Source organism: Protopterus annectens, chromosome 8.part0 (genome assembly GCF_019279795.1).
Source record: "Protopterus annectens isolate FY-2018-M chromosome 8.part0, PAN1.0, whole genome shotgun sequence".
Lineage (NCBI taxonomy): Eukaryota > Metazoa > Chordata > Ceratodontiformes > Protopteridae > Protopterus > Protopterus annectens.
In genome coordinates this window covers 509617875-509745174 of record NC_056741.1, presented here as the reverse complement: position 1 = coordinate 509745174, position 127300 = coordinate 509617875, and the positions used below count along the sequence as shown (strand labels likewise).

Below are 127300 nucleotides of genomic sequence, written 5' to 3'. Positions count from 1 at the left end.
CCTTAGGCATAGGCCAATGAGGCGGCCACCCAGGGCACCACTCTAGCACGGCTGTTTGAGTAATTTGAATGGTGTAGGTAGACCTGGATGGGGACACAGGGTGATGTTTGGAGGGCGCTGTGAAGACCTTTTGCCTAGGGCACCAGTTTACCAAAGGCCAGTCCTGGATAGAGACACAAATAATGGGGGAACAAAGGACCAAAAATAGGAACAGATTTTAAATATTGCTATTATAAGCTTAGAAGGTTGATAGAATAACAGGGTTCCCATTAGCATGCATTTTCTGGAGTAGAGGTGTGTGTGTGTGTGTGTGTGTGTGTGTGTGTGTGTGTGTGTGTGTGTGTGTGTGTGTGTGTGTGTGTGTGTGTGTGTGAGAGAGAGAGAGAGAGAGAGATGACTACTGGCAGCAGCAACAGTAAAGAGGTTTGCATACCTCTGGACTTTTCAGCTGAAGAAATCTGGATAAAGCCTAAAATAAAGGAGGAACAAAGGCCCTAAAATAGAAACAAATTTTAATTATTGCTATTATAAAATTACAGAGTTGCTTATGTAAAGGATTTGTGTTAGCATGAATTTTCTGAAGGAAATAAAAGTCTGAAACTCAAATTTATGTCATTATTTAGTAACTTCAATCTCCAATGACTTCTAATGAACCAAACAATTTAAGAGTAAGGGACCAAAAAATAAAGTAAATACCTGGTTATTTTTTTAAAGTGGTATATTTTGGATGTACAATGCTTAATCCAACACCATTAACATATACTACAGCAAGTTTGAAACATTATTCAGAGGAACTATTTTGCATCAAAATATGTTAAAAATATATAGTGATAAAAATAAGTAAAACACAACAATTTTACAGAGATCCCATTCTCTAAGAGCAATATTGCCCTCCAGGATGTGTATTAATGTGTAATTAATGTCCTTTAAGGGGTGTGGAGGCCCTCTGTCTGCAGCTTCGAACCTCATTAACACCCCTGGATGGGCATTAATTACTAATTAACACACACACTGTCAGGCATTATTGCTTACTTAAAGACCTCCCTGAGCTCCCTTACCACTGGGCCCTTGCTCAAGGAGAAGCCAGTAAGTGGCAGTGATGAATCTCAGTGATCCACCGGAGGAGGTTTTTTATATGGGGACTGCAGGCAACTTGCTGTCGGTCAATCAGCTCCCCCACAACATCTGACAGCTACCTGTCACACAGGTAGTACCAACACTGCTATTGCCACCAGCAGGAACAGCAGCCCCTGTGCAGGGCTATATGGTATGTCACGGGGAGTTGATATCTGAACTGAGAATGTAATCCTTTCAGGCTGAGCTGCAGATGGGAAAGACTATAGTGCCACTTGAGGCAGGCTGGTGGCCCTTGGTGAAGTGAAGGGTAAATGTCTAGATGCTACTGTACATAATTGTAAAATGAATGGTGAAAAACAACATAAAAAATAAAACATATGTACAATAGAAAAGATACTGAGAAAGACCGTGGGGCAAAGAAAAGCATAAATACAATGAAAAAAATGCAGCTCATATATGTATAGATTTTTTCTCTTATAGCATTATGACTGCTGTACTAAAACCTACAAAAAACACCATCCTCAAATAAATCAGCACATGCAATCTGAAAGGCAATGCCTTAACCTTTTGAGCTACTTGAACAATCTCATGGAAGCCTTCTGTCAAACATACCCTAAAAGCATCAACCTTACATCATTCTATTTTTAAACTATGTAACTTGGAACAGAATTGGCATTACAGGATGAAAGTTACAGTCACAGACTACAGTTATAGGCTCTCAGCATACTCACTCCCTGCCAGTAACATGCTTATCTTTTCAGAGTTGTGTCAGTACATTAACCTGTACTGTAACAAGCACATGACTGATAAGGCACTCAGTCTTCTTCCTCTGCAGCTGCACATTCGTAGCTCTTGCTTCGGAGGCTGTGGAGAGAGAAGCAGGACTATGTAAGATCTGTGCATATCACACACTCTGGCACTAGTTATGTGTTAGTGAAGCCTGTTACTCACAGTACATCTTTGACACTGTAGCTGTAGCATCAGGCTCCCACCAGCCAAACAGGTCAGGATGGCATCATTTTAGGTCATTATAATGATAACACCATTGCTTGTTTGTGTACGTGGGTGTGATTCCTGTTGCCTGTGTCATGATTTTTGACAGAACATTTCATGCCCCTGTTTTATATTTTGTGCCCTCATACCCCTCCTGTAGGATGCATCAGCAGTGATTAAGGTGAAGAAAGTGGAGTAAAATTTTAGCTTCTTCCATTCACCACCACAATTGAACCCTACATGGTACACTATTATCCCCTTCACAGAACATGTTTTCTGTGACAGGGATAGCAGAGAAATATAGCTGGCATCTTGCAGCCACACCCTTGATGCAGTTTGTCAAGTACTGCTCATTGCAGGATAATTCATTTGGGTAAACTTTGGCAGGATTGTCATATATATGTACTGTATTCCAATATTTGTACATTGGACTGAAATATAGAACATTTCATCACTGTCTGAGTAGCACCATGGCTTATAAGCCATGAATAAATCATGCAGGACAACAATTCCATTTCCATTGGGTTGTTGTTGTTGTGTCTTTTGGCTTTTCCCAGTTAGGGGTCGCCACAGCGGAACTCCGGTCCGCTAATGATTAGCAGTTGATTTTTACGTGCTGAGTTGCCAGCCCTAACGCACAACCTTCAATGAAGGTACATCCATTCACACGTGTTTCCATGCAGAAGATGCCCTAGCTGAGAGTCGAACCGGTCAGCGTCTTACTGTGAGGCGACAACGCTACCACAGCACCACAAGCTGATGGGGAATTACATATGCCCGCTGGAGCCATACAATGAACCATGCATGCACAATGCTGGTACCTAGCCATGCGCACAATACTATGTAGAAATAGGCCTGAGAGTTTGGCATTAAGCATAATGAGCATATTGCACCATTCAAAGGCAATATTTGAGTTCTCAGTTGCATAATCTCTGTGCCTAGACTCATGATTTTGTGTAGTATATACATGAGGGTAATTCATTGAGCCCCACTGCACTGCCGAAATAATCATATAGAGGAAATTTAGAAAGCCACTTCAGGTAATTCTGCTACCTGGTTACTTAAAAGCACTGGATACTAGCTTGCATAAGGTAAATGCTACTTTTTTAGCTTCACTCTTGCAAGTATAGCTACACTTATCTGTTGATTTATTTCAGTACATAATACATTAGATTTGACAGTAGTCTTATGAGCTGATGAACTGGAAAGGGAGAACACTACTAAAATGCTAAGGCAATTACTGTGTGTGCACAAGAAAAGATAAGTCCAATGAGAACCATTGAACAGCAAGTACTCACAACACAAGTAAAAATAAAAAAATATTGAAATCCACAAACACCAACAACCAACTGTAAAATCCACAATAAAAAGCATCAGGACCCAGAAATGGCAGCTAGTCCAACTTTGTTCAGTAGAACACCACAATTAGTGCTTTTGTCTGTGATAAACAGACATCATCAGATAAAGCACATTTGAATACTCCATCACATTTAAAACTCATCCCATCATCATGTTACTTCCAATGTATCACATTTAAAGAGCCCACACACAATTATAAGCATTGTATAATGCATCACATAATACTAACAGAACCACTTAAAACATGCTTAGAAAAAGATAAAAGAATAATTAAACAGCCATTAAAATAATTGTTATCAAATATATAGCTTTAAGCTTTAAAACTGGCTGAACAGATATCAACTCATTTAAGCCTGGAGTCACACTTGCATTACATTTCAATTGCCACAGCAGTTCTTTTTTGTGCAAATGCAACCAAAAAAGACAACCCCTTTGATTTTCAATCAACTTCTCCAAGACAACAAATTTAAAACAATGTGTATAATATAAAAAGCCACAGAACAGAGGTTCAAATCCACGAGTGGTAGCAAAATATTTTACTCACAAATAGGATGAGCGCTTTCATCTTGAGTACAAGACTTCATCAGAAAGCACTCATCCTATTTTTGAATAAAATATTTTGCTACCACTCGTGGATTTGGACCTCTGTTCTGTGGCTTTTGAGTTTCTGCAATTACATTGTTTTAATGTGTATAATATAATTGAATGTGCTTTGCCAAAACATTTGTTTCTTCTGCATTAGAAATAGCATACGCATGTTCCCTTATGCTATGTTTTAACTCCCTTTCCGTCCTGCCCACATAAAAAGCAGTGCAAGACTCACATAGGGCTGCATACACCACTCTTTTTATGTTGCAGTTATAATTACCTTGCATTTGATATGTTTTCCCATTGATGACACATGTCTGGGTACATTTTCTATATGGGCAAGCTTTACAAAACCCACATCTTTTGATGTGAATGGTCTGTACTCAGTGATAAGAGATAATATATGGTCATTCATAACTGCTAGCAATACAATAAAATAAATATGATTGCTGCAAATGAAAGAAATCTTGTACCCAATGAAGGCAGAATTGAGATGAAAGAAAATGGAAAATTTGAAAGGTTATGCCATCAAACAGCTGAGACATAAAACATAAACCCTTACTTATCCACTGCTCCCACAGGAGATATTGCTGCAAGGGTACAAATTTTGAAGGGGTAAGTTAGGTGGAAGAAAGCTAGAAATGCTGTCACATCTATATGTTTAAGGAGTGAGACCCACATGTGAAATTATACATGGATACATTGAGAGGTGCCAGTCATTTTTAACTTTTTAAAGTAACCCAACATAAGTGCTGAAAGTAATACAATTTTGTCAGATCCTGAATCAACTGTATAGGGAACTTGTGACAATGTGGTTAAGTCTGACAATATATTTATCATTCAAATAGGTAGGAAAACTGGAGAGGTCAAGAATCATGAAGAAATGTGGCCATTTGACATTGTCAAAAGCTTTTTCTACATCAATAGACAATAGAGACTGTGGGAAATTTGAGAAACACCATTTTTCAAGCCACTGGGCAACATACAGGATGTTGTGCCATTCCTTATTCTCCATAACAAACAAACACCTGTTCCAAGAGGATGTGCTTGGGGGGTGTTATGCCAACTGCCCATGCAACCATATAAATCTTGCAATCAACATTCTGCAGTGTAATTGGCCTGTACCAGCCAAAGTGAAAAGGATCTCTCCTGAAATTTTATATGGAGTAGCAAGGGGAACAAAAGAGAGATTGTCCCCATGATGGTAGAACTAGATGGTTAGATGATCCTGACAAACATTCTTGCCACAGTAATCTGAGGGACGAAGCAGGGAGATGCTTTGAAAACTATGAAGGGATGCCATCATTTCCAGGAGATTTATTTGATTTGTATTTATCTGTTGGAAGTAAATGATTCTTCCTTGGTTAAGAGATTACCTGGTCTCTGATTATGTGCTTCTGAAAAGGAACTCAGTGCTGAAAAAAATCTCATTTAATTGATGATGAAAATGGTGGATCTGGAGAGAATTCTGAACTGGGATATATGAATTAATGTTAACAATGATATTTCTCAAGAATCTGCTGAACTATAAAATATCTACTATCTGCTTTCAAGTCATTAAAGAAAAAGGGCATATGTTGATTAGCCAATACATTGTTCTTCTTGGCTAAATATCCACTGTTGTTTCTTTTTTTATTGATTATGTCTTGGATTTTGTCCCTAATAGCTGTAAGACATTCACCCCCTCTATTAGATTTCTTGGAAGCTTGAAATAGTTTCAACCAACAGTATTCTTCTTGGAGTGTGTTTAATTTTTGGTACCAAATTTTCTACAGTCCATTGGTCCAAGTTCTAAGTCTAGCATGTAAGAAAATGTTTCAGGCATCCTACAATACATTGGGGATATGAGCTGTATTCTCATTTAGCTCCTTAAACTCCAGCATAGTGATAGAAAGAATTGTAGGGAAGTCATTACTCCTAGTATGGAAGGGAGATAATCTCCAAAATCAGATGGGATAAGAAGGTTATCAGATATAGAACAGCTTAAGGTATCATGCTTTGGATAAGGACATCTGTCTGTGGTATAATTCTGTTGTGAATCTTGCAAGATTCTGTAAAACTGACTTTGTCCTTCCTTCTTGAAATGTGAAAGCATGGTTAATAATTAATAAAGATGATCACTTGTGGAGTGAAAAAGGAACCGCTGTCTAATAAATAGAAATCATTTGTCCAACTATTCCAGAATTTTGTCAGTGCTAGTAGATGTAGGGCTTTCTAGCAGTAGTATCCTTAATGTAGGTTATACAATTAAAATCACCCACATGAATAAGGTACATCATGGCATCATGTCCTGTCTGATGATGTGAGGTATTGCCAGCTATGCCAGATGACGTTGGGCAGTGGATGTATAACATATGCCAGCACAGCTAGCTGAAATTTTCTAAAGAATTACATGTCGTTTGTATATCAAACTGATTTGTAAAGATGCTTGTGTTGAAAATGATTTGTAAAGCTGCTTGTATTAAAAAAGTACCAACAGTGGGCCCTGAATGTACTGTAACTGATTAAATGTATGTGTTTTAACAGAGGATACTGGAAGAAAAGAGGTTAATTTCAGTCCAGCTAACTTTGAAAAATAGCTTGTTTGTCTTTTCTTAGTTAGGGGTCGCCACAGCAGACCTCTGGTCCACTAATGATTGGCAGTTGATTTTTATGGTGCTGAGTTGCCAGCCCAATCTTCAGCGAAGGCACACTCATCCAAACATGTCTTTTGGAGGCCACTCAACCACATGGAGGACATGCACACTCCACACAGAAGGCAATCCCCTGCTCAGAATCGAACAGGAGAACCTCTTGCTGTGAAGCAACAACGCTACCACTGTACCACTGTGGCTTAACTTTGAAAAATAGTAAGAAATTAAATTACTGGGCCTAGGCCATAAAGATGTTATCTCACAGTTTTTAATAAAGCTAGAGACACAATGTCTGTAAGAAGCATGGCTTGTTAATCTCTGTAGAAAGAACAGAAGTGTTAAAATTGATTTACAGATTCCAGAGATTGCAATAAACTTTAGCAAAGCTTGAGATATGTATTGTAACACATATGTGCTAAATTCTGGCAGCTTCTAAGGATGGGGATACTGTGGGAAACAGAGTCAGATGACCAGATGTGATGTCATTTTTAACCAACTCTGAAATATTATTTAGATATTACAGAGAGAAGTATCTCAGTGACTGGGCACTCTGTTTTTGGAGCTTGACAAAGAAGGACCCCTCACCTACTTTATCTTGCCTGTCTCTAGCAACTGAACCAGAGAATGGTAAATCTTTAGATCTGTCAAGAAAATATAGTGAGATTAGCTAAGCACTGTTTTTCTGTAGCTGTATGAATCTATTCATCTGTGTTATTTCAATATTTAATGTGTATCAAACTCTGGTATTTATTGTAAATAGATATCTAATATTTTCATGTTCTTTCATTGTTTATTAGTAAATATATTTAAATGTTTCATTGTGGCTAGTCATTTGAGAATATTATAACTGTTGATATTACTTTGTCTATATGGTGACACACTGCGGCCACTCCTGAAAGCCTTACTACATTGCTAAACACTATAATTTGTATTAATATTAATTTCGCTCAGTGTAATTGGTTACCTGCAAGAGCCTTAGAGTAGCTTTGGTGTGTCTGGTGGCAGTAGCTACCTTATAGTCTGGGCAGAGAGGCAGAGCTAGTAAATCTGTCCCAGCCTTTCCCAGATGTGTGTGTGTGTGTGTGTGTGTGTGTGTGTGTGTGTGTGTGTGTGTGTGTGTGTGTGTGTGTGTGTGTGTGTGTGTGTGTGTGTGTGTGTGTGAAAATAAAATCTCTAAGAGTGCATGTGTCACAAAGCACTGTTTTCACAAAGAGAGATGGTGGAAGATTTGGCTTGGACAATCAGCTGAGGACTCAACTCTATAGCTGTGCCAGTTGGGAGTCTTATTGGGGATTGGAGAGAAAGGGAAAAATGGCACCCAGACTAAGTGTGTTCCCTGTGTCCTCTTAAGAGAAATTATGTTTGCTGCAGAGAGATGCATCCGGAAATACTGGGTTCCGAGTGAATGTCCCTCTCCAGTGCCAGTGGTGAGGATTCAGGCTTCTTGATTACTGGCCCAAAGTGGGGACGTCACATCCTGTATATGCTGGAAGAGTGCTCTGATCAGTGTAACCCCCATTACTAGATGAAAATAAACTTTTGCAATAATAATCACTTGATGCTTAACATGAAATACCACCCAGCTATTTCCTCTCCCTGGAATATGGAAGGTATCCAGTGATGGCTGATGCACTGCTCTTAATCAAAATAACTATCCCCTCCCCTCTGTCCAGAGGGAAAGTTCAATGATACTATAGTGTTATACCCCCCTCATAGTCAATTTAAAATGCTCCAGGTCTGTTATGTGAGTTTCCTGGTTCATTTCTAGGTACTCAGTCTGGCTTGTTTAATGAGTGAATTAATTCCGTTTACATTTATGTTTAACATTTTCATACCAAGATCGGGTGAAGAGGCTGTTGATCATTCCAACATTAGTGCTCGTAGATGACATTTTACTTTTATACTGTACTATAATATTACCCTCCAGTGCTATGGTATGTGTTTTCACTACACCATTTTGAATGCTGTCTTAGAAACAAAATATGCAATTGAGTAATGAGAAGGAAATAAAAACTCCTAAATAGAAAAAAGTCAAACCTAAAATGTTACCTACATACTACTGTATGTGACAGCCTGTAACAGAAATATAACTAAGAACTACATACATAAAATAATTTCTGGTTCCTAGTAGTGAATAAAGCCATTACTCCTCAGATTTCCAACTACCCAGACATTCGGAGTGGGCAGCTGTATAGAGATGCAGGAGGAAGAAGAAGAAGAAAGAAGAAGAAGAAGAAAAGGCCCAGGACATGCTTATACACATGGAATTTCATGCACTTGCATTAAGAATACCTCTCAACTGTCCAGATTTTTACAGAATATCCATATTTTTGTTTCATCATTTTTGTCTGTTCCTCATAAAATTTGTGGTTTTCTGACAAATCACTAATGGTAGATAATGACATGCAGTTGAAAATTTGACTAAATATCCTTCAGAAAATGGATGCTAATGTAAAACCTGTTTTTCCAGAAACTTTCTAAGTTTATAACACAATATTTAAAATCAGTCCCTATTTTGGGCCCTTGCCCCCCCCCCCCCCCGTTGAGAGGTATGACAGGAGTATCACAGCACAAGTTCAGAGAAAAAAGAACACTCCATAAAGCATACCACGTAATTTATTTTATGTATTGACATTTGTTTACCTGGAAAGTCTGACTGGATCTAAAAGAGCCCATTTCAGTGGAGATTTGGGGGACAAAAGCTCCATACAAGAGAAATTATATCAGAAATGCATCAGAAGTAAAACATCTGAGTAGGATACAATGAAAATATTTACAATGGTTTTAACAAAAAGGAATAAAAAAGTTAGATAGAGAAAAAATATTAATAATGGTAGTAGATTGCCATGAAAGATTATATCAATGCTATACAGTAAAATAAACTAAATGGACAAGAAACCTGCTTTGGTAAAAGAAAAGATCATAGAAAATTATGCAAAATGGAGATGCAGAAAATAAAAACCTAAAGAGAATAGTTTATAATAATCAAGTTCACTCATACAATACGCAGATGACTCAACCATCATCTGCTCAGCACAGTCCCTACCCAAACTGCAAAAAGTCACACAGGAAGCCTTTTCTTCTGTTGGAACTTGGTTATCCCATGCCCAATTAATACTCAACCCAAACAAAACTAAACTACTCATCTTCCAACCCACCAAAAATACTCAAATCAACTCTCACTTTAACATCACAGCAAAAGACAACACCACTAGATACCCAACTGAACACACCAAATTGGTAGGAGTGGAAGTAGACAATAAACTAAAATTTGACATTCACATATCCATGGCCATAAAAAAAGTCCACAAAAAACTAGGAGCATTATACAGAAATAAGCAACTTCTCACCAAAGCAGAAAAGATTTCAGTAGCAAATTCCCACCTTATCTCCACCCAACTTCATGCCTCTCCAATATATACCAACCTACGGCAATGCAATCTAAACAAGCTACTTACCTGCTACAACAAAATCACCAAATTCACCACAGGGGCATCCTACCATAGTCACCACTGTCTCTCACTTGCTGAACTAGGCTGGCTTGAACTCTCTCACCTTCTTTAATGGTATCAACTCTCATTCACCCACAAACTAGTAAACCATCCACTAAATGTCCCATCCCTCCAGAATCTACTCCAACCCTATCGCACCACCAGACCACTAAGCCAGGTGAAACACTATTCTCTTGTGCCATAGCCAAATTATGGAACACCCTCCCACCCACAATTACCTCAGTACCATCATGCACCCACTTCAAAACTTTACTAAAAGCGCACCTAAAAACATGCTGGCTATGCCCTTGCAACTCCCACTCTAATATCACCCATCCCATCCAACCACTATCTTTCTTTCCACCCCACTAACAACCTTGATTATAGCAAGCTCAGATGCTCATAAGCCTAGTACTTATTATACAGCAGGAACTTCTCATTGTAACATTTGTTAATGTCTGATATGTACTTTGCAGATCAAGATTCTAGTTGTCTACTAATGTACTATGTTCTTCATCTGTAAATATGTTTGTAATTAATTGCTATGTTAAATTGTTAATCGCTATGTAATCCAATGTAACTACTGTCTGTTTATTTTAACTGTGGAGCTTTTCTCCCTGGGCCTCCGCTGAAAATGGACCTACGTCTAGTCAGACACTCTCGATCAACAAATGTAAATAAATAAATAAATAAATAACTAGTAATTAAATCTGATCAAAATCTGAAGTCTCAATGGATTTCTTGGATTGTTTTTCCCTAGGTAAAACTAAAGATGGACAGTTTTTTTTGTCTAATGGAGCCTTTTAGCTAAACTCCCAGACCAGTTTGTTATCTGGAATATCAGTTGTTGATCTAGTTTTCTGAAAACAGTGTTTCTTCCATCTGCTGAAGCACATGCCTACTATCAGGAGGGGCAATCCACAGATGAGCTGGATATGAAATAGCACTATTTTAATCCCTTTTCTCTCTCAACAATTTTGTTACAGTGAGCCACGCTTTCCACTTGGCCACTCCCTGTTTAGAGTAGTGATTGCTGAAGTCCACCTTCTTTCTTAGATACTGAATATTTAATTTCTCCTGTGCAGTGCAAAACACTTTTTCCTTTTGCTGAAATGATACAAATCTTACAATAGTTGGACATGGAGGGGCATCTGGCACTATTGGTGGGAGGATGGGGCTAAAGTCCTGTGTGTCCCTTCCAACAAAAAGTTAACGGAAGGACCAAGGCCCAGCATGGCTGGGGTCTATAACTGCAGAAACCTGAGCATATCTTTTTGTTCTGCATCCTCCTGCAAGCTTAAAATATGCAGAATATTCATTTGACCCCTATTTTCTGGGGTCATCAAATTTGCTGTATAACATCTGCACAAAGTCAAAAAGGAAGGCAAGTTCAGAGAACGATCTTGTGGGATTGTCTTGAGTTGTCCCATGCGATCCACTATGGCAGATATAATGTGCTTAATTTCTTGCATTTGTGTTAGGGGAATAGACTAGTATGAGTCCATGTAGAGGGCACATTTCTTTACTATGGTGACCAGCTGTGAGAGACAGGGATTCAGGGAACTGGAAGGCTGGCATGGTTCCATTGTTCTCAGCCAATATTTACCATCAGAGTTTTAGCAGCAGGAAGACCTTCATTCACAGCACTCATATTGCTGGCCTTTTGAGACCATAGCTGTTTTAATAATGCCAGTGGCTTCGAGACTGACTTTTTCAGTGGCATAAATCAGTAACCAAGGCAATATGAGTTCCTGGCTAATGTATACCCAGAAGAGATGAATATAAAAAAAAATATGTGCACTTTTAAAATTTGTGAATACTCAGAGCCTGAGGTGCCACATTATTGAGTGCTAAACCTGACATCCTCATGGTTACATTTTCTAACTTTAAAAAGGGGTTCTAACTTAAAAAAAAAAGATGATGTTAAATATACATTGTTAACATCGATGAGCAAGCTAGAGAGATTTTCATGTCATGCTGTATACATTTCATCTAGATCATTTAGTTGGATTGCAGGTATTTGAGTTTATTGGGAATCCCATTCTGGACTTTGTTAGATTTACCTTCCTTATTGGAGGCTTTTTTCTTATTGCCCTCTTGATTGCCCTGCTGAGATTTGTAATGCTAAGGCAGACAATGTTGAATTTCTACATGAGAATAATAAGTTCCTACTTGACTATCATGTCACACATATTTGTAGTATTCTTAATGTCTGTTACTGAGTCTTCTGTCCACCCTGGGGCCTTGACAGGCCCTATCCTAATCATGATTCTGAGGAATGGAGGATGCAGAATCAGCTAGTTATACTGTCCCTAGATGAGGTCCCCTTGGTGAGGTTTGCTTTTGTTTACCTCGTGGTGAAACTTCTATTTTGTGCATTTTGACATGCTTATCAGCTTTCCCTACAGTTTATTGTACCTACTGCTTTTGGGATTTTTGAGATGATAATTTCCCTTTCTACTAACTCTACCTCCCCTGACTGTTGCTATTCCCTGGGGCATGCTTGGGACTCTTCTCACACCTCTCTTCCCATTTCCATGTTCTCTGGAGAAAGATATCACCATTCAAGTGCAAGACATTCTTATACTAGTTCTATGCTTGAGGTAAGAAAGTGGATAAAAATAAGATTACCTTCACTCTTAAGGGTATTGTAATTCTGGAGTAATTCCCTATAATTTTGGAGTAATCCCCTGTGGTAAATGGCTTATGAATTAGACAAACTGTTGTTTCCTTACACCAAGGCAATAAAGATTAATTCCCTTGCTGACTGGAGAAGAACAAGTCAGATTCCCACTGCATTTTGCTTACTGACTTGGACAGTGGTGTAGCCTCCTCCACTTTGAGGTAACTACCTTGAGGACCCATTCAGTCATTCTTTGTCAGGCTTAATCGCTACAACCCTTTGGATCGGTGACAGTCTTTCCCTCCTTAGACAACCTTCTTGGTCTGTGGCCATAAAGTTTCAATATTTCTCATCCTACGTACTTTCACATAGGTTGTGCATTTGCATGGGATTCAACCCAAATATAGGACTCATCAAATGGAGTAATTGATGTTAAATGTAACAGATACAGTTTTATGATTCCAGCTGACCTATGTAAGTTATCCATCTTGATGAATCAGCTATATATTTCTACCATTCTCCAGTGGTCTGGCACTTTCTACATCCAGCCTGTGAACTGTATTCCATCTAGGTTAAGTAAGTAAATATTTCTATTCCATTTTTCAGTAGTGTGTGTGTGTGTGTGTTTGTGTTGGAGGCGGGTGCAATCCTATATTGTTGTTCTTGGTATGCTGGAAGGATTTGCTAGTGATAAAGAGCAAAATGGTGGTTGGGAGGAATGAGCTCACTTATGTAGCCAATGTATTATATCGTGCTGCATTTCATCATAAATGCATGTCCTTCTCCTTATGGAGTAGAAGATAGTTCATCTGGCATCCTGGGCAGATCTGCATACTGGCAGCCCTTCAACCCAAAGTTGAAAACCAAAGAAACATGCTTGTACATCACTAATGCAGAACTGACATTCATTGCAGAAGCAGTGATATCACACATGGCTTCTGTAACAATCCTGGCATTATACTTGCACCACCTAACGGCTTACACCCATTTCAGCCACCCCTTTTGAACTGCCATAGTTAACTGTTAGCATGAGCACTGCCAGAAAAAAAAAATGTGGATAAGTCTGATGAAAACCAACCTCGTGAATCATCAGTGAGGTTCATCTTCATCTCTCTCCTGATATTGCAAGAAGGCATCTATTATTTCTTTGGGGTCATTCATTATTTTTTTGTCAATGAAAGTTCAAATATTCTTGGCTGCAAAGGCCATCATCTGTTTTCTTTTTGTCCAAAGAGGACTGACCCATTGAATGGAAGTAAGCAGTTTTATGATGCCTTTTGTAGATCACTGTCCATGTAAAATAATAGAGGAGCACTAATAAAAAGGGTTGGACAATGACAGCAGAAACTACAGAATCCCATACATTTCAGTCAAGGTGCTAAATTGATATACAAGTGCTGTTTCCATGTTTATGCACACCAAGAGATTTCTAGAATCAGTGTTTCCATAATCCATTATCATTAGCTTTTCACAATAATATTTGCATGATATGAGGGAAAGCTATTTCCATAGTAAAGTCCTGTGTACAAATCCTTCCAGGAATGGAGAACCAGTGTGCCAAATGCAACTGCACAGACTTGACAAGCAAAGTTCCATTGAGAAAGACAGTCAATGACAGTGGTTGACCTCATTTTTTGCAGCCTTTATATGCCTTAAACTGAGAAGCCCATATGGCTTTTTATTCCTCACTCATCACTAATGTTTTTGGAAGTCTAGATCTACTCAGTAAGAAGGAAATTTCAGTAATATAATACAATGGTTAACAAAAAATGTAATCACTACTGGAGCAAAAGAGCATGTCTTGAAAGACAAGTTCCTGGTTGAAGGAGAAGCTTAAATTACAAGTGCAAACAGCAAGCTTGTTGTCCTAAAAAATTACCTTTCCATGTAGGTAAGGCCAGTGAGAGTGTCATGGCAGGCTTATTTTACAAATAGATGGTAACACATGTATTTCAGACTGATTTTTCTTTCAGTCTGTAATTTACAGAGAGACGTATGCTGCAGGATCAGAAGGAAAGGCTATTTCAAAGCAGACTATTTCAAAGTGGATAAGCCACTGCATTTGTTTCTGCTACTTACACCATGGTAAACCTGTGCCCGAGGGCATTAGGTCTCATTCCACCAGAGCTGCAGCTACTTCAGCAGCCTTTCTCAGAGGAGTACCAACCAAAGACATTCTAGAGGCTGCTACTTGGAGTTCTGTTCACACCTTTACATAGCATTATAATTTGCATCTCGACTCTAAGTCCAGGGCAGGCTTTGCCACTGCAGTTCTGCAGGGCCTTATAGCCGCACCTAATGCTCTTTAGCTCCAGCCTCCCAACCATAGATATTGGGATTATACCCAAATGTAATGACTGCAACAGTGAAACACGAAGAACATAGTACAGTTGTGTACACTTACCATAAATGTAGATGTTCGAGTGTATTCACTGTTGCAGTCCAGGTTACCTGCCCACCATCCCCCTTTCATTCTGGAGTTTATCTTTCCTTCTCTATCTTCTACAACCTATGTGGTGTATTTGCTTGGAAATGAAGGTAAAGTTTATATTGATGCATGTATATAAAGCTTTTATACATATATATTTTTGCTACCTTTTTGGGGGCACCTGACATCTGGGGCAAGAAAAACTAAAGAAAATGGCATTGGCTGCTTGTTTTATACCCCTGATGACCTGACATCATGGAAGAGGAGACAGCAACCGATGCAGGACCCAAGACTTTGGAATTCAGGCCAACTGAGGGCAACCTGCCAGCAGATTACACCGATGGCAACAAAAACCCAGTTATCTGCAAGACAAATTCTGCAGGCTTTGGGCTTCATGGCATCCTGCATCCTACTGATTCCATATGCAAGACTGCATATGAGGAAACTTCAATGGTACCTAAAAAGTTTATGGAGCCAACATTGTCACAGTCTGGAAACAATGATTCCTCTTATTCCCTGCCTACAACAGGAGTTTCTATGGTGGGCAAAGACATGTCACCAAAACATGGGACAGGCCTTCACTCTACCTCCTGCCAGCCAAACCTTAACAACAGACGCATCAGATTATGCCTGGGGTGCCCACATGGCAGGAAGATGCATTCAGGGCATATGGACCCCAAAACAAATGCATCTACATATCAACCAGAAAGAGATGCTAGCTGTTCAAAATGCCCTGAAAGGCTTCAAGGATTTACTGCATGCAGGACAACTACTGATAAAGACAGACAACACCACGGTCATGTGGTATATAAACAAGCAGGGGGGGCACTCACTCATACCCCCTTTGCAGATTAGCCATGGCACTGTGGGACATAGATTTGACTTACCAATTACATCTTTAAGCTCAATTCCTGCCAGAAAAACAAAATACTCTGGCAGACGATTTAAGCAGAAACCTTATAGATCCTCATGAGTGGAAACTAGATCCACAAGTCTTCAGCATGATAACAAAGAAATGTGGGAGCCCAGATATAGATCTATTTGCCTCTCCTCAAAATTATCAATTGAAAAGATTCTGCACAAGGATTTATCACATACAAGCATGGAAAGTGAACGCCCTATCCTTCAGTTGGAAAAACCTATCAGTTTACACCTTTCCTACTCTGCCTCTTCTTCCCAAGGTCCTCCTAAAAGTCAGACAAGAGAAACCAAAGATGATAAAATGATATGTTATTTTTTATAGACCAAAATAAAACTGCAGATAGGTTGCAAAGTTCATTTCTGTCTCACTGCCCGCTGCATTCTCCTCATTTTCAAACAAAATGATCTGTAAGCAAATAATGTTACTATCTTGGTTAGACTGGCTGTGAAAGAGTATAAAGCAACTTTTCTTTTCATTTGTTTTATTGGACCAACACAAACATAACAAAACAAAACTATTTTACCTAGTTCAATATCACCACCTATACAATCCACTATATTTTAATTAATGATTAGAAATTAGGATAAGAATAATTTGCCCTAGATTAAATCTTTTTTCTCAATGGCTTCTGAGTCTGAACCACATTGATTATTTATTTACTTTACTTTGTAAAGTATACAAACACATACAAATATCAGCACACATATACATGCATGGCCATTGATATGTACTGAGGATTTCTCACTCATATAGTTTAATGCAAAGTTTTACAACAGTTTTACTACATAAATGGAACTTTAGGGGCAAAATAATAAACTGTTTCCTTTTATTAACCCATTTCTTCCATTTTAACATATTTCATATACTCCAAAACAATGGAATTCTACAACAGTAACAAGTAACATACTTATTTTTTACTGAATGCTAATACAGATTTGTACAAATGTATATATTTGAAAGAGACTCTTTGGCATGCAACCACTTTAACCATTACACTTTCTCTTCCATCTCTCACATCTATTACTTATAAAATGAAAAACAGCCTGTATTATTCTTATATATTCTTGCCGGAAATTTGAGTTAAAAACACCATACACAATGCCATTTAAGCAACTATTGAATGAAGCCATATAAAAGCCTAAATCAAATATCCAGTCAGGAAATGAAGGCACCTGCTTCACTGGGCTAAAAGCAATAACTAGACCTAAAATACACAGTGGTCCCCAGCAGACAGAAAAAAGAGCAAAGACCATGAACATGGTTACAAAATGTTTTAAATCAAGAGTTATCAACGTTTGCTTTCCTTCTTGTCTGATTCGATACCTGACTTGAATGACTAGGATCCATATCCTTGAATAACAAATAATCACAACAGTCACTGGTATTATAAAATGAAATAATGCTAGGCCTGTAGTTAAGGAAACATTTACATTTAGCACAATTACACAGAAATATAACCTCGGGTTATATTGCAATGTACCAAAGAAAATTATAATAACCTGTATAGCTATACTGATACACCATGTTAGTAGGGTATAATAGTAAGTATTTCTCATGCTGTACAACTTTTCATAACTGAGACTGTGACAAATACAGCAATATCGATTAACAGCAATCGCCATAATGTTGTACATAGATCCACCAAAGCTGATCATAATCATGATTGAGCACGCCTTGCTTTGTGCTACTCCCAAGGTCCACCGGTTTTGTAAAATTGCATTAATCAGTAAAGGGTAAGGATAGACTGCAACCATCAGGTCAGCAACAGATAAACTAATAACAAAGATATTCCCTGTAAAGAAAAAAAATAAAACAGAATATTTTAATAGTAGGAAATACTTAGAACTTTCTGTAACAGCATTAAACTATTTAGAAACTAAACATTGCAAAAAGTAACACACATTCACTGACAAACAGACACATGCAAACATACACAGTATATGCAGTAGTAAATATCATTTGAACATCAAGGAGCTGACATACAAAACCAAAACTATAAATTTGTACTTTATGTTCCCATTTAGAAATTGACTTGGGGGACATAGCTTTACATATATGCTGCTGTATTCTCACTTTTGAAATCAAATTACAGAAATCCCAATATAGTTGCATTGTGCAGAAATACTGCATGTAAAAGGCAACATTTGTCTATAACATAAAAAGCAAAAATGTAAAGTAAGAAAAGACACCATCAAGATATACATGTCATTATCGGGCCTATATGCCCTCATAAAACTAACTCCCCTTACCCAGCATCTAAGCTATGCCCCCAGTCCTGTATCCACCTAATACTAGAACAAGATGGTTTTACAAAAGTTCAAGAAAGAACAATGATCAATCAAACCTAAAATGCTACTGACATGTGAAAACTGTGGCTGCCCCCCCCCCCCCAAGATGACTTACAGCAGAGTGTGTGTAGGGTGGGGTCAAAAGAAAGCAAGAGCAGTGGCATTTGTGCAAGCATTGGCAGTGACAGGCTAATTCCACTTCCATTAGTACATATTACATTTGTTTCTTTTTTGGTCATAGGCAACTGCAGGGAATGAAAAAAAATGATCTAACTGGTTGTAGGATTTTGCTGATTTCTAATTCCATTTTTTTAACTGGTGTAGGAAAGAGAACAATAGGTTTTGTATCAGCATGCATTTTCTAAACAATAAGAAGTATAATTTTCTTGGGTGGCGAAAGCCAGGGTATCTTTTTGGCTAGGCTTGTATAGGCCCTAGGGCCAATATCCTAGTACCTACCTATGAACCTATGAACCTATGAAATTTTAATGTCTGATGTTATTGATTGACTATAGTCATCAAAAGTTAACTGAAAGAACAAATGCTATGACATGACAAAACTATGAGGTAAAATCAGGAGGATAAGCTTGTAAAATCAGGGACATGTCAGAGGTATGCATGTTCTATGTTGTTCCACATTGAAAGGGTCTGTCACACCACCATTGTTAACAGTTTTTATCAAATATCCATGACAAGCAATAGTGAATCGTATTAAAATAACTTTTCATATGTATAAAGAAGCACTAATTGGTCATGCAGTGCACTTCCTTTCCTAAGTTGTTTTGAAAGTGTTCCACATTTTGGTGATGGAAAGTTGAAAGGTATGATCCTTTGGTATTGAGCAACCACAATTTTTGTCTGTGTCACATTTCACACCAATCAATGCCACTATTCTTTCAGTTTTCTTTCTTATCTAACTCTTTGGACGTTGCGTCTTTATAAGTTTGTGCATTTGCAAAACTGGGTGAGTGTGGCTATGTCTAAGCTGAGTGGCTGTGTACATGTGGGTATGCATCTCTGTGTAGGTTTGTGTCTATCTGTGGGTTTACATGTACCTTAAATGTGGCTGTGTAAGTTTGTATGCATGTGCATGTAGGTGTATGTGTAGGTTTGTATACTTCTAGATGAATGCGAGAGACTGTGGTTGTGGCTGTGATTTCATAGTTGTGGGATTGTTTGGCCCTTTGTAGGACAGGCTGCTTTGATGTGGGACAGAGACTTGTTGCAATGTAACGATACTGCTATTAAATGTCTTTCAATGTATATATTGATGTGTGTGCATGTGAGTATGTAAAACAATATTGTTACTACATGCCAGTCAGTATGTCTGTATGAATGACTCATTGTGGAAGCAACTACTAGCTAATTAGAGGTGTTGCAGAGAAATATGGCATCAAATACCAGTCAGTGTATGTCACAATGGCCACCTGTGGGACCTATTATGTGGTACCAAGCTATTGCCGGCCTCTGGTACATGTAACCTAGGCAGCCACCTAGAGTGTCACTCTGTCAGAGGTTTTTTTCCAAGTCCTCTCAGACCCACTTTGAATTAAAGACCTTAACTTACTGTTGTGTGATCACTGTTAAACAACAGTCATTGATCTAGCATGACAGAAGTATTTCCAAGTTGTGGTTGTTGAATATGGCCACAGTAGATATATGAAGGCAGACAAAGGAAATGAGTTGGTTGTAATGAATTATTGTGATTATAGAAATGCCATGTTCGATTTACTATCAGACATCAAAAGTTATAAGAAAGTTTCTAAGGTGTCAGAAATAGTTTTAAGCTAGTTGATCTTTTGTTGTTAGATTTATTGCAACAGGGTTATATTAATTAGCAACTGTTTGAATTTTTACTTTTTTAACAACCATAGCATGGTAGGATATTTGGTATACCTAACATTCACAAGTATAAGGAGAAACCTCCTTTCTGGCCTATTGTTTTGGCTCCTAACAGGAACATATTACTATTGCTTTTTATTTGGGAAATATATTGAATCCTATAGAGCAAAAAAGTCCTTTTTATTTAATGGCCTCTTGGTTGTTCCTTAACCAGTTGAAGTACGAGTTTCAGGGTAAGGAGCAAATTGCTGGTACTATTAATAGTATCTCTTTGTGGGTATATATCAGAATATTGAAGCATTACCCGTTTGAATCACTAAAGTTTGAACTTTAATGATCAAACTTTTAATACTTCGAATGTCAAAACAAAAACATTTTAAGCCCAAAACAAAAACACTCTATGCAGGGAGGCAAGCCCCCCTGCATCTCCCACACCCATGCTACTTAAATATACCAACTCCGAGATCCCACTACAGTGCAGTAAAGGGAAATCTTCCCTTCCCGCACTCTATGACTATCTCTGTTATATGATTCAAGGTTTTAAAACTTCGATCATTAAAGGTCGACCTTTAGTGATTCGAAGTTTTTAACCTTCGAACACATGATAGGAACCCCTCTTTGTACACAGCACTTGATCAGGAAAATGGGACTGATTTTGTTTGACTATTTTTAAGCAACTATTCTAATTTGAATGGTGTTGAGATTAATGCAATTTGTTTGTTACATGATATTGTTCTAAGCAATAATTATTTCTATTTTGAAAAAGGCATTTTTCGACAAGTAGTGGGGGTTGCAATGGGAGCTAAAGGGACCCCAGATTTTGCCAACCTGGTCATGTGTTGGTGTGAAATGTGCTTCTTCGTCAAACTGCCTCTTTTTAAATATGTGTCACTATATAGAAGATACATAGATGATTTATTTTTTCTTTGGACAGGCAGTAATGAACTGTTTGATTCATTTTTGTAAGACGTTAATGGTAGTATCACCTGGTTAAATTTTGTGCTCAGTGGTAAAGGCAAAACGTTCAAGTTAAATTGGATGTTGCAAAGCGCAGGTTCAAAAGTGGGCTATACAGAAAAGATATCTTTACCAACAATTATTTGCATTTTAGCAGTTACCTCCCCAGTTTATGAAACTCAGTATATTTCAGGGGCAAATTATTAGACTCAGCAGACTGATCAGTGATGATGCCAAGTCCAACAGTGAGGTGAATTTTCATATAGATATGTTCTGGTTTTGGGGTTATCCTCAGGCCAAACTACAATTGATCTCTCAAAATATTATAACAGCTAGGATGACAAGGTTCCCTCCTATTCCTCATAGTGGCTTTGTCCTTAGAAGTAATATTGATGCTGCTTCTGAACTTATTAAGAATTTCTCTTCCTGATTCCTATGAGTGTGGATGATTCTAATATCAGAAAAAGTATTAATGACAATTGGAAGGGGATTTTGGGTAACTCTGACTTAGTTAAAATTGTTGGTCAAACACCACAGTCTGTTTACAAAAAGTGCAGTAACTTGAAACAAATGTTAGAACAGACCTATTAATTTAGAAATTCATCTGTGGGTCATCCCTTTGGGATGTTTCCTTGTTATAATTGCAAATAATGTAGATTTGTAAACACCACTAACAATTATTTTTTTAAACCTTCAGATTGCACTTTAATTCCAAAAAGTATATTTGACTATGACAGTGATGAGATTATTTATTTGGCTTCATGTTGCAGCTGTGAACATTATAATTTTGGCAAAACTGTTAGAAGACTTTCCAAAAGAGTCAGAGAACATGTGATGGCTATTAAAAATGTGGACTTCTCCCACTCTCTGGCTAAACATAGTGTGCATTGTCCTAACCTTCACAGGTTTGAAATTTTAGTAATAGAATAAGTTGACCAGTTGCTCTTTGTGACAGCTTCAATGATTATTCAGAATATGGGGAATTGAAGAGGCAGGCACTGCTGAAAGCAGATCAAGAGCCAGGTCACAATGAAACCATCAGCATCAAAAGTTTATTTAAATATGGGGGGGTGTGGCCAAGATGAGCACAGAGTAGCAGCTTTTCTTATTAGCTCTGCCTTTACAGAAATTTATTGACAGGAAATATTGATATAAACTTCCTTAATAATAGTTTTTTTTTATTTTAATTAATTATTTAAAATATATATTAGGGTAGTATATAAAACATTTCAAGTAGATTTTAAGTTTTCCTGTCAAAGTTACACTTGGAAGTACTATAGTAAAAGAACAGGATGAGCTTCCCTAAATCTTCTCATCAAGACACAACTATCAAAAAAGAACTACAGTCATTACTAACTACTATTTAAGAACTAAATGTCAAGATAGACAAAATGGATATAAAAATTGACACTTTCAAAGAAAAGTGTTCTCACCAAATGGACATTCTACATGAAGATTTATTGCAACAAAGGAAGCAAATTTCAGGAATGGAAACTGCATTAAGTGATAAGGATAACAGAATTCAGGAGAGTGAACATAATGTTGAGTTCCTGTTAAAGCAAAATTCTGTTCTTCAGACAAAGGTTGCTGACCTTGAGAACAGGTCTCGTAGGAATAATGTGAGAATTTTTGGCTTACCAGATAACATAGAGGGAAATAATATGGAAAAATGTTTATCTTCCTGGTTGCCTGAAGTACTTGAATTGCTGGAAGCTCTTTCATATGGTACTGAAAGAGCCCATAGATCAATGGTGACATCTAAAAACAGCAAGAGTAATTATACTAAATCTGTTATTGTAACGTTCCTATCAGCCCATAATAAGGAAATGGTATTATAGACTGCATGGGCAAAAACCCCAATCAAACTGAAGGACAATATTATACGCTTTGATAATGACTATTCTTCTTCAGTATTATCAAAAAGGAAAATTTTCTTGCCTTTAGTCAGAGATCTAAAAAATTTGCTTTTTCCTGCAAGACTGAAAATATTTTATCAAGATGGTTTTAAAATTTGTGATGGCCTAGACAATGCAATAACTTATATAAAATCTAATAACATACTGGAAAAAGTAGCTAAAATGGAGTGGGCCAGTCCTAGTCTTAAAAGAAATGCTGAGAACAACACTTGAAAAACATTTAACCCTAAAAAAAAATATCAAAAGATGAATCATAACAAGTACATATTTGCACTTGATTCACTCAGTTGGGGAAATGAAACCGGACATCCAGGTGAGCTTTTGGTATTATATTTAATATAATGTAAATTAGTTAACTAAATAGTTGTTTATTTTGTTTTGTAGAATAGTCATTTGTAGGGATTTTTTTTTCATTTGTACTATTTAAGATTAATTATCTTAATGTTTATTGGTTTGATTCCCATGGTTGCAGTGATTCTCCTGTCTCAGATATCTATGCCTCAGGATGCCTTGTAGTGGTGCTTATCATTAGTGGTCATATTTGTTTATCTTGATTTTGGTTCTTATAATGGTTGGAAAACTTTTATTTAGTTATAATTGCTGTATTTGTATTTTAGTTGATTTATGGTTAATTGTTTGATAAAGGAATCTTGTATGATGGCCCGATGTAGAGTTGCAGAATTGCTGTGCTAGTGATGGTACTTCTGACCCGGGATATGAGTGGCAGTGTGGCTGGAGTAATAGTATGGCTTCATTGTCATTTCAAGTTGTTGGTGTGGTTAATTGGAAGCTCTGGTTTGGTGCTCTAGCACTGTAGAGACATGTGTGGTGTAGTTTGTGTTAATTGTATGTTTTGGTGCCTGTGTGCTTTGGTTGGAGATTAACCGGAGAGTCTGGTTGATAATGTGGTGAAGCTTTGCTTGATAGCTGTCATTGCTTTGTGTTGTGTATGCAAGTTTTTTTTTTTTCCTCATCTCTCTCGGTATAGAGCGAGTCTCGAGACATTGCCTTATATGTAGTTAAGTAATGTTTTATTTACTATTTCCCACTGGCACTTTGAAAGCTTTATCTTCATGATAAGCTTGAGACTGTGGTATCCATCGTGACTAGAAAGCTCGGAGCTTTATTAAAGCATCATCATGAAGGCGTCGGACGTAAATTGATCTTCTGATCCTCACAGGGAAGCTACTGAATCGAATTTGTTTCCTCATACAGCATACAGAAAGAAGATATAACTAGATCACTACTTTCAACTTATTGTAAGACATTATATGCAATAATCTCTTAAATAAATAGGGATTATACTACGCATGTAGCCTAAATACTTTTTCTGATCTTCATAGGTACTCTTGAGCCTTATGTATTTATATACGAATAGTATTCTCATAAAATATCTGCTTTATGTATGACAAGGGTGCCAATATCTTGATGAGAAATACTAGTTGTGATTTGTGCATTTTTGGAAGATTTAATAACGCTACAAGCTGTTTATATACTTGTGTTACATGTACATTTTTTACAACTATTGACTTGCTGAGAAAATATTCATGAAGCATTTAACAAAATGTTAAATGTATAGATGTATATAACAGGTTATCTCGGTTATTTTATAAATGCATTTGTGTAATATGCTGATAGGGATGTACCACATAGGCAGCAATAATATTGCAAGGACAGGTGCATTAAAAATAGTTAGATCTGTTTATCATTAGAAAATGTGAACTTTCCATCTTTTGTTTTGTTAATGAAATAGCTTTTCAAAATTCAAAGATAGTATAAGCTATAATTGAATAATAAAAAGTGCATTATATTTAAATAAGGCTGTTATATAGTTTACAGGAGCTATTTAAGCACCTTGCTTCTTTGAACTAATATGACCTTTTCACTAGTTTTCAATATGGTGATGGACCCTTTGAGGTAACTCAAATTAATGCAATGAATGGAAGATCAGACTTTTAAGGTTTATTAGTCACTCTTCTATGAGAAACTGCACCAGGGTGTTTCGTTATAAGAAAACTAGCAGGATGTTGTTGGATTTACTTCTTGATGAGTAATCTCTATATTTGGTTTCTGGCAAAGAAATGCAGTGTTTATTTCTTTCAGAACAATCAGTATGCTAGTTGATTGTTAGTAAAATCACTTTTATTACCATCTTATTTATTAGCTGCCAATGTTAGTGGTTATTGAAGGCCCTTAGGTGATTCATTTACAACTATGTTCCATTTAGCTGATCACCTATGGCAGTGCTATATATCACACTTCAGCCATTATTAGCCATATTTCGGTAATAAAAGAATGCCATAGTCTCTTTGTAAGGTTTTTATCAAATGTGATTACTTTAAAACAGAAGAGTGAACTAACAGTTCATAGTAGTTCTTATTAACCTACTAACCAATGTAAGAAAATGCTGTACTTTATTCCTAAGTTGTAGCTGTCAGCAATTTACTAATTGACACAACATTATATCTATATGTTTGGTTCATATAAAAAAATGTTTATGATATTGATGAGAAGCCCTATTTTTATAGTTATGACTATAGACATTTAGGCAAGTGCTGATTGGATGCTGCTTTTGATAGGAGGTTGATTCGAGTGACTGATATCATTCGAGTTAGGAGTTTTAAACTCCAGAGGGGTTCGGGTTGGTTATTTTGTTTCATGTTTATGTTATAAATATTTTCTAATAATTTTTCAGATGTTCATATCTTATGTAGTAGGAAACAACCTTAATTTTAAGAATATGATAATCTTACACTATGTTTGTTCTAATGATCATAATAGTATTTCTATTAGATATATTCTTGTGTATTTCTTAGATCAGTATGTTTATATTTACATCATTTAATTTTCAGTGACTACACTAAAAGGTATATCAGTTAACATTAATGGTTTAAAAAATCCAAATAAAAGGAGGAATTTAACTAGATATCTTAAGTTACATGAATCCCAGTTAGTATTTTACAAGAAACTCACTTAATAACAGAGGATATATTCAGACTTGAATCTAAAACATATAAGATTTTAGTAAGTTCTGAACATACTAAGAAAAAGAGAGGAGTAGCTATCCTATGGAACAGCATAATGCCTTTTCCTGAAATAATAGATACATATAAGGATAATAAAGGAAAGTTTTGTGCAGTCACCATAGAAATAAAGAACACAATTTTCACATTGATTAACATATGTTGGATCCCAGGGACACAGCATCTAGATCAAATTGTACTATTCTCTAAAGGGAACATTATTTTGGCAGGAGATTTCAATTGTATTCTGGATTGCAAAGACTCTAGTACTAATGGGAAGAGAAGAATATCTACATCATCTAAATTATTAAAAGACTTTTCAGATACTTATTTTTTGAAAGATATAAATTATTTTGCAGATACTACTTCTTTGTTTTACACCTTTTTTTCCTCAGACATAACTCATACTCAAGGGTAGATAGAGTTTTTATTTCTAATAATTTAACAGATTCCTTAAACAAATTAGCAGTGATTTCATGTACTTTATCAGATCATAATTCTATAATTTTTGATGTGGTAGTCAATCCAAATTTTAATATTCATATAAAAAGGATCCTAGCTTATATCACAAAATTAAAATATTTTAATAATTTTATTTCTACAGAAGTAGAGAATTTTTAGAACTTAACGATACTAATGATATATCAGAAATTTACATATGGGATGCCCTAAAAGCTTATCTATATGGTAGGATATTGAATTGGTACAACAAAAAAAAGAAAGCTTGGGATAAAGAGCTGCAAGATATACAATGTAAATTAGACACTTTAAAACTTAGTAATATGGGTGATACATATATATCTGATAAAAGAAAATAAATAAATATATTAAATAATAAATATCTAGAAATATTAAAACATTAAATTATGAAAAATTCAAGTTTATAAATTTCTCTTCTAACCCTAAATCCTTACAAATTCTTGCTAATAAAATGAAAAGATTAAATAGATTTAATCATATTAATGAAATATTCTCCCCTAAAAAGGAAAAATAGTATCGGAATTTCATAATATATTAACTGAATTTAGAGAGTTTTTTATAAACATCAACCAAACAACTACTGAAATTAACTCTAAAGAGGAAATAAAACATTTATTAATAAATACACTAAACCAAGACTTTCAGAAGAACAAGGAATTTCTATTGATAAACAAATATCTTTCAAAGAACTTCAAATTCACATTACCAAATTAAGCAAAATAAAGCATCAGGTAATGATGGCATCATTCCTGAAATTTACAAATTACTACCTATAAATGCTCTAAAAATTCTTTATAAAGTATTTAATCTTGATGAGGACAAAAACATAAGTCCACCTTCTTGGAAATACACTTTTATTTCTCCTATTTTAAAATCTAACAAAGATCCCTCTAAGTGTACCTCCTATAGACCCATTTCCCTATTAAACACTGATTACAAAATATTTATGTCCATTTATGCAGAAAGGCTTAAAACATTTTTACCCAAATTAGTTGATAGTGATCAAACAGGGTTTATAATAAAGAGAACTTCATATGATAACATTAAAAGAATATTAACTTTAATTGATTCAGTGAAAAATCTTAAAACAAATTTAACCCTAGTTAGTTTAGATATAAATTGTGCTTTCAACTCAGTTACATGGGAATATTTGTTCACTCTATTAAAGGAATTAAATTTCTCCAATAATTGTATCAATCTTATCATTCTGTTGTATGAAGGTAGCCAAGCTTATGTTAAAATTGGTACTAGTATATCTCAAAATATATCAGTAGTAAAAGGTACTAAGCAAGGGTGTCCTTTATCCCCTCTTTTATTTTCATTAGTTATGGAACCATGGGCAAATTTAATAAGACATGATACAGATATTGAAGAATACAAATTAAACCCAACTATATCATCTTAACAAAACCAAAAACGAAGCAGAAACTAGACCAAATTGTACTGGTAACCAACAAACAACCACAAGCCTGGAAAAACGAAGCAGGAGGTACCAAAAAATAAAGTCCTTTATTGAGCCACAATGTTGAAATGAAACCACACCAATAAAAATGGAGTATTGTATGGTTGTCAGCATCTGATGAAGTCGAATGATTCTTTGACGAAAACATACTTGTTTATGGTAAAGGCGTTAATGGTGGGCTTTCATTTCAACGTTGTGGCTTAATAAAGGACTTTATTTTTTGGCACCTCCTGCTTCGTTTTTCCAGGCTTGTGGTTGTCTGTTGGTTACCAGTACAATTTGGTCTGGTTTCTGCTTTGTTTTTGGTTTTATTGTGAACATTCAGCAGAACGAAGATGGAGATTACCTCGCTTCCTGAATCCAGGGGGCAGGACGATTTGGGCCTATCTCATAAGCTGATTGGTCAGCTTACGGAACTGATTGACCTACTGACTCCCCTAAGCCAATCCTTGGTACAGATGCATGGCGACATGAGTAAACGGAGGATCTGTAGAACCGAAAGTTTTACCAAACCTGCAGATGGTGGTATCCGTGAAGGAAGGGAGCTTATTGGCAGTTATGGGGATGCCGGCGACCTTGGTGATGTTAATGAGGGAACCTTTAACCCTTTATATACACCGAATGTTTTTGGACATAACGATGAAAGAATAGAGATCAACAATGGCTTGGGGTGTGCAGTAGTGAAGTCACCTATTCGTAACAGAAACAATTCAGGTACTGTGACAATCGTTCCTCAAGAAGAAATTAATGTGTGGTTAAAAACCAAATGTGTGTTTAAGTTAAACAACAACAGGAAAGGTTCCAACCTAAGTAATAACACCTACGCTGTTATGTTGGACAATTTATCTAAACTTATGTATAAATACAGGAATTTGAATATCGAAAATGAATATTTAAGGGAATGTTTAAACAGGGAATTTGTTACTAAGGGGTTAAGGGTGTGGAAATTTCCCAACAATGTTGTGGCAGGATCTGTGTTTCACAAAGAATTGCTCACTGTATTTAATAATTGTGGCCTAGATGTTTTAAAACTTATGATCAAAGAAAACAATAGGGTTTTAGAAACTATATACAAGGATATTGAAGAAACTGACCAGTGCATTAAAAATGATCTAATGTTCACTATTCAAAAAGAGAAAGACAAGTACTTCAAGTTAAGGAAAGACATTGATTTTAAGTGTAGTGAAGTAATCAACAGAAAGCTTAAAAAATTGGAAAGAGACATTATAGACTATAATAATCAGGTTAGTTATCCCAAACCACCATATAAAAACAAATATATGGGTGGAGACAGGTTGAATGGTCCCTTTGAAAAAAATAAAAGGGGATTTGAGGGTCAATGTGCAGAGAATGAGTTTGGAAATGAGAATGAAAACTATGATGAAGAGTTTCCACCATTAAGGAGATCAGAAAGGCTTATGAACAAAAAAGAGATCTCCACAATCAAATTTTCAATGGGGGGGGGGGACGAGGGGAAGAGGAAGGTATTGAAGGAACTCCAACCCCCCATTACAAACAATTGTGAAATAGTGACTACAAACGGAATCAAAAACACGTTTAACAATTTTTTTATATACAGTTTTAGTGGCATTAATATAAAGAAGGGGCACTTCGAACAGCTTTCAAAAGGGTTAAAATTTATTCCCTACAAAAAGGGAGATATTGCTAAAACCCTAATGGATATAAAGATGTTTTTAAGAAAGGTGAATTTACATAGTGTCCTACAAACCCCTATGAATAAGGATAAAAGGGAATTGAGACGGAAAACCACCTACAACCCCCCACTCCACCCTCAATTAAGAAATCTAGAAAAAATAATAGAACAAGAAGTAAGGAAAGAACAACACAAACATACTAGATATAAAGATAACTTAAGTAAAGAAGAAAAGTATTGTTTGGATGATATGAGAAACAATTCTAGAATTTGGGTAATGAAGCCTGATAAAGGGGGGGGGGTGGTTATAGTGGACAATATTCAGTATGAAAGTAAAATGAATAGTATTTTATGGGAAGATGGAAAGTACTCTTGTGTTTCAAGAAATTAAGTCAATATTGCATACCACAAAATTGATTTGGGTTTACTAGACATGGTGCAAGAAGAACAAATTGATTTCAGCACCTATAGGTACTTAAAGGTAGATAAACCTAGGATCCCCTCCCTTTTTGGGATCCCAAAAATTCATAAAAATGAAACTGATCCCCCCTTCAGACCCATAGTTTCTGCTGAAGGGTCAAAAACACACCCTTTAGCCAAATATGTGGACACAAAATTATAAAGAACTTGGGTAGGAAGAGAATTGATATTGAAAGACTCCTGGGATCTATTGAAAGCTATTTCCCACGATTTATATGAGGAGAATGTGTTATTTTTAACCATTGACATAGTGGATTTGTTCTCATCCATTCCATGGAAAGAAGGTATGGAAATGTTTGAAGAAATAGTTTATCAAGATAGGGAACTATCTCAAAAAGAAAAACTGGTTAACACTTGGTTAATGGAGATGGTTTTGAAAAATAACTTCTTATATTTCAAGGGTGAATGCTTTCAACAAACACAAGGAGTAGCTATGGGAGCAGCTTGCGCACCAACTCTTGCAAACCTTGTTCTGGCTAAATGGGAAGAGAAATATATTATTCCCACAGAATTTAGAAACGATTGGAATTTATATCGTAGATTTTTAGATGATATCATAATTTTTTGGAAGGGAGGAAGTGAGAAATTAGAAGAATTCCTGGATTATTTGAATAAATCAACCCAATTTTTAAGATTTACACACAAGATTTCCGAAAAAAAATGTGCAATACTTGGACATAGAAATTCATAAGGTAAATAATAAATTTGAAACAAGAGTATTTTGAAAGGAAACATATTGCAATTCTTTTTTGCATTTCAATAGTGCCCACCCCCTTCACTGTAAGAAAAATATTGTAAAGGGGCAGTTCATAAGGGGGAGTCAGATGACTAGTGCAGACGATGATTTTGAGGTAGAATGTGACTTTCTAGAATCTATTTTCCTCAAAAGAGGATATCCACTTAAGTTTATTAAAGACATAAGGGATGAAGTAGAAAAAGGTAGAACCAATAGGTTCCAACCAATCCTGAACAATGGTGGTTGGAACGAAATAGATGAGGTTAGAAAATATAGTAATGGTTCCAATTATGAGCAAGTACTAGCTTTGGAATATAATGCTATAAACAACATTGTCAAAAAGAAATTTCTGAGAGAATGGGAAAGGTTTGTGGCCATTACAGACATAGACAAAATATCAAAAATGCCTCAAAAATAATATATAAAAATTCTCAGAACATAAAGCTGATTGTAGAGAACAAACAAAAGACTAAAATAAAAAACAAAACAGAGACCTATAAATGTGGACACTGCAATCAGTGTCACTATATTATGAATGTAGATAAGTTTTATTTAGAAAGTAGAAAGAAATGGTTGATAAGTAGGGGTCTAGACAATTGTGAATCAAAATGTTTAGTATATTTAGCTTCTTGCACAGTTTGTAAATCCTTCTATGTGGGAAAAACTGATAGAAGGTTAAAAAGAAGGATATACGAACATTGTTATGAAGTGGCAACATGTAAGGACACCAGTGCTTTATTTAAACATTTAAAAAATGGCCTGAAGCAAAATTCACTTTTTGGTCTTGGAACAAGTTAAACTGGATGGTGGGGGGGGGGGCCCTGGGAAGAAAAAATTGAGTTCAGGGAAATGTGGTGGCAACTAACCCTGGACGCAGGAAACCCCCCAGGACTGAATGAGTACATCTCAATTTTACCTATATTAAAATTAAGAACAGCTAAATTGCAACTAGTATCAATTTATATATTCAGAACCTATGGAAAGCGACAGTATGTGAAGAGAACAACTGAATTTAATGCACTGGTTTATAAAGATAAACATATGACTAAATACATGGGCACATGTATTTATCTATTTATGTATTCATTTATTTATTTATTTTTTTAACTGAACATTTTAACAATATTTTTAAATTTATGTTACATTAAAAGCATTAAAATGGAATAAATTTGTTCACAATGAAATGAAAAAAATTTTTCAAGAAACACAACTTGACATCAATTTTAAAATGACTTTACACGTCAGAATGAGGGAGGTATCTTAAATGAATTATTCATGAAGGAAATTAAATTTAAATGGAAAAAGGGTATTCACTGTTTTAAACTTAATAGAAGCATCCTGATAGGTTTTAATTAATAAGGAATCAAATAAAAATGGAGTATTGTATGGTTGTCAGCATCTGATGAAGTCAAATGATTCTTTGACAAAAACATACTTGTATATGGTAAAGGCGTTAATGGTGTGCTTTCATTTCAACATTGTGGCTCAGTAAAGGACTTTATTTTTTGGTACCTCCTGCTTCGTTTTTCCAGGCTTGTGGTTGTTTGTTGGTTACAACTATATCATCTACAATACAAATGTTTACAGATGACATTTTGATTACTTTTGGGAGTAGAAGGGAATCTATACAAAGACTTTTTAAAAACATGGAATATTTTCAAAAACATTCCGGCCTTACTTTTAATAATAATAAAACACAAAACAGGTTAAAAAAATACAATATACCTGATGAATATAATGAATATATAGCTCAGTCTCAACAAATAGCATATTTAAGTATAATTATTAGTAACAATATTAAAGATACCATTCAAATAAATTATAATAAAAGTCTATTACAGATAGAAAATTTAATAAATAAATGGAACAAATTACCCTTTTCTATGGATGATAAACTTTTAATAATAAAGATTACCCTTCTCCCTGGAATCTTATATATAATTCAGTCTTTATCTATAATGCCTTCTTACCAAATAATTAAAAAAAATAATTCAATAATTCAGAAACTTTTGTGGTTACCAAATAAGCCAAGGATTGCATTATCATACCATATGTATAATTGGAATAATGGGGGTATAGCCTTACCAAATATAGAAACGTATTCAATTTCATCAGTATTCAATACAATCTCTCATTTTACTGATGTGGAATACACTGCTAAGTGGAAAGAGTTTATAGAGGTATTATCACAAAATACCAAAGATATAAATAGTTCCTATAAGCTAAATATAATTAATAATCCAGTTATTTGGAGGTTAAAAGATTATATTTCTGAATTTTCTTGTCTGAGTTTTAACTCTAAGTATATAGTTTTTCTCTTAAAATCATTTACAAATTATATATTGAAATATAGTATCTATAAGGATTGGCTTTTTTTACTCTTCCCTATAGCCTACACTCAATTCTATTTTCTCTTCAGCTTATACAAAAATGTCTATATTTCAGCAAAAGCATTTAATATTTTGGCGGCAAATGATGCTAAATAATGAGATAAAATTCAATAGTTTACTCTTGGAACAGTATAATCTTGATACTTGTTTAAGGTTAGAGCTTCAAGAAGCTAGACAATATGTATTAAATAAATTGGATTCTATGTCTCCTATAATTAGGAAAAAAATTCCCAAGCTAATACAATATATGATTTTATCAGTTTTGCATAACTCTCCTGCTAATAACAAGTTATCAGACATTTATAGGGCAATTAAATGTGATTTAGATATACATTCAGATAATTATTGGAAATATTTTTCTTTAATTAATAATAATTCCCCTTCTGGGAAAGACAAATTGAATATTTTACAATCAGCAAGTATGACTACTTCTTCTTTAAAATGGAAATTATTCACATGGAGATTTTTAAATAGATCATTTATCACTCCTCATAATATAGGTACATTTTCTAAAAGAATATAACATGTTAGAGATGTAATATTAAATTGAATATATATTTAAGAAAATTTTGGGATGATATCAATAATTTGTTGCAAACAATTTTTACTGATAATTTATTTATATCTAAATCACTTGTTTTATTTAATACTCCTGTTCCTGATTGTGTAAAAGGGAATAAGTATCCTTTGGTTTGGTCTATACTATCTAGAGCTAGAAAAACAATCACTAAGAATTGGAAATCAAGTACAGCACCTACATTTTTGGAATTTAAAAATATACTCCTTGAAACATGTAATTTGGAAATGTTAACTATTAAATCTAGATCATCTAGGAATACTACATTATATAATTCATGGAATATCATATATGAACTTCTAGAAAAATAGTTTATTAATTTATGCAAACAGATGATTTTTATTAATCCTACAGCTACATTAAGAAATGTTTTTTGCATGATGAATGTCTTTGTACATAGTTTAGTTACACTGGTTTATATATTAGAAGGTTTTTTTTTTATTTTCTTGTTTTTTTAACTTTAAAGAAAAATGTTATAATTTCATAAAAATATTTGTTCATTTTAATAATTATTTGATAAAATTCTTTGGAAAAAAAGTTTATTTAAATATAAGGTTCTGTATCATATTTTCTAATTTACATATTTGGTATACTGCATTTTGATGTGTTTTTATAATTAATTATGCATTTTTAGTATTTTTAGCTCGTTTGTAATCAATGTATTAAGGTAAATGCCCTGTTTTTAGGAGAATTATGGTACTTCTTTGGCAGGACTGACAGATTGTTATGTAATATCATATTTTAGATTTAAACTGTTAGCCTGAGGTTGTTTTATTTTCTAATGAAGTTCTAAACATTAATAGAACAAAACCGCTTAGAGATTATACCAAGGTGTCTTTCTTGTTGTCAAGTATCTAGCAGTGTACATAGCCATGCTTCCAAAGGGTTTTTGTTCCAATATACATATATATATATATATATATATATATATATATATATATATATATATATATGGTTTACTATTAAAATTTCGAATGGCACTCTGTCAACTGTGCTATAGTCGAACACGGAAGTTCGAAAATGATAATTGCAAAGTCAAAAAAACAATCTAAGAATGGGTTTTAACATGGGTCGAGGTAGGGGAGATGTTTGTAGTTGAGAATAATACTGAACACCTACCTCGACCCATGTTAAAACCGTTCCTAGATTGATTTTTTTACTTCGACATTCGACGTTTTTGAACTTCCGTTGCCAACTATAGCACAGTCAACGGAGTGCCTTTTGAAATTTTAATAGTAAACCATATATATATATATATATATATATATATATATATATATATATATATATGTGTGTGTGTGTGTGTGTGTGTGTGTGTGTGTGTGTGTGTGTATATATATATACATAAAATTTGTTTACCAGGAAAGTCTGGGCCATGCAAGACTGCTTTTCATCCAAGTCCTATGGAGAAGAGCTCCACATTTACAACTTACATTAATAAAAAAACATTTGTTTATATTATGAAGTATTAATGACAATCATAGGAGTGGATCTTAAAATAGACAATATACAGTTAAGTACATCTTAGAAATTGCACAATATCATAATTATTTATTATTTTATTTATTTTATTTTACATTTGTTGACCGGGCTAGTCTAGCTGGACATATATCCGTTTTCAGTAGAGGCCCGGGGAGAAAAGCTCCAATTACATGAAGTAAGAAAACATTTCAGCAAAAAACAAAGCAAACTACAAAAAATACAATGGTAGGCTTGTGTCAGAATTGAACAAAAAAAAAAACAACTAGCAAACACAAGGCAAGTTAACCAAAAACAGCTGGTTAACAATACAAATGTCAGGAATGCAGCATACTAAAGTTAGAATAATAAAAACTTATAAGAAAATCACAAGATGGTCAAACATGCAGAAGGAAAATAAACCAAATTGTTTAAAAAGTAATATAAAAGAAGTAGCTGGCATACAGAAAAACATTTTGCAAGATCTCGGCTGGAAGGCAAAACTAAATATCAAATATCTTGAAAAAAGTATGACTTCATAATGATTCTATTAATCGTAGAAGAAAGTTGAGAATATATGCAATCATAGTAATTATTTTTATGAGTAGAAATATAAGAATTGCAACATTTATATTACACTACATTTGATGCTTTGATGTGAATGGGTAAACCACTGCAAGAGTTGCAGAGACAGAGTTTATTGTTCATTGGATGAGGTTTAAAATCTTACTTGAATTTTTGGAGATTGCTAATTTGTCTGAAAATTTCTTGGAGGGGGTTCCATAGTTTGTCAGCATATAAGAAGTACAGAGCATCCTCATGGGTATTGCATACTTTTTCCTAAAGACTACATGCTTGTATTTAGAGTGTGGTGATCTGGGGGTTACCATATAAGTAGGAGAGCTAAGGATGGGCATTTTTCTGCTTGATATAGGATTCTGCATATTATTTGAGAAGACTAAATTTTAAGAGTCTGAGAAATTCTATCTAGTGGAGCTTTTTGGTGATGTATACAATGGTGAATACTGCTGGGCAGATTGGTACTAAATTTAGCAACTTTACTACAGCACTTTTCTAACTTACTTGCAGGGTAGTGTTAAGCAAGCAATGATGCCTTAGAGGGCATTATTGTGCTTAAAATTTTAGATAGCTGTTAGGTTGTCTTTGTCTTGTTTTTTTTTATTACTATTATAGATAGATTTTTATACATTTTGATATAAAATGGTTTGTCTGCCTAATGCTTCATACTTGATGTAATATCTGTAATGGTTATTGGGAGGAAGTATTTTACACCCAAAATGTAAATCATGTAAGTATTTATTGTCTGCATGGACAGCATATATACGCGTGCCCGCACACATACACACACGCACACACGCACACACGCACACACACAAACACACACACACACACACACACACACACACACGCACACACGCACACACGCACACACACACATAAACACACACACACACACACACACACACACACACACACACACACACACACACACACACACTCAGAAGCACAGGCAGACTAGCATAATCACAAGCATACAAAAACACTTACATATATGAATAAAGAAACTCACACAGACACAGACACATACACATACATGCTGTTTTCTATTTTTACTACACTTTTTCTCTTAATTTTTTGTTCACTAAGAGAAAAACTCTGTTTAGCCATGGTAAAAATTGTAGCCATTTGTTTTTTTTTTTTTCTACCTAAGCTTCAAGGCAGCTTAATATGCTGCTGTGAAGCAGCAAACTTGCTTTTTACTGAACATTAATACTCTGTTCATTCTCCAGTCAGGATGGTGATTTGTAATTCGCCCATTCTCTAAGGTTAGTTCATATTGATGCATAGAGGTTTTGAACCATTAATGCAGAAGCTGTGGTTAGATGGGTTGTTTACATTTAGGAGTTGGTTGGAGCGACTGAGATAGTTTCAACAGATCTCTGAGATCTGAACACCAAAATTTAATCTCTGTCCACAAACCCAAACACCCTGCAGGCCAATACCTTCTCTCTTTCACTGTTCGCAAAAAATGGAACTCTCTCCCTCCTTCACTCAGGACTACACCTAACTCTGAATCCTTCAAAACCCTACTTTTCTCTTACCTATCCACTAAATGTAAATGCTCCTGCTTTCACCCTACATAACTATCTTAAGAATTTCCCCTTTGAGCTCTTCATTCTCCTGCTTTTCTCTGCACTATTACCTCTTTTCTATTATCCTAATTAAATCTAAGATAACATACTCAGACTAAGCATCCTCTCTCTCTTGACTCCAAGTATTGTATATATTGTAAATATCAAGTAAGTCATATATACTTATTGTCCAATCAATCTAAACTTACTGTCCTGAATGTAAATACCTACAAACTGTGCTACCTATGTCAAAATTGTATTTCAATGCCAATTTATCCACCTGTACCTGATTGCATATATGTATTTTCCACTGCATTATGTAAACTTTATATCCATTTATGTATGTACTTACCATTGCATTATGTAACCTTGTAACCATATTGCTTATTGGAGCTTTTCTCCACGGGCCTCCACTGAAAATGGGCACACCACTGGCCCAGTGGACTTCCCAGGTAACCAAACTGAAATAAATAAATAAATATATATATATATAAAAGATTCTTGAGTTATGGTTTGGAGTCCTTTATTGAGAAAGTGAAACAAATAAGAGTGGAGCCATCTGAGTATTGTACAGTTATTGACAGGCCACTGAACAAGTGCAGATTATTGATAAAGATGTTAAATAGATGTGGGCTAAGTAGGCAAGCTTGAGGAACACCAGTAGTTACAGGTTGGTGTTCATAAAATGCATCACGTCATTTTGTATACTGAGTACACTAAATATCAAATATCTTGAAAAAAGTATGACTTCATAATGATTCTATTAATCGTAGAAGAAAGTTGAGAATATATGCAATCATAGTAATTATTTTTATGAGTAGAAATATAAGAATTGCAACATTTATATTACACTACATTTGATGCTTTGATGTGAATAGGTAAACCACTGCAAGAGTTGCAGAGACAGAGTTTATTGTTCATTGGATGAGGTTTAAAATCTTTCTTGAATTTTTGGAGATTGCTAATTTGTCTGAAAATTTCTTGGAGGGGGTTCCATAGTTTGTCAGCATATAAGAAGTACAGAGCATCCTCATGGGTATTGCATACTTTTTCCTAAAGACTACATGCTTGTATTTAGAGTGTGGTGATCTGGGGGTTACCATATAAGTAGGAGAGCTAAGGAAGGGCATTTCTCTGCTTGATATAGGATTCTGCATAATATTTGAGAAGACTAAATTTTAAGAGTCTGAGAAATTCTATCCAGTGGAGCTTTTTGGTGATGTATACAATGGTGAATACTGCTGGGCAGATTGGTACTAAATTTAGCAACTTTACTACAGCACTTTTCTAACTTACTTGCAGGGTAGTGTTAAGCAAGCAATGATGCCTTAGAGGGCATTATTGTGCTTAAAATTTTAGATAGCTGTTAGGTTGTCTTTGTCTTGTTTTTTTTTTATTACTATTATAGATAGATTTTTATACACTTTGATATAAAATGGTTTGTCTGCCTAATGCTTCATACTTGATGTAATATCTGTAATGGTTATTGGGAGGAAGTATTTTACACCCAAAATGTAAATCATGTAAGTATTTATTGTCTGCATGGACAGCATATATACGCGTGCCCGCACACATACACACACGCACACATGCACACGCACACACACACACACACACACACACACACACACACACACACACACACACACACACACACACACACACACACACACACACACACACACACACACACACACACACACACACACACACACACACTCAGAAGCACAGGCAGACTAGCATAATCACAAGCATACAAAAACACTTACATATATGAATAAAGAAACTCACACAGACACATACACATACACACACGCACACACGCACACACACACACACACACACACACACACACACACACACACACACACACACACACACTCAGAAGCACAGGCAGACTAGCATAATCACAAGCATACAAAAACACTTACATATATGAATAAAGAAACTCACACAGACACATACACATACACACACGCACACACGCACACACACACACACACACACACACACACACACACACACACTCAGAAGCACAGGCAGTCTAGCATAATCACAAGCATACAAAAACACTTACATATATGAATAAAGAAACTCACACAGACACATACACATACACACACGCACACACACACACACACACACACACACACACACACACACACACACACACACACACACACACACACGCACACACACACACACACACACACACACTCAGAAGCACAGGCAGACTAGCATAATCACAAGCATACAAAAACACTTACATATATGAATAAAGAAACTCACACAGACACATACACATACATGCTATTTTCTATTTTTACTACACTTTTTCTCTTAATTTTATGTTCACTAAGAGAAAAACTCTGTTTAGCCATGGTAAAAATTGTAGCCATTTGTTTTTTTTTTCTACCTAAGCTTCAAGGCAGCTTAATATGCTGCTGTGAAGCAGCAAACTTGCTTTTTACTGAACATTAATACTCTGTTCATTCTCCAGTCAGGATGGTGATTTGTAATTCGCCCATTCTCTAAGGTTAGTTCATATTGATGCATAGAGGTTTTGAACCATTAATGCAGAAGCTGTGGTTAGATGGGTTGTTTACATTTAGGAGTTGGTGGGAGCGACTGAGATAGTTTCAACAGATCTTTGAGATCTGAACACCAAAATATAATCTCTGTCCACAAACCCAAACACCCTGCAGGCCAATACCTTCTCTCTTTCACTGTTCGCAAAAAATGGAACTCTCTCCCTCCTTCACTCAGGACTACACCTAACTCTGAATCCTTCAAAACCCTACTTTTCTCTTACCTATCCACTAAATGTAAATGCTCCTGCTTTCACCCTACATAACTATCTTAAGAATTTCCCCTTTGAGCTCTTCATTCTCCTGCTTTTCTCTGCACTATTACCTCTTTTCTATTATCCTAATTAAACCTAAGATAACATACTCAGACTAAGCATCCTCTCTCTCTTGACTCCAAGTATTGTATATATTGTAAATATCAAGTAAGTCATATATACTTATTGTCCAATCAATCTAAACTTACTGTCCTGAATGTAAATACCTACAAACTGTGCTACCTATGTCAAAATTGTATTTCAATGCCAATTTATCCACCTGTACCTGATTGCATATATGTATTTTCCATTGCATTATGTAACCTTTGTATCCATTTATGTATGTACTTACCATTGCATTATGTAACCTTGTAACCATATTGCTTATTGGAGCTTTTCTCCCCGGGCCTCCACTGAAAATGGGCACACCACTGGCCCAGTGGACTTCCCCGGTAACCAAACTGAAATAAATAAATAAATATATATATATAAAAGATTCTTAAGTTATGGTTTGGAGTCTTTTATTGAGAAAGTGAAACAAATAAGAGTGGAGCCATCTGAGTATTGTACAGTTATTGACAGGCCACTGAACAAGTGCAGGTTATTGATAAAGATGCTAAATAGATGTGGGCTACGTAGGCAAGCTTGAGGAACACCAGTAGTTACAGGTTGGTGTTCATAAAATGCATCACGTCATTTTGTACACTGAGTTCTTCAGGTAACTGTTGAACTATGTGCATGTGTTTCAGCATATGCTATGACTGTTCAGAATTTGGGTATGTTTTGAGTGGGATCCTGGTTCAAATGCCTTAGATAGCTAGAAGAATAAAGTCAAAATAAGTTATCCATGTTTTTCTTTTTCTTTTTTTTTTTGGTTAATGTAAGACTGTGTCTCTACTGTGGTATAGTGAATGCTGTGTTTAGTATGTACTAGTAGTTTGATATCCAAGAAGTATTTGTGTGTTGAGAATGGACACATCTTTCAAGCACCTTATGCAGATGTAGGAGTATGGAAACAGGTCTATAATTAGATAGATCAGTTGATTTACCACCTTTGTGCAGAGGTAAAATGAATGTTTGCTTCCATAGTGACTGTAATATGATAGTTAATGGATCTGTTGATTATAAAAAAAACTGGAAGTACTACAGGTTAGGCTGCTACCTTCAAGTATTCTGTTGAGAGGTAATTAACTGCTAGAGCTGTGGATTTTAGTTTCTGCAAGAGTTCTTTATAATACCACTTGATAGTGGTTTAAGAAGGAAGGCAATGAATTTGGTTATGAATATGTGTTCTGTAGAGGTAGTGAGGAGGGCTAGATCTTAGAAGTGAGTAAACAGAATTGATAAAATGGTTATTGAATTTAGAGGCAATGATAAAAATTAGTTTTCATGGAACTTAGAAGGGAGTAAACAGAATAGCTACATGAGACACATGATGGAAGATTCTAAAAAAACAGTAAAACAAATATGGGAACAATATGAAACAACTAGGCATATGTATAAAACATGAATTGATTTGTGTATAGCATATAAGAAGAAATTTAAAAAGTTTGTATAGAGGTAGAGAGAAATATAAATAGGAATAACAAGAGTGTGTACAACAGAATAATGTAAGAAAGGATAGAATTTATAGAAGAAAATAAATAATAAAAAATAGAGGCCAATTACATTAATGAATTGTGATTATAAAATATTCATAAAAATAATAAAGCTTAGGTTAGTAAAGTATCATTTAAAATATGGAAAGGTGGTGGTGTTGGTATTAGAGGAAGGCATATTACAGAGATGCTGATGGTAACTAAGGAAGTAATTTATAATTTTGAGGAAGGAGAGAGCGAGAGATGGGAAAAATGACAGGCTATGATGTAGAACAGGCATATGATAATATAGAAAGACGACAGTATGCGTTGTTTTGGGACAGTTTGCTATGAAGTGACAGAATTGGAAATTAATAAAAATGACTTCAGAGAATAATAAAAATCAGAGTTTTAGTGAATGGATCATAAGATCATAGTAGGTTACTAGGCTAACAGTCCAAGGGCCCTTACAAGCCTAGTCAAGTTTAACCCATGTTCCCAAGGGTGTCTGGCTCAAGCAGACACTAAAAGCAACACATATTGCCCCTGTCCAGAGGGACACAGGTGGAACCCTTGGGGTAAATTTCTGGTTACCTATCCAATAGTCCAAATTACAGTTAAATAGGGCCAGCAAGAAGCTTTGTTTAACATGAATAAGACATTTGTTACAAAGGTGAGGCAATCTCTGTGAGACAAATCTGTCTCTCCAGCAAGTTCTGTTGATGTCACATAACAGGTTAAGGTCCTTTGATCAGGTGACCTGTGTCATGAATGGAGATACTGTTAACCCAGCTAGCTAGAATTTTGTAAATAATTATATGTCATTTGTGAATATTAATATGATCTATATAGAAGTGCAACAAAATAAGATACTGCCAGCTCAGCTATCTGGAATTTTGTAAATAATTATATGTCATTTGTGAATATCAGCATGATTCATATGCTTGTATTACAAATGTATTAGAACTGTATGCCATATAAGATGGTTTGTACAGACGTGCTGAAGAGATATTTTGTAAAGTACTGAACTTATAGATGTGACCATAGTGCACCCTGCTGGATTAGAACAGAAATGTATCTACATTATTGTACATGATCAGATGTATATATTTTAACAATGGAAACTGGAAAATAGGAGGTTCATTTCAGAAAAATAGCTGAAAATTTAAATTTCTTTATGACAGCGAAAGACAGGATGTCTATACTAGGGAGCTCTCTGTGTTATCTTGAAAGAGAAATAATTACTAGGTTTGAGATGTGAAAGGGTTTTATTGTTTTATTACTTCCAGGATCTTCCTTAGATCTAAGAAGAGTCCTTGTTTATGTATTTTCACAGGTAGGTGCTAAATGCTACCAGATAGCATCAATAGTTGTTTTGAGCCTGGGAACTGAAGTCAGATGACAAGAAATTATGTCATTCTGCAAGTATCCCAACAGTAATATTTGGAATATTAATTTGGGAAGTCTCTGAGAGAGATATAACATTCTGTATTTTGTCTTTGACCTGACAAGAAGACCCACTCACCACATACTTGTTTTGCTCTGTAAGTAAGTTAACTAGGGTATAGTATAATTTTCTTAGATATAGTCAGGAATATACCAAAGCTTTAGATGTTTTTCTTTATTTATTTGAGACTGTCCTGCAATGTTGTTTTAAATATTTTCTGCGATTTTGAACTCTGCTGCAGCTGTGGTTGCATACTGAGTATTTTATTGTTCTTTTATTATTTATTATTAAATATATTTAAGTTCTGAGAGTACTTGCATATTTATTTGGTGACACTGTGGGCCACTCCTAACAGCCTTGCTCTTGGTCAAGCTACCATTTGTACTGATAGTAGCATTACTCGGTAAGATTGGACACCCTTTGTTAAGGGTCTTAAAGTAGCTGATAAGGACACGGCTAGTGGCAGTGATAACTACCTTATAATCTGGAAAAAGGAGGCATAGCTAGTAAATCCATGCCAGCCTTTCCCAGGTGTGTGTGTCTGTATATAAATCAAATCTCAAAGAGTGAGTGTGTCAGCTACTTGGTCAGGGACACAAAGCACTGGTTCAACAGAGATGGTGCTGGAGGTCTTAGCTTGGCCACTCAGCTGAGATCTCAACTTTACAGCTGTGCCAGTGGGGAGTCTTATTAGGGATCTGGAGAAAGAGGGAGAAACCAGCCCCAGACTGACTGTGGTCTCTGTGTGTTCTTAAGGGAAATTGCACTTTACTGTGTGTGTACTTGCCATCCTCCCAATGTACATCCGCTACTGGTGCTAGTGGTGATTGATGCTCTTTGATTACTGAGCCAGTGTTGGGATGTCACAACATGTGTGCCATTTGACTTGTGAATGAGCAGTATTTACATCAAAGCTGGGTCAGAGATTGCTCTATATGCAAGATACAGGTCGCCTCTGAGAAGTCTGTATGACACAGATTAAAGTGACAATGATTTCAGTCTGTTCATATAAGACAGAGCTTGAAGATCCTGAATTTTCTTTGTAAGAAGCCTTTGTTTTCTCTCTAATTTATGCAGGTGATTGAAAAATAATATACCAAAGAGACTGTTGTACTCTATTATTGGCCTGATGAGGTATGAGGACAGGTGGTTTTATAACCTCTTTTTTTCTGGGGATAATGCCCTTTCTTGTGAAATGAGCAATATAAAATGCCTTTCTTACCATTCTGTAGACATGGTGATTGAAGTTAAGGTTGCTTTCAACCTATGTGCCAAGATCTCCCACCACTGACTGTGTGTTTAGGGTATTGCTATTGATGTGGTGGTTTGCTGGAATATCACCCTTACCAAAGTGGATGATAATTCATTTTTTTGCATTAAGTTTAAAACCATGACTTTAGCACCAGTCATTAGTCTGTGTAAGACCTTCCTACAAGATGCTGACATTGCTAAGGGCTTCAAGGATCACTGCCTGTTTGCAGTCATCAGCAAACTTTGTCAGACACAGTCCTTTAGTTTTAGCCTGTAGTTTGGAGAAGTAGATTCCAAACAGTAGGGGTCCCAGAACAGATCCCTGTAGAACACCACTAGTTCCGAATCTGCTGGAGGAGGTGAAGTCCTCTATTTTGACTGTATGAGTTCTATCAGTGAGCCAGTTTGCAGCCCACTTGACAATATATGGGTTGATACCCATCTGGGTGAGTTTATCAATGATGCCTGAGTGTGGGATTGTGGGAAAGGCCTTGGCTAAGTCTAGGTAGGCCGTACGCACAGATTTGCCTGCTACTAGAGCTTTGGTGACTGTCTTGAAGAAGTCCACCAACTTTAGCAGGCATGATCTCCCCTTGACAAAGCCATACTGGGTGGGGTCAAGCATTTGGAGATTTCTTATATCTTTGTTAATAAGGTCCAAGATGATTTGTTCCATGGCCTTAGAGATAAGTCTGGTCTGGCTATTGGGTCTATAGTTCCTGGAGTTCCATGGATCCACCCCCTTTGTGCAAAGGGTTGATGGTAACTGTTTTCCATTCTACTGGGATGAAGCCAGTGCTTAGGCTGTGATTGAAAAGCACACTCAACAGTGATGTTGATTCCAGTTTTAACCCATATAGAACACAGCCCGAGATGTTGTCTAGTCCCATAGAGGCTGTGCTTTTGGCTTTGGAGAGAGCATTTAAGAACTGCACTTCAGTGATACTAGATGGGGGACAGCAGTTTGGGATGCTTTGTGTATATGTGATGGGTTTAGGGAGTAAAGTTTTCACTGAACCTGTCAGCCAGTAGGTTTGCTATATTCACAGGTTTTATACATGTAGTACCATTAACGAGTTCAGTGGAAATCTGGGCCTTACTTTTGGGGTTATGTATGTAACTAAAGAACACCTTGTGGCTATCGTTAGTTAGGGAAGATAATATGGATTCATAGTTAGCTTTGGAGGACTTCACTAGGAGTCTTATTTGCTTGTTTAAGTTGAAGAGGGAGTGTTTCCAGTTTTTGACCTTTCCTTCCTGCTCTCAGACAGCCATTTCTTTCTCCTGTTTTATAGCCTATTTATGGCAGTTGTGAACTAGGCAGGTTTGTTTTTACTTGCAAATTTTGCTTTGGTTCTATCACTTACAACAAAGTCAATACAATTGCGCAGGTGCTTGTATAAAATATTGGTGTATAACTCAGCATATGTGTCTGTTCCATCAGTGGGGGGGAGGGGCTATGAAGCTATTTATGTCATCAAGTAAGAGGTTGTAATTGGCTTTGGAGAAGTTTTATAGTCTAGTTGTGGCTAAGGGGATGGGGGGGCTTGTGTTATATTTACTTCTAGTGAGACTGATTTGTGGTCAGATCACCAGGGATGGCCACACACTGGGGGTGGTACAGCAGTATTCCATGCTGGTGAGCACCAGGTCCAGGATGTTTGAGCACCTTGTGGGTGTGTCAAATAGCTGGTCTAGGGCACTGGAGTTAACAAAGTCCAGAAACCTTTAGGCAAGTGAGTTAGAACATGTATAAGTTACCCATTCTATGGATGGGTAATTAAAGTCAGCCAAAACCAGGGTGTTTGGTTGTATCCTGACTGAGAGATTTATCTTTAATGAATATTGCTACACCACCTCCTTTAATTCTCATGCCTTCAGTTTATGGTTTGAACATGTGGAAGGGAATGTAACCTGGTATAGCTGGGGTACTCTCCACTGCCTTAAACCAGGTCTTAGTGACTCACAAATGTAAGCATCTTCCAGGGTAAAAACTGCTTCCAGTGAGTGCAGTTTTTGGTTTAGACTCTTAGCGTTTAGCAGCATGACCTTGGGGTTGTTTTTAGAGAATATTTTTAGGTCAAAAATGTTGTTCTTGTGATATTGGCTAAAAAAGGACTATGGGGATGGCAAGAGCCTTAGCCAGTAACTGAAATCCCAGGGGTGACAGATGAAGACCTATTCTGGCAAAGCCTCGAGGTCTGTCGACCATGTCATCCAAAGTTAACAGATACTGGATCCCCTTTGAGTGACACCAGATAGCTGGATAAAAAGTGAGACAAAAACTGAGAGAGAGGTGGGGATGCTCTTTGAGCACTATATTTTTTGCATTGGTAATGAATATGGTAATAACAATATTACAAAGGAAGTTAGGTGACTAGAAGTACAAAGGGCACATAGAGGTGAGATGCCTTTATGACATATACTGATGATGTTATTTTAGCAAAACATTTAAGATGGTTGATGAAATTAGAAAAAATGGAAACATGGTTAAGTTATGTAATTTTAAGTATAAATAAAAAAGAGCAAGGGTTTTGGGAGAAGTATTAAAACAATGGGGATTTATTTTAATAAAGTGTAACAGAAGTATTGGGATTTTTTTGGTGATTATGATGCATTCAAAAACAATGGCAGTAATTGTTAGACAAAATTCAAGAGATAAGTAAAATGTGGAAGTTATTCAAGATAAGTTTAAAAAAATGCATGTTTAATCAGTACATTGATATTGGTTAGGTTAGGATATCTAGGCTCAATAATTGCTTTTCAAGAAGAAATGGTAAAAAAGCTATTAGAGATTTTTTTTTAGTTTTGTATGTGTATCTATACTAAAAATAACAGTTAAGAAGGGAACAATGCATAATGTTGTTGTTGTTGTGTATTTCGGCTTTTCCCAATAAAAAGGAAAAAAAAGTGGACTGAATTTGAAACATCATATTGTTTTCTTGACTTCTCTAAGTTTGCATCATACTTTCAGATAACTTAAAAATGAGGAAAAGAGAACATTGCTTGATGTATTTAAGCCAAGTTTTAAATAAGTGCAGAGAAAACTGAACTGGAAAATGATTAAGACATGAAGGAAAAGGACACGTTATTGAGTGATGTTAAAAAATAAAATAATGGAATACAGATATAGATAAAGTTGAAAATAGAGATTTTTATAAGGAAATTATGGAGAAGTAATTTCATACTGATCCATGGGAAAATGTTAACCTTCAAGTTAAAAAGGCAATAAAAGATTGAACGAGAAGATTTATGAGATGGGAACAAAAATAAGATTTTATTGAGGCTAATGATTAAAAAATGCCAGTTAAAATAGATATTCCCCGAGATTCATGAAGCCTGCGCCAGGCTCCCACATAGCGTAGGTGTGATAACGCCAAATATGTCCGCTGAGCGATTCAGGTACGATCCAATTCCACGTGCACTACCGGCGTATGCCACATCTGCACAGCCCCCGGCGTAGGTATGCAAATCACCCCATGTGCAGTGTTGCACCATGCAAATGAAGGCATATAGTGATTCATGAAGTGGTGCAGGCGTACCGTAAGCCCATGGAAATGTAAACCAAAAAACACGGTTTACATTTTTCCAAACATAACATCGGAGTTATGGAAGAGGGCCAGACCCAGGTATCACAACGTGAACATATGCCAATGGTGAAATACACAGCCAATGGCATAAGAAAAGATGCACAATGCATATATAACACCATTTATTGTCATGTCCACAGTAACGCACAGCAGAACCGCAGGGCATGTGTGCGGAAGCTGTAACATAAAGAAATAATATAAAAATGTCATAAAATCGCAACTTAATAGAAATCAGGTTTACAGCATAATACACAATGGTAGGCATGGAACACCACAACCAAGGTGCAAGGGTTGCTAAGGGCTTGCGATAGTGTTCGGCGCGGTAACTATGAATTAGCAGTCAATGCCATGCAAATGAGGCAGATAATACTGAATCACAAATGTCCTGCCTGATGAAGGTTGTACCATACGGTGCAGCGGTATAACACCGAGGAGTGGCTCAGAGGAGATACATGGCATCAGCAGAGGGGTGTGCCACAGTAGCACTAAGCACATTGGAGCATTGCAAATCTGTCCTGTCTGTTGCTAAGCAAAGCTGCAGGACAGGGGTGGGGAGGAATTGTTTAGCTGAGAGCACACATGGTGGCCAAAAGCGCATGTGTACGAAGATGGAAACGTGCCTGAAACCCAGTAATCAGATGCACGCGCCGCAAACAATAGCATAAAGAGGAAGGACAGGGGAAGAAAAGAAGGAAATGCGGAAGTAGGGTAATTGGAGTACTAATGACCAATCAACACCAATCAACCCACGAAGGCCAATCGACGGCAGCTGACAAGTCCGCTTGCAGAAACCTGCAAAACAGGATAAGGGAGGCATGTGAATGCAAAGAAAGGAGGGGAGGTATTGGATTGCAAAGATAGGAGATCTGACACAGCAGAGCAAAGCAAACCGACAGCAGACCAAGCAGTAGCACACATAACGCAAGATACGCCAGGTCCAGGAAAGCACAAATGAAAGTAGGCTGCAGGATGCACGCCAGAAAATGGTAGGTGCAATGTGCAGAAATGTAAAGGGAAGGCTGAGAGGTAATCCACGTCAGGCAAATGTAATTCAACACCAAAGGCACCACAATAGTAGTCCCAGCAGTAAAACACATGACGTAACCTGTAGCTACGAACGTACATACACACCCTATGACATCGTCGGTGTTCACAGCACAATAGTATAAAGTGTGTAAGCACCCAACACACACCTGTGTATTCCTAAACACCGCACCATAGGTGTAGACACACGGGGAACTTTTAAAATGTACATGTTGGGAGCTGCCATAGCTGTGATTCATCAGCATGTGTCAGAGACTGACGGTGTTGTTGAGGATGATGCCGACAACCATCGCAGGCCTCGGAGGAGAAGGAGAGTGTTCAGACCAAGGGTAACTTACTAGGGGCTACATGACCTGGAGATAGTAGAGCATTACAGGGTGGACAGGGACATCTTACAGCAAATAGTGGAGCTGTGCTGGCCATGCCTGAGAACCAGAATCAACAGAGGGGAACCCATACCAGTGGACACGAAGGTATGTGTAAGCCTGCGAATACTGGCCAAATGTACTTTTCAAAGGCCAACTGGAGATATAATGGGTATCTCACAGGCATCAGCATCCAGGGTACTACACCAGTTCCTGGATGCCATGTTACCACATGCTAATGAGCAGATATACTTCCCCAGAACTCAGGAGGAGTTGGCCAGCAATATGCGTCACTTCCACCGTGTGGCACAATACCCTTGTGGGACTGGGTGCGATAGACTGCATGCACATACAAATCAAGTCACCACCTGGTGAGCAGGGTATGCGCTACATAAACCGCAAGGGATTCCACTCCATCAACTGCCAGGTCGTGTGCAATGCCCAGGGCATTATCATGGATGTGTGTGCTGGCAGCCCTGGAAGCTACCATGACTCCATATCTGGCATGCCTCACAGCTGTATCAGGTATTTGTCAGGGGGGACATCCCACATGGCCATCTCGTGGGGGATGCTGGCTATGCACTGGAGCCGTGGATGATGACTCCCATCAGAAATGCACACACACCCATGCAAGAATGCCATAATGAGGCACACGCACAAACCAGAATCATCATAGAGCGTGTGTTCGGGATGCTGAAATCATGGTTCCGGTGCTTGGATACATCTGGTGGAGCCTTGCAGTACTCTCCAGGCACGTGTGCCCACATCGTCATAGTATGTGCCTTGCTACATAATATGATCCTGCAGACGCAGCTGCAGCAGGGACAAAATGGTGAAGGCACTCATAGCCCACCGCAATTGCCAAGGCCAGTACAGGCACAGAGGGATACAGACCATGAACACACTGTGCCAGCCCCAGTAGGCAGATGGAAGTGTGCACAATATGCCTACGCCTTGACAAAGAGAGAACATATAGCACATACTCTGACCATGTAGGCCCCTACGGACTGCCACCTCTCCACCTGCACACACAGTAAAATGTATGGCACACAAACATGACCACCTGTAAATTGTAATGTATAGGTGGCCCAATGTGTGACTCCTACATAGGCAGCCCTCAAACATTGTAAACACAACAGCCAGTGCAACACGGAATGTCAACACCTGAACAGTACATGAGTCCTACAGCATATGGTGGTGCTGTGTGCCTGTCACGTTCCCCACCAGTTATATATATATATATATATATATATATATATATATATATATATATATATATATATATATATATATATATATATATATATATATATATCTATATATATATATATATAGATATATATATATATATATATATATATATATATATATATATATATATATATATATATATATATATATATATATATATATATATATATATATATATATATATATATATATATATATATATATATATATATATATATATATGGGTCTACTACTAATTACCGACACGATTCCCCGACGGAAAACTCCCCGACGCCAGATGACCGACATCACACAAACCCGACAACGCAAAACACCGAACACCATTACACCGAACACCATTACACCGACACACGGAACGTAAACAACACGCGACACTACATAGCATACACACTAGCCCTGACCCAAACCCTAACCCTAAGGTCCGACACTATCGCACACTTCACCTACCTGCAGCCTAACCTAACTCACTTAACCCACCCCTAGCCCAAGCTCCGACACTAACGCACACATCACCTACCTGCACCCTAACCCTAACTCACTTAACCCACCCCTAGCCCAAGCTCCGACACTAACGCACACTTCACCTACCTGCACCCTAACCCTAACTCACTTAACCCACCCCTAGCCCAAGCTCCGACACTACCGCACACATCACCTACCTGCACCCTAACCCTAACTCACTTAACCCGTCCCTAAACTACAGTCCCTCACTAGCACACACTTACCTTACCCGAACCATACCTCTGACACGAACACACACTCACCTTTCCCACAGCCTAACCCGACATCCCACAATCTCGAGCACTTACCTGACCGGTCCTAACTCCGTCACCATCGCACACTTACCGCGTCGCGATCGCACATTCCCTTGTCGGTCTTTCCGCTGTCGGCAAATCACCCTGTCGGTACACTTACCTGTCGGTCATCTGGCGTCGGTGAGTTTTCCGTCGGGGAATCGTCGTTTCGGGCATTAGTAGTAGACCCATATATATATATATATATATATATATATAGAGAGAGAGAGAGATAGATAGATAGATATATAGATATATATAGATATATATATATATATATATATATATATATATATAGATATATATATATGTATACATATGCATATATATGATACAGATAGAAAGGGCAATTGAGGGATATATGGTGATATAGATGGATTCAGCGATATCTGCAAATATGATAGATAGACCAACAACATTCATAACTTCATGGAGGTACAAATAAATAGGATACCGCCAACCAAGGAATGTGTAACATACCGACATGCGTAACCACGAGGCTGAAAGACCGATAGAACACAGTACCGGAACAGTACATCCGCGAGTAATAGTATGATGATATGAAGGGACGGTTAGTCACCGCTGACGGTGTTGCAGTCCACATAGGTACTGTGTTCAACTGAGTCTGTGAGTGCCGTGGTCTGTTTAAGTGTGCGTCGAGGGTGCGGTGTGCGTTTCTATGTGACTGTAATGTGTGTGTCTGTCCGCAACATGTGTATGTTGGTGCCAAGTCAGAGGCAGACCAGTATGGTAGGTGTGGGTATAGCTAGACGTAGGCATACGGTAACTACCTGTACCACAGTAGGAGGGACATCCCCACCCTGGGCAGGTGTGTCCTGACATAAAACAGTACAAAGGGCAAATGTCCGAGATGGTAGGACATAAATATGTCTCATATATAATGTAACAGTCGTACTTAATAGTCATGCCTGTATGTAAGAAACTTAAATGTCACATGCAATATGATAGGAATCCAAAGTCACAAAACAATAGGTATGTAGTGAGGATAAAAGTATGTGCTACCTGTGTACTGACCGTGGCCACGTGTTGGCCTGTAAACACCACTTTGTGTCCCGCAAGTGTCCAACAATGACCATATGATAAGGTGGCAACCCATGGCAAACAGGCTCATTTAACAACACAACCACAATGACTGCAAATATCTGGGACAGAAATACAAGGGATAGCTGTCACCTACACATATCCCCTGATATATCGCTGCAATTACGGAGGTATACAAGTAGCAAGCTCACCTGCAGACGATATAGAAACCAATTAACAATGGCCCAACGTACAATCCCGTAACATAAGTCTACTAACTGTTCGCTCTCTAATCAGGGAAGGAGCCCACACACATATATACGGATTATGTAGGAATGCAAGGCCCACAAACCGTATATGTTACGTACAACCACCGACATCCCCCACACTAGAAACTAAAGCAATACAAACTGTAATAGCAGCACATACATCCAGTCAGTCAATTACATCTGCAGAACCCTCAACATACCGTGTGGGAGACACAATTAAAGGTGACATGCATAATTGTAGGCGTAGTATAATGGAACAAACAGCCATGTTACAGGTATTGATTGCAATACTCCGTTATCAGAAGTCAGGATGACAGGTACACCTACAAGTTGAACCAAATACTCTACCTGTCACACACAATCCACGGGGGACATGAATCCAAACTATACTTGTCTCCATGCATAGCAGTTGCAGTTACACATAATAAAACACAATACAGACCGTCTCCCCGAAGGTAGGGCAAATAGGCAATGCCCAAGTGGAGAATCCAATTATACCCCACTGTCGCTGCGTAATTGGCGAATGGAGTAGCTGCACAGCTGATATGCAAGTAATTAGTCACTCAGGAACACAAATTGGTGGGAAGAATCCACATGTTTCAGGTATCAACGTATATAAGGATGACTCGCCAGACATTCAAACCGTATGCTCATACCGAAAAACATTGGAAACACTGTGAGAGTGATAGAATTGAAACGCCGTAACGACAACAAGGTATGTAGAACGCCCGATATGTAAGGTTATGTATAGCATGATCTGTATTAACTAGTTTTACTGTATGTATAGCCTGGTTTGCATTAATTAAACGTGTCCGCAATGCATAAAGTGGGGAAAGGTATTTATGTAGTCATGTCTTGCTGAGCATACTAACGCTTGTAGAATCTGTGCGTCCAGCAGTGGGACACAAGGTACATAGCACAGACACCAGAAGGGATGCTACATGAGGCCATTACACAGAACAATGCCATACAACCCGCCATCAGTGGTAGGGTATGTCCAACAAGGACGTGCCCTAGCAGGGGATAGTATATATTGATCTACTGTCACAGCACGCATGTGTATGGGCAAATAACGTTAGTGACATATGTAAGGTGGTCCCGCTGAGGAAGTATGCTTTGCATCATGGGATACTATGTGAAATATGTGTAATGTATAGTATTATAGGTAGATATGACAGATATTCAACACAGCATAACAGGCATAACATGCATACCACAGGTACCGTCTATCAGTATGTACAATAACAGGATACATATGGACTGTAGGTATGGGACATAGTAATAGCATGATAGCTAATCTAAATGGAAGGGCTACCAAGTAACCATGCACAAAGGACAAGTAATAGCTGCACAGGTGCATAGTGGGGTACTATGCAGTCTGTCAAGTCCATGTGTAAGCACAACTACAGTGTTCACACTAGTGGCACCTTTCCAGGGTAGTGCCCTGTGAAGAGCAGAGCCAGGCGTCACCTGCACCACTGCACAGTACAGCCACTGCAGTGATCCCAGGCCTACATGTGTCTCCCAACCACCAAGGGAGGTATCACATGAACAGTGCCACTGAGTGTCCCTGCGTGATGTACTGAGGACTTATGTTCCACAGCATGGTGAGTGTCCGGTCTGGGAATGTAACCCAGAAGCACATCCCACTCATTGTGGCGTGTGTGCACATATCCATGAGCATGTTGCTCACAGTGTCCTCTGCTTATGTTGTGTATGAGGAGTATATCCATCAATAATGTTGTGGACATGGGTCCTGTCTGATCAGCAGAGGTCACCCCTGAGTATGTAGTATGCAAATGTGTACAGATGTGGTGTCTGTAGTGCATCCGCAAATCAAAACTGTCGGAGCTCAGTAAACGTCATGGTGTGTTAATGTTGTGGCATGTAAAGCTGTAGCTGTTGTGTAAGGTACACCCTAAATGGGGTGGTGTACCCTTGAATGTGTGTAGTTGTCATGTGTTCAGAGGTACAATGGGTGCCTATGTACCAGTTACACACCCAGTACAGATAGGTGTGGCCACGTAGGAGGATATCCACGCCACAGTGGCAATACAGTAACCACAGGAGTGGGTGCGACATATGCGTGTACTGCAAACATGTACAATGTGATATGTATGTAGGGGACCACCATCCATGTGATAGTCAGTGGGTGAATGGTGTAATGCAAAGGTGATGTGCATGCACCTTGTGTCATGCAGCTTGCTGCCATGATAGTCATATTATGTATCTGTCACAGTGACATCCGTATGGTTGGAGTCAGTATCAGCTGGTGAAGCAATCATGGTGCTTGGTATGTAGGGGTTCTAAAGCCAGGCAGGGAAAGTGCCCTGTGCCAGCCTGTTCCACAGGGTAGCATATACATAACATGAAGGGCCCTATGACTGAGGACCGTGGTATGGCAAAGTACCCGACATGTAGTAGGTACTATGGTATGCTGGCCTCACTGTGTGTCCTGTCCATGACCCACATAGCATAGCATCGTGAGACACAGGGTATGATGTGCAGGTGGATGTGTATGTTGTCAATACCAGAATGGGGAATGGTGATGAAAGGCAATGAGAGGACAATGTAGGATGTGTGGACTCCCGTACCATCAGCAACTGCCCTAGTAACTGTATGAAAGGAGTCCACCATGTGTAGGGGCCATGCTCTGGCCTTAACAAGCCCAACCTGGGTGGCAGAAGAGGGTTGGAGACCAACAATGTCTCTGAGAATGACGTCCCTGATGATGTGTCCCATAGCCACGCAGAACAGTCCAGTCAGGTGTGTAGGACTATAGTCCCACTTGTGCAATGCGGTGCCACCTGTGTGTAGTGTGATAAATGCTGCCGTGTGCCATTCATGGTCTACAATGTCTGAACCAAGGCTATTACTGAATATGGTGGCCTAGTGGTGAGACATGTAAGTCAGAGGTTGGTGGACATCACAGCCTAGGATGTTGGAAGGTGACATGGGGCCAGTGTCCCAGGACACATAGAGTGTAGGTCAGTACTGTGTAGGTGTGACCACAGGGACACCACAATGTTCATGTATGGATTGCGGCCCTGTAGTGAGTGAGAGGGTGTACTGTCAGCACTGAATCCATCCTCCAGCATGTTGCCAACAATACCTGGGTCTGCAATGTTCCTGAGTGACTGTTGTATGTGACAGCAGATGTGGGTGTTGCCATCGAATACTGACATACCACCATAATGCCTGGTGGTACACCTCGGAATGTGTGGCAGTCATGTTTACATAGCTAGTCTGGGAGTATGTGATGAGGGACCCTGTGGCCCCACCATGGCTGACCAGTGAGCCACCACACACATGAGAATGTACACCACTGTACAACAGCCTACACCTGTTGTTGTACATCATATGTCTGTGGAACATGACCATCAGAGTGGCGTCTGTTATCTGGTGTGTACCATCATGGCTCTGTGTGGAATAGCATGATCCATGCAGTTGTGTACATGCTAATTAAGTGCACTGGGGTATGTGTCAGCATTTGTATGTGCATTGTCCATCTGCACGGGTGTCATGATGTCAACAACCGCTGTCAGCAGACGTCTGTAGTAGGTGTAGTAGTACACATGTACTGTGTATGCTGTGATGGGTGTGTTTCCGGGATGTGGCTAACACGGTAGATTAGCATATGTTCGGAATCCACCAATGAGGGGATAACCCCAGGTGTGTAACATCAGTCACATGGTGGTAGTGTTCATGCCAAGGGTAATGTAGGTCCTGGAGGTGGTGTGTATGTGTTGATCCAGCTGAGTAGAGGGTATGACTCATGGATGTGTCGGTACATGAGTGGCTATCCCAGTGAAGTGTGGGGTAGCGTCAGTCACACATCAGTAGTAGCTGAGGACCACTGTCCACTATACCACCATAGAACGTATGTTACCCGTGGGGTATGAAGTTGACTCTGTCGCTTGTTACAATGTGTATAGCAGTCCCAGACACAGTTAGTTGCACATGGAGCACCTCTGATGCATTGTGCTAAGCAACTTGCCAGGATGTGTGACAACATAGTGGGATATGGGAACCCATCAGCTGTGGGTGTGCCGGTCCAGGTATGTGCCTGGAAGGTATGGTCCATCTATAACCTGTCATTGCAGGTGTGCTCTGCAGAGCCTACAGGCAGGTCCCAGTCACTGCAGAGATGTTGGAGTGGTGCATTATAAGGTGTGCCTTGCCTGCGTGCTTCACAGGGGAAGATGCAAGCAATGTGTCACATGACCCTATGTCGCGCATGTCAGTTACCACCCTGCCGGTGACAGTTATCAGAAGCTGTACAGGAAAGGCAGTATAGAAGCAGCAAGAGCCTAGCATGTGAGCTGTACTCCCAGGGCTGACAGGTGCAAGTCATCTGTGCCACAGCATTGTGTTTGACCAGGACAGTCATAGTGGACACATACCACATGCTTGTGGAATGACAATAGGAGCATAGGCAACTGTTGCAGTGACACAGTTGATCACTGTACAGTGGTATCATGTCCGGACGAATGCAAAATGCTCCCCAGGGCTAGGCCCACACCCTCAGGGCTATAAGACTGGTGAGCTATTGCACGTCCCTGCACACGTAGTCTGTGAAGTGGCATAACAGGGCAGTCACACTAACATGGCGAATGACAGACATATCGTACCTGGTGAGGTGTGGCATGGATGCATAGGTTATGTTGCAGAAGCAGTTACCCGACAGCAAGATGTAAGCGAATAACGCCTTGTGTAGCCTGCTGTGTGGAACTGCAGTGTGACACCCTACAGAGTCAGCTATGACTGGTGTGTTGTGAATGTTATAACACACTATTGGCTGTATGTGGTGGGCACACATGAGTCTGTGGGTTATAAGCTGGTGATGTTGTCTTCCATGATGGGGGCTACCTCTGGTGCCTACAGTGAGTATGGAGACGTACTGCACAGGTTGTCCTCGTAGGTGTGGCCAGTGGTGTAGATTATGCGAGACAATGTGATGGGTGGGGTGTGTTGCGAATGTTACACATCCCCAAATGACTGTCAGGTGCAGTCAGGGTTAGCGACAGCATTACCCCCAGCCATAGCTGTCATCCACCTGTCCCCAAAATGAGGAACATTAGCCCTCATACAGTGTGACAAATGGGCAAAACATGGAACACTTACAACTGGCTTACTAACAGCATCAACTAGGAAGGGTATATGATGGCTAAAATAGGCTGGTTTTATGTATAAAACAGATATTCCAAGGAATTAATATGATTCTCATCTATCTAGCCATGGCTAGCAGGTAAACTATGTACAACAATGAATGTGTGGCGTACCCTTCCAATGTGGAACCTTGAGGAACATGCACCTTTTAGAACCCCAAATGTGGTATGTTCCCCATATTGAGGTACACCTGAGAGCTATGGCCCAGCATGGCTGCAGACGTGCATCCCCTACAGGCTGTAGTGCCATATGTTGGGAAGTGAGCATTGAATGTGCACATGACACAATTGCTCTATTGCCACATGTATGACATATCCCTCATATAGACAGGCAGTAGCACTGGTATGTGACAGTTGGACATGCCTGCATATACAACCATGTCCCACAGGATATGTGCGCTATGTGTGTACAACAGCTGTCGTACCTTAAGCAAGCTGGGAAGTGTAGGACAGCCAGTGTACCTGTGGGAAGTAGTGTGGAATGGGCGCTATAGTAATCAGTAGCTCATGACATGCTCACATGTTCCGAACAAGTGCCTAGCATGACCATACAATACAGATAGGGTGTTGGATAATATCAACCCACAAGAGGTGATGACAGTCATTTAGGGTGGCACCGCACTATAACCCTGCTGAGTATGATGTGCATGTCCATGAACCATTAGCACTGTAGATGTTAGCAGTACAGATGTACAAGATAGCACGGATATCTGATTACAAATACCTTTGCATGTCACAGGTGTGTTCCACCAGTGGCCTGTTGACAGACCCACAACTACAAAAGGTGAAACAGTGACATGTGCACAGCCCATCTGTGCCAGATACAGTAGAACAGGGTTAATGTGTTTTACCCCACCCACATTGTAGCCCATACCACACAGGCAAATGTTAGCCATCTGTGTATGTGAGGCTGTGAATGGCCATGACCTATCAGTTTAGCTGTGTCAGTGTTGTGAACAACATACAGAATGGGCTGTGTGTGTGAGGTGTGCCACATATGTGCACAGTCTGATGGATGATACCATCAGTGTCACTGCTAGGTGAACATCCCTGTACCCATAAACTGCTACCTAGTCTGTGGTCAACATTATGGACACTGTGTAAAGGATGGTGCTGTGCAGTGCACCCCCGACATGGTGACATCTCCAGGCCCCTTAGGTAGTCATCTGGGGTACTCATGTCATGTCAGAGTGCCATCCATGAGCACGGAGATCACTGGACAGGCATATACAGCACTGTGGTGACCAATATTGGATCACATACCACCTGTAAGGGGTAATGGCTATGCATGGATGTGCGGGAACAGCCTTCACAATCCACACCTCCACTATGCAGCATGCCGTCTACCTTGCAGAAGGACATTTGCTACACCATGATGATGGACATGCTACATGTCCATATCCTAATCTATATGACATATGTCATGGACAGCCACCGTTCCAATACTAGGATCGCCACAGGCTGGACAGATCCCTGTGCCATACATGTGACATACTCCCGCCATACCATGCAAGCCTGTCCATCAAAGTTGCAGATGTCATCCCAGTCATACATGGTGTGATGGCCGCATGGTAGATGTACTATCAACTGACTGGATCAGTAATGTGGCACTGATGCAGCTTGCGGTGGCACAATGGCCATCTGCAACAGTGTGGAAACCATGCCCGCACATGCTATGGTTGATGACCAACCCTGCGAATGTTGTCTGACTATCCATTGTCCCATGTCTATCACATGTGTAATACAGCCGATCCATGTCAGGATGTTGAACAGTTGTACAGTGCTGTGTAGATGTATATTGCAAAACACATGCATGTACAGGTGTCCATGCATATGTGTGCATTGTCACTGCTCAAGTCCATTCCGGCTGTGTCTGTGTTGATATGTGACATATACACAGCATCCAGGTCAACAGTAGTACCGTGGACACATTGAGGCATGTGCAGATAGGTAAGAACACAAGTGCAGGCAGATAGACATGCCCACAGCAAGACAGCATTTACATGGAGTATGAACACTGTAATGAGGCGACACACATATATGGTGATGATATCCAACGCATAATGGGTGTGACATGTGTAACACAAACACATCAGTCATATCAGTGTCATGGTGCTTTGCAAAGATAACTGTGCAGATGCAGTAGATGTCATAGAAATGTATGTGCAGCAGTATCTCTGTACATTTCTGAAACTGTGACCTGTCACCATCATTATGTTTTACAGATAATGCCCCGTACATGCCTCCCAGCATACACCCGCCAGGAGGATGATGTCCTCATCCCACTGCTCCATGACAATTATGACTTGTTGTTCAGCCATGTGCCACAGCATGCCCAGCAGCGGGATGACCTGTGGCAGGATCTACGCAGGAGGGTGAACGATGTGGGTGGCCATAACCGCACTTACCAGCAGGTGCGCAGACACTGCATGGACCTGATATGACATGCAAAACAGCGTGCCACTGCAATCACCAGGGAACAAGGTGGAACAGGTGGTGGGCCACCAACCCGGCCCCCACTCACACACACCGAGGAGCTACTGGCCAGTCTGGGGACACCCAGGGAACAGCATCCAGAAACACTAGCTGCCATCGTGGAGGTGGGTGTCTCCCAACCAATAAGCCTGGAGTTGCCTGGCAAGTCAGTAATGCACATATGGCTATTATATCCCATGTAGTTGCATGTGTCACTGTACATAATGTAAAGTAGCAACATATGCCAGGTATGTGGACACTCATGCTGCATAGTACAGTATGCTACGTTGTGTATGCACACATGTGCATACTATATGCTATTACACAGGTGAATGTGTGCACATGCACAGTGCAACCTGTGGCTGTCATACAGTCATGGATAATGTACATACTGGTGTGTCATCCCTATACAGGTACCTCTGGCGTGCCGCACAGACATGGGTCCATTGCAGGTGAGACTGTCATCAGTATCAGGCATGTTACAGTGTAGATCTATTTACCATGTGGCCAGTGAACACTTGCACACCTGATGTTTGTTCCAGTCACGATATGCAGGCCGCACCAACATGCATTCACACATGCCACCCATGTGCAATATATACAAACGTAAATGATACACAGACTTGAAACCACAGTACATGTCATTGCGACATGTGTGGTCAGCTGTGCATACAACGGTGGAGGTGTTCTACAATGGAGGCATATGTAGTATGCATTGGAACAACATGTGTGGTACACACACAGTACCACACAGTGAGCTGTGATATGGGCAGCCCACAAGTGTCACCATTGTGTCATATGCCCCCGCATCGGGTGCACACACTGTGATGTGCCACCAGACATGTCCCAGACATGTAGTGTCCTGTCTGCAATATTGTCACACTATCACATGACCTATACCCCACATACCAAACATACAACCCGTTGTCTGCATAGACCTGTGGAATGTGACATCTGACATGTATGGGTGTATATCATATGGAACCACACAGACATGTGGAGAAGATGCCCATCACACACAATGGCCACCACATGTGCACACATGGCCATGGGGGATGGCCTGAGACATGTAGCCACACAGTACATGGGATGTGTATACACCCTGTTGCACATTGTCCACACATGGTCCAATTATAGCCCTAGTTGACCGATTATACAGTTGATGTGGTACAGTGGGCAACCTAAAAGCCTGTGCACAGCTACTGGAGGTGTCACTGAAGTCTACCATATATGATCTGTCGAACATCACCACTGTGTTGGAGTTATGGCTATGCAATGTGTACACATTATGCATTCTACAGCAACATACATGCCTCATGTTGCCATACAATGGCACAGTGTCTGTACTTCACACTGTATAGCAATGTAGACGGCTCACATTACCCTCCTGTGCTCATGCACATTTAATAAACATGCATTCTATCTGTAGGGCAAACACACAACACTGCAATGTGAAGCCCATTATGATGCTGTACATGTGTCAGGACACCATTGTGTCAAACACGTATGCATGTTAATGCACATGTCAGCAGATTACATGTCAAGGACACGTCAGACGTGTACTGTTATCCTGTTCTGGCCCACATGGTGTATCACGGAGATGCATGCATACTACCATGATTGTGTGACCTGCATGGCTACTGATATGACACCTGCTTGCTGTAGTGTGCACCCCAGGGAGGTATGCTTACTAACACTATTAATGTCTGAGCTGCATGCCCTCTGCTCTATTGCAGGCATGCTGCATGCCATCTGACAAATCACATACATGGTGTGTCTATGTGTGTGTCTGTGTGTGTGTGTGTGTCTGTGTGTGTCTGTGTGTGCGTGTCTGTGTGTGTGTGTGTGTGTGTGTGTGTGTGTGTGTGTGTGTGTGTGTGTGTGTGTGTGTGTGTGTGTGTCTGTGTGTGTGTCTGTGTGTGTGTGTGTCTGTGTGTGTCTGTGTCTGTGTGTGTGTGTCTGTGTGTGTGTGTGTCTGTTTGTGTGTGTGTGTGTGTGTGTGTGTGTGTGTGTGTCTGTGTGTGTCTGTGTGTGTGTCTGTGTCTATTGTACTTTACAGTATTTCTTTGCATTCACAGGTGATGTAGGTGCGTTACCCTCCTGCGGTCCATCTGATGTTAGTGTCCCCACAGATACTAGCGGTGATGAACATAGGCATGAGGTACAGGCAGGGTTGTCAGGGGCTGAATCTGTGCCAATGGTTACCATCCCAGCTATGTCCCCCTCTTCCCCGCACACAGTTCTGCTGCCAACACATACCACATCACCGATAGCCATAGAGGAAGGACAGTCAGCATCTGTTGGTGTGGGACAGGAACGTGTGGTGGTTACAGAAGGTGTGTCTGCACACCATGGTGTCAGTGTAATGACTGCAGATGTGCCACACAGGCATGTGGCCGGTGCTGCTCGTAGGAGGACCTCTGGCAGACATGCACCTGCAGGACAGAGCGCAGCAGCTGGTATCACCAGACGCATGTTCCAGACTGTAATGGCAGCACAGGCACATGCTGAACGGCAGAACAGAGAAGGGCAGAGGCTGCACAGGGCTGCTATCCACACCCTAAATGACAACATCCAGGCATTGGCGAATGCTCAACAGCAGATTGCTAATGTTCTGGATAGGCGACTAGGTGAAATGGTCGGTATCCTTGACCGAGGCATGGCAATCCGTGAGGGGGAGCTGTCTGTGCTGGATCACCTGGTAGGAGTTAGGCGTAGGCCACGTGGACGTAGGCCAGCAACACCACCTAGTGTAGGTCGACGTGACTGTGCCACCTCATATGCCTGCTCCCATAGTGCTTTTAGCAGTAGCAGTGCAGCTGCTGCTGTGCTGTCAACACCAGGACACAGCAGGCCACGTGGACGTGGCCCTGGATGGTCTCAGCGGGGACACATTTCCAGCGGAAATGTGTCGCCGGACAGTAGGCACTCTGTACCTCCACCTGCTAGTGCCCGTGCAACCCCAGGCAGGCACAGGTCATGTGGCCGTGGACGGACACAGTGAGCTGTACAACCTGCACTGTACAATCTGGGGCTGTCAATTATACCCCATGTAGGCATCACAAATGGCAGAACTGTGTACACACATACACGCACACAGCAAACACAACTGTAGGGCTCCACAACACCCACATGCTTTCTGCACAGATATGTCCAGTCAACTCACCGGCCCTTACACACACACATGATGTTATCCATTGGTGCAGCCTATGCCCCTGGCAAACATATCACCCTGTGCATATGATGAAGCCTGTGCCGCATCCCTGTCATCCACATATTGGTGCAGGGTTTTGCACAAATATTCTGATGCACATGGTGAACAGCATAGTGAGAGGTGTGTATGGATAGTGAGGGATGTGTATGTTGCAGTGGTTGTGTGTGAATACTGAGTTGTGTATGTGACATAGGTTTGTGTACTGTCGACATGCACCAGTCACACCATGTAGTGCAGGTGCAGCATGCATTGTGATGTGTTCACGGTATGTGTCTCGGTTACATCTGTAGCAGCATGTTTGTTGTGATACCCTGGTTCCCTCCTATGGTGTACTTGCATGTGCCTACAGGTAGCAGTGTTTGCAGTCCCCCACATGTAACTGTAGAGTACACACAGGCACGTCTGGCAATATCAGCATGCTACATGTACCCTCATCCTGAGTGTTGGACACACAAACATGACACAGATGCCTGCACATATACTGAACCTGACGCATGTGGTCGGTGCCACAGGCTACACTGGACAGAGACGTGACATACATAGCAGGACACATTACAGGTATGGTGACATGGTGCAGGGGTTGTTCACAGTGGCCTGGCCAATGATGATGTGAGGTGTCACTTGGTAGCTGGAGGCCACACTGTGCAGCAGTAGGACCCGTAACAGTGCATGAACATGGCCGCAGTCACAGGGTGTACACCACTATAATGCACACCCCATAGTGTGCAGCTGGGGACCCTTGCCTGTGTGGTCATCACCCTCACAGTACTATGCACCCACGCAAAGTGTCACAGAGAAGGGACATGCACAGGTAGCCAGTATGGCTGGGACCTATGGCATCAACAGGGTTGTGCAATGCATCACCATTACGGGTTAGTCAACACGTGGTGCCAGTGATATTTCCCACCGTATATTAGCATACACACTCACACCAAGCACCAGACATACATACAGACACACACACACTGTGGTGACCACACATGTGTATACGGACAGCCGATGTGTGTGATGCACATCACCGGCGAACGTCATGCTTCCCACACTGACGTATGTACAGTTCTCTACAATGGTGTACAGGGATGTGTAGCAAATGGGACATATTCCCCGCAATATGTGGCAACCCTGGTCACACATTCGGACACACATGGCAGTGCTGGGAATGATACATCAGCCATATGATGACACGTTTGCTGGACATGCAGCAGTATTGATTGCATTATGTGTACCAACGCTATATCTGGCAAATGTGCTGCTATATACACACGGGAGGTTGTAGGTGTTACAGGTGCCATATGACATATAGTTGTTAACACCTGACCGCTGTGTATGCATTATGTAAGCACCGTCATGTAACAGCGACATAGCGTACAGCTAGCACATGGCATGATAGGATGGTGTGTGACACAACTGTGAGCCACCCCTTGCACACATACATCTAGACAGGTGGCTCACCACGTTACGTACACACATCCCTCCATACGTGCTGTTTGTATGTCACCGTATACAGATGTCAATGATGGGTCTGCATTGCGTCTGCATGTCGTAGGTAGGTGCAACTATGTTATGGACATCGGCCACTGCACATGCATGTTTGCTGCATGAACAGTACAGATGTCACATGTGTCTCCTGTTGCCATGTTTGTATGCATTGCTATTGTTGGACATGTGTGTTGACATACATGACACATGGACTGCGGTCTGATATCACGGGTGTCACAGGTGACCAGTACAGGGGTATGTGTCCCGGTCAACACTGCTACCCCCTGTAGTGTGAGTATTCAACAGACATGGGCCCACCTTCAATTCGCATGTGTAGCATTGATTGGGCCAGTGTTATGCACGAGGTATGTCAAAGGCCATGTATGTATGTGTTGTGTGTGCAGTCCATGCACACATCCACACAATCACGTGTATGATGGACCCAGATGTGTGTTCATTGGTGTACAGCAACAGTCAGGTGTCACAGCTTTGTAAGGGCCATGGTATGTCATGAGCTGACCTGTTCATTTATACTGGCATTGTTGCAATGCATAACACCTGTTGGATCCCTGTTGGTGCATGTGTACTCTGCACAGCTGGTGTACACCGCTGTACAGCCCAGTGGTCATGTGCAACATGGTGTTTTGGAACCGTAAGGCTGTGTAGTGCTTCACCAACGACATGGTGCTGACTTGACAGCTACAGTGTACACTGCAGTGTGTACGTGTGTGACCTGCACCTGTGACAACTGTGATGGCAGCTGTGTGTGTACAGGTCACTGCATGTGTGACCGCCCTGTGCATGAGGGCAGTTATACCTTACTGTACCCTTCTGTGTGTACACTCCATCTGCATGCAAGATTGCCCTTTGCAACTGCTAAGTGTGTGAGCATGCCCAGTACGCCGTTGTGTAGATAGACACACAGTACATTCCACACTGCACCCCTCCATGATTAGACTCCATGTGCATGCAAGATGGCCCTTTGCAACAGCTAAGTGTGTGAGCATGCCCAGTACGCCGTTGTGTAGATGTACACACAATACATTCCACACTGCGCACCTCCATGATTAGCCTCCGTGTGCATGCAAGATGGCCCTTTGCAACAGCTATGTGTGTGAGCATGCCCAGTACGCTGTTGTGGAGATGGACACACAGTACATTCCACACTGCGCCCCTCCGTGATTAGACTCCGTGTGCATGCAAGATGGCCCTTTGCAACAGCTATGTGTGTGAGCATGCCCAGTACACCATTGTGTAGATGGACACACAGTACATTCCAAACAGACGTGTGATACTAAGCATGTGGGCATGGCCATTGACATCCTGTATAGCCATGGTGGTCATCCAGGCACCAGATGTCGAATTTCAATGTCACGATGGATGCCTACATTGAACACACTTGCTGCTCTCTCGAAGGGTGTACTGTCTGTGGCGCATCCCATATCTATTCAGTGTTTGTTGTGCTCTATAGATATTTAGTTGGCCCATTGACAGCACTGGCGTGTTTGTGTACATCTACCTTGGGACGGCAATATGCTTTCAGACCACTCACTCTCTAAACATTCCCTATCGGCATCTTTGCCTTTGCGGATGATGTCACCCACCTAGAAGTATGCCTCTGAGAGTGCTGTGTTCAGTAATCTCGGTAGCTCGTTCTGTAAATGCGTAATGCTGTAGTGTGTTACAGTAGGTAGGTGTGTGTTCAACTCCCGGCCCTTCCAAGTGTGTGTGTGTGTGTGTGTGTGTGTGTGTGTGTTTACAGCTGCCTGTGGACACAGTAATGCTTTTAGATGCCTTACAACACATACATTCCCTATCGGCGTCTTTGCCTTTGCGGATGATGTCACCCACCTAGAAGTATGCCTCTGAGAGTGCTGTGTTCAGTAATCTAGGTAGCGCATTCTGTAAATGCGTAATGCTGTAGTGTGTTAGAGTAGGTAGGTGTGTGTTCAACCCCTGGCTTTTCCAAGTGTGTGTGTGTGTGTGCATGTGTTTACAGCTGCCTGTGGACACAGTAATGCTTTTAGATGCCTCACAACACATACGACACATACATTCCCTATCGGCGTCTTTGCCTTTGCGGATGATGTCATCCACCTAGAAGTATGCCTCTGAGAGTACTGTGTTCAGTAATCTCTGTAGCGCGTTCTATAAATGCGTAATGCTGTAGTGTGTTAGAGTAGGTAGGTGTGTGTTCAACTCCCGGCCCTTCCAAGTGTGTGTGTGTGTGTGTGTGTGTGTGTGTGTGTGTGTGTGTGTGTTTACAGCTGTCTGGGGATACAGTAATGCTTTTAGATGCCTCACAACACATACATTCCCTATCGGCGTCTTTGCCTTTGCGGATGATGTCACCCACCTAGAAGTATGCCTCTGAGAGTGCTGTGCTCAGTAATCTCGGTAGCACGTTCTGTAAATGCGTAATGCTGTAGTGTGTTAGAGTAGGTAGGTGTGTGTTCAACTCCCGGCCCTTCCAAGTGTGTGTGTGTGTGTGTGTGTTTACAGCTGCCTGTGGACACAGTAATGCTTTTAGATGCCTCACAACACATACATTCCCTATCGGCGTCTTTGCCTTTGCGGATGATGTCACCCACCTAGAAGTATGCCTCTGAGAGTGCTGTGTTCAGTAATCTCGGTAGCGCGTTCTGTAAATGCAGAATGCTGTAGTGTGTTAGAGTAGGTAGGTGTGTGTTCAACTCCCAGCCCTTCCAAGTATGCATGCGTGTGTTTCCAGCTGCCTGGGGACACAGTAATGCCTTTAGATGCCTCACAACACATACATTCCCTATCGGCGTCTTTGCCTTTGCGGATGATGTCACCCACCTAGAAGTATGCCTCTGAGAGTGCTGCATTCAGTAATCTAGGTAGCATGTTCTGTAAATGCGTAATGCTGTAGGGTGTTAGAGTAGGTAGGTGTGTGTTCAACCCCCGGCCCTTCCAAGTGTGTGTGTGTGCATGTGTTTACAGCTGCCTGTGGACACAGTAATGCTTTTAGATGCCTCACAACACATACAACACATACATTCCCTATCGGCGTCTTTGCCTTTGCGGATGATGTCACCCACCTAGAAGTATGCCTCTGAGAGCGCTGTGTTCAGTAATCTCGGTAGCGCGTTCTGTAAATGCATAATGCTGTAGTGTGTTAGAGTAGGTAGGTGTGTGTTCAACTCCCGGCCCTTCCAAGTGTGTGTGTGTGTGTGTGTGTGTGTTTCCAGCTACCTGGGGACACAGTAATGCTTTTAGATGCCTCACAACACATACATTCCCTATCGGCATCTTTGCCTTTGCGGATGATAAGTATGCCTCTGGGAGTGCTGTGTTCAGTGGTCTCGGTAGAGCGGTCTGTAAATGTGTCATGCTGTAGTATGATAGGGTAGTTAGGTGTAGGCGCGATTCCCAGGCCTGCCAGGTGTGTGTGTATGTGTGCATGCTCCCGTCTGCCTGGGGACTCAGGTTATGCTTTTAGACACTTTGCAATACAGACGTATCCTGCTGCCGTCTTTGTCTTTGCGGATGTTGACACACACCTAGTAGAATGCCTGTGTGTCTGCTGTGTTTAGTAGTCTCAGTAGCGTGTTCTGTAAATGTGTCATGCTGTAGTGTGATAGGGTAGTCATGTGTAGGTTCGATTACCAGCCCTGCCACATGTGTATGTCTGTATCTCTCTCTCTCTCTCTATATATATATATATATATTTTCTGCCCATAACCCTGCTCTTGCATGGGCAGCTGACTGTTTTATGTATCGCATATTTGCATAGCTTTCACATACCACTGGGGTATGTTACAACTCCCAACATTGTCCATGCAACGTACATGTTACGGGCGGTGTTACACGCCCTTACAGGCATTTGCTGTATATCTTGGCAGACATCTATCCTTGCTGTACTCTCACTGTACTCATTACGCGGAGGCTTCATGTATCATGGCCTAGTTTTGATGTGTGTATGTCTATTTGTGCTGTGTGCATGGCTGTGGGTATGTCCCAGTATCATCATTTGTAAAGGTGACAGCCCTAAAGGTTCTTCATGTAGACTGCTGTGTCATTTGCAATGTCAGCACATACCTGCGGACAGTACTGCACATCCTACTGCAGAGCATGTCATACCTTCTGCGTTATCTTACAGTCGATATTGCTGTTTCCTCACACATGTATCTATTTCTGTTCATACCACTCCACCTCCTAGGGCAAGTTTCTGGACAAGGCCTTATCTGATAGTGGGACACATAGGGGCAGTATTGACATGTTGCTCTTACAAATGTAAATAGTTGGCAAAATAATAGGTTTTGCATTAGTATGGCTTTTCTGTCGGATTTGGTGTCTTACGCACATGTTTGTCATCATTTCATGTCTTCAGTTATCATGGAAGAGCCAGAATGTTACTGTTACATGGAACACACCCAACATATGAGGCAGAACTCTGCACATTCATCATAAATCTGTACAGTTGCGGAGTATGTGTCTGTAACAAACTATCAACTTTCTGACACCAATACACACACTGTTTGGCGACATCACAGGCCACATGCCATTACATTTATATTGCAGGACACACCCACCCAGACAGTTGTATTCCTCACACAGGCCAACAGCTGCTTATCCACACTGATTGGTCTATCATGTGCCATATGTGTGTGCCCGTATTTGCACTTTCCGTCAGTGGCAGAGCTCACGTACGTGTCTGGGGGACTGGACATTGCTACGGTGACACTGCATGACACCCTGAGGGACACATTACGTTTGTGTTTATTAACCTTCCACATTGACATTCACAGGGCATACATTGTCATTCACATTTGTCTGTGTACATGCGTGTGACTTGTACATGTTATCTCATTTGTCCTGATGTCTTTCTTCTCACCTGTCCACCTAGTATCACAGGTTCTGTACATGTATTCTGGACAGGTTACCTTCATACCCCTAACCTGTACACATTATGGGTAAACACCCTGACATTTGACCTTGTTACATTTGTCATAGTGATGTGCCTTTCTGGTACATTGCTGGCAAGGTATTACGGACTGTGCGGTAGATAATAGTGACTGACATTTCCATTACATGATTAGTAACACTCATAACATCCATATTCATGGGTATGCCAGTATTCTCACCACGTTCTGACTTTGTCTGGGGTATATCTAATATAGTCCCTATTTGTATTTCATGTACTATGCCTTAGTGCAGCTGTGTTATTCTGACAGTCTGCCAGGTATGGGTACCATCTTGTTCGTACGCATGTCCATCCATGATTATCACCTACATGACACTGATATAGGGCCCTACATATTGCCAAAATGGTTTCCGCAATATCCAGTGGATGGTTTGCCCCATTATTGGGGATATAGGTGTGTGCTATACCCACATCATTCCCACGGGGTTGGCCTACGAAATCCCTGCCAAACAACACCTAGGCCCATATCTGCATACCCATGATTCCCATACCTGACAACCCTCTACAGTACCCATTACACATTTTTAATGTGTGCGTTACTGAAGTGTGGAGACACTTATATGCACTCCCCACACTCTGGATATCAGTTCGTACGTCATCCATTCTATCGACACATGTGTCATCACCCTTGCACCTGATACTGTTGCATGTACAGCTATTTCGTATTTGCTGTGGTCACTTCTTTTGCGTCAATGTCGGTTGACACTACGTATTCCAATTTCTGGAGTCCTGCAATGGACACCTATTTGCATGTTTAAAGTGTAGAACTTGCTGGACTGTCACTTTCTGGCCAATGTTTTTGAATGCTGCGGTTTATTCACCTTTCCTGCATGTCTGTTTGTCTACCCATATTAGATGTAACGTCGCCTATTTATGTACATATGTCATATCTACGGGACATAAGTCTGCTGTGTATACATATATACATGTGCAATCCTCATTTCATAACTTGCTTTGGTTTACATCTGTGGATTATGTGTATACACATATATCTATATCCATACCATACCTTTCCACTATACAGATTGTCGCTGAGTGTACAGCTGCTTGCCCCTTTATCTTCGCTGTGTTTTACATAAACCTGTGTCTATCTGGCAATGTAGTGGCATTTCATCTGAGACTTACGGTGGGGATTTCTGGCAAGCAGTTCAGGTTACGACTGCATACCCTTCGGAGAATCCATGCTACTGACACACCCGTTATTCTATCCACTTTCTATGTTTGTTCTGGCACATATCTGGGGTTTGTCCCTATATGTACCGGTAGATTGCATGGCTTCATCTGGTTTCATACTTTACGAGGTTAACGGGTTTGAGCCATGTATAACTAACGTGGGGGAAACAGCATTCATTTACTATGCTGTGGCGGATCACACACGTACAGGCGCACTTGCATTTCCTTATTGTAGGTTACGCGCGGGCACGCATACATATCCTTATTGTGGGTTACATATGTTTACTAAGTCTTTGTGCTTACGTGGGCTTTATTACTTGTGACAGTACCAGTACTTATCTGTAATCCCGTTAACGGACGTTTGCAAAACACACGTTCACCTTTACATATTTAACTGTCTGTTCAGCACAGACGCATTCATTACACTTTCACATTATATGTGCTGTAGTCGTTGTTCAACCGGGACTGCATTCACGTTGGCCAGATGCTGTAACCAGTATATGTTTGGTGTTCTGACATATTTATATGCATTCCCATAGTACATAGCTACATTAACATATGCCTCTCGCTTCACTTACGTCACAGGCATCCATTCTCCTGCTGGGAAGAATGCGGTACTACATGTTACACATTCCCTATTCCCTACTGCTCTGGACCCACGCTGCATATTTCATCACTGCAGGGATATTCAGAACCCAAAGGCTTATATTCCTGACACATACAGGTCTTTAACTGTCAGGGTGTTCATGTGGTGATCTGGGTTTAGGCTTGTCCGACTGGTGAACGGAACTTCCCTGACCGTGTTCAAATGTCAGACAAAGCACATGGACAGGGATTGTACATTTTGTACATTTAGTCTGTTTACAGACACAGGTGTTTGGGCACCTGTCCGCAGCTTATGATGTTGGCAATACATAATATGGGTGGGGGTGGTTACGATACATAATCCACGGTGAGTGGTGTTCCCATTCACATTTGACTATTTTCTGTATTCATTCTTATGGGGTTATTATTTTGCACATGACGTAACTATGAATTAACTACGGGTATGCATTAGTACAGTTAACATATGTGACAGTTTGTTACAGTATATTTGTACAGACCTCTGTAATACTGGGGACTACCCCACATCCTTCACAACAATTCCTGCTTATGTACATACTATTATTCAATGAACTTTCAAAGCTTGTGGGAGCAGTAATTACATCTGTCCCTATTTGTCCTCCCATCCTTTTGGGCTTTGTCCAGGTTTTGTTGCTGTAATAGGTTGAGAGGGGGTGTCGGTATGTGATTGAGTTGAATATATACTGCCGATAATTCGGTGGGGTGTAGGGTTAGCACTTGTTCTTCTTTGCGAGGGGAGGTCCCACTTTGGACAGTTGTGTCCTGTGACGACACCTAAGACATGGCAAATGTCCTGTGATTTTAAGACAATAATATATTTCTTATTTTCTGTACTAGTTGCATGATACAGGCATTCTGTATCTGGTACACATAACTATTATTTGGGATAGCAGAAGCTATTCAAATGCTATGGCATGAGCTTTTATCTTGGCATACACGTGTATTTCTGTCCTTTGCACTGGCCGGGGGTATGTTTTATCCTGCAAATTCTCACATTTCTACAAGGGTGCCCCACCTTGGCCATCTGAACAGGTGGCAACCCTAGTGGGGTGACCTGCATGGTGGACAGCTGTTCCATCCTGCATAGTATGAATTGCATGTCTGTGTAGAAACTGAACAGTACCGTGACTACACATACATGTTTTGTCCAGATGTGTACAGTAATGGACACCGTGGTGTGTACACAACTCTGAGGTTTCAACAGGTTACTTATCCCACGCGGGATGTACACACATTTTGCCGTAACATTAACGTGCGGGCATTTGGATTTACGTACCTGTGATGGGATGTTTACATTCGTGGGATACATATTTGCAATCCGGACACTGCTTAGGATGATACTTCCTACTACATATGGGGAATACTTGCTATGAGCAGGTGTACAGATGCGCAAGGCTGGTAGCTGGATTTGGTGGACATTCGGACATGGGTGCGGGTTATGTGCTATACTGGGGTTGTTCCATATTGCATTTGCATGCATGGGTTCTACTTTTGGATATCCCGGTTCTGCATATAGCATCCTATGTGTATGTGACGGGTACGTTCCTGTTCATGTGTGTAGCACATTTTAATATACATATGTTTGTGTGTGTGTTTGGTATACAATTTGGACTGTCAGGTTTCTTTACGGTTGTTATATAGCCACAACTGCCCTGCTGTGTACTATCACTACCACTGTGGAACTGCTGGTGACCATACCCATGGGGCTAGACGTGTGTATTGGCGGCACGCTGACATGATGCGCTTCACTTCCACTGGGTATAACTTCTGACAGTGCAGTAGATTACGGACACACGATTTTAAATATCATTTGTTCCATGGACGGAATATTATCTTATGTTGCATGCATTTCTATTTGGTTCTCCATTTTGTGTGGCCGGGAACTGTCTTGCATACTTTGCATACGTTTCATTATCCACGGACACTGATAGGTGCAATTACTATTGCAGGCAGGCTATAATATTCAGCAGTTTAGGTTGCTCATCACCAGCCGACATTGACATGCCTCCGGTCGCAGCTTAGTCACGCCCCATGCACTCGCGCACGTGTCCTATGCACATGGATGTGGTAGCAGCGCACCTTCATTAATATGCATATGGTGCTACTACACCATTTATATGCCACACGGCTGGCGCAGGCCTTACACTGGCCTTGCACCAAGCTTCATGAATCTGGGGGATTAAATATAAAGCCATAACTGACAGGAATTGCATAAAATTTAATAAAGGAGAAAATAGAAAACATGTCATTCTTAGAATGTCTAAGGGTGGTGAATTTATGGAAGAATTTTAAAAATATGATTTTATAAAGGGTCTTACTGAAGTAGACATAGAAAGTATTGTGTATGGATATTACAAGTGATATAAGTGAGAGAACAGATAATTGGAATCCATTCTTCCAAAACCCCTTTTCCCATTTTGCACATGGGGTCAGGGTGTCACTTCTGCAGTGACAGTCATCTTGAGCCAAGGTTTACACCACCTGGTAGTTAGCCCTGCTACTGTACCTCATTCGCACCACTCACTCATGCACACACTCTCACGTATGGTAAATTTAAAGTGTCCAATCCACTTACTGCATGTCTTTGGAATATGGGAGGAAACCGGAGCACTCGGAGGAAACCCACATGACCACAGGGAGGGCATGCAGACTCTGCACAGAAGGCACCCCAGCCGAGAATTGAACTGGAGAAGCTCTTGCTGAGAGGCGACAACACTAACTATTGCACTACTGCTGCAAGAAATATTGTTTAATGAAATATAGGATGAAGCTGATATTATTAGAAATATAAGACTCTGGGTGTGGCAAAAAGGATGGGGATAGTAAAGAATTTAAACCAATTATTTAAAAAAGAAAAAAAAAGTTTGTTTTTACTTCTTTGTAAAGTATAGGTTGTTGTCATTTCTGTCTTTAAAATGTAAATGAACTATAAGATAAGCAATCTTTTTATTCTAATAAATATGGAATTTGGGTTCTATTTTAATTTAGTTTATGGATTATATGTGTTTTTGTAAAGAACCACTACTCGTTTCGATAAGAGCCAAGGGATCTTTTACATCCACTTAAACTACTATAAACTCTGGCAGATGGGAACATGGTTTAACATCTCTTCTGAAGGACGCCACAGTCAGAAGTGCAGTATGCACCATATTCTGCACTGCAGAGTCAGTACTGGAAAATGAATACAAACTATCTCATGTGGGAACAGAAACCACAGTCTTCTGTACCAAAGGCAAAAGTGCCTACACTTTGAACTGCTGAGACTGTGGTATGTCTATACCTATAATATCTGTGTATTTTTAGCAGTGTCTATATCAGTACACACACACACACACAAACACACACACACGCACACACACACACACACACACACACACACACACACACACACACACACACACACACACACACACACACACTTGCACAATCCATTTATTAGCTGCCTCTTAAATGTGTTAACCTGCCTTCCTCCTTCACAATTTCTTGTAAATTAAATCATGGCACTACAAAGGATAGAACAGTCACTCCTATCATGGAGAAAATCTAGAAAGGCTGAAGGAATATAACAAACTACTAAAACATTTGCTTGTTTTACTTTAATTATTTGACTTTGTCTACTGGGAAAGTCCAACTGGGTAATATCCATTGTCAGCAGAGGCCCGGGGAAAAAGCTCCATATGCTTACAATGCATTATACCAAGTTCAAGTTAAACACAGAGTAGTTTATACATTCTTAGATTTTACAGAGGTAGAAGTTACTAAACAGAATGCCCATGTGCAACTTAGTAGATTGTAAAGGCAGCAGTTATGTATAAAAATTGTTTTGTCATTTCAGTGAGAGGTTGTGAGTATTTCATTTACGGAGAGTATTAGGAGAATATTGTATGGTGAGCACAAAGTCTTAACCTGGTGATGAGCATATGCAGGACCAGGACTGTTAATATGTTGTTTAAGCTGTGATTTAAAACTATTGAGTTTGTCTGTGAGTTTTATTTGTGTGGGGAAACTCTTCCAGAGTTTAGCAATTATGTATTTTGAGTAGACCGAGTCTCCTGCAACATTATTTGACTTATTTGTGAGTAGTAAGAATTTGTTACTAAAGCGGAGTTCCCTTGCTGGACAGTAGGGCAGTAATAAGTTTTGTAGAGCAGGGCATTTTTCTGGATGATGAATGAGTTTGTGAGCTGTAGTTAGTAGTTAGTTGTGACTATATTAGTTAGTTGTGCAGTTCAAATTCATGAGGAAGACTGTTGGCAAATTTAGCTATTTTTTGTAGCAGGATGTGAGTTTCTTTCTTTGAGCAATGTTTAAGTTTGTTAGGATAGGAGCAGCATTTAAGAGAGTTGTCAATAAGAAGGTGGTGTCTCAAGTTTTTCCTGCAATATCTGTAAGGAATCCATTGATCCTATAAAGGGAGCCTTGTTTCTGGTATGTAGATTTGGCATCTATTATAATGTCCAGAAGTTTACTGCGAGTTACAGTTTCAATGACTGTATTATTTGCTGACTTTGTTGTAAAAATTCCTTTTGATTTTGGCAAATTTTTGAGGTAAAAAAAGCATTAACTTAGTTTTCTTTAATACTAGTTCCAGTCAGATTCACAGGTCAGAAGCCTAGCCATGTCAAACGTTGTGCCAGATTCACAGGTCAAATGCTTAGCCATGTCCAACGTTGTGTCAGATTCACAGGTCAGATGTGTAGCCATGTCCAACGTTGTGTCAGATTCACAGGTCAGATGCCTAGCTATGTCCAACATTGTGTTAGATTCACAGGTCAGATGCCTAGCCATGTCCATTGTTGTGCCAGATTCACAGGTCTGATGCCTAGCCATGTCTCCCATTGTGTCAGTTTCATAGGTCCGATGCCTAGCCATGTCCATCATTGTGTCAGATTCACAGAGCAGATGTCTAGCCATGTCCAATGTTGTTTCAGATTCACAGGTCCAATGCCTAGCCATGTCCAATGCTGTGTCAGGTTCATAGGTCCGATGCCTAGCCATGCCTAACGTTGTGTCAGATTCACAGGTCAGATGAATAGCCATGTCTAACATTGTGTCAGATTCATAGGTCAGCTGCCTAGCCATGTCCAGCATTGTACTCAGTGTCCCTGCAGTACTGCAAGAGCAGGATATTAATGCAAGACTAGCAAATCAGCAAACCAAGCAAAGGGAAACAATGCTAAAAAAGAAATTGGGATTTAAAGTATCCACTAGGAATTATACAGAACAAGTTTATTTTGAGAAAAAATCTGGTATTTTCTAGGACACTTATGAAAAGTTGAAAGGTATGGCCAGAGGATTGGCGAACACCATCTGTAACTCTTATGACACTGATGGCTAAGTTATAGCAAGTGATTGAGGCAGGTAAACCGTCACAACTAAATACCTCCTACACCCTCCCCATGAGTCAGTGCCAGTTATCTTGCCACCTCAGCCAAAGGGCAGATGTCAGCTAGGGCTGACAAACCTGTAGCTAACTGATTTTTTGACTCTATAAATCTAAACTTTCTTTTGTTTTATTTATTTATTTATTTATTTTTGCGAATTTCTTCACCCGGGTTGTGCCTGCAAATGGTCTATTGCAATCCATGTACTATCCCAGTAAACAAACTAAATAAATAAATAAATGATCTGTAGGGGGGAGATACAACAAGAATAGCAATATTATTGAAGGTATATTAGAAACAGCACTATGTAATACATTGCAAGACAGTAGATAAGTTGCAAACTAACCAAGTTTTGCTATAAGTCCAAGCTGCCTCCTGAAGTGGTTAGTATGATTGTACTCATCCTCTGCCCATGCTAAAAGACACATGAGACAAAACATCCTTCATATACAGGTGCAGTGAATATACAGATGTTAGTGCAAAACTACACTCCCACCTCTATATGTATGATAGCAACTGCCTGGAAACATGCAGACAGCTTCATGAGATACAGCTTCACACGTATATGCAATACAGCAAAAATAAAGAAATGCGCTCACAACTTTACAATTAAGCTTCTGCATCACACGTATATGCAAGATAACAGAATAATTGAAATGTGCCTATGGCTTCATAACTTAGGTGCAACCCCATATAAGCAAGATAGAAAAAGCATTCAAATGCACCTACATGTCCAAAACTAATCTATAGATCCCACATGTACACAGAAGGTATCAGAGGTATGTCCTTGTGCCCACATGTCAACAGTTGAACAGTGATGTAGTACTCCACAATATGCAATAGTAACATGACATACAGAAAATACATGTACAGCCCAGACAGACCTTCACAATAACCACACTGCTGTGTCCTGGTATTTGTCAGAGGAAATAAGGTTTTATCAGGAATATACCTCTGAATGATGAATAAAAAAAAATAAAATAACATTTTAAAAGCTAAATTAAGATGGATTAAATGATAAGTACTTACTCTACCTTTCTGGCAATTGCCACTTTAAATTACTGGAAATCTACAGCGAAGCAGTGTCAGTGCCTGCATCGCTTGTTAGTCCAGAGGCTGCAGGGGATCTCACTAAGAAGCTCAGCGAGGCCAGATCACACATCTATCTTATCAAATGGACCAGCAAGTACTCCTTCAACTGGCATAGCAGAAGATAGACTGTATTCTCACTTTTTTTACCACCAGGCAGACAGTCTCTGAGTGGTAGTAAAGTTGGTTGCCATCGCCACAAATGTCCTGTAGAACAAGATGCTGGCCTATGAGCCACACTAAAATGTTGATCTAGGAATTGCTGCTGTGAACCTGACAATTGTACATGTGCAGATAACATGCCAGTAATCAAAGTGCATTAGTGACATGCTGTCAGATTCAGCTGTGTAATGTCACCTTTCTTTTTCACCAAAACATAGCAATTAATAGACATACAAGAAGTGCAGCCTCATTTTAATACTTAACGCTCAAAGTGTTATTTTATGGTTTTACTTGGAGTTTTAGGGGGTGCTGTGTTGAAAGGAAATGAGTTGTAAATGGTTAGGGGATATGTCAACCTGAAAGCATGAGCAATTGCCTTATTTGCAGAGTTAATATTTAAACTGGGCTGAATTTGGTGTAGGAAGGGACACACTTACATTAAAGAGGGATAGTGCTCCTGAGGTCTGGGTCTAAAATTCAGAAATCATTGGTATCATACCTGGATCAGTCAACACCAATCCTTGAGTGACCATGTTCTATGTCTGTAATGTAGTTGTGCAGTTTGACTTGCAAGCAACAAATACCACTGCATATGTTTTCCACAGGTATGTCTGGTCTGAAGGCACACAGGAATGGCAGTAAAGGTCTGTGTCTGTTCTTTATCTACACACTCTGTACCACTATTCACATGCACAGTAGTATAACATTTGTATTACAGCAGACAGTAGTCTACAACAAGCCATCACAGTCATCCCCAGGTAATTAGCATACACTGCCACTCCTCTTCCAGCCATGGTCCAGCAGCTCCATCTTGTACAAGTCATAGGAGGATATTGCCTGTGACACAGAATACCACTTCCCTGAAGATCCCTCTCTATGTTTCGGGTGACATGTTTCCTTAGGCAGGATGTAATGTCAGACATGTTTCATGTCTCTTGGTACCTGTGCAGATGATAACTGTGACCACACTTCTCACCTCGCAGTGCATGAAATCTGAAAAAAGCCATAATTAATAGGGAGACAAAGACCGACAGTGAGGTTGGTTTGTGTCTTTCGGCTTTTCCTGGTTAGGGGTCACCACAGCGGAACTCTGGTCTGCTAATGATTGGTAGTGGATTTTTACGTAATGGGTTACCAGCCCTGATGCACAACCTTCAACGAAGGCACGCCCCATTCACGTATGCCTCTACACAGAAAATGCTCTAGCTGAGAATCGAACTGAACAACGTCTTGCTATGAGGCGACAACGCTACCGCAGCACCACCACCGCAGTAAAGACCGACAGTCAGGTATGGAGTTTAATTATTTCTCCTGTAAACTTAGAGAGTTGCTAGAATAACAGCTTTTAATTTGCATGCATCTACTGAAGGGTATGAAGTCTGAAACTCAAATGTCAGTCATTATTTACAAATTGCAGTTCTCAGAGATTTGTGAGAAAAAAACACAAATTTTATGAAGAACAGAAGAAAAATGTGATGCTAAAATCTGGACAATCTTTGAAAATCTAGACAGTTGAAAAGTATGACGGTGACACCTTGAAATACCTTTTTAATATGCAATAATATATCACACACTTAGTACAACAGCATGTGCAGAAACATCCATTTTGGACTTTTTCCCTAAAAAGAGAAGATCTACCTGCTAATAGGTACTGCGGGAGATCATGGTATGTGGAAAGCTGGCCTATCAAGAGAACCTGTGGAAGATATCAGAAAATGTCAACAATGGAATTAAGGACTAAAAATAAACAAAATAATAAATAAAACAATTTCCATACTCTGTAAACTAAAGACATTTTTTCTCAAATGTTTTTCGACATTTGAGCACCCCAGTTATCAAAGGCTACAATGCCTTTCATACATTTTAGTCCTCTTCAGCTCAGGATAAAACTGTTAGACTGACTCAACAGCATGACTCACTTGAGCTGCTCAATACCCAACTAACCCATAGGTGCTACCCCCTATAATATCCTTCCTAGCTACAGATCCTCTAACATGAGTCTGGAAACCATACATCCTACATAAACCTGCTAGAATCTCTTAACATTCAGCCAAGTGCAATACTTATGAGTGACTTCAACTATCCCTCCATAAACTTGGAGACTTATATGACGCATAATTCACTTGCTCAGAGGTTTTTGGACTTTGTCGGCACAAACACCCAGGACTAACTAGTTTGCTCCCAGTAGAGATACAGACATTTTAGATGCGATACTCATGAACATGGGGGGATGCTGCTTCCTCCCATGCATTAACTCCTCTCTGGTTAGGTCTGACCACAAAATCTCCTTTAGTATTAAAACTAACATAGAACCCCCATCAAACTCTAAACATGTTAAGAGCTTTGCAGAGGTCAATTACCTCCAACTAGGTGACAGCTTATTAAACTTTCAAGTCCCTCTGAACTCGAATGACACTGAGGCATACTCTGTGTTGTACAAAAAAAGCACCATGCAACCACATTCTTAGCTGCATACAGGAGGCAGTACCTGTCTGAGTCAAACCTATGATTACTGGCAAAAATAACCCAGCCTTGTGGACCCCTAGCATAGCTAGGCTATTCAAAAAAGGCAAAAAAAATCCTCTCCAAAGCCAAGCAGGAACAGACAAAACAGTGCTAAAATACATTCACCAGCCTAAACAAACAAAATGGAGAACTGGCCAAATCTGCCAAACAAACTACTAGGCAAAGATAGCAGACCAGGTGAAAGATTACTATAAGGCTTTTTTTTAATTATGTTCATAATCTCAGGGAAAATGTTCAGCAATGTGCCAAGTTAATCATTAATGGCAACACTTACACCCAGCCTGAAACTATAGCAAACCAATTGGATGAAAATTTCAGTTTAAACTTCTCTCTCTCCATCAATTCCTACCTCATCCAAAGAAATAACTGCAACCATCCCCCTACCAGTCATTATGAGGGAACAGTTCCTTAATGTACTCACTAAAGCCAAAACACAATCTCCATAGGTCCCAACAACATTTTAGGATGCTTCTTAAATAGCATAACACAGAATTCATGAGTGCCACTAGAAATCCTCTTTAACCTCAGCTTTCAGATAGGCTTTGTCACAAGAATGGAGGACTGCAACAGTTGTCACTCTGCACAAGGAAGTCCCATCAACTGACCCAGGGAACTACAGATGCATAAGTTTGTCATGTGTTATCTGCAAGGCCATGGAGAGAATTATCATGGACCTGATCAATAACAGTGTAGGAAATCTCCAAACACTGGACCAGACCCATTTTGGTTTTCTCAAAGGGAGGTCTTACCTGCTCAATCTGGAGAACTTCTTCAAGAAAGTCATCAGTGCCATGGATGAGTGTAAAACGGTACACACCACTTATCTGTACCTGGCCAACGCTTTTGACATGATCCCCCACTTGAGGATCTTAGACAAACTTGCTAAGTTAGTCATAACCCCCTACATCATTAGAGAGAAACAAATGGGTTCATTGACAGGGCACACATTGCCCAGATAACTGAATCCACTTCCAATAAGAAACCTGTTACTAGAAGAGCTCAGTGCTGGGACCCCTCCTGTTTGGTATATACTTCTCTGAAGTGAAGTCCAATGCTGGGGGCCTCAGGCTCACCAATGTACCAACATCACAAAAATCATTCTTAGGACTTCCTGGGGCATGGCAGCAATGTTTTAACTCTGAAATTCCCATAGATTTGAAAAGCATCCTCAGGTAAGGTTATAGGTCATTATTATAGATAAACTGTACATTTTTTCTACATCCTTTTTTCCTCCATGCCTGCTGAACATCAGTCCTCCTTGTACTAAGTACAGAAGCCATTCATTTCAATACCACCTGGGAATCCCCGATACACGGGAGAGCATCTTGGACCATCATACATAAGGCCATTAAGGTGGTTTGTGTCTCAATGGTGTTCTGGCAGTAAGACTACTTCTATATGTAGCCTAACCCCCCCCCTTTTTTAGTGGATAACATGAGCACCAAATTGCCCCAGGACCTCCTGTGTGAACCCACTGCATGTATGTGCTTCCATATAGTCATCAGCTTGGGACAGGCAAGCCCATGTCTCTCTTCATTGTTTTTCATTACCATACAAACCTGGGAATGACCCCCTTCCCTTTTCTGGATATAAGCCCTGGATATTAACCTCTCACTCCCATCCTCACAAAAAGGCTCTTACAGAGCTTGAGGCATTATTCAGGCTTGAGTTGTCTAGGCCATAATAAGGGCTTTATTTCTCTGTACCATAGAGCTGATAAGTCTTACCCTTTTTGAAGCACTCCTCAAACTGCTCAGTCTGTGGTGTTATGTAGAGCACATTTATGACATGTATGTTAAATGGTAACTTTCCAACCTTATTTTTTCTGCATTTACATACTCTGGTTGTAGGAAAATTGGTAATGATGAGTATGAACATTATGGGCTTAAATGATTTGCTATAATATTAAGAGGTTCATATAGTTAACACGACTGCTTTTTAGGGAAGTGATAGATCTGAGCACTGTTTAAACATTACTGATCATCATTATGTTGCATTTTATTATTGTTATTATTATTATTATTATTATTATTATTATTATTATTATTATTATTATTATTGTTGCTGTTGCAATGCATTGTGTATGATGGTTAATCTCAGATATTAGAACATGTGACTTTACTGTATGTTTCTTTATTTTTTTAAATATTTTTATTAAATTTTAAGCAAACATAAAACAAAATATAACATTTAACAAAACATAATCTAATAACTGTATCCAAGGTCCATAACAAAACCATTAATACTTTTCTAATGAATCATTAATTTTTTAGTCAAGATAAATATACTGATGTGTGACATTTGATGTTCTCACACAGTTTGTAACTTTTTGTTACATACACTCTTTGCTAAACAAACAAATTCAGTAAAACAGAGGATATTTTTACTTTTTTAATTCTCTGTAATAATTATCCTGGCAATAGTTGTGCAGATTTCTGATGCCAGAAAATGCATGAAAACCCTGTTATACACATTGAGTTGTTATAGACCCTCACTCTGCCATCTAGACAGCATCCTCTACAGAACTGCACCAAATAATCCTTGTAGTTTTGAAAGCTGCAATGTATTTCACTCTTCCACATGTACAAAATAGAAGGGATGACAGAGTGAAGTATTAAACAGCTTTTAAAGCTATTGCTGGATGACAGGTGACCTCACTTCTGGCTACTGTTCTGAGTGGCAGCAGTAACTGTGTCACATTTTCTAAAGTTGAAAAATATTGAATGCTTATGAACTTTTTTCTTTTTAACTTAACTACTTTGGGACAGCTAAAGCTCCCTGTATTATAAAGAGTTATGATTTGGTTTCTCCAATCAGAATTAATATACTGTGCTCTCAGAATGGATGTCAAGACTTACCTATTTTACAATTGTCTTGACATTAATTTATTAAGAGCTGTTACTATTGGTATTATTATTATTATTATTATTATTATTATTATTATTATTATTATTATTACTAGTATCATCACCGCAGTCTAGTACAGTTTATTCAAGCATTTCTGTCAGAGGCCTTTACTGTTAAGTGACAATGTCTAGTCATACTAATCTGGTACTCATCTGTAATGAACAAAAATGAATAAAAATATTGTTGTGTGTAAAATAATAAAGGTTGCACAACACATATTTTTTTCATTTTTCTAATAAACAAGCAACATTTTGTTAATCTGCAAGAAAAGATAGTTTTTTTATACTTCATGGCAAGCAAATGTAAAGAACATAAAAGATAAAAGATTATAATAGGTTACTGAGATTCTAGCACCTAGATGAGTGAGTTTTTTATGCTTAACCCATGTAACTCTTCTGTATGTTAAAAAGAAATGCTGAAAACTCAACATTTTCTATACTAAAATATAGTAAATAAAAGTAACAAAAAAGCAGATGACATAGTGATGTCAAGGTCAAAGTTTTTCATCTGCTTAAAAGGATAGCTGTTTCATTCATATTGGTCATTCATTATTTTTAATTTACAAATAAAACTAGAAAGAAAGCTGCATATTTTAAATTGAAACTGTCTTTATACAGTGCATTCTTTCAGCATTAAAATTAAAACAGTGCCCCTTAAAAGATAAAACAAGATGAATAAATATAATATGTTACAGAGTGGGCACACATGGCTAATTTATGTCTTTTAGGGTACAATACTTAATAACCTCACTTATGACTTTTCAGGTATATCTGTTCTTTAGTTGGTGTCTATCCAACTGTCTGTAGCTATGTGTGTCTATGGGTTTATGAGTACTTGGTGTTTATATGTGAATGTGTGCATGCCTGCACATGTATACATGTATGTGCCTGTTGTATGTGTGCGCGCGTGTGTGTGTGTGTGTGTGTGTGTGTGTGTGTGTGTGTGTGTGTGTGTGTGTGTGTGTGTGTGTGTGTGTGTGCATGTGTGCGGCATGTGTGTGTGTGTGTGTGTGTGTGTGTGTGTGTGTGTGTGTGTGTGTGTGTGTGTGAGTGCACGCGCGCATTTGTGTGTATGTATATGCATTCTTATTTTACTTATTCTGTATTATTTACTTAAGTTGTACTCTATGACATCTTACATGCACAATGCACATACTTTGAGCAATTTTCATTTTATTTTGAGAACCAGCAAGAAAACATTTTCTTATACGTTAATAATATACCTACCTGCATTTCTCAGCTTTTTGTTTTGTAAAACCGACACAATCAGCAGTACATTTCCAAGGATATCCATAACTGTTATAAAGATCATTAAACTAGCCAGCATAACAGTCTCATTTTGTGGACGTTTATAAGCCGGAAAGTTATTGTAGTCAGTGTCCAGCAGCAAACATCCAATGCAAGTGTTGGTAACTTGTGATGACTTCAAGTACCACATACTAATCTTAACAAAAGTCTTGTGTTAATGTGCTGCAATACTATAAGGGGAAATTAAAATAATTTATTGTCAATAATCATTTCTTATCATTATTCTTGTAATATTTGTTTTAGTATTCATTAGTAAATATTGGTGATTTTACACAACAGAACAATAACAAAGCCACATTTGCACTGCCATAATAGGAAGCTACTGGTATATTGTAGGGATATGCATAAACACTATACTAAATAATGACTACGGTCCTAAAAAAAATGATTGTTATTCCAGATTTTGTAGACAATTATGGCAAACTAGGTACCATAGATGTATTCAATGAATGCCATTTTTTTCTAACAAATGTTTTTATTTTAATAAGAACAATAAAACATTATATTTAGAATCATATCTAAAAAACTATAATGAATGCCAATTTTTTTGACATTCCAAAGCAATAACCTGCTTTCAGGTCTCTAATCAAGCCTCGCATATTACTCTAAGAAATATGAGTATGTTTGCTTAGGCTCAGCTTTGGCATCTGCATAGTTCTTCGTTGTCAGCATGTATTTAATAGCACATTGGTACAGCTCAGGTAACATTGTTTTCCCTAATGAGAACATGATGAAAGATATTTTTGAAATGCATATAATCCCAGGTTACAGTTATGTAAGTCAAAACTTTGGAATGTCAGATGAATCAACCTGACTGTATTTAGCAAAAAGAAGAAATATATATAAATGTGGACTTTATAGATATTTCAAAAGTGTTACAGTTCTGATCCTTGCTCTTCTACCTGTAGCTAAGACTACAATATATTTGAAGACCTTAAGTTATGTATATCAAATGTGCTCAAGAAAATCACAATTAAAAGTTCTGAAATGTTTTTCTCCACTAGAAGTTCTTTTGGGTTACCGGGTGCTCTATGTATCACTCAAGAGTTACATACATGTTCTATTTCATCCCCTTACTCCAGACTATTGACTTTCTGGAATGTGATCACAAGAAAACTCCAAATGCAAATTTTACTTCTGAGATGGCTATCCAAAGTCCATCTATTCCAAAATTTCTCATCTACCCACTCAACATCAGTAAAAAACATGTATTAAAAGGGCAGTCCAAGACAAAAAGCACTACCTCCATGGGTTAGGATTATGTAACAGTACTAAACATGCCCTGGTAAAGGAACTCCATAAACTGTTTAACCTGAGCCTGACTGCGAGCTTTGTCCATGAAGTATGGTACACAGCAGTGGTGAGGTCAAGAACGCTATGTCTATTGGTCCAGATAACATACTAATATTCCTACTGGCCAGCCTGAAGCAAGAATTGTCAGATCCCTTACAGAAAATAATCAACATTAACTTTAAAACAGGCTTTATGCCAGACTAATGGAGAACAGCAATAGTCATTTCTTTGCACAAAAGTGTAGCTACAACAGACCTGTGAAATTACAGACTCACAAGTCTGACCAGCCTCATCTGCAAGACTATGGAAAGGATCAATATAGAACAAATAAAAAGGGACATAGGGAACCTACAGGCTCTTGACCCAAATCAGTTCAAATTTGTCAATGACAGTTCCTGCCTACTTAATCTGGTTGACTTCTTTCTAAATGGCAGTGAGGCAATGGACAAGGGGAAAGCTGCACAGACTTTCTATGTGGACCTTGCAAAGGCATTTGATACCATCCCACATTCAGGCATCAGTAACTAGCTTTCCCAACAAAATGGTAACCTCTATGAAAATTACTGGATAGCAAACTGGCTCACAAATAGAACACAGCAAGTAAACATGTGTGGTTCTACCTCTTCCAAAAGAACTGCCACTAGTGAAGTTCCCCAGGGTTCTGTTTAAAATTTACTTCTCAACAATCAAAGCTAATGTTAAGGGATAATTGCTGACCAATCTGCATTTGACTACAAATGTAGTGCCATGATAAACTCACCAGTGGATACCATGATACCAAAAAAGGGAATATCTCAAGCTAATAAATGGTGCCAAACCATGGACTGAAAATAAATGACAAGAAATGAATACATGTATTCTTTGGCAAGCATGGTTTCTTTTGTAACTACTATACTGACAACAGCCCCTCCCCTGAAAACTCATCCCAAAGTTAGATATCTGGGAACCTATGCTGCCAGTGACCTGTCCTTTGAGCACCATGTATGCAGTAAGGCCGTCCTTCTTCCTTGCATAGCTTATATTGAAGGGTAAGGAGTCAAGATGAAGAGACATTTTGTCCATCTGCATTCAGCACTCTTTAGGCTGATCATTAAGTATAATGCGCCTTTCTGTATGTACCTGTCCAAACACTTGCCACTGCTGGAATGACAACAATGCTTCTTCAATAAAGCAAAACAAAAATGTGCTTATATCATATGAACTATGCAGACCATCTCAAAGCTTTGCCTCTTTCTTGGTATCATACAAGTTCCTGGGAGGTGACCTCTGCTTCACTTATAGTCCCTCAGCAGACCCTATGAAGTCAGACCTATTAAACATTCAGAAGTTAAATGGTATCAGAAACACTTCAATTTCTTTTCTAAGATTAACAGAACATGCTGGAAAGACACATATGTAACTCAGTGAATACCATCTCTATGGAACTGACTTCCCCGTCACATAAAACAGAGTACTTCTCTTACTCTTTTCATAAAACAGAGTACTTCTCTCACTCTTTTCATAAAACAGAGTACTTCTCTCACGCTTTTCATAAAACAGAGTACTTCTCTCACTCTTTTCATAAAACAGAGTACTTCTCTCACTCTTTTCATAAAACAGAATACTTCTCTCACTCTTTTCATAAAACAGAGTACTTCTCTTACTCTTTTCATAAAACAGAGTACTTGTCTTACTCTTTTCATAAAACAGAGTACTTCTCTTACTCTTTTCATAAAACAGAGTATTTGTCTTACTCTTTTCATAAAACAGAGCACTTCTCTTACTCTTTTCATAAAACAGAGTACTTCTCTTGCTCTTTTCATAAAACAGAGTACTTGTCTTACTCTTCATAAAACAGAGTACTTCTCTTACTCTTTTCATAAAACAGAGTACTTGTCTTACTCTTTTCATAAAACAGAGTACTTCTCTTACTTTTTTCATAAAACAGTACTTCTCTTACTCTTTTCATAAAACAGAGTACTTCTCTTACTCTTTTCATAAAACAGAGCACTTCTCTTACTCTTTTCATAAAACAGAGTACTTCTCTTACTCTTTTCAGATGTAACTAGGACATATGGATGGATAACTGCAAATTCTGTCCTGATTTAGCACCAAAGAGCTGCATGGATAAGCAAAACCAGTACGTGCCCAACATATACTTGTGTGGCCCATCTTTGGAGATTTATTTTGCAAAAATATAAGAGCTTATAATTACAGTGAGAATGCAGGGCTAGGCTTCTTCTTTTTTTTTAAATGTTTTTATTAATTTTTCATCATCACTACAAAATTTGTAATCAGAAATGTACATACATATTTAAAAGTAAGGGAAAAAAACAATCCAATCTTATATATTCAGAAACAAAGAAAATAACTATTTACAAGAATGTCTATCAGCCTTCCTGCCATTCCTGTTGTTGCATGTATATTCAATTCCAGAATGCTACCCTTAAACTTAACTGGACTTCACTAAACACTAGATTAGGCAGTTGTTTTTTTTTTTTTAATTCTTCCTTTCTCATGATGCTTGACTCCCATGCAACACTGAAACACAAACATGGCAAATCTAACCGAGCTTATTGGCTCATCATTGAATTATAAAATCTCATCTGGCAACAAGATAAAGCCTGAAAATGCCACTGCAATAACAATACCTTAATTACTTACTTAACAATTTGGCAAATAAAAACTTCCTCAAAACTATGCTCAAACTGACAAAATGACCTGTTTCTCACAACTCCAACAAAGCAATCTCTCACATTTCAAAACTTACAGGGCAACTATCAAAAAGTTACTAAACCCAACCAAGTGTACTTCCCAAATGATATAAACATTAATATTGCATAATCATTCAATTCGCATTTCTTAAAAGTTGCAGCCTTGCTTCTTCAAAACAAGCCAAATCATCCCATTAATATATACCAACTTATAATCACATCTTCTCAGATGCTCTCACTGCAGCCTATCCTCACCAAAATAATCTAAAGACGTCTGTCCAAGCTGAAACCTGCAAACTTGGTAGCTGATTAAATCCCAGATGAGTAGCTAAAACTAGCAGCAAAGGCTAAAGCTTATCTTACATCCATACTCTTCATTAGAACCATCACAGCAAACTATGTTCCCACAGCATGGAAAGAAGCATTTATTTTTGCATTACAAAGAGGTGAAAACTCAACAGAACTATCCAACTATTAACCAATAGCCATGCTTTCCCTTCTGTTCAAAATCTTAGAACAGTCTACTCATTCTCAGCTTCTAAAATATCTTCTTAAAAGTACTCTATCCTCTCTCCCCCAATATGGCTTTTGCACTTCACACAGTAAAACTATAGCTCTTCTTTGCTTTCATAACATAATTAGCCAACATAGAAATCCAGGCATGCTCGGGTATTCTGTCTTCCTTTACCTTTCAACACCACCTCTCTCTCAAAGTGACTGTATATATTAGTCGAACTTGGTTTCTTTACCCATATTTTGACCTGGTTCAAAGATTATCTCTCAGACCGAACACATTGTATTAAATGGCAGTTATCATTCACCTCATTTTTTGGACATTCTTATTGGAGTTCCTCAGGGCTCAGGGTTAGGTCCTCTTCTTTCCAACATTTTCCTTGACAAACTTCACACAGCCACTAGTCAATGCACGTGTATTCAATGCACAGATGACTCTGCTTTAATTTGTACTGCTCAGCATATTATTACCTTATGGACTATTACTCAAGAGTCCTGCACCTCTACTGAAGAATACTTCAATCATTCTCAGCTACTTCTGAGCACAAATAAAGTCCTACTTTCAAACCTTATTCCTAGTATAATCAAAATAAGTTGTTTAGAATATTGTCTGCTCAAAACACCACACAGGAGGTAGTTCCCAACATTAAATGATTAGTTATCACCATAGATGATTCGCTAAAAGTCGGCACACATATTCAAGATATGATCAAAAACCCTAGTGTGGAACTAGGACATTTTTACAAAGTAACCCCCTACTGGACCCATCAGTCTGTTACAACAAAACTGGAAAATTTGCAGCCAGCTTTCCCAATAAAATGTACCATTGCTTCTCTCTCTCTCTCTCTCTCTCTCTCTGTCTCTCTCACCTAAACTGGATGGAATTTCCTGACTTCTTCATCTACAACCAACTCAGATTTGTTGACAGCATCCTCCATTATCTGGGCAAATATCTGACACAGAAAACAATCATTTATTGGTGCCGTTCATCTAGCTGTTGTCAATTTCAGGACAAGAGCTTTGACTAACTTCATAAAATCAACAAAGCATATGGTGCAGCCTTGTAATTCTGCCTTTGTCACTAAATGTTGGAAGACTCTCCCATTAGTCAAAATACCAATGTAAACATCTTCAAACTTAACCTGAGGACTAGTTTCTATTACCTCAATTTGTGTCCGTGCCTTTGTTCTCCATGTCTCAATACATAAGTTTAAAATATTTCTACTGTAAGCTGCAAGTCTTCTATCATACTTAAGTTCAGAACTATGATTATTTGTTCACTAGACAAGCACTCTTACTTATTTATTAATGCACCTAGTAAAAAACTGAGATCCCTGGTAATATTAGTAATCTATTACAGCCAAAAGAGTTTGTTTATGTACAACCCAGTTACGAGAGGCCAACCAGAGAATACATTTGTGTTAAAATTCTGTTTCATTGACATCACGTTACTCCCAGCTCATGTCTATACTACTAATGCTGCTGAAAAGTGAATAAGTGACAAAGATTATGCATCCTGTTTGAACTAAAGTTGTATATATTACTGCCAAAGCTGTCTCAGGTATAAATAATTGAATTGTATGCTATCCCCTTTTGTACTAAAATTGTAAGTATTCTTGTGTTTTTCACTTTCTGATTTTACTTCTGTGGAGCTTTTCTCTCCAGGCTGCTTGACTGTCATTAATTGAATTGTATGTGTTCTCTTCTTACACAAAAATTGTTAATATTATTTTTTTCAAGATAAAACTTTATTATGACAGCTTACAAGAATCTTAGAACAAAATAACCACTAAAGTAGAAAACTACTTATTGCCATTAACATCTGACAGTCTACCATATGCCTTTAGGTCATATAAAACAGGAAAATACCACAGTATTCATTATTTTTTTGTAATTACCATTCTTATGAAATGAGTCACACAGACATCATAGTCAGGTGCTTTTTTTGCAGTGCTTTAATTGCACTTTTAACTTCCCCCAACATTATGGATGAATTTAAGTCTTCACACTGTGCCGTTAAATGTGTGGGCAATACTATTTTCCTGTGAAAGTTGTTGCAATCCTGGTCTGCCCCTTGCTCTTCTACCTGATATAGAGTGTGGTAATAATCATACATTATCTTACCTATACATTTTGCAGAGTTCTCTCCATGCCAGGCTCATATTTCAACCCAATAATCGCCATGCCGCACTTTCTCTGAATTTAACTGTCTGGACCACTAAAACAATTTTAGTCTTTCCCATTTTTGGAGTTGCAGCTCGTACTGAAGTCTTTGATTTCGACCTTAAGTTCATTCATGCCACCGCAGATTGACAGTTGTTATCTTTGTCCTTCCTAATTGTTTGTGTCTTTTACCCATCATATACACCTATACACGTATACACATTTTGAACTTTCCTAAATTCAACACTACTTACATTACCTATAAATGTTCAATGATTGGTTTTGAAAATATCTCAGGGTTCCCATATTGTACCTTCCTGTAAAGCACATAGTGCTCATTCGCCATCTTCATTTAACTTCTCATTGATTTCTCAGCACCCTAAAGTCTTGCTGAATAGAATAAATATACCCTTATGTGGTTGTTTATAACAAAAACCTGTATACCACCCCCTCAAGTACGCTAGATGTTGTTTGCTGTGTTACTTGATAGTTTATTTTTTTGCAGGCAGATTACCCCCATAGTCTGGCTATGCAAATCTCTTAAACTGCAGGCTGATTTTACTACAGAATGAGGGTCCTTAACATTCTAGGACATAAAATTAACAACTCTGACATTATTGTTGCAGTTACACATAGTCATTGTTGTGCTTTCAAACCTGATACTGAGATCACTCCCAGTTATCGAGTGCGCATAGCAAATAGTTGCAATGCATAAGTGTAGCACATGAACTCAGGTTGTGCTTGTGTGGCTTAGGGGAAAAAATGTTTTCTAAGGTCTTGAGTTCCTTAAGCTTAAGAAAATAGGACAATACACAGAAATCAATAAAAAGATGTTGAAAGTGAAATTCACAGGGATAAGCATGCCCCTCAATCATCTGCTGTAAGTATGCTAAAGAAGGATAATGCATGTGACCAGGGCTTACCATAATACACCAGTGAGTAGAGGCATTATTACCATGAGACAAACATTCTTGTATCCTGAGCATTTGGGGTGTGACTGGGAGAAGGAATTATACATGCAGCATAATAATTGTGGCTTGAATACCAAGGTTATATAAGAAGTGATAGGAACTCCACTGGCTTAAAAACTCCATCCCAATACCATGACAACTTTATCTGATACACACATATGAAGAATCCTGACTGGAGGAAAAGTAATTGTTTTAACAAAGATTGATATCTTGACCTGCGATACACATAACAAAGCTATGTTAACAAATTAGATGTAAAACTTCAGCAATCAGTCAGAACACATAATAACAGCAGCTTTTGAACTACCATCATCAGCAAAACTGTTCTCTTTACATTGCTGTTAAAGGCATAAGGTAGGTAACTTACTAGTAGTGCATGTACACTACTGCCAGTCTTTGCAGGTGTTTATTACGGGTAGGCCCTGGACAAAACTTTCAGCTTGATCCATTTTAAATTTTAGAGGACATCACATGGGAGCTGGTCCTGCCATAGTGCTTAGTGAAGAGCAACTTTCTCTTTTGTTTGTGATCCAGACAGCATATCTCTTTTGGCAATAGTCTGAGCCCTGGAAATATATCTCAGTTCCCTGCTTGCTATGTGGCAGATCATCCAGATGCCAATATTGTATTCTTCTGAGCTATAGTCTCTGACTATTGAAGGACAATGCTTGTGGTGGAATAGAGTCTAATGTTGTTACTTTGCTCAGATTCCTTTTTTCCCCCCAGGAGACATGTCCACCTTACTTCTGGAATTTGCATTAATTTGTATTTATTCTCCAACTACCACCCACCACCTCCATTATGGCTTTTCCCCCCTTTTTCTAGGTACAGTTCTGGGAAAATTTACAAACACAGAGGATGGCTGGGAGGGGAGGTTGAGGAGAAGGGATTTTTGAATGAGGAGGTCAAAGTTAGAATCAGAAGGACCGCAGCCAACTGTCACAGAGTGTCAGGATTGAGTATGATAGAAAAATGCCAAAGAAGCTGAAAGGTAGGGTATACAAAACAGTGATGTGACGAGTACTACTGTATGGCACAGAAACCTGGGCAGTAAAGGCAGAACAGTAGAAGAAGCTAGATATGATGGAGATGAAGCGCCTGAGATGGGTGGTAGGATGCACACCGAGGGACACATGAAAAAATAACAACATAAGAGCAAAATCCAAAGACGCTCTAGTTGAAAAAAATGTCAAAGAGAACAGATTATAGTGGTTTAGGCACATGTGAAAGAAAGCAGAAGACAATCTGGTAAAAAAGATTTGGGACAAACAGGAAAAAAACAAGAGGAGATATGGGCATCCATCAAAGAGGTGGATAGATTGTTTGGGAGAAGACCTGCAACAGTCAAGCATGAGTGTCAAAGAAGGTAGGAGAGTTGCACTGAATAGGGATAGATGGCAAAAAAGTGATACAACACCCCAACCCCATGTAGAAAATGAGAAAAAAGAATGAATGTTTATGAGTAAGATAGAGAATTTTAGCTGGACAAGGTAGTCTAGGTCCTTGAATGTTTTTAGTGATAGAATGAAGGCTAGTCTTTTGTTGAACAATTTAACTCTGTAATCGAGCATGAATCTTGCCTTTGTACCCTTCAATAAACAGTTATAGCCCAGTCTGCATGTCAACCCTAGGGTTTCTTCCATATCAGCATAGTTAAAGAACTTTATTATAAACTACCTGGAAAGTTTTCTTAGAGCGTATGCCCTAATATTGTGGGCACTTTCAATCTCTGGGATACTGTACTATTTTAACAGCAGTGGGAAATCCTGCTTAATTAAGACCAAAGGTCCACTATCATCTGTGCTGGACACACCCTGGCATAACTACAAGAAGTTACCCAAAAATCTTTCATGACTATTGAATCTTTCCTAAATAAATACCAGCTCATCTTAAACCCCAACAAATCAAAATTAATTGTATTCCCCAACAACTACCAAAAAACAAACAACTGCAACCAAGACTTCAAAATTACCTCATCCAATCAGACTCTCATAGAACCAGTGTCAGAAACTAAACTACTAGGTGTCATCATTGACGATTATCTAAACATTTGACAATCACATATCACTTGCAATCAAAAAAGCCCACATTAAATTAAATTCACTTTACAGAGTTAAGGCTTTCCTAACCAACTCTTCCAGACAAGCAATTGCCAGAACCCATCTGCTTTCAACCCTACTCTGTGCTTCCTCTATACTTTCAAGCCTCAGGAGAACTGACTTTAGCAAACCTGAAACAGAAACATGCTACCACAAGATAGCAAGATATGCCAGCAACCTACCACAAAAAAAGAATCATTGCTTTGCTCTAAAACAACTCAAATGGCTTGAACTTTCCAACCTCTTATCCTTAAACCAGTCACCATAACCCACTCTATAGTTTACCAACCTGACAAATGTCCAGCCTTACATAAACTAATTCAATTACAAGTCAACAACGGGACCATAAGACCTTCCAGCGAATTACTATTAAATATTACAAAATACAACAACAGCTTTGGACACTCCCTTTACTCTAATTACATCTCCAAAATATTGAACTCCATCCCTCAAAATATACATAACACTAACAACCCAGCACAATTTAAAAACAGTTAAAGTCCGTCTAAATGACAGCTGGGTATGCTCTTGCTCTTCTCCAGGCTGAACTCACTGATTTCTCACCAACCACTGCCACCCTCTTGCTCTGTTTTCCTCCTAGTCACCTGTTGTATATATAACTTTAGACAAATAGCAGTATATCTGTTGAAGTTATTGTACATTTGTTGGTGTAGATGTAATTGGAAAACATTGATGTATAGTAAGTCAGTTGCATAGTATATTCTTTATTATGATCTGTAAGTTCTTCTGGCTCTATAAAAATGTTGTGCTGATATACTATGTTTTTGTCATGTAAAGCTTTTCTCCCCGGCCCTCTGATGAAATTGGGCAACTAGCCCAGTCAGACTTCCCCAGTAAACAAATGTTAAATAAATAAAATTAAAAATAAAAATAAATATCCATCTAACTAGACAGATAGCTGGCAAGGCTATGGAGAGAGAACATTGTGAGGTGATTTCTGAGTGTCTAGACTACATTTCAAATATCATTGTTTGAAAGAATGTCTTGATTACCCTTACAGAGGTATAGGGTTTACTACCAAAATCCCACACCTGCATTGTGTGAGTGTTCATATTTCTGAACCGAAATGTCAGAAATCAAATAAACAAACAAAAACAAGACCGAATGAGGTATTTCTGCAAAGCTGATATCTCAGAAATGTCAGCTTTACTGAAAATACCACACTTCCAGTCAAGAGCAATGAACATTTTTCCAGGCGGGCAAGCTCCCCTGCACCCCCATTTAGAGGACTGCAACCCCACACCCCCTGCTACTTATATATGCAAACTCCAAGATCTCACTACGGTGAGGAAAAGGGTACATTTCTCAATCCCCACTATAGTGTGATCTGTGTTTAAAATATTGAATTCACAACAGCAAATGCTAGTGTGCATTCACTGTTGTGAGTTCAATATATATTTTTTCGTTATTTGCAAATTTCAAATTAGGGCATTTGGTCTTTCCAATTCGAAAGACGTCCGATCGCCCTTTTGATAGTAAACCGAGGTATAGCAGGAGTCTGCTCCTCATGGCATTTTTTTTGCAGACATTTCAACAATAGGACTTAGAAAACAAAAGATACCTCCCCTCCTGTTGCACATTGTCCAGTGGCCTGAAAAGATGAGCGGTATAATGACTTTCACAGGCTTTTCAACGTACTCATATCATTGACACCCCCTCAGTTTCTTTCCACTTTCTCTGCTTCTCCTCAGAAAAGGAAGGAATACATCTTCAGTGGAAGAGATATGGATGTGGAATCTTTGACTCATTCAAAACAGATCCACTAGTCTGCAGTATATGTGTTACAAGACAAAGACACACTTTCTTCTTACTTTCCCTTAGGGTAAAATGATCGGTAGTCATGTATCTAAACAATCTCTACAAGGATTTCCCTTGTTATATCTTTTTGTTGTACTTTCATTGGAAATATCTCCCATGTCAGATCAAAGCTCATTATATTAGGGTTGTTGCTTCCTTTGGTGTCTGTTTCAAGGGTCTAGATTCAAAATCTATTTTAGAAGCAAAGAGATGATGGGCCAGTTCATGAATGCCTACACTAAGTGCACACTACTTTTGCATGATCTGTATTCAGCAACATCCCTACCACATTTTTTTGTGCTTTCTAGTTACTCAGAAAGAATACTAAGTGTACATGTAGTCTACACTTTATGGTAAACTTTATGAATCCTTCTTGATATTTAAGTGTATAAGAAATGCAGTAGGAAAACTAAAAGTAGGAGGCAGAAGATGGGAGTCATGCTTGTGTTGTCTTTACATTCAGAGTGGTGTACATTTAGTGTAGGCATTGAAGAATCCTGTCCTTGCTCTTCCATTCGCACCGTTACAAAACATTATGAGACACGGCAAGAACTCGGTTTGCTAGTTCCATTCCTTAGGATAGTCTGGATTCCAGTTCTGCACCTCAGTACTCATCACAGTTTATATAAAAACATTGTGAATCTTCCCAGTAGAAAGCACCTGGAACAGTGACAAATTGAGGGATATAGTACAGTTCTGTAAAAACTTACCATAGCAGTAAATGCCCAGATAGATTGCAGCTGCAGTTTCTGCATCCTCCCAATTTCTCTTTTTTCTTGCCTTTCCCTTGGCTGAGCTTAACCTACTGTTTCCCATCAATAGCCTGATGACTTTTTTGTTTATCAGCAGAGTTTATTGAAGCTACATCCCAAGATACACTGAAAATATGTATAAATTTATCTATGAAAATAGCAAAGGAAATACAGAAATGCTAGCCAGCAAAGCGCAGCACAGAATTAACTACTTCCAACCATATGAACAGCAACAATGATACTGTAGGATAAAGTAAAATACTTCACTACATTTTTAGTCAGAATCATTTTTGAAATGCTGCATAACTACTAACAGTACTGAGTTATTTCAGCATAGGAATAACTTGATTATAAAATCCTAAATACTTCAAAAACTGCTGCAAGTATAAGATAATTCAGTAATTACCTAGTTGAAATATGAAGACGTGATGCTGATGCTAATAGTGGTTGTAGTTGAGTCCTAAATCCATCCATCTATTCACGCAAACCCCCTTTTCCCATTTTTGCACATATGGGGTTGGAAATAGTTAAAGATATAACTCACAGAGGGGAAGAAGGAACAAAAAAATGTAAAGTTGCACCAAAGACTATAACAGAAGAATAATGATCCTACAAAAATACTACCACATGTTCACCGATGCCGCCTAACATATGCATTGAAGACGTCAACTTGTTGACTGAGATAGAAAAAGAAACAAGAGCGCAATGTCCCTGCATTTCCTTTATCCTCTTTGTCCTCCTGTAAGCTGGCGAAAGTCATTGTTCATAGGAAGCAAAGTAATTCACTAACCCATCCTGGGATGATTTACAGTGTTTAAACAGAATGGCTTCTGTAATGAGTGCCACGATCCTGATCCGGTTATACTGGATCTTAGAAAACTGAAGGATTTCTGAGCTGTTGCAAATCACATGGGCATAGTCAGCTTCCTGTCCACTGACTTGAGTCTGCTTCCTACCTTTTCTTAGCCTCAATATTCTCTTTATTGGGCAAGAACGCTCTGTGGACATTCCTGCCTGTATGTCTCTTATGTACCATCACATACTGTGATGTAGAAATCATAAGCTGAACATATGACCTAAGAGGAATCCACCTAAGCTTTGGTATACTGGCAGTACATATGGTATCCTTGGCAGGATATTTCCCACCAGTGGACACTACTGCAACAGTGATAATTTCAGACATTTACTGCTATGGTAGGTTATTATACAACTGTACCACCTTCCCCAAAATGAAAGGTCCTCCTCCTGTGATGTCAGGCCTCCAAACAAATCTGGGAAGTGTGACATTTCTCTGTAATGTCCACTTTGTCAAACATTATTGCTTCTTTATACTATGTCATTGATTAAGGAACTCTGCCCCGTTCATACTCTAAAAAATGCATAGAAAAAGATACACACACACACACACACACACACACACACACACACACACGCACACACACGCACACACACGCACACACACGCACAAAGAAACAACATTGCCCTCATTAGTTAAATATTCAGAAATTACATTTAGCTTTATTATAAAATTAAAACAAAGCAATAAAAATTAAAATGAAATATAAGCCAGCACTGTGGTATAGACAGATAAAACTCTGAATAATCTCCACGTTGCCGTGTTCAGTCTGTGGAGCTGACAGGGAATGATGGGTAAACCCATGCTTAGGAGGCTGGATGGGAGGGGTGCTCATATGGGACACCCTAAGTGGTTTGATTTCACTGTAGGAGACTGTAGAAACATCTCTAAAATGAATTGAGGTGGGTGTTGCTTTCTGCTGATGTCATCCCCATGCAGACAAGACTGTCAGTTCAGTGCTAAACAATCATTGCAAGTGCTGATCTTAGGAAAGTTGTGGACGGGCCAGGGATATGTTTAGGAAAATACACCATGGCAACAGTATGACACTGTCCCAGGGTGCCTCAGTCTCCTCACTGGCCCCAGCCCTAATATGGAGTTTACCCAGGGATTCAGGAGCCATTGGAAGACCTGGTAAATGGGGAAGACACTACGGTAAGCTAATGGTCATCTGTGTCAGAGGACAAAGTGAAGCAAACTGAATGAAATATAGACCACAATTAGACAATCAGAAAATGACATTATTTCCAAAGTGATAGTAAACAGAAACATCTACAAAAAAATCAGGTTAACTAAAAGGATATCTGGAGTATAACACTGATTATGTAATTGTAGCCCACCACAGCACTAGACATGACTAATATGATTAAAACTTATCACAGAACAAGAGTGCAAAACTAGCCCAGAGACAGAGTCTTCATAAACACTTATGTAGCTTGTCTAAAACCTGCTCATAATCTGTGTTAAATATAATGCATTGTACTGAAGCAAATAGAAAACAGTAACCCATTCTCTATTGACAGAATAAAGATATAAGAAATGCATCATCCCCAGTTTGTTTGAAACATGAAATGTCTTGAAAGACTGGGAAAATAAGTTCATAACACATATCTTCACTGACCACGATACTCTTTCCTAGTCCTACCTGCATCACAAACCACACCAGTACATATTCGAGTCTATATCACGAAACTGAATGTTGTGAATGCCAAATACCGGAAGGCCAAACCTGGTAAGTCGAAAGTTGAGAATGTTGAAGCCGCGGAAACCCAAATTCTTTCCCAGGGAAATAATTAGTTGGCCGTTTCTGCGGTTTCGGCATTTTCGGACCGGGTCAAGGTAAGTGTACGAATGGGTAGTGACAGACTTTAGGGTTAGGGTGCGGGTCAGTTAAGTGGGCGATAGTGATGGACTTTAGGATTTAGGCACGGGTCAGGTAAGTGTGTGGTAGTGACGGACTTTAGGGTTAGGGTGTGGGTCAGGTAAGTGTGCGGTAGTGACGGACTTTAGGGTTAGGGCTGGGTTAAGGTTAGTGCATAGATAGTGGTGTATGTTAGGTTTAGTGTAGGTTTTGAAGGTGTTTGGTGTGATTGTATTATGTGTGTGTTTTTCGGAACAGCAAATTTTTTCCCAGGGAAAAAATGTGCTGTTTTGAAGTGTCGATGTTATCCAAATTCAATCTTCCAAATTCAAACTTATGGTGTTCGACATTTTGGAAGTTCGATTTCGTGATATAGACCCACATATTCCATACGTAGGTGACAAGCATCCCTTGTACTTATGTATGTTTTCAACATACTCCTAGACTATACCAACAGATATCATGCACAAAGATATCGTTACACATCCCTTTTCAGCAATTTGCTGCAAAAGGCAAATTCAGGTAAGTTATCTTCAGTATCTAATACTACTAGCATTTTTAAACCAACTTAAAGGAAACACTCTCTTAATATACTGCAATCCATAATACAATGCAGGCTAGCAAGTAATGAGAACTGTAGCGGATAAGTTACAATTGGCCCACTAGATCAACTGCATCTATGAACCTGTCCAAAACAAGGTAGTGTTTCTTTTCTAAATTCTTCCTAATGTAACAGCATTACAAAACTGTTCCATCTTAACATTTATTTTATTCCTTCTAATTCATTTTTAACAAGATATTTAAACCAACTGCTATATGAAAAATCCAAACACACAAACACACACACAATTGTCAGTTGAACTTCCTTAATTAATTGGTCAGTATCTTTCTGCACAATTAATATCTGATGCAGATATGCTGCATTTTAGTCAGTATGATATTTTTAAACAAGTTATACACACACATATGTATCTATATATATATATATATATATATATATATATATATATATATATATATATATATATATATATATATACACACACACACACACTTACTATTGTGATCAGTACCATATAACCGTGAAGGTCTGTAATGATTTGGGAACAGAGCATTTTGTCTTGGCTTCCCTTCCCCCACTCTGGAACTGTTAAATGGATATGATATGCTGGTCAAAGCAAAGGTACCAGAGTTTGACATGGAAATGTACTAAGTATCATTCAGACTCCTAATGGGGTGGAGTTTCACCATCAAGGAGAGCTCAGTAACAGTGGTAATATAAGCAGATGCAGGAAAGTGGCAAACCCTCTTTTTAATTGCCTATAGTGAAAGAGCCAACCTTTCACCATTCAGCCTAGCCAGGACCTCTGGTATTATTTTATTTTTTTTACTTAATTTTGATGACCGGGGAAGTCCACTGGGCCAAGAAGAGCCCATTTTCAGTGGAGGCCTGGGGAGAAAAGTTCCACAATAATTGCAGGTTACATTTCACATGTTACAAAAGGACATAGTTCATACAGCTGATTAAACATTTACAGACAAGCTCTGTGATATTTGCAATTGGCTTGTCACAATGTTACAAAAATAAAAAGACATAATTCAATACAGAAATTTCAACATTTACATAAATTGAATATTTTTATTATAACTCAATTGTAGGTTTAACATTTCAAAATATATAGCTATTAGCCATTAGTAGGTTAGGAAAATATTATGCATGGAGTGGGTAATAGTAAAATTGAGATTGGAGAGTATAGTACAATAGATATTAGAGAAAAAAATAGTTTTTGGTAGGGGAGGGATTGCTTTGGGTGGGATGAAGTAATAGTAGAGGTAGTCGGATGATTCAGTGTAAGGTGGACTGAGGGGGGGTTAAGTTGGAGAGTGGCAAGAGCATTCTCATTTGGAAGAAAGATGAGAGAATAGCTGAGATTTGAAATTTGTATGGTTAGGTAAGTTGCATAGGTGTGTGGGGAGAGAGTTCCACTGTTTAGCTAAGGAGTGGGACAGCAGTAGATGGCCAGGAGGTCATGCAGGTTTGTGGACCTGAATTCAATTTTGGTTTTTGGATCTGAGTGAGTGGTTGGGAATATAAGGTTTTAAGGAAGTAGCGAGAGCTGGGCAGTTAGCAGGTTTAAAGATTAGGTTGTGGGCAATGATAAGTTGTAGGTAACTGAGGTAGTTGGGTAGTTCAAGCCAGTTGAGGGTGAGGAGGGAGTGGCAGTGGTGGGATGAGTTTTTTGAATTGGTTGCAAATTTGGAGATCTTGTGGTAGCAGGATTCAAGTTTGGACTGAAGGCCAAGATGGAGATTGGTGGAAAGAGGGGTACCAAACATAAGGGAGGGGAGCAGGAAGGTGGATGCAAGGGTTTGATGGGTAGAGGGGCTTAGGAAGTGGTTGTGCCTGTAGAGGAGACCTAACGTTTGGTGGGGTTTCTTGATTGTAGAGCAAATGTGGGTGTCAAATTTTAGTTCATCATCAATAATGATGCCAAGAAGCTTGGTGATGGGAATGATTTCAAGGATCGTGTTTTGGCTCTGTATGGTGAATGTGGATTTGTCAATGGAGTTTTTGGTAGGGGAAAAAACATTAGTTTGGTTTTATTTGCATTTAGTGCCAGATGATTAGACTGCATCCAGGTTTCTGTTTTGGAGAAGGCTAGTTGGGTTTTTGCAAGGAGCTTGGAGGTGGAGAAGGCTGAGCAGATGATTGTTGTGTCATCTGAATATTGGATGATAGATGAGTCTGGGATGGATTGGTGAAAGTTGTTAATGAATAGGTTGAAGAGAAGAGGGCCAAGAACAGAACCTTGTGGGACAGCTGTGGGTGTGAGAAGGAAGGAGGAGGTTGACGTTTTCCATTGGACAGCTTGTTGGTGGTTGGACAAGTAGCTGGAAAACTAGGCTATGGTGATGGGAGAGATTTGTAGGGTGGAGAGTTGGGATATAAGTAGGGTGTGTGAGATGGTGTCAAAGGCCTTTGACAGATCTAGAAATAGTGTAGATACAAACTTGCCTGAGTCGTGTTCAAGGTATATGGTTTCAAGAAAGAAAGAAGGGCAGTCATGGTGCTGTGGCCAGGGCAGAAGCCGTGTTGGGTAGGGGAGAGGAGATTTTTTTAGTGTTAGGTGTGCCATGAGTTGCGCTTGTATTGTTTTCTCTAGTGTTTTAGAAAGAGGGGAAAGGATGGCAATAGGCCTGCAGTTAGTGGTATCAGTATTTTTGCCACCTTTGTGGAGCGGGATGGTGTAAGGTTGGTGCCAGATAGAAGGGATGTATGATTCTTGTATGGATCTATTTATAAGAATAGAAATGGGATAGACAATGCTGTCTGCAGATTGTTTGAGGAAGGAGGGTGGAAGGTTGTTGGGTGTATTGCGACAGAGTTTGAGTTTGAAGAGAAGTCTTTTTACAGTGCTTGTGGGGATGGGCTTGAGGCAGAAGGATGTGGAGGAAGGTTGAGGATTGGGGTGGTGGTTGGGGCAGGAGCGGGTGGTGCTGGAGGAGGGGGGTGGGAAGGAGGCTGATAGTTTAGCTATGCAGTCTATGAATAATTAGTTGAACTGGATGGCTGTTTCAAGGATGGAGAGGTTGGGGGTTTGGGCAGGGGTTTTCTTTGTTGCCAGGATGCAGCATGGATGAGATGAAGTCCCAGACTTTTTTTGGGATATGTTGAGTGCAAGGACTGGAGTTTGAAGTAGTAGGCTTTGAGGTCTTTAATTATTAGTTTTTTGTGGAGTTTCATAGTTGCTTATACTCTAGGAGGGTGTTAGGGTTTTTAAGTTTTTGATATTGTTTGCATTTTTTGTCCCTTTGGTGCAAGGCTTGTTTAGTATATTTTGATAACCATAGACAAGGATTGGTTTTGATGCGTTTGATTTGGGGGGGGGCTTGCTGATTGAGAAGGGTTAGGAATGAGTGGTTAAAGTATGAAATGGCATCCTCTAGAGGAAGGGTTTTTAGAGGGGACCAGTCAGTATGCTAGTATGCTTTAAGTGCTTTAAGCATTCGGAGAAAGTTAGAGGGTTGAAAGAGGAGAAGTTGTGGGTTTGGATGTAGTGGTGTTTATGCAGTAGAGATGGAGATGGTGGTGAAGGCTGGTAGGTGATCGCTGAGAGGATCAGGTAATGTTCTAGCTTTGGTGATAAGGTTTGGGTGAGTTGTTAGGATCCAGTCAATGATGGTACCAGAGGTACCATCTTTATTTGGTCTGGTCGGAGATTGTATTAGTTGAGAGAAGTTGTACAGGTTGATTGTGTGGGATGGGGTTTCAGAGTTAATAGTATTCCAGTTAATGTTGGTATCACAGAGTATATAGATTTCACTTTTTATACTGGAGGAGAACCAGGACAGGATGCTTTCAAGAGTTTTGATATTATCACCAGGGGGAATATAGAGGGCAGCGATACATATGGACTTGTGGTTGTTTATTTTTAGTAAACCTATTATAATTTCAGCGTTGGCAAAGGTTGGTATTTTATTAGAGTAGGGAGTTATGGTATGGGAGGTGGGGTAGATTATTGCTACTCCACCTCCTTTTTTGTGGGCCCTGTTGTTGCAAATGATTTAGAAACCTGGTGGTAGGATTTCGCTATATATGTTGTTATGATGTGAACTACCCAGAGGGAATTACCTTGGTTAACTGAGGCCTGGATAGAGATTAGGAGAGCTAAGTCCATGAAAGGAACTTAACATTGATTATTGGTAGAGTATATTGGTTAGCTGGTTAGCTTGGATAAATGAAGTTTTAGTGGTTTGTTTAAATAAAAAGGAAGACTTTTGGTTGAAAGAAGGAGTGCTGACAGATTTATGGATGGTAGGTCAGATCCATTGGCATAATATACATTGTGTGAGCCATGTATCTGTGTGGAATGTTGTGATAAGTGCCCTGAAATTATCAAAATGACAGATGCACAAAGTACAAGTCAAGAACAATCAGTGCATTAAAATCTAAACTTCATAAACAGGTCATAACAGACATAATGACTGGCAATGCTCTGTAGTACATAAGATAGAATTTCAGAAGATTTGTTCCTGAATAAGAATTCCAACATTCATGCCTGTACTATCTGTATTCTAGATGGTAATTAAAGAGTACTATGCAAACAGTGAATAATCTCATGAGAAAAAGCAGTTGCAAAAGCTGTGAAGATTGTCATTTCACACTTTTGTAATACAGGATCTTATTTGCAGAGATTCAGTCTCTCACTATCTGAAAAGTTAAAGAGCGGACTGTTTTCTTCATCTATTTTTCTAATGACTGAAAATCTACACAAACCAAAGGAAATACTGAAAAGAAATCAGCAGTGACAGAGTCACCATTATGGGAAATTTATGAAGACAGATTTAGGTTTGACATAAGGTAAGACTAGCTTACAGATGAGAATGCCCTGAGCCTGTCGCTGAAGCTTTTAATAAAACAGCTGAAACAAGATTATGTTTAGTTCATAGGGAAGTAGGAAAGCTGTGCAGAATGATCACAAGCATTTACCCAAGAAGACTTGTCAAAGATAAAGTTCTGTAAAGAAGAGGAACCAGGAGTTTCATGACAAGTCCTGTCACAACAAAGCACAGACCATGAGAGTTGTAATAGTCAAAGAGTGGCAGAGAAATACTCCTGCACCTGTGTATCCATGTAAAGCTGTTCTACACCACAAACTGTCACAAACACTACACCAAAAGTTCATTGTAAATATCCCGGGTAGAAGTTCTAGTTATGAAACATTATTTACTTAATGACAGAGGCATATGCAGTATGAAAAAAGGATAAACGTTTTATTTTTTGATCATGTATTTTACATATGTAAAAAAGTTTGGATTTTATATGTAAGGCTAACTTTGAATTGGTAAATAGGATCATATGATCATAGGACGTTACTAGGCTAACTGCCCCAGGGCCCTTACAAGCCTAGCTAAGTTCAACCCAGCTTCCTAAGGGTGTCTGGTTCAAGCAGACACTAAAATCAGCACCTATTACCCCTGTCCAAGAGGGATGCTGGTGGAACACCTAGGGTGAATTTCTGGTTACCCATCTAATCATCAAATTATGCTTAAATAGGGCCAATGAGGAGCTTTGTTTAACATGAATAAGAAGCTTGTTACAAAGGTAGGGCAACTTCTGTGAGACAATCTGTCTCTCCAGCAAATTCTGTTGATGTCACATACCACGTTAAGGTGCTTTGAGTGAGTGACCCATGTGCCATTTGACTTATGAATGTACAGCATTTCCATTAAAACTGGGTCAGAGATTGCTCTACATGCAAGGCACAGGTCGCCTCTGAGCAGTCTGTATGACACAGAATAAAGTGATTATATTTTCAGTCTGTCTGCATAAGACAGAGCTTGAAGACCCCAGATTTTCTTTGTAAGGAATATTTGTTGTCTCACCAATTGCTGCAAGTGTTTGGAAATGAGCATACTAAAGGGAGCATTGTACTCTATTATTGGCCTAATGACGGAAGAGTACAAGGGGATTATAACCTCTTTTTTTCTTGATGCAATGCTGTTACTTATGAGATGAGCACCATAAAATGCCCTTCTTATCACTGTGGAGACATGGTGATTGAAGTTAAGGTTGCTGTCAACCTGTGTACCCAGATCTCTCACCACTGACTGTGTACTTAGGATATTGCTATTGATCTGGTAGTTTGCAGGAACATATCCTTTGCCAAACAGGATGATAATGAATTTTTTTGCATTAAGTTTAAAACCATAACTTTGACACCAGTCATTAGTCTGCGTAAGACCTTCTTTAAGGATGTTGACATCGCTAGGAGTTTCAATGATCACTCCCTGTTTGCAATCATCAGCAAACTTTGTCAGCCTCAGTCCTTTAATTTTAGCCTGTACTTCAAAGAATGAGATTCTGAACAGTAGGAGTCTCAGAACTGATCCCTGTGGAACAACACTGGTTATGGGTCTGCTGGTGGAGGTGGAGTCCCCTATTTTGACCATATGAGTTATATCAGTGAGACAGTTTACAACCCACCTGACAATATATGAGTTGATACCTAGCTGGGTGACTTTATCAATGATGCCTGAGTGGGGGATTGTGTCAAAGGCCTTGGCCTGTACTTCAGATTTGCCCTCGTCTAGTGCTTTGGTGTCTGTCTTGAAGAAGACCATCATGTTTAACAGGCATGATGTCCCCTTGCCAAAACAAAACTGGGTGGGGTTGAGTATTTGTAGATTTCCTATATCTATGTTAACAAGATCAATAGGTTCATAGGTTCATAGGTTCATAGGTTCATAGGTTGGTACTAGGCTATCAGCCCTAGGACCTATACAAACCTAACCATAACAATTCCCTGGCTATTTCTTCCCATACTATTTACTTCCCTGGACCGCTGTATAACAGGGCAACAGACGTGATCCCCAGGGTGAAATTCCTTTCTCCCATCCAATCATCAAGGTTCCTTTTGAAGAGGGCCAAAGAGGCACTCTGCTTGACATGTATGGGCAGTCTATTCCAGAGTCTGGGGAGTCTCTGGGTCAGGAACCTATCCCTCCAACATGTTTTGTTTATTGTGATGACAAGATTTAGATCCCTGGAGCATGTGGCTCTGAGCGATTGGGATTTCTTTAAGTGTAGTATATCCAACAGCTCTGGGTTTGACATGGCCTTGTATGTTAAGCAGAGATTGCCTCGGAGTAGACGATATGCGACAGAGTATAGCTGGAGTTTTTTTAAGGCAGTCAGCATAGGGCATCTGCTTTAGGCCTGTGATTCTTTTAGTGAGGTATTACTACGGCCTTTCCAGTTGTTGCAGATGTCTTGAGAGGTACATACCAAATGGGGCATTGTATTCTATAATGGGTCTAATGAGGCATGAGTACAGTGGGACAATGACCTCCTTTTTTCTGGATGAAAATCTCTTAGTAATGAGGTGTGCCACATAGAAGGATTTCCTGACTGTTGTGGCGATGTGGTTATTGAAGGTGAGACCACTGTACACCTGTGTCCCTAAGTCTCTTATCACACTTTCGGTGTTTAGTGTACTGCCACCTATGTGATAATTCACATGTACATGTTTTTTTCCCAAAGGGGATAACTATACATTTCTTGGCATTGAACTTGAGCCCATGGCTCTGGCACCAAGCATCTGTTTCTGTAAGGCCCTATTGTAGAGTATCTACATCATTTGGGGATTCAATAATGGCTCCCAGTTTGCAGTCATCTGTGAACTTTGTTAGCCAGAGTCCCTTAGTGTTGGCCTGTACTTCAGAGAAGAAGATGCCAAACAAGAGAGGTCGCAGGACTGAACCCTGAGGTACTCCACTTGTCACTTGTCTGAAGCTGGATTTGGAGTCAGCTACATTTACATGATGATTTGTTCCATGGCCTTGCAGATAAAGCTGGTCAGGCTAATAGGTCTATAGTTCCCGAGGTCTATGGATGCACCCCCTTTGTGCAAACAGATGACTGTGTCTGTTTTGCATTCTGCTAGGATGAAGCCAGTGCTTAGGTTGTGACTGAAAAGCAAGCCCAATGGTGATGCTAATTCCTGTTTTAACCCATTCAGAACACAGCCCAGGATGTTGTCTGGTCCTGTAGAGGCTATATTTTTGGCCTTGGAGAGGGCATTTAAGACCTGCACCTCAGAGATACTAGGTGTAGGACAGGTGTTAGGGATGCTTTGGGGTATATATGGTGGAAACAGGAGAGTGAAGTTTTCAGAGAACCTGTCAGCCAACAGGTTTGCTATATCCACAGGTTCTGTAAATGTAGTATCATTAACTATAAGTTCAGTGCAGATCTAGGCCTTAACTTTGAGGTAACGGATGTAGCTAAAGAATGTCTTGTGGATATCCTTGGTTAGGGAAGCTAATTTTTATTCACAGTAAGCTTTGAAGGACTGGTCATTAGGAGTCTTATTTGCTTGTTTAAGTTGAGGAAGGAGTGTTTCCAGTTTTGAGTCCATTCCTTCCTACTCGTAGATAGCAATGTCTTTCTCCTATTGTATAGCCTATTAATGACAGTTGTCCACCAGGCAGATTTGCTTTCCCTTGAAGATCTTGCTTTGGTTCTATCAAGTACAGCAAAGTCAATACAATTGTATGGGTGCTAGTATAAAGCATTGGTGTATAACTCAGCAAATGTGTCTGTTCCATCAGTGGGTGGAGTGGCTATGATGCTATTTATGCCATAACATAAGAGTTTGTAATTGGCCTTTGAGAAGTTTTTTAGTCTAGTTGTTGCTAATGGGGAGGGGGTCTTGTGTTATAGTTACTTGTAGCAGACTGATTGTGGTCAGATCTTACCAGAGAAGACCACACACTGGGGGTGTTGTAGTGGTCCCCCATGTTGGTGAGCACCAGATCCAGGATGTTTGATCCCCTTGTGGGTGTGTCATCAAGCTGGTCAAGAGCATTACCAAAGTCCAAGAACCTTTGGGCAAGTGAGTTGGAACGTGTATAATTTACCCAGTCAATGGATGAGTAATTAAAGTCACTCAAAACCAGGGTAGTTGGTTGTATCTTGATTGACTCAAGTAGATCCAAGTAGGCTGAGTAGATGTCTTGATTCATGGGGTCCTATAGCTGGCAATGACCTGAAGAGGGGTCTTATTACAGTCAATTGCACCTGAAGTAATTTAAGGGAATCCAGCTCTTTAACCAATCTAGAGGTGTATTTATCTTTATTGAATATTGATACACCACCTCCTTTAGTTCTCATGCCATCAGTTTGTGGTCTGAAAGTATGGAAGGAATTATAACCTGGTATAGCTGGGGTGCTCTCCTCAAACTTAAACCAGGTCTCAGTGAATGCCCAAATGTCAGCATCTTCCAAGGTGAGAACTGCTTCCAGTGAATGCAGTTTCTGGTTTAGACTCCTAGCATTATGCAGCATTACCCTGAGGTAGTTTTTAGAGGGTATTTTTACATTGGGAATTTTGTTCTTCTGACATTGGCTAAAAAGGCACTATGGGGGTGGCTAGAGCCTTAGCCAGTAACCATAATCCCAGGGGTGGCAGATGAAGACCATCTCTGGCAAAGCATCAAGGTCTGTCAACCATGTCATCCCATGCTGACAGATACTGGATCCCCTTTGAATGACACCAGAAACTAAGTCAATTGTTGAAGTCAATCATTTTTTTGTTTGTATTGCGGCATCATCCTAGGTGAAGGTAAAATGCTGCTTAAGGCTAAGGACATACCTGCCTGAGACACATAATCAGAGAGCTCAGTCATGTCTCTCTTCATATAGTCCAGTGAGGTACATCTCAAGTCATTCACACCGACAATGTATATGTATGTATATTTTCAAACTCTTCAAAAAGTGTGATGTTCTGTATGGGTATATGGCTTTAAAGCTAATGAGCTAGTTGGCGTGATTTACATGACCTATCGTACAACATTTGTCCAGTGGAATATGGATATCACAGATCTTAGAACACATCAACTCTTAATTTCTGTTACTCATAAACCTCCACTTCTGATAGTGGGAAATCTTTTCTGTGATATCCAAGTCTTCCTACCATCTAATGGCTACACATTGCCTCCAGGTCTGACCCTTTTGTCCTGCATTCTGCCCACTCAGAGAGGGTTGTACAGGAGAAGTTAGGAGATACTGGGAAAGCTTACTAGTTGGAAACAAAGTATAGTTCTCCATGTGTTTGGATCCCACCCACCACTTGCTGCAATTATCTGAGATGTTTCAGGAAGCCCTTATTGAATCTTCTCTCTACCCAGAGGCTGGAGAAGGTCCTTCCCTGGTTATGGGGATGGAATGATGGATGATAAGTCTCTGCTAGTTAGGCAACACTGCACTGAAGTCTGCCATCTGCATTCTTAAAATAGAGTTTCTACTTTGTGAGTTTTGAAATGTTTTGATTGACAGGCATGCCTCTTTGCTATATGAACCTTTAGACATATTGTCTCAGAGTCTTTCACTGGTAATTTCCCTTTTTCCAGGCTCTGCTTCATCCAGCTGTCTAGGGCATGACTGCAGCTGGTTTTACCCCTGCTGATGGTCATCCTTTGTCTTTTCCTTGTTTTACTTATACAGTGGCTTCATCTCTGGTCAAGTGATTCTCCACTAAGGGTAAACAACTTGAGAAATGTATAGTGTTCTCCTTGGACAAGACACCAAGTTTTCTGGAGAGGTATTCCCAGTAGCACCTTAGCTGGGATTGGACAGCTTTTTGATCATCTTCAGAACCCTTGGAGTGATGATTTGGTGATTCCCTTGCATGACTTGGAGAAGAAATTATACACCATCACCCAATGGGCATTCTGTCTGCCATCCTTGTCTGTGGACTGGTCTATTCCTCCTTGGAATAGCTGCCTCCGGTACTCATTATGGTTACCTTTTGTCAGCCATATTGGTCTTTGGAAATCCTTTCATAGGGAAACTTTCTGGTCATTGGCAACAGTCCTTCTGCTGGTTTTGTACAGTTTCTTCTGCTCTTTTCGTGAAAGTGATGTTTTGGCATAGGAATCAGCTCAATCCCAGGACTCATCATAGACTTGTAAATGTTAAAAATGTCAAATATATTTTCATTATACCAGATGCTCTACACAGAGAACCTTCCTTAATGGGCCAGAGATTTCTCATGTGGACTGTTAGTGCATTCAGGTAGCCTGGCTGTTGTACTACTAGTAAATCAGGCAAGAAAATACTTTTGTATCAGTTGTTAGCATTTTGGCTACAAATCTCCGGTAATGTTTTTGATATGCAGGTGATCTCTTACTAGTGGCAATGAGGTAAAATAATGGGTGTGGAGTATAAACTTACATATATTTTCTTTTTTAGCATGTTTGCACATTACAAGGTGAACCTGTGCCTTATACACCTGTCAGATTACTATTGCAAAATAAACACAGCAGAGCAAAATACAACCATAATAATGAAGCATTTAAAACATGCAGCCATAGGGAAAACTACTATTTGTGAAAAAATCAAGTCACCTGCAATGCTTCTGTGTAAAATCAATAGAGTTTTCCATTTTTCCAAAAAACTACAACATAATGGAGACAGGGATTCGGAAATAACTCTAACACTGTACTACACAGTTCTCTAGCATAAATATGTGCAGCACGGCTTAGAACTGGCTCCATGGTCCCACTATACAGTAAGGAAGAATTCCCAAAGAGAGACATATGCTAAATAGCCATGCACCCTCTCTCCTGGAACCACCTCCAGGAAGCCATTTGCATGCTGAGTGATCCAGGAAATCACTTAGATGTATAGGTCAATGCTGCCATGTTCATCTACTGAAAGCCAAAGTAGTACCACTAGCCACCAGGCATAATACAACTGAATTACTGGCATCATGAGGTAGGGAGAAACACTAACCACCAGTCAAACCACAGTTGTGCCGTAATGGTACTTCAATTAGCATAGGGGTCAGGAGAGTGGGAGGAGACTCTAGCAACCAGAGAGTACTATACACTCTTGTGCCTTAATGGCATGTGCACATGTATAAGGATCAAGGGGCAACACACAGACAGGTGAAGGGACTGTGGTGTATGTGAGTGTGTGTGTGTGTGTGTGTGTGTGTGTGTGTGTGTGTGTGTGTGTGTGTGTGTGTGTGTGTGTGTGTGTGTGTGTGCATGCATTCATATGTTTGTGTGAGTCTCTTTGTGCATTTCTCTTTGAATGTGTACTTGTGTGTGTGTGTGGGAGAGTGACTGATTGGGGACGCCTATGGCTACATGATGCATGTGCAGGAGTTAACTACTGTGACATACAGGTCAACACTGATCTGCACATTGTGGTTGTAACTGTAATTCAGAGATATGCAAATTATCCAATAATGAGGTATTTTTTCATTGCAATTAATGTGTCTCTGAATTACAAAGTAGGGCATTGTGGGCACAGAGTCCTTTTAGCACTAGCCATATGGCTCATGCTAGTCCCTTTAGTGAATCTCTGGAATAGTCTTTTAAGAGCAGCTGTTTGAGCAATTCATAGCTTTTTCCTCATGTTTCAGGCTAGACAAGTCTGTTAGTAAGTTGGTCCATACTTTGGCGTTACTGGTACAGAGGTTTGCAAAACTGTAGTACCTAAGACAGCAGCAGTGTTCCAGATGATCTGTAGCCTGATGTATTCCAGCATTTTGTATTTGTCATTATAATATTGTTAATTTCAACTTTCACATTATGCAGCTTTGTTCCACTCCTGAATAGAGTGTTCACAGTCGACAAACAGGCACCATATAAACATTTATATCAGTTCTCCAAGCAAACTTCTACACATACATCATCAACTTTTAGACCAATAGAGTCCTGTGTTTTAATATCAGGAACTTGGTGGATATACTACTGTTAGGGGCAAGCAGCTTATACAGATGCTTAGCCTTAATGTACATCCTCCTAAATGTTTTCATAAAAAAGAGTTAAAGTAAAATGAGTAAAAGGGAGAATGAATTTTAATGTGCATGGCAAATCTAATCTTTAGCATAAATAACAGAGCTACAAGATACCTGCAGGAGTCAGACTTGGGAATAGAAAAGGTATGCTGTAATACAAAAAGGGCACAAAGAAGAAGATATCTCCATTTTCTTGAATAAGATATAAACCTTTACTGTGCATGTTTCATTTAATTTAGGCAATCCATTTGTTGAGCCTTGCAGATGTAACCTATGGCGATTCAAAACAGGGTTTGGGGTGCTAAGAGGAGGATGCAGTTCCATAACTTCCTTTAAAGCCTGGATTGGCAGTTGTGTTGTGTGTATTATGTGACATCTAGGCAAAATAGGTAGCAGAAAGTTCCTCTACCAAAACAATGCCTGTGATGAAGAAGTGTGATATATGCATAGTTCTGTTATGGACTACAGTGTTCTAGTATTGTCACCTCCACATAAACATGTCTCAAGTTTAAATGTGCGTGTGTGTTTCTTAAATCCTTCTTAATTCCTTGTAGCACAAGTTTCCAATATTTGCAGAGGGAAATAAAAATTTGTACAAGGACTTTTCTGCATCTTCCATACCAATTAAATTGCATGAACAATTTCTAAATTTCTTTTCAGATAAAGCTGTAGTTAGGAGAAACAGGTGGCAGGCTGTATAAAAGTATATAAGAGCTAGTAACACTTTTTATTGTTTGCATTCTATCTATTAATGACATACACTTCCTTATGTGACAATGCATTTTTAAGTATTACCACAGCTCCCAGAAATGTTAATGAACTTCTTTTTAACTTTAAACATTTGCATAATTATAGTTTAATAGTGTGCCATAAGTTTAAGAGAGTCAAAAATCAGATTACTAGGAAAAAATTAGATCTAGAAACATTAGTTTTCAAGTCAGATAATTTAAAAAAAAATATGAAAAGAATCCAGAATAATATGGAGGTCAGCATTTTAGGAGACTACAAAGCAGCCATTCACAAACAGTATGAACCTAACTATGAACTCGGTGCGTACTTGTCCAGACAAGGACAATATGTAAAGAGAAAATAGTGCAACTGCCATTAGCAATAACCCAGGTTGAAAGGCCAGCCTTTATGTGCAAATGACTCTCAGGAAAGGGATCTAAATAAACATTGTTAGTTAGTACAACTAATTTATAGGAGTTTTATGTTAATTTAATTACTTGAATATCAATGGCCAATACTGTAGATTTCAACAAGGTAAGTCATAAATAATCGCATATGTCTGCATTACCAGACATAGAATGTAGAGGGGAGTATATGTTGCGCTACTTGAGTTTGGATGCTTTTCTGGCATACTCTGTGAAAACCGACAACAAATATATTAGATGTATTTGTAAAAATGGGAAGAAAGGTGTCTCCTACTAAGTGATCATGGAGTAAAACAGCTGTGCTATTGAAAAATACAGTGCTGACTTAGAATTTAGACACCATGATGTTTAGTGTTCACTGACTTAAAAGAAAGAACATAAAAAAGTGTTGAGGCTGAATTTAAGGTAACAGTAAGATTGGGGATTACATAACTGAAGTTATGGAATTTGATGGAAGTGTTTGTTGTTCACATGAAAAGGCTAGACATTGCCACTGTTGATGATGCTGAATATGCAAGGTCAACAGGAGATGATGAAGACTGTTAGACAACAAACAATGGTGATTTAGAAAAAAGGCTGCAGTTATAGAAAAGAAACACGATCAGATTAAGACTCATAAGGCTAAAGTATGAAAGAAGAATTAAATGTTATGTGGAATTTTAGAAGAAAGAAACACAAGCAAATAATCCAAAACAGGAATCCAGGAACCTCAAAGCTGCTGTGTTGTGTTATTGCACATGTCGTGGCCCCACAACGCGTGCAATAACACAGCACAGCAGCTTCGAGGTGCCTGGATTCCTGTTTTGGATTATTTGCTATGTGGAGTTTTGGTTGGAGAAGAGAAAAGTGACTATGTCAGGGCTAAAATGGTGAAATAGATTAGTTGTACCAAGGATACATTTGAATTTTGACTGATGAATTGACTTCCACAGCCAGAAAGAGAGCTCAACTATTGGAAACCAAGCCACTTTTTATTGAGGTTCTAATTTGTTATGCGTGAGGACAAGTGGCATGGACACTGTGGAAACAATGTAGAAGAGTGACTGTGACTGCTGTAAGGAGAATGTTGAAATATTGCTCATGGAAAGGATTATTTAGATGGCTGTAAATCGCTATTCTTCTTTTGACACACAGTTGAAGGAGCATAATTGTAAAGAAATACAATTTAAGTTGACACTTCCAGAAACATTAAAGGCATTTTTGAAGGAAAAACTGTTGGTATTTCACAATCCTGATAAGGAGATAGAGAAAATAGAGCTATTGGTGAAAGTAATGAATCTGAAAATATGGTATATGGGAAAGGACATGACTGAATTTAAATATTGATACCTTTACCTGCATTGATGGAATATTATTTAATTATTTATTTTACATTTGTTGACCGGGCTAGTCTAACTGGATTTATGTCCATTTTCAGTAGAGGCCCGAGGAGAAAAGCTCCGAGGAAAAATGTATTATATATAGAGTCTACAGAAAATAGTGGCAAAAACACAATACAATTACATAAGTATGAAACTGATTAGTAACATGTTTTAGCAAAAATTTTTAAAGTTACAAATAGTAAAAAACTTATTGGTTTTAGGAACTATACAGATATGTATTATCTCAGAAAATAAATTAGGAAAATTAAAATAATTAAACACAAAGTAGATTGTTAAAGGATGGAATAGATGTGGCATAAGAATGAAATTGAGAAACTGAACAGTCTGAATGATATAGTGGACTAGATGGTGATACAGGAATATGGAAGTATATTGAAGTGAAGGTGGAACTCAGTCTTTTGACCTATATTGCAAATAGAGAAAGAGATAAAAAGAAGAGATCCAGAAATGAAGGCAGATATTTAAACCTTATTTAAACCACACTTTCAGCATCTGGGATAAATAACCTTCAATGGAAGTGATGTAATTACTAGCACATCATGTATACAAATAAAAAATAATACCAATCACTTTAATAAAATACATCAAGCTTAATTTTGCATAGTACAAAACACACACATAGGCTAACATATGCTGAGACACATAAAAGTAATCTTCCTACACAACAAATGTCACCTACAATACACACTGTCAAAGCTATGCCTCAGCAAGCCCAAAAGCACTCAGAAAAGACAACACCTAACACCACACATACTGACATCCCCAGTCGCTAAGCCCCTAATGCAAGCAAATACACTTTCCAGAACTCTTGTCATACAAGAATCCATTGTAAGAGATAGTGATGCCCCTCTAACCAGGCAGAACAAGAAGAAGATAAATATAAGTTGCTTATCTGGAGCCAGGATTCACAAAATCATGCATGAACTCAAGTGATTATGCCACAGGTACAAGTATGATTCCATCATAGTCCATGCAGGTGTAAATGACTTGAGATGCACCTCCCTGGCCTATATGAAGAGAAACAATATGGAGCTTAGAGATTGATATGAGCCTGGCACAGAGCATCATATTGCCATCACAGAGGATGATGCCACAATATGAGCAAAAAAGGATTGATTTCAACAACTGGCTGTCTTTCTGTTGTCATTCTACTGGAATTCAATACTTGTCAGCTTAGAGGATATGGTCAACAGACCAAGTTGCTTTGCCAAGGATGGTCTGCACCTTTCTCCTCTAGGCTTTTGAATACTGGCTAAGGATTTGGCTGGCCCCGTAGTGCCTTTTTTAGGCAATGCCAAATTGACAAAGCTACAGACATAGTAAAATCAAATTAAAATAACATCAAGGTGTTACTGCTCACTGCCATGAGCCTAAATAAAAAAAACTACACTACCTCCAAGCCCTCCTTACTCTCAAAAATAAAGATATTTGTGTAGTCACCAATACATGGTTAAATGGTACCAAATACCCCAGCTGTGAGAAGTTTCAGTGGCTTTCACACATTTAGACCAGTGGCTGCATAAACAAGGTCTAAAGGTGGAGATGTCTCAATATACATCTATAACAAGCATATCTCTAGGGTGGCCAAATAGGATGACATGCTGGAGTTCCTCCATGTGCAGATGACTATAGACAAAATCCTGTATCATATCCTAGCTGGCTATATGTCACCCTCCATGTCCCAAGAAGCTCACAATGCATACTTGGACAATAAATAGAATGCATCCTCCAGAATCCTATACTGCCTTATATCTATAAGCACATAAATTCCTGGACTTCATAATACAAACACCCTTGACCAAAGAGTGAATAGTTCCACTAGAGGCTCCAACTTACTGGCCCTTGTGCTCACAAATATGGGAGAATGCAACACCCCCCTCCCAATATCTTGCCCTCCCTGGTAAGGTCAGACAATAAAGCTGTCTGCTTTGTAATCAAAATTAACTCCATAATCCCATTAAAACAGTAACAGTTAGGAAATATTCCAAGTTAAATTACCTGTTATTAATTGATAAAAATGTTATGCCCTTCCAAACCACGACAATGCACCAACCTATGCTGAATTGCTGTCAGAAGCTTTGTGCAACCATGTCAATGTTTGCGCAGAGGCTGCTGTACCTACCAGAAGTAAGCCCAGAACTAGCCCCAGAATCAGAATAATGACAAAAATCAGGAAGGACAATTCCCATAAAGATATAAACTCTCTCAACAAAGTAAATAGGCAACTAAGTTGGCTAATTAGGTCAAGTAAAGCCAACTTTGACGTTAACATATCCTCTCAGGTGAAACATGTCCATAAGGCCTTCAGAAACCTCAAGGGCAGCACACAACAATGTGCTGAACTAGTGATTAATGGTGACATATTCATTGAGCCTGTTAATATAGTGAACCTGCTAGTGGACAAATTTAATTCCAGCTTTATGCCCTCTCACCGCAAGCCATCTCCCAATAATACCCTCAAACATAAATCCTCCAACTATAACTAAGGAGAATGTACTGATTGAGCTTACTAAGGCCAAGAACATGACTTCAATGTATCTGAACAGTCTAAGATATGACTTATCAGGGCTCCTGGAGTCAATATTTAACTAAAGGCTTAAAACATTTATTCCACATAGCCACGGGTTGCAATGGTTTAGAGAGTTTTGAAAGATTCTGGAAAATTGAATAATGATGATGAAATTAATACTTTGTTCAGAACAGGTAGGCTCATTAAAAGATTTTTGGAATTAGGTGAAATTGGTTCCCCCTTGTACCATAAAAGAAAGGTATGCTTAAATGTGGTATGTGCAGACAGTCAAATTTAGTTTAGACCAAAGTAAGGTGGTGGTAGGTAAACAGGTAGTTTATATCTGTTTTCATTGCACATGGAAATGATGCTTGAATATAATTTTGTGTTTATTGAAGGCCAGTATTTTCAGCAAAAGAAGGGTGTTGCAGTGGGGGGATGCATGTGCCCTGTTATACATGAATATAATAATGCTACAATGGGAGAGGTACTTTATTTCAAATAAGTTTGTTTTCTGCACCTTGGAAACTATATATCCATTTTTTGGGCGATATTTTTATTGCATGGGAAACATCAAAAAACATCAGAGGTAGAGACCACGTGTTTTGTTAAATATTTAAATTCTACTACTTCTTTTTTAAAATTTACCCATACATTTAGTTCTCATAGCATTAACAATTTAGACATTTTAGTTATTATGGACGACCTTAATAAGAGAATTATATCTCATATTTATCATAAATCCCATTATTCAAATGCATTGTTGCATTATTCTAGTTGCTACCCCCCCCCCCACACACACACACATACTAAAAGGTGGATTATTAAAATACAATTTATCCAGCTAGCTAGAATGATTTCAGAAGATGAAGATTATGGGGTTGAAGGACAGAAGTTCGTTGAAATGTTTTACTCAAGAGGGCACCCTGAAGCCTTAGTGGTGCATGTTTAAAGTGAAATTGATGATTAGAGAGAAGTGGGTAATGTTATACCATTACTTACAACTTTTCATAATTCACCTTTTGAGATATTTAATAAACAAAATAAACAGAATAAGATAAATAACTTTGATCCCCTTTTTATTACCACCTACACTGAAGATCATGGTCTTATTGCAGACTGTCTTTATAAAAATTGGAATATTGTTTTCTTGTTTTGTGAACACTATTGACATTCTAGGTAAAAAACACATAATATATAGAACAGGTAGGCTCTTTAAAAGATTTTTGGAATTAGGTGAAATTGGTTCCCCCTTGTACCTTAAAAGAAAGGTATGCTTAAATGTGGTATATGCAGACAGTGCAAATTTATTTTAGTCCAAAGAAAGGTGGTGGTAGGGAAACAAATAGTTTATACCTTGTTTCATTGTCACCTGTAATTCCATGGGATTGTATATATGGCAAAGTGTTTGCAATGCAAACATTTTTACATTGAAAAGACCAAACATAAGTTTATGGAGTGAATGTAACATAACCTAGACATAAGAAATAAAAATTATGAAGAATTCACTGTGCAGACATGTTCAATTATATCCAGAACATTTGTTTTCTTTTTTTGGTATTGACATGATTCCTAAGGATGTTAGGGATGGATCCTGGGAGAACTTAATTGAATTAAGGGAAATGATTTGGCAGAAAAAAATAAATGCTTGTGTCCCCCCAAGTTAAAATGAGTATGTTTTAATTGCTAGCATATTGCTTTTAAAGTCTTATATAATATAATATAATTTAATTTTTTAATGTATTTAGTAAACTGTTTTAACTTTTTAGGTGTTTTTGTAATTAATGGTTCTTAATTAGAGGATTTTTTAACAGTCACATAATGCGTAGGGAAGATGGCTAATTAGGTCAAGTAAAGTCAACTTTGATGTTAACATATCCTCCCAAGTGAAACATGACCATAAGACCTTCTACAACTATGTCAGAAATCACAAGGGCAGCACACCGCAAATTGCTGAACTGGTGATTAATGGTGCCACAGTCATTGAGCCTGTTGATATAGCAAACCTGCTAGTGGACAAATTAAATTCCTGCTTTACCCTCTTCTCACCCTAAGCCATCTCCCAATAATACCCTCAGACATAAACCCTCCAACTATAACTATTGAGAATGTACTGGCTGCACTTACTAAAAACAACAACACAGCCTCAGTGAGCTGTGATTAACATCCCAGGATGTGTCTCCGAAATAGTCTAAAATATGACTTATCAGGGCTTCTGGAGTCATTATTTAACTAACATCTTAAAACAGGCTTTGTACCACTTGACTGGAGGACTGTGATGGTCATACCGCTTCAACGGATCCTGGAAACCGCAGACCCATTAGTCTGACTAGTCTTATTTGAAAAGCCATAGAAATAATTATCATGGAGATTATCAGTAAGGACATACGAGACATCCAAACACTGGATCCATCTCCATTTGGCTATGTCAAAAGAAGGTCATGCTTACTGATTCTGGTGAATTTCTTTAAAAAGTAAAAAAAAACTGATGAGGGAAAACCTTTGCATCTATCTACCTAGATCTAGCTAAGGCCTTTGATACAATATCCCACTTGGGCATCGTGAACAAACTTACAGAACTAGATATAAACACCTTTGTTGTAGCATATTGGATAGCTAGATAGTTCACTTATAGGACCCAAGAGGTTAGATTGGTGAAGCCACCTCCACAAAGTGGCCAGTCACTAGTTGTGCTATGCCCACTCGTACTTGTTATCTGTCTCTCAGATGGCAAAGCCAATGACAAAAACCTTTGGCTAACCAAGTTCAAAGATGATTGCAAATTGGGAGCAGTCAGTGAATCATCTCAAGATGGGAATACACTTCAGGAAGGTCTAATACAGACAAATACTTGCTGTTAAAGCCATGGTTTAAAAATCAATTCCTCTAAATGCATTATAGAACCTTTTAGGAAGTCTGCCACCCAAAGTCACTTTGCCATTAATAAAGCACCCTTAAAAGCTGATTCACTAGTCAGGGATCTGGAAACTCATGTAGATAATAACTTAGCCTTTGACCAATACATGTCCATGGTAGTCCACAAATCCTTCTATATTGCTCAAATTATAAGTACTGGCATGTCATCTTGGTCCACAGAGCTCACCTTACTAGTGTACTTGGCCATTATCAGGCCTGTCATAGAATATAAAGTTCCCCTTCTGTATATATATCTCACCAGACAAATACAGCAAATGGAATGTCCAGAAAATAGACAGGAATTAAACATAACATCCTGCATGCTATGCTGATCACTTCAGATCCTCTCTCTTTACTCAGTGTCATGCAAACTTCTAAGAGGTGAACTTTGCATGACATACAAGACACCCCCTGGACCTTGTTTTGATGAATCTTTTGCATATCCACCAAAGAAACAACATCAGAACTACTATATTAAAAGACCTAAATTTTGCTTGCAACATAAATAGGACATATTGAAGAAACAGATATGTTTCTCAGAAATTTCCATTACCTGTAACAGGCTCCCCATCCATGTGAAGCAGAATTCCTAACTATACATGTTTAAGAATGGCTTGGACCAATGAATGGGTATTCAGGAATTCACCCCTTGCCTGGCTCCTACATCTCTGATTGACCAAGCCACTCAGTAAATCACCCCCTATAAATCAAATATAAAACAAATTTTTGGGTCATGTTTAGGTTGCACAACTAAGCTTTAAGGGACTTATTGCTCATTAGCCTACTATATACCTATGATCCTATGAACCTATGGAATTTAAATTAAATTTCATTTAATTAAATAGATATCCACCTTTGTTATTTTTGGTTTTCTGCATCTATTTGTTTCAGTCATTTTTGTATAAAAAAGGAGAGATTTTTTTTTCTTTTCTGTTATGACAATAATTTTTTTTAAATATTATACTATGATGTTTCACATATTATATGAACTGGAAGTTGCTCTAAATAGCTGAATAGTAAGTAAGATGCTAGCAGAGTCCTCTCTCTTCCAAGGAAGCTGATAAATATCAAAGAAAAGAGTAAGGATCGGCAGAACCACATAACTGGAATGAAGCATAAAATAATATGTGAAAGCATATTTGTAGGGATGAATATAACATGCAAGATGTATGAATGGCAATAATTTAGGAATGGTTAAATTAATGTTAATGAATGGACTGTAGTGGAGCACAAAAAGGTTTTGGCATTGAAGGAGTTTTGCAAGGCAATTTCCTGAGAATACCTGCATCTTGTTACTTACAATGGTATGTAAAGTCATTAGTAGAGAAACAAGAATGCTTAAAGGGCAAAAGTTTTTGGGGAGCTTGTGTAGGTTACATATAAATATTTTTGGGTGATATAATGGTTAAAATTTGCCTCCTTTGCTAGTTGAGAAATTTAAGAATGACAACTGTGAATTTTAAAGTGATAAGTTATGGCAGAAAACAGTTGATTAGATATGATAAATACCAAAAGTAAAAGAACCAAGTACTGTAAAAGAATAGCTGTAACAGAGTGCAATATACAGCCTTTGTTTCTGCCTTGATGGGAATATATATATATATATATATATATATATATATATATATATATATATATATATATATATATATATATATATGTATGTATTTGTGTGTGCATGTGTGAGTGAGCACTGAATATTGCTGACAATATAGTATAGTTGGGCAGCATCTGTTTAGTTGACAAAATTTGATCGACTAAACAGATAGTCAACAGATGTACAATAAGACACAATATTCAGAGTTGGGGAGTACACCCTTTCCCTGATTTTGTGCTATATCAGAAATAGTGTATATATAATCAGCAGCCCCACCCAAAAGGCTTTCCCACTGCAAAAAACATATTTTTATTCATTTTAATGTTTTAATTTTGTATGTGTTGAGGTTGTTGCTCAGCAGATGCATAGTTTTATTTTTGTAAGCATTTTGCAATATCAGCATTTTTTAGTCAACACTATAAACGGCTATGTCGAGGTCATTCATCGGTAATAAGTATATATATATATATATGGTTCTACCTGACTTCGTCGACAGCGCAGAAGACCGACAGCGGAATTCGGAGCTCCAGAAGATCGAAAACGAAGAAGACCGACGCGAATCGCGGGTTGCAGAACATCGACAATGCAGAAGACCGACACGACGGATGACAACACCAACGCCGAGGATGCCGACATGGGGAAAGGCTGTGTGAGTATGCGGTAGTGACGGACGTTGGCAGGTAAGTGTGGAGATTGACGGTCTGTGGGGATAGGGGTGGGTTAAGTGAGTTAGGGTTAGGGAGCGATAGGGGTGGGTTAAGTGAGTTAGGGTTAGGAGCGATAGGGGTGGGTTAAGTGAGTTAGGGTTAGGGAGCGATAGGGGTGGGTTAAGTGAGTTAGGTTAGGGAGCGGTAGGGCGGTTAAGTGAGTTAGGTTAGGGAGCGGGTAGGTAAGTGTGCGATAGTGACGGACCTTAGGGTTAGGGTAAGGTTTAGTGTGGGCTTGTAAGGATTTTGGTGTGCTTGTGTTGTGTGTGTGGTTTGTGGAATGGGGATGTGTTTTGTTTTTAATAATTGTTATTGTGGTGTGTGCAGTGTATGGGGTTTCGTGTTTGTGTACCGTCGGTTATTTCGTTGTCGGTTATGTGTGGTTTCGTGTTTATGGACTGTCGAATATGTGGTGTCGGTGATGTGGTTGTCGGTGTTGTGTGGTTTCGGCTATGTCAGGTAGAACCATATATATATATATATATATATATATATATATATATAGATAGATAGATATGAGATCATAATGAATAATTACCAGTGAGCTTGACTGAAACACAAAACATCAAATAAATTCACCTGCAATTATCAATTATCACTGCTAAAATAATTGCAAACAAGTAATCACAAGTGTAAACCAATAGGTTACATTTGCATTTACGAAAAGTAAAATAAAAATACAGGTTATTACATATGTGGCCTTTACATTTCACACCCCTGGAAATTATATTTACTATCTCCAGCATCACACAAACAGAAAAGAAGGGCAAAAATGCTTGAATTATATAACAGTCGTTATAATGAACTTCAACCTTCACATAATTAGATAAACTGTACCAGTGAAAGAAAACATTACCATTTGACCACATGCTAAAATATATGCAGTGATACCTCATACAGCACTCATATGTGTATATGTGCATATAATATATATATATATATATATATATATATATATATATATATATATATATATATATATATCCATGTGTGTGTGTGTGTGTGTGTGTGTGTGTGTGTGTAGTTCAACATCTGCTTATCACACAATATGTTGACCTCCATTTGACTGACTAAAAAGATGATCCAAAGGTGTGTGAGATGGATGGTGGTTTACTAGAAATTTGTGGGGTTGCTAAAGATTGGTATTTCTGTATCTAGGAGGACTTTGAGGTTTGGGTCAATTACTTTTATGAGGCTCAGCGTATGTAAATCTATGAGTTTGATCATTAGTGTGAGTGGTAGGCATGTGGTGGAGTGGATTTCCAATGACTGTTTGGTAATTGTGGTAGCTGTATGTAAGAGCCTTGCCTTCAGTGTTAACGTATAATTACATTTCCTGTACACTCTATCCAATTGTTTAAGAATGGAATAGTTGTCAATTAACTTGAGACAATAGCTACATTGTGTTAGGATGCCTATTTTCAGCCATGTTTGCAACAAAAAAAGGAGTAAAATGCTTATCCATGTTTTTAGATGTTTATTCTGTGTTTTATAAGAGAAGTTGTACCTGGAGGGCCTAGGACAGATCTACTTGGGTCTTATTAAATTGAAACTACAATGTTTAAGACAAGACCTTATGAGCAATGCTTTTCTGTACACATACCATAATAATGGCATTATATTAAGGTTTACAGCAGGTTATAGGCTCACAAAAATACAGAGTAAGTAAACATGCAAAGTTACATTCAGTGTTTAATAAACATTTATCTGTTTTTGCTTTATAAGTAGTTAAGATATAAATCTCCTCTATTTACATTTGAAAGCCCATGAATGAAGTACCATACCACATACTTACAGCAAACTGTGCTCCTTACTAACTAGGTTCAGCTTATGTTTAGGGATTTTCATAGCTTAGACATGCTCTCCAATTTTTTTACTTGAAAGTTTGAACTTCCTAGATACTGACGCAACTTCTTTTTCTACATCAGCTGTTAGAATCCTTTTAATCTTAAGTCTAAAATATTCCCAGATCCAGAACCAGATCATGGTCAAATGAGGTCCTAGGCAATGTAATGGACTAGGCCCCTTCCCCAGCAGCCTTTCAAGTGTCCCATTACTTGGCTGTCTCTACCCAGTTACCCTAAATACTGTTCAAACATGTATTTTCTTTTTACTTTTATAGCTATCATAACTTTAGATTTAATTTAAAACCTTTATTTCAAATTTTATAGCAAAAGCACTGAAAGATATTTACTAAACAAATTAATCCCACATTGAAAACATAATTAACATAAACAGTAAGTTAGTTTCTCTTGAAATTTTCTTCTATGAAACTCACATCTAATCTCACATTTATTGAGAATATATTTGGCAACCCATTAAAATACACGATATCTGTTGGTTTCCTTGTGAAATAACCACTAATTAGTGTTTCACTATATGGTGTGTGAAGGGTGTAGGAATTCTGGTCAAATGTTGTCAGTTCCTAAAATCCTGGGACAAAGTTTCTCTTTCCAGGGGCAACCTAGAAGCACTGTCTGATCAAGTGACTTGGTCAGAGTCACACCATAGACAAAAGAAGGCTTTGGGAATAAATCCTGTACTAAAGGAAGCAATTGCACCAAGTAGTAGACAAACTGTTGTAGTCCAACAAATTAATTTTCACATCTTCATGGCTGCAAAAAAAAAAAAATACACACATACACACTTTCATTGTTTATACATTAACATTAAATATGTAGACCATACTATCTAGTGTATTCCCAAACAAATAATAATAGACACACAATAAAGGACACCATGACTACAATTGTATGCAGGAAGTATTTGATACACTGACACATACACACACACACACACACACACACACACACACACACACACACACACACACACACACACACATGCAGACACACAAAAATCATCACTTGCAACCACTTTTATTACTGTACATCTCAAATACTTCCTTGATATCAAGTGAATGAATAAATTAATTAATAATGACACATACATGTATCTCAGATCACTGGGGTCAAAACTACACAGTACAACCTATTGCAACTTTTTTTCTGAACACTCTACCTCTTAGCTCAAAAATCAGAGACAGAGCAATAACAAATTTCAAATATTCTGACTACAGGGATCAGTTTGTTAATAGACCATTAAGTGGCAGACAGCTCTTCTTCACTTAAAAAGTTAACAAAACAGCAAGTGATACATTGATATGCATTTTGTGTTTTTTCACATTTGCTTACTGGGGTGCTACACTGATCACAATGGATCATTTGTGGGTACTGCTCAGGTAAA

At 38.9% G+C, this 127300-nt stretch overlaps 1 protein-coding gene across 1 annotated transcript; it reads right to left on the bottom strand.

Moving 5' to 3' along the window:
- Nucleotides 1-17097: 17097 nt before the first annotated feature.
- LOC122808301 (melatonin receptor type 1C-like) lies at nucleotides 17098-85587 on the bottom strand. The gene is made up of 2 exons (XM_044079267.1): nucleotides 85377-85587; nucleotides 17098-17906 (listed from the first exon to the last, which is right to left on the bottom strand). Exons 1-2 carry the CDS (start codon nucleotides 85585-85587, stop codon nucleotides 17098-17100), a joined length of 1020 nt encoding a protein of 339 aa, XP_043935202.1.
- Between the last annotated feature and the right edge of the window lie 41713 nt (nucleotides 85588-127300).

What these genes read in the sequence shown, in the direction of transcription:
- LOC122808301 (XM_044079267.1), bottom strand. Translation starts at nt 85,587, where the DNA reads ATGTGGTACTTGAAGTCATCACAAGTTACCAACACTTGCATTGGATGT. An exon ending in CAAAAAGCTGAGAAATGCAG is followed by an intron (nt 17,907 to 85,376) that starts GTAGGTATATTA and finishes TTTTCTTTACAG; the next exon opens with GGAATATCTTTGTTATTAGT.